We start from the raw sequence: 129,197 nt of genomic DNA on the forward strand, positions 1-129,197 counted from the left end.
AGAGTTTGGCTAATCGACTAAGCCCTCGCCGTCCCCACCCCAGTGACCCAGAACAGCCATCTTCCCTCTCCCCCCGCGAGACCCCTACAGAGCAAACACTGCAGGGACATTAAACACTCATACACATTTTTAACCATTATCTTAAATGGCAAGGACTGTTCTTTTCTCCTTCCGTGAGGTTTTTCACCATTGGATGAACTCAAATGATAATCCATCAATTTATTTCTACTTAGGTCGGTGAATAATGGCGCAATATCAGCCCTGGAAGGAGCATCGGGGGAGCGCAGATAAGTTCGTGAAAAATTGACATCATTTGTTTCGGTAGGGATCTGGATCTTCCTTTTTCAGATCCCAAATATTGTCGTGTGCCAGCTCCGTCTGCTCGTCCATTATTTTCCCGCTGCCCCCATTTCACCCTCCTACTAAACACTTGCACATGGCGATGTGGCAGTAACGCGGGCAGCGTGCCAGATCCACTGTTGCTGTAAATACTGGAGGGCTGCCGTCTCCCCAGAGGAACTTCATTTGAACTGAAGCTATATCTCAACCACCTGTAACGTGAACTAAGTTTGAACATTCGAACATTTCCTGTCCCAGAAGAGAACATAAGCCTCCGTGGTGAAAGCCGGGTAAAGTCCCCGTGTGTGGGTTTCCTTTAATTACGATAACATTTGCTGTAAATGATGTACAGAGTATTTTAACAGCGCAGGTTGCTTGGTCTACTGTGTCATAAATTATTTAAGGACTAGCAACACGAATAGTAAACAAAGACAAATAGATCTGAATCCATATTCAAATAAACACATTTAATTATATACCACATAAGAAAGCAGCTATATTAGAGATTAAAGTAGATATTATTACATTAATATCAATTGAGAATAAGTCTTCAGTACAATTGAGTTGCATGTGCTTTACTTGATTATGTGAATTTTAATGCTACATTTTACTTCTAATTCACGATTGAGCTGTAATTTATGTTTTAGTTTTCTTTTATTTGTCATAGTTACTTTAAATATTAAGATTTTACATCCATCAATATACTAAATAGTCATAATTTATCATGTTCAGTAGCTAAAACACTGAAATGCAAAACGTGTTAATAAATACCAAATAAGAAGGCCATGCATTACATTAAGTTATTTAATAATTCTTAAAATAAAGTAAGAAAATTCATCATACATATATCAGTTGGGTTCTACTGTACAATCTGATAATAATAATAGCTTTATTTATGTAGCACCTTTCAAAACAGCCATTACAAAGTGCTTCACAAAAAGAACAAATATATTATACAAATCACAATTTATGATATTTAGACAACTAGGCTTTGTGCATTTTACGGTGAAAATCTTTTTTTTTTTCATCGAAGGAAACTTTAAGGTCTGAAACTCTGATTGAGCCCCGGCTGTACAACAGGTGAAGCAGTTGGTTCCGTCCAAGTGGCTCCAACAAGAAAGAGAGAAAAACAATAGCCCCGCTTTTGTCAGCTGCTCCTCCAATTCCCTGCTGGCAAGTTGGCAAACTGACTTCCTGTGCGCATGTGTGTGTGAGAGCTTGAGTGTATGTGTGTGTGTGTGTGTAGAAGTTTGTGAGGTGATTGTTAATTTACATCCGCTCATTTCCATCCCCTGGTTTTAATTCCGCCATTAGAGCATTAAAAGGCGCTGCTGGCACAGGCCCCATTACTCTGTTACTGGGGGATGTTGGAATGAAACTGTGTTATTATATAAATACCGCTGCACTTTTGACTCCAGGAAGCTACTTCCTGAGGTGCAACCCTGAGTCATTCAGGGAACTGATTTACAGTAACTGGCCAAGGGTGGACGTGCGTCTCTAACACTTTATTTCAACCCCTTTGCGCTCCTTCCCTCCTCTGTCTCCTCCTTCCCTCCCCTGTCTCCTTCTCCTCCCCACCCTTCACAGACACCCAGGTTTCTCATCTAATTTTAGGACTGGAAATCTCACTCTTTGACATGTCCTGGGGTTGATTTTCACCTCGACCACCGGCACAGCTGTCCGTCCCTGTGACGTCCAGGGGCGAGATGTTCTGCTTTATTAAAAAGTGTGAATATATAAAAAAAAAAAAAAAAAAAAAGGAGGAGAGAGGGAAAGAGAGTGAGACACGCAAACACAAAAAGTCGTACAATGGCAGGGACTGTTAACATACATCTGTCCAATTTGTACGTGTTGCGGAAATACAGCCTCACGCGAGCTGAGGCCGAGGTGTGTTTGTTTGTTTGAATTATAACTGGCCGGCGTGCGTGTTCTGCCGCGTACAAACCCGCAGAAGAAAGGATGCTGTGGTGGATCCATTCATCTGACAAACTTCTCAGGCAATTTGAGGTAAAAAGACAATAACAATTTACATGACAGAGAGAGAGAGAGAGAGGGGAGGGGGGGGGGGGGGAGAAAGATGCAAACCTCCCCGCCAATCAAACTTGCTTTTGTGTACACCACAGCAGATAAAAAAGAACCTGACTTTGGAATCAAAAGATTAAAACAAAAGCTCCCTTGTCGAATATAGCAACCAACTCTCTGGCTACTGATTATATAGGAAAAACAACTGCAATTACATTTCTGGGCTCACGAGAGAGAGAGGGGGAGAGGGAGAGGGAGAGAGCGGCGAAGAGGCGAAAACCAGGCCCAGGAGAGATGATTAATATTCTTATTTTTATTCACAAGCAGCCAATGTACTGACAGCCACACCGTCTCACTGGTTCCCTCATCAGCCCAATGCAAAGCACGGCCACCAGGAGAAAGAAAAAACAATGAACCGGCTTTGTTTTTCCTGGTAAAGAATCGAAATAAAAACACGTAGACGTCCCGGTCTTGTTCTCCGACTCTCACATTTGATGAGAGAGCAACCGTGGTGTTGTAATTTAAATGTGAAACTCCCAGATCTCTGAAGGAGAATGATGCCATTTCCCCCCTAGTGAGTCTTTGGAGAAATCCTCAGCTCCCCAGCGCCTTCCTAACTCCTAATTTATTTCAAGAGTGTGTGTGATTAGAAAAACCCTCCTAAATTACTGTATCGCACAAAACGGTATAATTAAATTAATATTGGATGTAATAATTACTTTGTGGATTCTCATTTTTCATACACACAGCTGCTTTGTTGCCGGAACCATTAGCATTTGTCTGCCGCAATTAACAAAGGCTCTAATGAGATTTCTGCGTATACATGCGTGTGTGTGTGTACGTGAGCGTGACTTTATGGGGCCTTCTCTGAGTGTGTGTATGTGTGTGTGTGTGTGTGTGCAGGTTCTCGGGCACACACTCCACACGTGCAAATATATAGCGGCTCTACATTTCATGACATATTAAAAGGGTTTTGTCACCGCAGGTCTTTTACGAGTATCTTAGGACAGAGTAATTTAGCTTCAGTGAGAACATGAACTTTAAGGAAAAGGTGGAAAAGTTCCCACTTTTTAATGACTAAAGGTTGAAGAATCTCTGTGGTGCCAAGAAAGGTACATTACTCTCAATCTCAACAGTAATGTATTCCACTACTCGTGAAAAATAGCTACATTTGTCTAATGCACGTCACGGAACTGACTTAATTCTGAACGATGTTCCCGTCGACATCCTCCCGCTCACCAAGGACATGAGTCATTCTCTCTCGTCTTGGTGAGAATCTTTACATTTGTGGTCACTTGCACAAAGAGTTTCCATGTTTTCAGCTCGGTCCGAGAATTCAGTGTCTCGCTCTCAGAGGTTCACGTCTGCAACAGATAAATTCCGTTGCATTAATAACATGGCTTAATATGTCAGTTAGTCAATAAGTGTCACGTGGTGTTGGCAGGTTTGGGACCTGCTCAACCTCCTCCTTTGAGATTACCCCATCCGTTTGAAACGACTACTGGGTGTGTGTGTGTGTGTGTGTGTGTTCGTGTGTGTGTGTGTTCGTGTGTGTGTGTGTGTGTGTGTGTGTGTGTGTGTGTGTGTGTCGTCTCCGTGCTCTGACTGGCAGGTGAACCTCTCCTTTCTTCAAACAGGACAACAGTCTCCTTCTCTCTCCCTCACCCTGTCCGCCTCCCCCCCCCCCCCCCCCCCCCCCTCTCTTCTTCTGTCTACAACAGACACACTTGTGTGCCAGTACTGTCACAGCAGATGAAAATGTTCCCTAGTTATCTGCCTGTGTAATTGCTGTCTTGTTTGGTTAGGAGATTAGAGGGGCTGAAACTCTTTGTGTGGTCTTGCAGATTGAACAAACACGCACCAGTAGGAACCCCTGTCCAAAAACCACAAGACAGACTCGTCTGTGTGACGATAGCGAGCCAGATGGACTGGCGCAGGTGATAACCGTGGCGGGTTGGCGTGTTGATGGGCCGTGTTAGAACTGACGATGTTAGCCCCCGTTCTGCTCCGTGCTATTACTTTTCCAGATATGAGAACTGAAGTTTTCCCGCAGAGTGAAGATGAGTATTTGGACAACTCTGGTCACGAGTACATACAAATTACACCTAATGACGTTGATGATTTCTTTTAGTAACAGAGATTGGTTGTATAGTTAGATTTGTCAGAGCTCTCTCATGTGCCGTGTGGAATCGCCGCTCCTCGCCATGTGCCGCATTCTGGTTTGGTCTTTTGTGCCGTCGCTAGTCAGAAGTGACAGGCTATATTTCAGCAGCCTGCACTTTTCCTCCCCGTCTCTGAGGGTGGTATCCCATCAACGGTGCAGCCTCAGCCCCAGCCGCGTACAATACCACACTCAGGTCCTCACTATTAAGGCAAATTTCCATCCCGAGCCCGCCACTCTCCTTTGGCCTCCGCGCTTTTATTTCCCCCCACTTCCCTTTTTCTTCTCGCTGTCCTCCCTTCCGTGAAAAGCGGAGGGGGAACGCCGAGGTTCCTCTTGTCCCGGCGGTTCAAGTCAGCGGGGAAAAGCTCAGGGATCATGTTTGATACTGTCAGATGGCCTGGAAAATTAAAAACCCAATTAAAGTGGCAGTCCAGAGGTCAGCTCTTCTGCATATCAAAAGCTCTCCTCTGGCTATTCTGCACAAATTATATCCATTAACAGCTCACTTTGCTTAGGCTGCAACAGCACAGCACTTAGGGAGTAATAAGTGCTTTCCCCTCTCTCCGTTCCATTTCAAATGTAAACCTCTCAGCCAGAGGAAATAGAGATGAACAAATCGTTACCGAATAATTTTTCGTTGTTTCTGTCGTGCGGCAAGACACAAAGGTCTGCCTCGGCTCTGGTGTATTATTAATGCAGCGGGAGAAAGAAAAATACAACCAGGACTTTATTTTTAGATATGTTGGCACCTAACTCTTTCTCTTCTCTTTCTCCTTTGTCCACACATGACATGCTACGTTTCTGCCCGTATTTATCTTTCGCTTTTGAGAAATAGCCACCAACCAAGCCTCCCATTTCTCTTTCACGTCCTCTATCTCTCCCTTCTTCTTTTGTGTTCCCCTGTTTTACCCACGATTCATTAATTCCTGTACAGTGGTGGGGGAAAAGGACAGAGAGAAATGGCCAGCCGAGCTTAATGGCATGCGTCTCGGGCCAGGCCATTAATATTCAGCTTAATGTTTCTGATAACAGGGCTGGGGGCCACGAGGAGCCGCTGGCCCAGACAGCCTTATTAAGCAGCTGGAGTGGAATGATGCTCGCTCACGTCGCGGATCAAATGCAAGAGTAAACACATATGCATGCGCACACACACACACACACACACCCGAAGTCAAGACAGTTGTCTTCGGGACTTCAGACAGCATCAGGATCTTCCCTGTAAATGGCTCCACACCATCCACCCTCTCTTTATCTGTGGCAGTCGGATCCTTTAAAGGTTTGCTTCTGGTTGTCGTAGCTCTAAGTAACGGTATCAAACAGTCATTGTCATAGGTTGGTCATCTTATTAAGCGTTTATGTTCCTGCAGATGAACATAGCCTTGACATTTGTCTTATTTCTAATCTCAGACTTTTCCTCCCCCACCCCCCTCTTCCTCTTTCTCTTTCTCCAACAAGCCACAAGTTCCCTGCATTGGGTCTTTTAGCTCCATCTCATTTACATTTAATGACATGATAATACACATTAGCAGACTATTTCAAATAATTACAGCCTTTCAATCGCTTTTTACCCTCACCTCTCTCCCCCCCAAATGTTCTTCTACATCCCACCATCTCTGTTCTCTTTTTTTTCCCTTTCTTTCTTCTTCTGCCTCTTCTTAAACTTTCATATTTCTAATGGCAATAATAGAAAATGCTTTTTCCTCAGAAACAATGTATAATAATATGTCACAGGGACAGGCGAAAGAAAGAGGGAGAGAGGAAAAAAAAAGATTGAGCAATTTTCGAAACGGTGCAGGGCGGGGGGGTGCAGTGGGTGGGAGGGTGAATAGGACATTAAGTTCTTTTCACTGGTAGTAGTGGTGGGTGGTGTTTTCTCCTGTCACGGTGACGAGGTGTAGCACTGAGGCAAACAGCAGCCAAGTACACAGGAAGGTGACGGCTCCTGTGTGAGGCCAGCCGTGGCCGAGGCTGAATTAGAGCCGCTGTGATTCCTGAAGTTTGAAGAATACGTCGAGTGAACAGGCTGATGATTGACTGTAGGATGTTCTGTCGCACTGAGCCTCGTTCACAGTAACGTGTTTTGTGAATAACCCGGAAGAACAAATTAAAAGAAATGTATTGATATAAGTAGAGATGTTCCAAAACCATTTTTCCTTTCACAATACAGATTATGATACCTAGACTTTGTGTATCAGCTGATACAGAGAACAGTTACAATCCGCAACACTAGCGCCCCCCCTCTCGACACCGAAGCCTTACGGTACTTGTCAACGTTTTAATTGTGGTCATTTCCAGTTTCGAAGCATTGCCAACATTTTAGCTAGTTCCCGGCTAATGCTACACTACTGGAAATCACGTCTTGTTGGCTGCACTAAAAACGGTACTTGCCCAGTGGCAGTACCTCGGAACTGCTGTTTTTGAGCGGTGACGATTTGATTTCCAGGAAAAAGAAAATCGCAGTTTTATCTGGGTGAAACTAATATACTTTATATATGATCTAAAGATTCAGTATTGGATCGGTACATAGAACCATTTACTCGCGGATGTCCGTCTTGGCATTTTTGGTAGCATCGGAGTCATATCTACACATATTGGAAAGAATTACATAAGTAGTCGTATAGTTTCCGTCAATCTGAAGTTCAAAGACACTCGTGGTTAATGATCAGACAAGCTGTAAACATGCCAATAATTCAGCCAGATTATCTAATCTTCTTTATTTGGAGGTAACAATGAAAGTGAGTGGACCTGTAGCGTAATCTGAAATATTTTCATTTATCGTCCTGGTGCTCTTGACACCCCTTTTGAATCTACTGTGTAATGTGTGTGTGAGGGCCTCATCATTTTAAGGAACACAATCAGGGAACAGCGTTGGTTCCCAGCGGCCCCTCTATAGTCCTGTAAAATGGCCTCCACTTCGTTTGCACCTATGCCGCCCTGCAGAGTGATGATTGGACCTAATGACTCTGAAAAGCTGGCTGACCGTCCCGTTCCAATCCCACACCTTGTTTAACGGATGACGACGGACGTTATGGGCTGAGCCTAAACCCATTTGAATTCAGGCGCAGGTGTGAAATATGTCTCATGTCCCATATTACCTTGTCTATTGCTTCAGGGTTTGTGCTTCTCACATCAGGAAATGCCACTTCTCATGTACTAGAGTAGGATGGGTTTCTATTCAGACATTTTAGTTTGCAAAAGGATTATTTCTACTACTTTGGGGTTTTCAAGCCCTCGAGACTTTTGCAATTTTTAGTTTGACAACTCTTGTATTGCGTTTTATTTTTTTGGTCCGGATTGGGCAGAAACCAAGACTTGAAAACGATGAAACCGTCATTCTCATTCGCTTCGTGTTTATCAATCACGACTTGACTACCGTGGAGTGAAATGCGTTGCCAACAATAAATGACAGTGACAGTTTCATTAAGTTTAAGAAATCCCTGGTGTTAAATTTCCCCATTGCTGTTCCCTGCTCATATTTTGCACCTTAGCAACCAACTGCAGAGTAGACCATCTGCTTCCTGTTTACACTGGCATGCACATGCCCGCTGTAAGTAAATAGTCATGTGATGTGCATTTTCATGTGTGTTATTATGGACGGAGATTATCCTGATCGAAGCTAAAATGGTACATCAGTTGTGTTGCTTTGGAAATGTGCAAATCAAAGTGATGATTGTCAGACTTCCTCTGCAGCTCACATTACGTGAGACTTTCAGTATTTGAAATCGTGTCCGAAACATGACTGAACTGTGTTTTGGCCTCTGGATGCTCATGTTTTGCAGATGATGTGCTAATATTCTGCTTAAATGCTGGATGCAGTATTGACTCTGTAGATGTGAAACTATTCAACCAGTGAAGGACTTTTAAAATATAAAAGGAGAAGTTGAAGCTGAAATATTGCAATTTTCTACCACATAGCTTAATATTGTATTGTTGAATGTGACAGACAATGTTATCTTTATTTTAGCACATTCCTGTTGATGAATTTCTCCCCACATGTGTGTCTCTTTGCACATGTGTGAGTGTTTGCACCCTTGTGTTAATGTGTGCTTGGGCTGGGGGATGAAGGGATGTAAATGAAATCAATGTTTCTATAGCCTCTCTATTCCCCCCCCCCCCTCCCCATAATATTGTATGAAAGAATTAGCCATGTGGAAGAGTAAGCAGAGCTCCCTCGTGGTGCCTGTATGAATCCATTTCTCTCAGTTGCACTGTACTGGTCAAACAAATTAAATTACTACACCAGTATGTAAGTAATTTTATGTAAATGATGGCGTTAATGTTCTGCGTCGTGCTGTTGATGATGGGCTGGTGTGCTCCTCCTCTGGTGGCTCTCGTCTACCAAGCCCGGCAATCACCGGCTGGAAATGAACGTGTACATTTGCCAAGAACAGTCGACAGTCTGCCCTGATTTTTTTGTCTTTTCTCTACTGTCTGTACGTTCAAAAGGATTTAACATATCTGAGTTGGCTTCAGGCTGCAGAGAGAGTGGGACTCTGTAAGAATAATGGGGAGGAGGGATACCGTGTCAGTTCACATATATCTACATTTGGATTTTTTTGGGGCCAAGAGGAACATTTGTGTAGAGGCTCACAACAAAACAAAATCCATTACATCGTGACTGTTATTGGACAATGAATAATGCATATGATTTATTATAATGTAAAGTGACCCATCTTAATTTCACGTAGTTCCAAGGCTCGGTTGAGTAAATCATTCCCTGCCAGAAATGTAGCGGTTCCAAAGCCCGGAGTCGTACCTGATCACATATCAACCTCCATCTCTCTCACCAGAAGTTCCTGCTGGCGTCCTCCCTCCCGGCCTCCCTCGCATTTCCTCCTCTGGCTGCTGCAACTCACACGGCCACAGAGGAGCGCAGGATTTACACTGGATTTTTGTTTCAGCCATCTATGGAATTAAGAAGTGTATCCTTGCATTTCATTAAATCCTGCCTAATGAGATGACTGTCTCTCCCCAAAGAGCAGATGATAAAGTACCCTATGCCACGGTGCATAAATTAGTATGGTGAGGTTAAATGCTGGAACTGACTCATGTTTCACAAGAGGACCCTATGCAGCAGTTAAATCAACTCGCATAAATACTGCCGACCGCCGAATGAATTCACCTGCCAGCTCGCATCCAAACTAATGGATCAGTTGTTGGATCATAACAAAATCAGAACGCAAAAAGAATGGAGATGAGAAGAAATGGGTATTTCTGCTTGTTCACTGCTTTCCAACCCGCACACAGACTCAGATGTGGTCGTGTGAGTTGAAGTAGCTCTGGACTGTCTGAAGTAAAAATTATGGGCAAACCTTGTTATCATTGAATTCAAGGTATTTGGTTTTTAATCAAATGACAGTAACAATATTACATTGGTATGTACTCAATTTCAAGTAAAAGTCCTACATTTAAATTTTAATTAAGTGAAAAGAAGCAAGCATTACTGAATATGCGATATAAGTAAAAGTTCTCATTATGAAGAATGGCCCATTTGAATATGATATGGGATATATTATATATATCTTTAGTGGAAAGTAGCTAATCCCATTTATCGAGTACTGTACAATATATTAAATTTACTCATATCAGGTAGTTACATTTTGTGCCCCACTAAGTACTAGTTATACATATTAGACTTGGCCATGCAGAATGATTAATGTTTGATGATACCTTTGTACTTTTACTTAATTTTCTTCACAAAACTTCCACCACAAAGTATTTTTAAGTTTTAGTGTCATTATTTTTACTGAACATAAAATTTTCTTTGGAGGAAATGATCTCACCTGTAAATACAACTTTTTGTCAGTTTAATAAACAATATTATCATTTGAATTTGAAAGTAGAAGTATTACATGGCATAAAATGAAAAAAAAAACAATAAAGAAAGTAATTAGCTTCTCATTGTGTTGACCTCTTTTTTCCAAATACCACAATACGTATTGAAAACTATTTTGTCAGCATTAGTTGTCACCCGTCGTATTGCGTTTCCCTCAACTGTTTCTGTGACTGCAGGTCTGAAACTGCACAATGAGGGGCGATGATCAGATTGATACATATTTCAGCCAAAATGATATCACGATAACGAGGTGTCCCACGTGGCTCTTGCACTTTGAAGGAGGCATTTCCGAAGTACTAGTGTAATTAACAGGATTAGAAAACAAACCAAATTTCCTTTCATGTGTTCAATTGAGCACAGACACACACACACACACACACACACACTCAGGAATCTTCGAGAACTCATGAGTGGGGTTCATGCCTGATTTGAACATCAGTTCTAATTGGAAGATCATTTTCATGAAGCCTTTCAAACAGCTGACAGCTCCGGTCCTCCGCTCCTGCCTGCGTCTACAGCTCTCTCGCCTAGATTCTCCCTTGTTTTAAAAGATGCCCTCGGCAGAAGGGGAGAGATTGGAGGGGATGCTGGGAGTTTGCTGATATTCCAGGTATTTTAAGCTTTTTGGGTCCACATGGGTGTAATGGACTTATTCTCAAGCAGTTCTTGTCTCTCTAATTAGTGGTCCCCCCTCGAGCCGTAACAAGGGCACTGACGAGAGAGGCTTTTTCCCAATGATAATGTGAATGGATACCTGCAGGGGGAGATTTCTGCACTGTTCCTCATCCTGTCAGCCACTCTGGGTAACACTGGGGCTTAATGAACCTGAAAACAAGACACTGTGTGTGGTGAGGGGACTGTGTGTGTGTGCGCGTGTGTGGTGAGGGGACTGTGTGTGTGTGCGCGTGTGTGGTGAGGGGACTGTGTGTGTGTGTGTGTGTGTGGTGAGGGGACTGTGTGTGCATGCATGTGTGTGTGTGTAAATCCAGATGGGTACTGTACAGTGTCTCAGAGCTGCCTGTGGTATATATATATATTTTTTTTAATCCAGTGCCGCTCCGGTGGGAGACATGCACTCCGCGTTATCACGATGGAGTCAGTTATTTGTGTCTGTGTCGGCTGGAAAGGTGAAGCACACGTCGGCACCTCGCCCCGTTCACAGAGACACAGTTTACCTTGTGCGAAAGCGCAACAATCCGAGTCGAACCGCACGCGTCTTCTCTCCCAGCCGGAACACGGGAGCTGCTCAACATGTCATGTGATATGCATGTCCTGCCTGCGAGATGATTTGACTGATAAGTTGACACCACGGAGATGCATATCTAGGATGCAAACAATGTCAGAAATGTCACTTGTGATCGATCGAACGCTGCACTGTCTGAGTGAGAGGTCGTTGCTCTCCATATACAGCCGGGGGGGGGGGGAACGGGACAGAACGCCTGGTCAGCACATGGTCACATTTTGGACGCAGCATCTTTCCCTCCCCTCCCGAGTGGGTAATGAGCTGTTGTTGGTGGAGCACACGTCATTCCATGTGACATTAGCCTCAGTCAGTGCTGCCAGAGCCGTACCCTGCGCTTTATCGTGGACACTGGGCCCTTCCAATGAGGGCTGCAACTAGCTGCTCAAGCTGGCTGACATTGAATGATGTGTTTGTTTATTCTTGCGGATAGGTGTCATGTCAGACATGCATTTAGTCCTTGCAAAGTGAGCCATGCATTTTTGTCCCCCTCCCCACTGGTAATAATGATGTGGGCCAAAGTAGGAAAGCACTTGGTTGAGGACAAAGCGTTGGGGAAAGTCTATGACGGTTTAAACAAAGTGAAAATACTGGATGGAGCAAAGGATGAGCAAGGGGGATATGGACAGGTTGTGTGTGAAGGAGGGACAAAAACAAAGAGAGGGAAAGACTGAGAGACAGAAATGGAGGAAGGGAGCCACAGATGTGGCAGGGCCTCGGGCGATACAAGTCATTATGGTGTAAACTGCTCCAGTGGTGATGTTGCAGGGAGAGCGGAGAGGTCACCAGCTCGGGGTGTGTCAAGCAATACATGCACGCATACACATAAGCAGACACACACACACAGGAAATTGAGAGAACATCTGGATATGTGCCACCTGCCTAGAGGAAGTCATCTAGTTTACACGCAGTACAGGAGGGGGGTTTGTCCCTTCCTGGATGTGCAACCTTCATGCTAGCCTGCACCACTGGGAGAGGCTGGAGGATGAAGTGGGGAGTGAAGAGCGTGCAAACCAAATGACACACTTTGCACGGATTAAGTGTTAAAGTAAACACGGATATTGTGCGTTAGGACAGGAAATGGGGAGAAATGCACACCGCCGTCTCCTCTGCGAGCCCCTATCATGTCACCACAGTTGCTTGCTCTGCTCAGCTGCAAGGCGCTGGTCCAAGGTGTGGGGTGGACGCTCACCGACAACTGCTATATCCGTTGCAAACCAATTCAGAGGCATTAAATTGAGGAAATAAAAAGATTTTTTTAAATTTCACTAAATCGAGGACATCGACGAGATTAAGTGCAGAATTTGCCGTTCGGGTCTTTATTTCTTCTTAAGCTTAAGCTCACGGAGAAAAACAAGAAAGACAGGAGCCGCGAAACTCAGCACTAAGTATTGACCATCTGGCTCCAGCCCAAGCTAGCGTGCCACAAAACAATTGCATTCATTAGGTTAATTTATCATGGTGGTAAGCTCAATTTACTTTTGCTTGTGCGAGCGTGGCTCATTAAGATTCAGTCTGCCGTCTCCTCGGGCCGTCTTGTGATCATTCACACAGGGTTCACTCATTTTGGATCAGATAGGAAGCACTCCAGGGTTATCTGCCAGACCTAAACTGTTTAAATAAAGGCAGCGAGAAGAAGAGGTGGAAAGAGGGATTATGGCGGCAAATGAGAGAACGAGGAAGGGATGGAAGGGGAGTGTCAGCGGAGGAGTGATTTGAAGGAGAATGCTGTTGAGGAGGAGTGGGGAGAAAGAAAGGCTCGGCCCTACGGTCGACAGAATGGATGTCGCCGGGCCGCGGCGGAAGAGGAGAAGGAGAAAGAGCAAGGGAAGGGAGGCACGTGACTAAATGTATTCTGATAACTGAACAGCAGATGTCTCGCACGGAGCTCCTTTGTTGCCTGAACAGCAGGACCCTGCACTTCAGTGGGCTCACTTCACACCGCATTCATTTGCCTGCCAGCTGCCAATTTAGGGTAGAGAGAGTGAGAAAGAAGGAGAAAGAGATGGGAGAGAGAGAGCGAAGGGAGGGAGGCTCACCACAGTCCGTCCCTCCCCTCCCTCGGCATGTCTTGCAGAGAGGCTGCCATTCCCTTCTCTCTTCCCCCGGTGGCCTGTACAATTAGTGATCTGCATAACCACCCACACCTCCACACACTGCTCTCACAGAGCAGAGCCTTTGTCTTTTGGCTGCTGTACAATGAGTCGCTTTGGACTTGGCTGGAAGCCAGGAGCCATGGCACAAAACTGCATGTTCTTGATGGATGACGAACACTCCCGGAGTCTTGTTTCCTCGCGCAGCTGATTTTGGCGGGTCAGAGATGAACTGCCGCGGTGGCCATCAACGGCCCTTTTGTTAAAACACCTCCCAAAGTGCGGAGAGGGAGACGCTCCGTCCTCCCAGGTAGCTTTGATCCAGAGAAGCTCGCTCTCATTAAGTCCGCAAAGCCCACAGTTCATTAACGCCCGGGTGAAAACAAATTCACACCCCTCTGCTAAGTGATGCGGGCCGAGGCGTGATGGCATCAGGGCTCCGGCGGAGTTGGCTGTGTGAGCTCGTTGAGAAGCTGATCTCACTGATGAGCGACAAGGAAGCGTGTGAAGTTCGTATTTCAAGTTTGCTCCTTACGTAACATTTGAGTCAAAAAGGTTTTATTTCTTATAAACTCCATTATCCCCCATTGCACAGCGAACTTCTGCTCGGTTTGACTTTCACCATGTTATTATCTTAATTGTGAAGTCCGCTTGGTGACGTGGGGGCTTTGCAGGGATCCCTAACCCCATTATTAAGGCCTGCGTGGTGCATCGCGTGCTAGATAATTCACGTATTGATCGACGACCACCGGCTCATCTAAATTGTGCTCACTTGTTACAGTACAAAAGGCAGCAAGAGCAGATCCCTCTCACCACCCTCCCCAATGTCAATTCACAAGACGAGCTATGGAACAAGTATTATCCCCACTTCCTGAGTCGGGAGGGGTGGGGATGATAAAAAACTTTTTGATTAAGGAAAGGGAATGTTCTATTTCATTCTGATTCGGGAAGCAGGAGAAAGAGCGGAGGATTAATCTTAAGGCCGTCGTTTTACTGCCTATCCCCACTCCTGTCTCAGAGCTGAAGAAGCGCGAGTGAATAATGGGGTGTCCATCAGCCGTGGGCTCAAGCCCAGATTGGGATTTTCTCTGGGGATAATACAAAGCAGGGCGACAATTGATGATTCATAATGTACAGTTTTAGCCTGGCGATAGCGCCAGCTATTGTGGCGAGGCTGGCATTAGTATTACAGTATCTGCCAGTGAGGTGTTTCCGCCTGACAGCAGTCTTTGGAAGTGTTCTTCTGCTGAGGACGGGAGAATCATGAGTTTATAAATATGGATACAGAGAACCGTATATTCTGTAATTCAGATATGTGACAAATTGCACTTTTAAGTCGTCTGAAGAAACCTCCTCATTCAGTCACACATACAGTGTAATATCTGAGAAGCCTTTGAAAGGAAGGGAGGATCCGGCTATGGCAGGAACCAGCCAGGAATAATGGCGCCTTGTTATGTTCACTTACTCGACTCCCTCATTTTGTACACAGCGGCTTTACACTGAACCGAGAACAATCCTGCTAACAAAGTTGTCTGGCTCTCCAGTCATGTGAGCAGCACCTGTCGTGTCAGGGAGCGGAGGCTGAGGCGGTGCTCGGGATCCATGGAGGGGACGCTATCCATCAGTGGTTCAATTTGATATTTAATTTAGACTTTTATGAGCCTTAGAGGATGGGCCATGTCATTTCTCTCTCCCAGGCTCTCTCTATAGGGATGGAGGATAAATTCCTTCCATCCATGCAGCAGCCTAACCAAGGCTCGCTCAGATTTATAACTGTATATGGTGCTGGTGGACGATAACTAGCCCACATTAGAGACATAATGAGCGGATCTCTGTCTGGGTCATACCTGCTCTAACCTGGACAAAAACCAGCAAAAGAATGCACATGATTTATTGCAAAATTTTAGAAGCTGCCATAAAATTTGACTATGGACATTTCACGTCGGCGTTATACGAGTAAGAAAGATCTGCTAAGATGATGTCATATCTGGTGTTTTTAGGAGAACTATATTCTTATTTAAAAGCTGCAGAAAAAATCAATTAATTTAGCATTAATCAATAGAGTTAGTGATATTATGCATACATGTTTTTTATTTCTATGAGTTATGGACGGAGTAAAATAGGCAATATTCTGAGAGGGTAATTTTAAGGAGCAGCAGCGAGTTTTATAAACTAATCCTCCCCTAATGGTCTGTTTTAACATAATTTATAGCTTCATTCATTACCCCTTTTGTATTAGTAATTATTTCTAAAATACCAAAGAGCCATCTTTTCTTTCCTGGTTCTTCTCAGGCTCTGATTTATCGCCCCGGCTCTGTCCTGATGCCGTCTTCCCAAGGTGTGACATTTCAAAATATTTATAGCTCTGGCACATTAAAGGCCTTCCTTTGAAGGTGACCGACCGCTCTTCCACACCAGTGTAATTAATGGAATCTCAGCTTGTTCTCCTTGTGTTATTTATCCACTGCATTCTGTTGAAACACCATGGAAAACAGCGAGGTGTTGGCTCGGCTACCTCCGCTCATAAACAGACATTTTATACCCGCGGGCTCCGGGATGCGTTGCAGCGGGCGACAGGGAGACCATTCCACGTCAAAGCCCCAAAAGTTTAATATTTTATTGATTAAATCTAAACCTTCTGTCCAAAGTGGCAATTAAAATTCAATTAAACTGACTGAAAGCATCATATTAAATTTCATCTCTTTATGAGCTCCGAGATAATGCTGGAGGACAAGACTTGAATATAATCACACCCTTTTTAGATTATATTATCCTGTTCATTCACTATAAAAGTGACACTTTTAGGTATACTTTCAATATTTCTTAACTATAACCTTCTAATGAACACATTTTATATCCATTAAATCAACTATTATTGGGCATTGTAATAAAGAGGGATGGCTGCTTTTTGTTCTGCACTCCACATTAGAAAAGAATGAGTTGCACTTAATTTTTTCATTCTTTTTTTTATTTTAGCATATTGATAATACCTCCATAATACATTCTAACTTTGCACACTGTTGTAATAAAATATTTTAACATCCCAGTGTTGTTAGTAGTAAGGCGGCCTCAAATCTTTTTGTTTTATTGATGTGCACACATCATTAAACAATATGCTTTTTTTAAGGTCTGTCTTTTGGCTGATATTCCAGTTTTAGATGCATAGTCAGCATGAAAGTGTATAATTTATTATAGATTTTTATTATATTCATACACTAGCATGCCCACAATGACAATGCTAACGTGATGATGCTCAGCAGGTGTAATGTTTATGATGTGCACCATCTTAGCTTTGCGTGTTATCAGGGTAACATTGGCTAATTACCACATAACACAACGTATCGCTGAGGCTAACGGGAATATCGTTAGATTTGCAGGAACCAAAGGAAGCATTGGACAAAATAAAATGTTGCTCTCATAGAGGCACAAGACGGACACATGCAAAAGTGGCTGTAATGTTTCCCAAATTGGAAATGAGCATATCATAGCTATATATAGATTTAATAGTTTGATGAAACTTCTGTCTTCAAAAATTCTATCTGGTATCCTTTGCAGAACAATGAAAACTTTACCTGTTTGCCCTCGCTACCATCATACGGAGCCTTGAGTCCTCCTGGAGGTGGCGCTAGTTTGTTTCTGGACCTGTTGGTTGTGGCACCATGCATGTGCCTTTAGAAATCCATGCAATGGGTTCATTAAGTCACTAAAACCCCCAAATATTAACCTCATAGTGGCACCAACATAAAAGTCATTGGATCGCCAACCACAGTACATTTTGTCCTTTGAGTCTGCACAGAGGTTCTTCGCAATCCATCCAACAGTCACTGTGATATTTCAGTCTGGACACACAGACATTGTCGTCCCTAGAGCCGCGCCGCTAGCATGACTACAAATGTGTCCAACACATCTCGATTCAAACAAAAACATTTACACTCAACCTCCTTTTTCCCCCTTTTTTCCCCTTTATGGGCTCATGAAAGGTTAAAGGTCGACGCTAAGCCACAGCAAGGCCATTGATCCCAGCAGCATCCACTGCAGTAAGTGAGCGATTTAGATGTACACAGAGACACAGTGTGGGAGACTGAGGGGAGACTGTTATTACTGAGTGCCTCTCTGTTTCCCCAAGACTGTTTGCTCTGTGTGATTATTCTCTCCTGCTCCCCGAGCATCCCGGCTCCTGCCTCTGTGATAAAGATATTCATTTACCTGATATGAAAATCTTGTTCATGCCGATCCCAAATGACTCTGGATAGAAGAGGAAGAAAGCGGGGAGGTGAGAGACGGGCGAAGGAGGATGGAGGAGGTGCGCGAGGGGTAGGGAGGGAGAGAGTGAGTGGCTGGAAAGAATGACATGAAATATTAATACGGTCTGGGCCAATGTGACACCCTAAAGTTTGCATGATAACAAAATAAGGCCTTGTATCAAATGTGGGTCCAGGATTTTTATTGATTTGTGCAGAAACCATTTGCCGAGACATGCAAGTCAGTTGCAGTGGAGAGCATAAATTTCCCATAGGTTTGAATGTGTTTTTTATTGATTCTGGGAAATGAATGAATGAATAGAGGAGTGTGCGCGAGTGACTCTGTGTGTATGTTTGTGTGCACAAGGCTATATTGTCGTGTGAAAGTGCGTTGCTCGTTTCTTGGTTTAGTTTTTTTGTTGTTGTGTGTCGGTTTGTGTGTATGTTACTGCACAGGAGGATCCCACCGTACACATCCTCCCCCCCTTCTGCTAATGACCAGATTCATATCATTTTAACTGCTTCTGAATGAGGAGGTTTTTGCATGCAGCGCTGTCATCAATCCACTAACTCTTCCACAGGGATGAGGTAGAGAGAGATAGATATTATGGCGAGGAGTGGGTTTGGGGTGGGGGGGGTGGGGGGCGGGCTAAATGTGTCCTCTCAAATGCATCCTCATGGTTAAAAGGGTAAAATGAGATGCGGTGGTACAATAGTCACTCCCCCTCATCACGTAGCCAGCCCATCTCCCCTGCCTTTATTTTGTTTGAGTATATGGCTCACTCATCTCAGGTTTTATTGTCTCTATCTCGGGGAAGCACTGCTTTCCCCCCCGTAACACGGTCACCGTGCGCGGCACATCAGGCAAGTTCTTGATTCTGTACTCAGTAATTTAAAGCCTTTATGGAATTGCAATTTCAGGGCTCAGTGCTTGTTTTTCTAAAATGTACTCAAGGAATTAGCTACTCCAGCCACAAATCAGTTGAATTTATGCACAGTTGTAATACACTTTATGGGCTCATGGTACATTGCTTCAAAAACAGCAGATGTGAAATTATGATAAATATAATGAGGGTTTTTTTCTTCCCTTCCTTCCTGCTCCTTCTCCCTCTCTCTCGCTCCCTCTCTCTCGTCTGTGAGAGGGAGAAGGATGTGAAGCGTGTTTACTTACCCCATACAATACATTTAATGTCTTAGTAAGGGCCGCCAACAAAACCTGATTAATGTCCTCATCTCTTTTATTAAAGATAACAGTGGCACTGCAGTCAGGAGATAGAGAACGTGCCATAAATCTCAGGCAAAATGAGCAGTCAAATAATCACTCATCAGAAATAAAATCTACATACATTACCACTTGCAGACATTCTGCTGTGAATATAAACACTGGGCTATGGGCAATGAAGCCGGCACCATCCATCCCCATATTGGTGGTGAGGGGGAGGTAAAGGTGTCTGCAGAGGGTGAGGGTGTTTAACGGGGTCCTGGCCTGCGGAGCTGCAGACCGCCCGGCTAACCAGGAGTCCAAAAAACCCAGAGTCATTAAGGCCAGTGGATGAGTTGGATGGCGGAGGCAATTAAGCGTCACCCTGCAAAGGACCTAATGTTGATCCATCCCTGCGATTAATCAAGGCATGCATTAGACAGTGATGGGCGACCCTGTCCCTTTGTGACAAAATGATTCTTCATCCCGTGTTTGGGGATTGGGATCCTGAGGTCCCTAATGCGCCTTAGAGGCGCCCCAATGAAACCCTGTCATTTATTCTGCTCCTGTCCCTGACAGCTATCAACCTGTCTTCTGCCAGCCCAGGAACATTATCTGAACTCCCAAGGCGGTTAGCGACAGGGACTAAGCTTATGAGTGGTGGTAGCAGACAGGCAGATATGTAAAGCAGTGATAATGCCACATTTCTTTTGTACTATCTGCATCCACCCAGGTGTATGTGCATGTGTTCCTATAGCAGACACAATATGTTGACGCATGCAAGCTTTAATGTACGCATACAGTGTGTGCATGTGCAGGCAGTTGTGTATGCACCTATGCATGAGGCCATGTATAAACACTAGTTGTGTGTGCACCACAAACAGAGCCACGTGTGCTTTTTTTCATCTCACTCCCATCAGAGGCCTCCTCGTGACAGATGTCATGTGTTGTGATTAAAAACTGCGGAAAATTAAAAAACAAATGCACAATGCACTATGTTTCTGTTCTTTGTTTTGGTGTCAATCATATCTTAGTAATAATTTTTTCCTCCACTCTTTTTTTCCCACCACTGTGGCATCTGGCAGGGACCGGCTGACGAGGTGTCTTCAGCGCGTAAATTACCAGAAATGGATTTTTCATGCTTGATAAAAGTCACACACAATTAGTAGGAGTGTCAAACCACTTCATATGGAGTTGTGCAAAGAACTGCGGCTCCACTCAAAATATTGACAGGGATGCATGGCAGTGTCAGTGGTCTCACTGTGATAATGACTCGCCTGCAAGATGATACTGCACATTTGCCTCATAGACACGAAGCCAGAGCCCAATCCGTGGGTTGTTAGTCACTCACCATCTAAATATCAGAGTCAGATATATCACAGATAGAGAAAGTAAAGGTTGGTGTCCTGGTCACGGCTCAGTAATGAAATCCTACCGCTCGTCTGTCGTCGTCGGGCTGCTGGCTGTTCTGTCAGCCGGACATTGGAGCCGAGGGCATCTGAGCTTCTGGGTTTTGTGCGGCCGGCTCCACGTTCATCTCATTTAGTTTTGTGGTTTGGATGTTTTAAGACAGAACTCAGTTTGTAAAGTTTTCAAGCTGCCGTTATTACTCCTGCATTGCTGTGTACTGTTTGACACATTTGCAAAATTTGACTTCATCAACTTTTATGGGACAGCCCTACTGAATGTTCTGTTCTGTTAGTATTATGTGATCTATATTGTGATTGTTTTACCGTACATTCTTTAAAAAGATTAAATAGGTAACTAATCTTTCATTATTTACTATAATTTAGGATTACATAGTCTGCCTCTTCGGATGGGCTGTTCGCTTGGCCTGTGGTAATGCTATGGAGAAAACCTTGCGTTCATCCTACCTGAGTTATCCGCAGAATTAATCGAATTTTTTTCACAAAATGACACTGAATTTGCTATATAGCTGTTAATGTGTTGTGGCCTATATATATAAGCTTCACAGTCTTCAGACCCAATTTTCAACATAAAAGCTCTGTAATTCAGCTCGATACGAAGCATTCCAGCAACAAAGCGAACATATGCCTTTAATTTGTAGACTAATGGCTAATAAGGGAAATGACTCTATGGAAGTCGTTGCCAATACGAAGATCAGCACCAGTCAGTACGAAAATATAATAAAAATAATCAAATTATCGAAATGACCTGGGGGTGAGTTGCCAACCACTGCTTTAGTTTATCTGAGGACATAGAAGAAGACATGTCCCCCCCCCCCCCCAGTGACTGCTCCAGAGCGCTGTTTATTCATAGTTTATTACTATTGAACATATTTGGTGTCCAAATCGCACCAAATTTCGACACCGCACTTCCCTTGGCCATTAAGAACATACATACCAAGTGTGAAGCCGATAAGATGGAAGCAGGATAAACGATCCACACACAGGCACACGTTTTCTGGAATTCGTGGGTAGATATAACCTCCATTTATAATTAGTGCTGGTATTTTCCACATTATTTAAATGTATGAGATGTTCGCCTGTTCCGTTCTGTGGTTTTCTTCCTCCCTCCCGCTGCCCTCCTCTGCCCATATGGCCTCACATTCACCTGTATTGCTGGATCATGATGTCATTACCTCCCGTCAATGAGGCCAGGCATCTGAGCGGCTGTTAACCTGGAACAGGCCTGGCTCTGCAGCCCTGAGCTGATGGTACAATATGCTCCTTGTTATTCTAGGATCATTGGCGCTAAAGCCCTGGCAATCAAGTCAGTTTTGTCGAAGCTCATTGGCTCAGTGGGGTCTCGTCTCATCTGCGAGCCTGGAATGAGAAAAGGAGCGTTCAGGGTTAGTTGGGTCGTTAGGTAGAAATTCTTCGATAATGGTGCATGTTACATTAGAGCCTTACAAAGCAAGGATAAGTGTTTCAGAGTCGGCGTAATGTAATTTACTGAATGGTTATGGTGGATAAGAAGTTCTCCTGAGGTGTGAAGTATGGAGATGAACAGTTCCTGATTAATCTGGACTCATCACATGCTACACAGCCAAGACTCTCTAGTAACAGCATGAACTGATTCATACATTTCTGAGACACTTTTATTGCAGTTGATATATGAGTTAAAGTATTTTTTTTTAAACTGCGCCGGGCTGTGATTGTTAGTCGTGTCGTCTTACTTGTTTAAAACCATTTTCCAAACAACGGCTAATTTCATGTAGCGCTAATCAGACGTGTCCGGTAGTTGTGAGAAATCTCTCAGCGTTAGCAGGAGCCTGGACACATGATGAAATGGAAACAGCTGAACAGCCGCCAGGGTCCCTTCAGTTTGAGGTGAGACTGCAGTGAGACTAGAATCTCATCACATGAAACACAAAACTCGTTGCAACTGTATATAATCTACGTGCAATCCAATGTGACAGTGTATTTTATATCTTCACATCAACATTGTGATGAAATATATTTTGATAATGAAGAAATTGCTCATTTGGGAAGGAGATCTACTTGTAGCAAATAAAACTAATATATAGTAAACACAGCACTTGAAAAGTTACTAATTGCATTGATGCAAAAACCATACTTACATAAAGAATAAAGCATTAGCTATAAAACGGTCTTGATCAATCAATTGTTCACAATGCATCAGATTCATTTCAACTTTTTGAAAACCAAATCTTTGCAAAATCCGAGTTACGTGCACATCCACCAATAGCTGCCAATCACAATCTACTAATCTCAAATTCTGTAAATTCATGTAGATTTATACAATTATATTAATGTAAATCGATTTAATACATAATTATAAAATGATTCCCAAAAACTTAAACCCCAAAATTCATATTTCAATAATAATTAAAAAAACTTCATCTCTGCCTTTGGTTGTAGTTTTCACTGTGTTGGAATTTTTAGTTGACCAGTAAAACTACATTACCTTCCTATAGGACATGTAGCTCACCACAGAATGGAGTTTAGAGAAGATGCTGCTGGTTTCACATGTCTGTTGAAACAATGCTCAGGTCCGTCTGTTGTAATTCTGAATCTGAGACGTCAGGAATATAAATGGTTGCAAAGCTGCCATCACTGGCATCAAGAAAATCCAATACTACTGATATTATGAATTTAAAAGTACTTGTTTGAACTCTTCCATGTTGCAATTTCGTCTTTGTGAATGCGGTGCATACATCAACTTCAATGTGGGACATGCTAGCTCAGGATAACTATAAGTAACATAGATTAAGGAAAATATTTCGCCATTATAATCAAGATTTAAGTGCCGGGCTGTCCCAAACCCTTGAGCCTCCACCATATCCGCCGCAGATCCTTAGAAGCATCTCCAGTTTATCCCTCTCCCTGCGGGACGCCGGCCTCTCAGAGGAAGAAGGGGGCCATCTTTGAGGAGGTGGCGTCACACAGCTGCCGTAGCCCCGGCAGAGCTCCTCGAGGAAAGACATGTTGTCAGTGCGCATTAATCATCGGGCCCACCATCGGAAACAGATTCCCCTCATAAGCAATTTCACTCATTAGAGTTACGGTGCTGATTTGCTGATTGGAGTTACGCTGAGGCCACTACGCTGTGAGGGAGAGGAGAGGAGAGGGAGGGGGGAGGAGGAGGAGGAGGAGGAGGGTCTGACACATTTACAGTGACGTGAAAGCCGAGATGTTGATTAACGTGCGCTGTTCCTGTCACATAAACTGAATAAATAAATATGAAACAAAAGCAGAGGGAGAGACTCATTTACAAAGCGGGAAATGAAAGTTCCATTTAGTTAGGGGAGCGAGACGGACCGGGGTGACGTTCGCCCGACACGGCTGCGAGCAAGAAATAGCCGCAGTGCAAGTCAAGGCCTCGTGCCCGCATGCACCGAGCACCTGGCGTGAAGCATTCCTTAAAGTGACGTAAGTTTGATTCTTGTGGCATAGACAAAACATCATGGGAGGAGGAGGAGAGCCCCGGCGCTGCCCTGCCAGCTCCTCTGAACTCCACCACGGTCCTTCAGTGGCCTTCCCGGAAAGCATGACGCGCTGCAATCAGCTCCTCAAAGCCCTCAGGCTATTTCACAACATCCTCACAGCTCAGGCGGGATCTAGAATAAATACTTTTTCCGCGCACGCCACTGCTAATGATGCATGGTGATCACGTCGTATTCCGCAGCAGCACATCCCTGCTCAGGTCATATTTAGGATGGGCTGTTTATATTGATCTTCATATCCCATCCACAAACACCCGTGTTTACATAAATAAACAGTTTTCTGTTTGCTGCCATGGAAACAGCGTTTACACAGGCCACGAAATCACCATTTAATGGAGTAAGATGTTTACATGACTGAGAATGCTGGCTAATCACGGCATATCTCAGCTGTCACACTCGAACTGGGATACGTGTATATCGGGATGTTGTGTTCACAAGCTGCAACTCTTAAAAGTAGCACTTGTGTGTTTCTGAATATGAATGAGTTGTGCTCCTTTGATGATTTTTAATAGTGATGGATTTTTTAAAAAGTTTTTGAGCATTATTTGTATTTTATATTTGAATTCATCTTCACATTTTGAAGGTTATGTTTTCTATGCTGTTTGTTTGTCAGCAGAACTATTCAAAAACTACTGAACCCATTTCCGTGCTATTTTGTGGAGGGTTGGGACACGACCCAGCGAAGAATCCAGTACTATCTATTTTCATGATATGATCATAAGCTAAACGTGGCGACATGGGGTGACATTTTCGTAAGGCCCCAGCTTTAATCTCCCAAAGCCAGAATTGTATCTGGATCTGTACCAAATTGCACACACTACCCCCCCTCCTAATATGCCAGATCTTTTTTTCCACAGAGATCCAAGCATCCTTCCCTGGGAAATAGGTAAAAAAGGCTCTATCTAACAAAGGTTGAAGAAAATCCTGAAGCGGATCAGTGCAAAAATTGAATGGCTTCTTTCTTGGTCCATGTATCCTTCCATAAATTTTTCGTGGAAATCAATTAAGTCGTTTTTGCGTAATCCTGCAGACAAACCAAGCAACCACTGGGCAGGGGCAAAACATAACCTCATTTGGCAGAGGTAAAAGTATCTTATGAAAAGAATCAGCTATATGTAGAATACCAATATGTCTGCAATGTGGTGTGTATGTGTGGGACCTGATCTCATCACATTCATTATAGTGGTCAAATGAGTGAAAAGCCTTGGCAGAGGTACAAACTCTTCAAGCAGCCTTGAAATCAAACCATTTGTTCTGTAATTAATACAAACTTTGAACGCCACAATCCACCGTAGCCGACTGAATCCATTATTCTAACTGTGCCAACTTTTGCACCATGTTTTGGTTTGATCTCGTCCATTACATCCTCCTCCTGGCGTCCCCCCCCCCCTTCACCAGTCATTAGAGCGTTACTCTGTTTAAGGGCGCAGCAAACATCCGAGACCGTCTGAACTTTTCCTGTGGAGTTGGAGCCAACGACCACGTGACTTAATAAACGGTGACAAACGTGAGCCAGCGCTCGCATCGGCAGCGTTACATGGCAACAGAGAAAAACGCATCACCCGGTTGAACCGTATTAAGCGGTCACTGCAGGTTCTGCGCGGCGTGTTTGTATATGTGTAGGTGTGCACCGTGTACCAGCACCGGCACCACTTCTGTGCTTTCATCATCTTCAAATGATCTCTGCCACGTGATTGCTCGAGATGCACGACGTGCACTAATTAGCTGTTATTTTGTCAGCTGCCGATACACCCCTCTGTCATTTTCTTCAAGAGAGAGAGAGAGAAGAAGAAGAAAAACGCACTCTTGCAGGATTTCCTCCGCCTGCTTCCCTCAGCTTCTTTTTTCTCCCTGGTTTTGCAGATTCCTGCGTCCACCCCTGCAGCCCGGGAGAAGTCATTTTACAGTTCAATCAGGAATTCTAATAAACTGACCTGTGCTTTAATGACTAATTCATTGTCTCCTTTACTACCTTCATGGGTATAAAGCGGATTAATGACTTGAGCAAGGTTAAAAACAGTACCTCTGTGCTTTTCCTTCATCCATTATCAATCATCCTTTAGATTCTTAAGAGAGCAACGGAAATTGAAGGAAAATTAGTAATCCTTTTGATGGATGATAGCGAAGGTAGGAGTGTATGCGTAAGATATAAGTGCGGCTATAGCATTAAATGGAAGTAGTGAGATAAGAAACATCACATGAGGGGCTTGCATTTCAAGACGCGCTTCATACGTGGAACAAAGCGTAATGCTGTATGACAGGAGAATTATCTTTCTGCAACAACAAAGAGGGAATATTTTTGATTATCGTCTCGACAGTGGACTCATAAATACTTCGAAAAGGGCCCAGAAACATAATCTCACGTGTTTCACTGCACAGTTCTTTTTATATGTGTTCATAACAAAGGGCTTTTAAGAAAAACTCCCAAGGAAAAAAGCAAAAAAAAAAACTCCATGGCGGTTTAGAGAAAAGAGATTCAGAGTTGTTAAAACTTCTTTGACAGTTTCTTTACTTTTCCTCGCGCTGCACTTCCTCCTTGTTGTTCAGAAATCGCACGGAAGAGGAGAGAAATATGAAGAAGAAAAAAAAAAAAAAGGCAAATGGGAACGGCGAGGAAGAGGAGAGAGCAGGTATGAGGCTGCGTCTCTTTGTTTACCATTCTATATTCCCATCGCACGTACGCACGCCTCTGCTGCATCTCTGGGCTCTCCCCATTCTTGGCCCAGTCATTTCTGACAATGTTAATGATTTAGTGGAGAGCCCTCCACAACGGATGATTTGTGACATGTAGGAAGGCTGGAAACGGGGGAGGACGAGGCAGGTTTCTGTGGGGAGTGTTTGGGATCCAGGGTTGCCTTGAAGATAGTGATTCATTATATTTAAGACAAGTGTGACATCCTACTTCAAGGAGGCAACACACATACGTACGGAGGGGGAGACTCTTTTTTTTTTTTTTTTCGGGTGGCCAAAGTGGGGAGGGGTGGGTAAGTACAAAGGAATGCCTCAGTGTTTTTGGAGATGACATAGGAATAGGAGGCAGGCATATGGAGACGGCAGACTGGAAAATAATGGGTAATGGAGGAATTTAGCCTCGGGCTATATGCCTGCTTTGCCTACTTCTGTATAACTAGTATATTTATAATTCAAATACATACCTTTAATAATTAACAACCAGTGAATATTAAAGGAGAATGCAGGATATCTTTTCCACAGATGGAGTCAGGTGAAAAATAGTATTCAATTTCAAATTTGACAACAGCACAGAACAAAGGAGTGAAGAGCGAAAAACCCCAAAAAAGTTGGCTGCCATTTTTTTTTCTTTCTGATTTTGGCTTTGTGCAGTAAACAATGAATGGTGTGTGAATGTGACATTTATTTGTTGGCACATTATCGTGTGACAAGAGGACGGTTTAAAGATCTTTGTGTTTATTAAACGTACAGTTAAATGTAACCGGCTGTGTTTAGAGGCTTATTGTTTCTTGGTTTCTGTCGGTGAATCGTGCTTTGGGCCGGCTGAGGGCGACTCCCTGGATACTCAGGTGTACAGTTACACCAGCAAACGCCTCGCCGCTTTTTCCTGGAGCGTCCTCTCATTGAGGATTTGATTGTTCTCTGCAGTGGCTGTGAACTTCTTGCTCCGCTGCAGTCGACGTAACAGCTCCGGCACCGGTCTGGTGGTGTCGCCCTTTTGTTTGGCCCGAACATAAAACTGCTTCCCAACACACACACAGAGGACACATGGAGTAACACTGTGCATGTGGCTGAGTGATAATGATCAATGCCCCCTACTCTACATAGAGTTATGTAATATCCGGTGCTCTCGGGCTGCGGCAATTTGGAAGAAGTGCGTTACTAAATGCATTGAAATTCCGTGTATTTATGCGGAGCTCCTAGTGTGCCTTTTTAAAATAAAATATCCCAGAGGACAGTGTGTTTTGTCGTCTGTACACAAGTGGCACAGAAAAAGCTCCGGAAACACTGTGTCAACCCATGTTATGCAAACACCAGAGTTCAACAAGAACCAGGACATTTGCATATTCTGGATCTGAAACGTGTTCCGCCTTTTCGCGCAGGCCTCGTTTCTCTCTCTCTCTCTCCGCTCTTTGATGTGAGCTCATACATATTGACGACGCCGCCGCTGAAGGAACCGACCACGTTAACTACAGCGTGAGCTCAATTTGTGCATCCTCTTTAAAAAAAAAAAAAGAAAAAGAAAAAAGATTGGTGCATTAGTTTGTCCCATTTATATTTCCAGGGTTAATGAGCAAGTGAGAGATCGGACAATTATCGTCCGTGCTAATTGATTATAATATTACAACTTGGTGATGATAGGATGAACATAGACTCCTCGTTCGTGCTCCTCTGAGGGATTTGATAATATATACAATGCTTCTGCGTAATGAGGGTTTTAAAAGACCAAATCAGCTGGGGAAATGGTTAATTCAATTCCACTCAGATGGTACCGAGTTTTTTCGGGGCATGAATGAAGTGAATTGAATCGCAGGGATGGAGGAATCTCACGGAGAGGCAGCGTCCTTTTTTTGGGGGGATTTTGACTCTTGTGTCAACGCAGATGACGTAGATCGCTGGTTCATTTCTGTCAGTGGCACAATAGGATGTGAACTCTCAAAGACCTGATCACATCTAGGTCACTTTGCTTTTCTTTCTCCTGCTCGCAGCTGAAAAGACTTTTGTGCGTCATATCTGCGACTTTCCGAAACGCCGCATGCTGCTTCGGAGGGGGAGCTCCAGCAAATATGGAAGGACTCAAATATTGCTTCATGCTTCAAAATACATTTCCCTCCCCGCAGATGCTAAACATGGTGTCTTTAAACATGATACCGCCGCGGCACAACACTGTCACTGTCCATATAAGGTATGGAATCACACTTTTTTCCGTTATTCGCCTTTTCCTCCTCTTATCTTAACTCTACATAGCACCACTTATGTGCTCAGTTGTCAAATGTCTGGAGTGTGAGGCTCAGGTATGAACCTCTAACCAACCGCTCGCTGGTGGCCCCACTCGAGCTCCATCACGGTGTGACAGTCTGTCGTGAGCCGCAGGCCGCAGAGCTGTGCGGGGGGAGAGGAGCTGCAGGAATGTGTGTTGATGTAGTTCACCTGGAAAGTTCCACCGCAAAGTTCCACCTGAAAAAAATCAAATCAAAAACTCTTTTTTTATCCCCTTGCTCTGATGTTATTCATGTATTCCTACACATTGCCCGCGTTCTATTTGAGAATTCTTTATTTCCTGAAAGTCGTCCTTATTGAGCACATCTGTATCTTTCAGCCTTTCAACCGTTCCCCGTGACAAATGTCTTGTTTCACCTCGAAATGTTCATCCTCAGGTGGAGCAAATAAAAAGTAAGATTCATGTGTTAAACGCTGAAGTATTGCACTTCTTTACTGTGCTTAATAATTAATAGCCCATCCCATCACGCTATGAATATTTACATGCAAAGTGTCCCTGGGAGCCCTCCATATGCCAGAGGGAGGCAAGTCTGTGTGTTTATAGCATTAAACACTCAGACATCGTCACCGACCCTATTTCGCCTCCAACCACGAGAAACACTCACTAAAGCGATGTGAGCATTTTATTTGTTGTTGCACAATGTAACCTATTCAACTTCCATTTAGACGTGGCAAGTCAAATTACAGGTACTCTCTCCGTGCAGAGCTGAAATCCCAGGACGCCGCTTGTCGGGGTTTTGAACGCGCGGGGAGCAGAAATGAGCTTTCTCTGGTGTCGTTTCCAGAGCGGGGAGATCGCTCATTGAGATCACCTTCCACCGGTTGTGTCAAAGGTCTTGTTGTCAGCCCCCGCTGGAATCACGGCTTCATTACTCAGCAGAAGAAATTACGCAGTATTATGTCGATTATATGTCGTGAAAGCAGAATCTTACGGTGCAAGTGGGAGAAAAGAGTTGCATGCTGGTTTAATTTAAAATAAAGTCAGTGCAAGTTGCAGCAAGAGGAAAATACAACACAAACTTTGCAAATGATTAAATATTCTTGCAGTTATCTGAGTTAATCAGGCTGAGGACTTTGGACTTTTGCTCTGCCAGACATTAATGCGCTGTTCACTTTTAATCTCTGCCACTTCTGTGGCTGCTCTTTATTCCTCCGTTTGTGTCTGAGCCACAAATACAGAATAAATGCTGCAACAGGAGATCGGAAAGCGTTGCACGACCGCTCTGACTCTGCGACAGCTTCGGAGCACAAACACATTCATGAGTTTCCGACCTCTGACCTTTGGGAGAGACTCAGCAGGAACGCACACGCAGGAAAATGGCAAGAATCGTCCTTGTTAAAGCTGCACTGTGGCCACTTTAAAGAACGCCGCGAGTCAGTAACGGACAAGTAGGATATGTAGTACAAATAAATATGCTGTTACTAGTGAACCTGGGCATGTTTGGCTCTGTTTCTCCTATTGGTGATATTTATCTTGGAAGGGAAGGCTGAGTGTTGATGTTGCCTCGCTGCAGGTCCCCGAGCTCTCAGATCTCCTCTCTGTCTCCTGTGTGGATAAGTAGTGGCTGCAAAGGCAACGCCGCTCTTTGATACTTCACTCCTCATTTGAATCAGTGGCCGCTTTATTTGACAATGCCAGGTAATTACCTGGGTACCTTGCTTGATCATGTGAACTCCTGCAGAACCAGACTGGAGGGAGCGGAGGGAGGGATGGAGGAGGAGGAGGAGGAGGAGGAGGAGGGGTGTCGGAGAGGAGATGGAAATGGGAACACATAAACGAGAGAGGGGGGACAACAACAAAACACCCAAACACAAACAAACCATCTGCATTGGCTTACCCGCATTGTTTTCTTGCGAGAGGTTCAAATGAGTGGAGTCATGTTTTTTAAATGTTCAGCTATGACTTTTATTTTATACATTTTTTTTCTTCTTCGTGGGACTGTCCTGTGCTGTCAATGTGGAGGACGAGTTCAGAGAAGGAGAGCTACAACAGAAAAGCATCACTAAAGTGCAGGATTATTATAAAACAGATGAATTATAGTTTTTTCTCTGGGGTTCGGTCATTTGATTAACCTGTAGTCTCTGTGTGTGTAGTTGCATGTGTGTGAGAGAGATAATTAACTCAATGAAACCTTTTACTCAAGCACATTTCAAAAAACATTTAAGAAGCCAAATTAAGAGCAGAACACAAATATAGTTTTAAAATATTTAATGCCATCACATTAAAGCCTCAGTTCAAGTACAAAATTACAGTGAATCCACAGAAAGGGTGAAAGAAAACATGTATCACAATATGAACATGAAGTGTTCTTAAACAAATCCACATTCAAAAATGAAACCTTACTGGGATTTTCCTCTTCTATCCACACATTTAAAAGAGCAGCAGCTGATAGTGGTGATGGGGTTAAGCTGGGTATTTCACATGGCTGGATATGGAACCTTGTCAATGATGTTTATTGAAGAGGAGAGCGGTGTTTACTCTGTTGTGTGACTAGAATATCAAAATCCGTCACTCGACGTGCACGCAGCTGCGTTCAGGCTGACTGGCTGCGGCTCTCTCGGAGGAGGAATCGGGCAGACAACTTAGGCACGGCCCTGAAGTTTTTCACTGAGCCACTGTGTGTGTGTGTGTGTGTGTGTATGTGTGTGTGTGTGTTTGTAACAGCAGAAATGAAAAATGCGATCTCACACTACAGTAAGGAAATGTTAAGTAAAAAACGATTTTCTCACCCAAAATAGTAGAAGAAGAATCTTGCAACAAAACCCATCTTTTTTTGGGGCTGAATTTGCGCACAAGTGAAGACGCAGCAGCTGTTTTTATGTTCTCTCCCTCTGAAGGACGTGTAATTCAATCAGGCTATAAATAAAGAGGAAGTGGCACAAGACAGGACAAATATAACTTTTCACAAGGAAGCCTTTTCTCTCCTTTTTTCCTCACCTTTTAATTAATTGTCCGAGTAAAACGGCTCCAATTACGCACGGAGAGGAATTTCATCTGAACCCCTTCTTCACTACAAGTTGGGCTATTTATTCTTACTCTTATTGTTATTATTATTAGTCATGATAATTTATTTATTTCACAGTCATGTTTAATTGCTCCGTCACTTGCATTACCCCGGGTCTGATCTCTCTCTCCGAGGCAGCGCTGCGTCAACTGTGCGTAATTTTCATCCACTGCCTAATCATATTGGGAGCATGAAAAACCCTCCACGTTCCCCCGCTCCCGCACCGACTGGACAAACACACGAGTGGAATTTATATTCATTTCAAAAGTGGAGAGGGGGAATTAAGACAATTTAATAAAGGCTTAAAAACCGCTGGGGTTGTCTGTGCACTGCCTAAAGCCATATTTCCTCTCATCAGCGGAGGAGGGCGACTTTATTGGACATGTTTCTATTTCCAAATCCGCATAACAGGCGACGACGCATGTATTTCCCATAATGTAGATAAGGCGCGAGAGAGGGTTTGATATGTAATAAAAGGTGGGTCTGCGCTGCCTGTTTAAGCCCCTTAAGCCTGATAAATGATGAGCGACAGAGGCACAGCGAGAGGGTCACCGCTATTAACTCCTCGGTTTCCCGGCCTCCACTTAAACTTCTCTCAATTACATGTGGTAATGTGGCTGGATACGGGCCTTATAGGCTTTTTTGGAAGTTGCGCTGAAACACAAGGGAGGGAATCGTACTCAAAATATAATGCGCAGGGCCCTTTTGTGAATGCAGGTATTTCGGGCTGTCCCCCCCTATAAAAAGCCACGTGTTAATAAGAGGAGAGAAGGGGAGGGTGGGGGGGGGGGGGACACGGGGATTACGGTCTGTGGCGTTACTAACACATGCACACCAGGTATTCTGGGACAAACAGCCAATGCAAGCTCATTAAATCAGCATTTGGTGTATCCGAGCAGGCGTTAACGACGGGCTCTAATCTCGGCGGTGACCTGTTCAAACTGTGTCACAGCCGAGCGGAGCCGAGAGGCTGCGGAGAGGCTGCGCACTGCAGGGCGCGCTGCGGCCAGAGGAGCTTCTACAGGGAGGGAACAGATTCACCCTCACACCGCAGGAACGATCATTCGTTTGGAGGAGGACAAACAAACAAACTTTACATCTGAATACAAATTAAATTGTCGAGTTAAATATTTTTAAAATGAACGCGTTGTTTTCAAGTCACGAATTAATCAATTTCAGAGGGTTTTTTTTAAATGTATGGCTCCGTTTTTATGGTAGTTTAACTCTTAATGTTTTTAATTGTGTCAATATTTTTTTTATTATAACGCACGAAGACGCACGATGGAGCAGATGGAAAAAGGACTGGTCCAGATTATACTCATAGTAAAATATCGACGTTTTAGGTTCGATATAAGTTAAAATGAGATATTACATTTTTTTTATTACCATTTTTATTCTAACTTAATTATCTTCTCAATTTCTTAATCCAGTAAATTTAAAATATAACTCGTTCGTGTAAATTAAAGGCGAATTTCGACTATTAAAGGCCATATTTTTCTAGTCTTCGTGACATTGGCTGACAGGGTTAAATCGAATTTATGTCCAAAAAGCATTGTCAGCAAATCAACAAACATTACAAGCCTTTTAAAATCTTTAATTTCCTCGCACGGTTTTGTTATGACTGCTCCGTATTTTCCGTGTAAATAGGTTTTAGTGTTATTTTGTGGGCCTCCTGTAAAGCCTCGGACAGCTCTGCACCGGTTGCAGCCGCCAGGTGTCGCTCGAGGGCCGCATATTCCCCACTCTGAGCCTATGAAGGAAGAGGGAGGGGGGGAGAGAGAGAGAGAGAGAGAGAGAAAGCCACAGTTATTGTGTTGGCCTCTCTCTCTCTCCCTCCCTCCCTCTGTCACCCCCCCCCTCCTCCCTTTACTAACCCTCTGACACCAGACTCTGAGAATCGGTGGAGGGGAAAATGAGGCTTTGGAGCTGAAGAATTTACAGTTAGTCGCGAAACTTTTACAAGTATTTGAGTTGCTCACTCCACTTTCTCAAACCCTATAGTCACATTTCACTCCCCGGGGGTCAGGGGGAGTTCAGAGGCAGAGGGGACCGAGTTAAGAAACGAACACACACACACACACACAGGCTCCAGATTATTAGAAACAAATCACAAATAATATCATGTCATGTGAGGACAATTAAACGCGGGATGATTAATGGGATATAATTAGTTGCCTCCTTTGCAGTTAACTGCGTTGGCCTCCTTTTATTTACTGTGCGTAAAAACCCGAAATCCTCACATTTGATTTTCGCACCAGCAGCTGCATTTGTTGCATTTTTGAATTTTGGATGAAAATGGACAAAAGCTGCGATGTTTTCACTTTCTGAGCCTCCTCTTCCTCCTCCTCCTCACCAGCAGCAGCAGCAGCAGCAGCAGCAGCAGCCAGTCTATGATCCCAGTCTTATCTCTGCGCCTCTATACATTAGCTGTGCCAATTTACATAATCTCAAACACTGAAGAGGGCCACAGAAGAACAAAGTTACAAACAAGATTAGGGCGATTTTATTTGTTCCTGCGGTTGAGCGCCGATTGTTTCTTCCAGGAGTGTTTAAGGTCACTAAGAGGATTTGAAGCTCGTTTCATATCAGTGATCTTTTTTTTCCCTCTCCTTCTTTTTGAGGGAATTAAATCAACAACAATGCGTTTCTCTCCATATTTAGCAACAGGCTTGGAGTGTGCGTGCGTGCGTGTGTGTGTGTGTGTGTGTGTGTGTGTGTGTGTGTGTGTGTGTGTTAGCCCTGCGGGGCAACAGAGAGAAGGGGGGGGGGGGGCAGAGGGAGAGAGAAGGGGTTGTAAGTCCTGCAAAGAGTAAACAGAGGAGTGGGGAAGTTGAGTCGCTGCAGCCCGGTGCATGGCGCGCACGCAGGCGGTCCTGCCGGTGCACCTTTTAGGATGTGACACGCTGTGGATCTTTAGCCCGGGTGATTGTCCCACTAGTGTTTTCCTTGAAATGGAGCCTTTGCCCCCCAAATGAATCCGAACGCAGCTGGCCACGTCCCCACACGGACACCGAGAGCTTTAACCCTACACTGACCTCAATTTGACACCAGCAGATGAAATGTTACCGCCTGTTAATGCCATCCACTGATTTCTTTCTTTCTTTTTTTCATACGCGTAAAGGTGGTGTGCGCACCTGAAAAAGGGCCGCGACGTGAAAGCCACTTGTAGGAAATATAAAACTATCTTTTTTCTCAAAAGTGTAACAGTCAATGGAAGGTGTCCTCCTGGAATCATCTGGCTTGTAAACGCGCTCAGGTTATAAGCAGGGGAGTTTAAGTTGGCACAGGTCTTGTTTATGAGGGGGGAATTAATTTTAATTAACTACTGAGTGAATGATGATTAAAATGAAATTAGAAAATTAAACACCGACTTGTGTAATGTCGCATCAGAAGCTGTTTATAAGCGAATTGAACCCATTTCGCAGCCTTTAAATGTTGTTAATTACGATGTCCTGTGTTTTATAGCTTCCATTAATTACTCAAATAAATAGTTCGCCGAAGAGAGAAAAAAAAAAGGGGTCTTTCACATGTCACGTCGTTGGGAGTCGTGGCTGGAAGTTGCATATAGGGAAGGGTTGTGTTTCTGTGGAGCCGTGCATTGGACACGCGTAATTAGCCTCCGCTATTTTCACACGCTCTTCGGGGTGTTTGCATCAGTCTCCTCGGGGGCAAACCACATATTTCCACGACAAATGCGCAAAAAACGCGAAGAATTTATTTAAAAATCCACTCCAGCGCCTGGTAATTTTTTTTGGGGGGGGGGGTGGGGGGGAGGATATCGCACTTGTAACGGGAGATTAAACATGCATCTATGAAAGTCTGTTCATTCTCTCTGCATTTACGCTCCAGCCCCAAAACTTTTCCTTCACTGGGAGAAAGGACGCGCATCCAGAATAATAAAAAAAAAAACAGTATAAGGTTTATGCTACTTACCACGGATGTCCAGAGGAGGAGGATGAAAAAAAAAAAACTGTTAGTGCGCGAATCAGTGTGAACGATATTTAGCTTTTATGTAGAAGAAGAAAAAAAAAATCTTCCGAGTCATAGCAGGGTCTGCCGGGCTGGTTGTGTTTACAGAGTGCAGGAGCGACTTGGAGACGGTGGATGCCTTGGCTCTCTGCGCACCGCTCTGCAGCTCCTTCCCGGGGTATTGCACGTTGAAATGTCCACACAGCCGTTTGTCAAACCCTGCAGTGCTACACTTCCCACCCCCCCTTTATGCCAACAAACATAACAGTTGTCACGGTTTCATTTATTAACTCCTTTTCTCTCCTAAAAAGAAAAACCAAAAAAAAAAAAAAGAAGAAGAACCCAACTGCTATTTCTGCAATCGACTCCCGAGCAAGTCTGCTTTTGGTATTTTTGTTTTGCTGGGAGAGTTTATTGACCCTCCACAACAGTAGCCACAGCCCATCTCCCTGAGCGTGTCTACTTTAATCCTAACCTGTGAATAATTAATTTCCACCATCAAAAATGTCACGGAGCCATAAATGGAGCCTTTATGTGAGAACCTATCAATACAGCCATGATGCCATATTAGCACTGATGGAGCTAAATATTAAAGGGGATAGATGGCCTGCTTCTGTTTTGTGCGTGTAAGTGCTCAGACTCCAAAAGGAGCTTCAGTGCAATCGATGGCCGCAGCGTTGCTCCTCCTCTAAACTTCAATCTCCTCACATGATTGATGATCTCGGGGAGCTTTGATAATTGACTACTCTGAGGTAAAGGCACGGATTTCTATCAGGAGAAGGGATTGGACGAAAGAAACACACAAAATTACTTTCTCCACTTTTTTTTTTTTTAACTTCCTCTCCCTCTTGGAAAAGTTCATTCAGGGATTAGAGGGGTGCTGCTTGCCGTTTAATTTGCTAAATAAGACCAGAGCAATAATTAGCTGAAAGATTAGGAGGATGTAGGCACACCGACGTATAACCACACAACTGATAACAAGTACGCATCGTGCATAAGATGTCGTGGTGATTTCAACTGCAGGTGCCTTTATAATCTTTTGTTTCACTATAAGGATGAGAAATATCCATTCATTATTTTTAAATCTTCCCCCGGTGTGATCATTGTGCCGTGCGTAAAAGTTTGGCTGCGCCGTGCGTAAAACTGCTTAAAAATGAACTTTTTAGCTGTAAATCCCACTTCATGCAGTTTATTTCAGTCAATGTTGTGTCAGTGTAACTCGGAGCAGTTGCAGCCCAAGTGTCCGCACTGGTAACAGAAGGAAAAAAAAAAAAAAAAACACCTCCCTCATTCTGCCCTTCTCTGCTGTTTCTTCTATAGGGTTCTTCTCGGCGAAAGGGAATTGGGTGGGAGTTTGGATCTGCGTTGGTTTGGCTTTTTTTTACCCCCAGTGAGGAGTTGAAGCCGTCCCTGCGCCTCGCACACACTCTGCATATCACAAGAGTTGGTCTCTCCTCTCTCTTTTCTGGAGCTGCTGTAGGACTGGCTATGGCCACCACCACTTCCGGGATCCGTCATTTCATTCGCCCACCGCTCAGCGCTGCGAACTGACTCTGTTTCTATAAGCAAGCTAGCAGCCAACCTGCCAACACTCGCTGACACTCACTCATCTCAGTCTCGCCAGATAGACGAAATACCTACGGGGGGAAAGAAAAGGAAAGATCTGAGTCGCAATCTCTTAATTTCTCCTGCCTTTTTTCCTCCTCTTCTTCTTTTTTTTTTACAGTGATAATAAAACAAGATAGCGATCTGGAAGCATTAAAGGAGACGCGGACTTGCGGGATGAAAACGGACTAAAAAGATTCGTCCTTCTCTTGAACATCATCACCAACCGTCATTCATTCATTACCTTGACAACCTCTGGCTTTGATTGACAGCTGGAGTGGCAAAAAGCCATGAGACACGACAGTTTAGTTACATGCAGGTTGTTGATGGGCCGATTGTAACCTTCACTTTGGCGCATTTTTGCCTTTTTTTCCCGAGGAAAGAGGGAAAACGTGAAAAATTGCAAAACTCCTCGATGCTACGCTTTCAACTGAACCACACTGGCGAATAGGAGAATTCGCAAAGTTGGTCGAAAAGAGGAATCCTGCCACTAAATCACTTTCTAACCGGGACTGGGATATTAAATATACGACAGATTCAGGAGTTTATTGGAGCGCAGCCTGATGGCGCAAAGGGTAGGTTTTAAATCTGCTACACTTACCTGCTCAAATCCACTGTAGGGAGGCCACCGTATCGATATAACCTCTTGTCGGGTGGTGGCGAATTTGCTAAGTATTCATATCAAAGCAGCGATATTTGACATTTTTGCAGCGGCGCCCTTACTCCTCAAGCAGAGTGACAGCCTGCGCCTTTACCGTCCGCCTGCACGGAGAGTCGTGGAGCAGTTTCACAGGAGACTCCAAACTAGTTCGCTCTCTCCACTCGGCAAACTCTCTTTCGGGAAGCATCTAAACTCATAATGTTTTTGGTAAATGACAAACCGTATTCACATATTACAATATCTGACGCTTTTTCCTCCCTGGCTGCAGCGCGTTTTCACAGCTACAGCCCATTAGTTTTTCCTCCTTTGCGTGTATTCAAAAACGAGACGGCATGCTTGTTTAGTTTTTTTCCCCCCCTGTACTTTTCACATTTGTGTAGAAAGTAACCGGGCAGCCCGCTGACTTCTGCTCTGATTTGATCCCCAGTACGATGAGCTGGCCCACTACGGTGGGATGGACGGAGTCCCGGCGTCGATGTACGGGGACCCGCATGCGCCCCGGCCGCTTCCCCAGGTCCACCACCTGAACCACGGACCGCCGCTGCACGCCAGCCAGCACTACGGAGCCCACGCTCCCCATCCAAACGTTATGCCCACGAGCATGGGCTCTGCTGTCAACGACGTTTTAAAGAGGGATAAAGATCAAATTTATGGGTAAGGTTTGCACGACCAGAATACGCGTGCACATGTTGTTATTATTATTTTCTTCTATAACTTTTTTTGCGTTTCTGTAACTTTGTTTTGTTGGAGCTTCTCTCCCACCAGTAAATTTAGACAGTGTTTTGTGCAGGTTTGACCACAATTTCGGAGCTCTATTGTTGGTCAGGGGTGTTGTGTTGATGTGTAATTTTATACGCATTGCAGAAGGCATCGTCAAGGCTGCAGTGAGTAAGAGTATAAGCCTCGAGCTTGAAATACAAGCTATAAAATAATGTGGAAGCTCTTTGTGCTCAGCCCAAGCCAGAAAGTCACAGACTGCGTGGAAGTATAATAATAATAAAAAAAGAAACATTTTCAACATCATAACAAATCCACGTTAGAAACTTTGCTTTAATATTTCAGAGCTCAGTTATTTGTCTAACCTTAAATACTCTTGACTCTTTTAATCGTTCTCGCTGATACGTGCAGTAACTTGTCAGTTTTGTAAAACGCTATTTGCAGTAACACACACAAACACACACCCAGCGCGTTATTACGCACCGTGCGTCTTTATAATTCCTCTGCTGCGAGATTATTCTCAATTAAAACACAGAAAGCGTGTTTAGTTTTCAGATGTTGCTCAACACCACTTGTGCGCAGAAAGTGCTATAATCCACAGTGTATCATTATAATCTGGGATGTAGCAGAGCAAATCCACTTCATCTCTTTTACGCACATGTGGAGCAGAGTTTACCTTCATTCGTAGACTGACACACATTTAAATGACATAAATTAACAAACTTACACCAGTTGTATGAAGTTAACAATTTCTTAAAAATAGTGTTTTTCTCATTTAGATTATAGATTTGACTTCTAATTTCTTTTAATGATTTTCACTGACTGTGTGTGTCATGTTGTTAGAAGTTAGGAGTTTTACACATTTTAATTCCCTCTGCGTCAATGTTCGAACCACAGGCCTATTAAGGAGGAATAATTAAACTCCCCGGTGCCTCACTACGCCTCTGAAAAAATTATTATTTCACTTCAAAAATTTTCGCAAACTGTATAATTTCTCAAAAGTCCACAACAGCAACTTGTTTCTGCGTCCGTTTTGTTTTTTGTGGAGTTTTGTTGACTTCTCTGCTGTTCATAGTCTGCACTGCAAGAAATGTCAGTCGATTCATGTCACACGCAGTCCAAAAATCCTTCATTTTGTCAAACCGAGAGATTGAAATATATCCAGATGTGTACTCAGCCCTTCTTATGAATCAAAACGGCTTCTAAAAAGAATAATCTCGAATCCAGTTTGACCTTTTTTAGTTGTTGTCTGCCTCATTTTAAGAAGCGTCCACGTAGGAAACAGTAAAGAGACGTGCGTAAAAACAATAGAGAAATTTGTCAAATGATCTCATCCAACTGTCTCATTGTTTTTTACTTGCTTTAGGAGAACTGATAGATATTTTATGGGAAAAGACAGATACGCAGGTTGCTTGGACATTTTTTGCAGTGGGCTTTGTGGAGCCGGTGTGCCGCTTGTGCTCAGGCTGTGTTTCCCTTCTTGCAGTCACCCTTTATTCCCACTGCTCGCACTGGTTTTTGAGAAGTGTGAGCTGGCGACGTGTACTCCGAGGGAGCCCGGCGTAGCAGGCGGCGACGTCTGCTCCTCAGACTCCTTCAACGAGGACATTGCAGTCTTTGCCAAACAGGTCAATTTTGAAATATTAAAAAAAAATATTTTCATATATTTTAGGATGTTGTGGCTGCGTCATGGCACATGGTTGTCTGCCCGCTTCATAATGTTTTGCAGCAGAAAACTTTCTTATAATAAGGTTAAATGATAGTGTGTGTTCTCTGCAAAATTTACGTTGTGTCATTTATGAAATTTGGAGTTGCATTATCATCATCATGACGTGCCAGTTTGGAAAATTACGCACACATTACGCACATCTCAAACTAACTTTGACATTTGGTGTGTGTCATTTTTTAGGTCCGAGCAGAAAAACCTTTATTTTCATCAAATCCAGAGTTGGACAATTTGGTAAGCTGCACACTTTTTTTTTTCTCTGACCTCTCTGCCTCTCAATGACCGCCGCTTATCGCTGCGGTTGTATAGCAGCCTCCACCCTGCCTTGTTTAGTGGGGTGGGGTGGGGGGGGATATACACTCTGGAGTGTCCGCAGCATCCACACTGTCAATAAAGTGAACATATGATTTAAACTTCCGCACACATGTCAGATCAGCTCCGAAGTGAAGCTGTGTGACCACATGAGCCGCTGTCATTGTTCCCTTCCAACTGACCCAGCTGACCATGCAGTGTGTAATGACTCCAAAAAATATGTATTCTTCTCCCTGGCTGGCTGTGGTGCGGGCTGCTCCACTGTGTTATTATGACGAGTGGATTATCATATCATATAATAATAATAATCCTGCACACGTGTAAAAAAAAATAAAATATCGATTGATTTGTGATATTATAATTTTTTTTTTTTTCACATTTTCTCCCCTTTCAGATGATACAAGCCATACAAGTATTACGGTTTCACCTATTGGAATTAGAAAAGGTAAATATTGTGAATGTTCCTCTGAGCACCTGCACACACACACACACCCTGTACTTTTTAATGGAGCTGATACTATTAAACGTGCATGTGTCCTATAGCAGATATTAAAAAATAAATAAACCAGGCATGCATTGCATTGGAAAGTTTCATATTTTTTTAAAGTTTACACAAAATATGCCGTTTTATTTAACCAACTATTTGTGCAGCAGAAGCGAATATTGATCAGTGGCGCTGCAGCCCTCTTTGCGCACGTTGCACACTGTTATTGATCCGCAGATTTTGTTTCAGCTGCTCATTATTTCGCCAGCTTTAACGGCATGCTCTTTATTTCTTGTCGTTCAACTTGTTGCTGCAGTCTCCCGAGAATAATAAGCACTGCAACAATTTCACTATTGTTTCCTCGCCCGACCGATAATGCCCATTAATTGGAGTTATTCTTGGACTTGGCTGCATGGAGCGTTTCCCCATCCTGGAAAAAAAAAAGGAATAACCCACAAAAAAAAAAAAAGAAAGAAAGAAAACCAACAACGGTGTTTTCTGACCCCTTTTTTGTAGGTGCACGAGCTCTGCGACAATTTTTGCCACCGGTACATCAGCTGTTTGAAAGGAAAAATGCCAATAGATCTAGTAATCGACGAACGGGATGGCAGCTCGAAATCAGATCACGAAGAGCTCTCGGGATCATCGACTAACCTTGCAGATCACGTAAGTAACGCAACCTCTTGTATTCATGGTGTGTGCTGTGGTGGTGTGCGTGTGTGCTGCTGCTGCTGCTGCTGTGGAGAGCACGAGCACGACTGGAGCTTTGAAAGTAGGAGACAAAAAACCCAGTCAGATTTGTTTTGATGCTTCTCAAAACGCAAACTTTTTGGGGACTACTTCCCCTCCGCTCGGTGCGTGACCCCGCTGTGCCATCAGTAAATAGAGCGTGCTCTGTTCTTGCAAGGAGAATCTGTCGATCGATGCTCTGGGGTCAAAAGCTATGATGTGATACAATAGACTGAGTTATTGTTTTAGTCTTTTGATTAGGGGCGGTCATGTGTGCATAATGCGTCCGTGCTTGCTTGTGTGGCTCCAGTGTGTGTGTGTGTGTGTGTGTGTGTGTGTGTGTGTGTGTGTGTGTGTGTGTGTGTGTGTGTGTGTGTGTGTGTGTGTGTTCAAGGCGCTGCCGTGCGTAATGGAGAGTTGCACGCTGAAGGAGAGAGAAAAAACGTGAGGCAATTATCTGTTACGCAGGTTTAACGTTAAAGCAGGGTATCAGCGGTAAGCTTTAGCTTTAGGCCAATATTTAAAAAGAAAGGGGCTTTATATTTGGGGCTGTGGGAGCTGGATATGGCCTGTGCGTAAAGCTGTGGATTTTTTTCTTCCTTTGCTGCAGAGGTGGAGAAAGTGGTAGCCTATTGAAATAGATCTCAGGGCTAAAGGCTTACCATCAATGTCAAGTTCACAAGGCATATGATGGTTCGTCTGGAGGCCTTCCACTGCTGTTGATGTTAATGTGTTTAATTGTTTCGTATTGATTGCCGTGTGGTTGCTGCTCTGCACTGGCTCTCTCCTCTGCTCCCCGTTTTATGGCTGCAGGCTCCATAATGCTGAATTCAATTATATGCACCTGAAGTACAGGAGCTTTAAATTTGAGGATCGATTCCTCTGGTTTTTAAATCGTGCATTTTTTCGGTGTAATAAACACAGGCTCTCCTCGCTGCGTGGATCGAGCTGACACGTGTATTATTGAGTTTGATATCTGTGAATTATTGCGTCCTGTGTGCGTCAGGCTGTACTGTTTGGGTGGTGGGGTAAAAAAAAAAAAAAAAAAAGGAATGAGCGCAACAAAGTGACTAGTTAATATCTGCGCAGCACAAGGCCAAGCCTATTAGGAATTAAAGCAGATTTAAGTGTTATGCAGAGTCACTGCGCTGCATCTGTTGGGTCTGGCTGGAGGCCTAATAGCGTCGGATTCCCTTCTGAAAGCCCCGGCGCGTTTACAGGGCCACGCAGCGCACCGCACAACAAGGTGAATTAAAACACAATTGGCTGCGGGGAAAAAAGAGACGCCGACGTCGGTCTGAGAAACGACAATATTGTGGCCCTCCAACACAAGTGCAGAAATGAGGCATGCTGTTGTTTATGTTGCAGAGATTAGATAAACTAGCCTGTTTAGTTTCATGGCAGATGGTTGATACTCAAGCCAATTTCCAACGGTGTCTCCCCTTGTGCTCAGACACTGCAGCTTTCTTTTTCCTTTGCCACGGGTCCACTTGTGAGGGAATATATATATATATAATATATATATATATTGATAATTAGAGAATTAGATGTGCCAATAAAGCAAATCAGCAGCAGCAATAAACAAAGGAGGCAGCATGACAAGCCATTTGTCTTGATGTCATTTGGACTGACCACCTCATTAGGTGTTTAAGTTTTAGGGGCTTTAATTCACTGGTGTGGCACCAGTGAACTTTTTTATTGCACAGCACCTATAACTGCTGGGCTGGATTTGAATAAAGCAGAGATACAAAAATATTTTTTTTGGCTTGTTTGCTTTTAGATCTGTGTCTGAGCTGAAAATTGATTTCAGACACCGACATATAGTTATTCTTTTAAATAAATAAGAATCCGGCACCTTAGTTGCACAATATGTTTTCTTCATTTAGCATTTTATGTTATATGATATAATAATTGCACAGCCCTGCACAATATGTTTGATTCTGAGTTTAGGTTACGTTTTTACCCACTTAAGTTCAGTATTTTCTTATATAGTACTGATAAATTTGTTAAGCACTCACCGAGCCTTCTACTTTTACTTCACCCGGATAATTCTTAAGTGTATTTCTTGCCCTGAATGTCTGTTTGATGCAACTGGGATGCCTACATTTTCCGTGGGGACCAATAAAGCCTCTATCTATAGTTAAGTACAGTGTGTGTATGATAATATTTGCAGAAAGTGAAACTGTCGAGGTTAAATGTCAACAGTGCAGCCGTGATCTAAAAACCTTGTAGGCTAGTAAATAGTTAACTTCTTCAGCAGTCATATCCACGTCCAATTAAAAAAGACTCCATGCCTAAAATGTGTTTTGAATATTGAAAACAATGCACAACAAATGCAACTGGCTGCAAAACTGCACCAGCGCACGGGAAGCAACATTTCTGTCCTGCTTGTCCTGATTTATTTATTTTATTTATTCGTTTGTGTTTGGCTCTATTTTATTATTCATTTCTGTCCTCGCTGCTCGTTGCGGAGAGGAAGGCAGTTTCATAGTTAGATATGCTAATTTATTTAGTTAGAATCTCTCACGTCCATTTTTCTTTGCTTTGATATGCATTTTTAATATATAGCCCTGGGCTACATCTCATTTGGCGAAAGTTGGTTTTTCTGGAGATGATGAGGCTCTTCACTGTGAAGGAGGCAGCCCATTGAGCTTGTTTTTATGTATGTGTGTGTGTGTGTGTGTGTGTGTGTGTGTGTGTGTGTGTGTGTCCTCTTTCTGTTCCCCCCCTCATACCTGACAGTGGAGCGTAATAAGCGCAGTTTTATTTACACTTGAATGCTGCATTGTCTTAGAGATGATTGGATTATGCTGCAGCATAAGAGCGAGATGAGGTCTTTGCTGACACTGTTGATTTCCCGTCTTCGCTCGCGGTGACTGTCTCGACCATGTGAGCCCACCCAGGGCTCGGTGGCCCTCCCCAGATAAACCCTGTCCCGTTTGAAAAAGAAAGGAAAAAAAGATGTATTACATATGAAAGGTGATGGAGGGTGAGCGGTGTAGATTTGCAAACGGTTGGTACAATGTGTGTGTTCTTGTCAATGGTGTGCTCTCTTGTCTTTTTAATTAATGAATACAATTTCTGTCTTTTCTGTGCTACATCCAATTAGGGAGGCAAATAGAATTAATGGTGTCTGAATATTATCTGTTCTAATGAATTAGCCTTTGTGGCGTCTCGTGCTATTGTGCTGCTTCCTCAGTCAAGCTCACATATTAACAGAAGGCTTCTCATTTCCTCCATGCATATGCTTATATGCCTTTTGAAACTGCTTTTGAATCTCTGCACACTTGCAGGTTTGTTATACAGAGCGTCTGTAGGATTTGCAGGACTCGGCGCTGTGTGTTGGAGAGCTTTGCTCAGGGAGTGATAGTAGTTCCCATGGATGTAATGGTGACGCTTATCTTGACTTTGCATGGCTGGAAAGGGAAAGAAGGGAGAAAGAAAAAAAAGAGCTTTCTGTTTACATTTGATTCTGTGCTACAGGCTCAGGGCGCAGCCGACCATTGGTCAGATGTGGTGATGTCACAGGTTCAGTCAAAGTAATGCAATCGTTCATCTCGTGCCCATGTTGTGATTTACTGTGTGTATGAGGTGGGTGCTTAGTAATGTCCTGTTTTTGTACATCACCGTGCACGGCACACACACACACGGCCCTCTGCCTCCGCTCTGTGGACAGCGAGCCCTCGGGCCGAGCTGGCCTGCTGAACCGTGGAATCTCTCCCCGTTCTGGAGGTGTTCTAATTCAACTAGCTTTGTTCTCCTCGGGGACCAACTATGTTTGGATCTCTCCCTCTCTCTCTCGGTGCATCGCTGCCTTGGACTGCTCTGTCTGTTCCACACAATTGTTTTGTGATGGTGGGATGTCTGGCCTTACATTTCCTATTTGATTAGTGTTCAGAGACGGGGCCCTGTTGGCAGGCATATCTAATCATCACTACCGTGGCTGGAGAGAGGCTCGGCTCACTTGTTGCGTCTCACATGCTCCCATTCCAGGGATGAAAAATAGTCCCTCAGCAGTCACGTTGAGATCATGAGAAGTTGCATTGAAACACAACATATACAGCTAATGACAGTAAAGACATATATTTACATACTCATCTGAAAGCTCATATTTTAGAGTTATTTGTTAAAAGGAACAAATGAAAGTGGAATTATCCTTAATGACTTGTCTGTTTTATATTTCTGCCACTTCATATTTGGGGATGTGTCATTTTGATGTGTGCCAAACCCATGAATCACAATAGTTGTCAATTTAAAACAAAATGTAATCTCTTCTTTCTGAAGACATATTTGCACATGTAATGTGCCATTCACTACTGAGGTTGTTTGTTTTTGCCTCAGCGAAAGTTTTCCAGCATCTATGCAATCAGTCAATCCCTCATGTCTGTTAAAACACGCTGCAGTGAATTATTAGCTGCTAAATTAAGGCCTCTTTATATTCCGGATAATTGAGGGTGTTGTAAATGCTCAGCTGTTCAATAGAGGTGCACCTACACTTTTCTAAAGCGCCTGTGTGTAATTACGAGCTCAACCCGACAAAAAATGTGCGAGGAGTTTTTTTTTTTCTATGTTTACGCCGTGTGGCAAGATGTGTCTTGAAATGTCAGGTCGCTTTATGATTTATGGACTAGTGTGTTTCTGTTGTGTCAGCGATTCTGCACACGGGATCCCTGTAGCTCACACACACACACACACACACACACACACACACACACACACACACACACACACACACACACACACACACACACGGCTAGCCGCTCTCAGCCTACCTTACACTGCTACTACACCGACATATTTCTTCCCTTCCCCTCCAGGTTCCAGGGGAATTTGAGGGAAATTCAATGATGCCGCTAAATCAATTTTATTTGAAATTCCTAGGGATGTAGGCAGAGTGCAGTGAGGGAAGTGAGATTGTGCCAGGCAGGTGTTTGTAAATGAGAAACAGGGGACAGGAGCAGAGGAGACGGCAGCATTCTCCCGCTCTCCTGTGGCCTGGCTGCACTACAAGCCTTCTCCCCCATATTGTCTCCTGCTTTATTAATTACAACTTGTATTATCAGCCGCCAGTTGCTAACCCCAGCAAACAGAAAAAGGCTGCCCCTAGAGACCACGCTCCTTTTGTATCTTTTTCTCTATCTTGTCCTCTTGTGTTTGTGTGTGTGTGTGTGTGTGTGTGTGTGTGTGTGTGTGTTTGTAGGTGTGCGTGTTTCTGCCTGCACATTTATTTGAGATTGCTTGCTGGCGTCCTCCTCCTCCTCCTCCTCCTCCTCCTCCTGGTAACACTGCTCTTTAACACAATTAGTGAAGAGCATGGAGTGAACCATGTTTGACTCCTAATTATGCCCAGCTTTAGGGAATAGTCACATGGGCTAGAGGCCTTTTTTTTTTTTTTTTTCTCCTCTTTTGATTCTTCCTCTATGTTTTATCGAGGACTTACTCGTGTAGGTTGAAGAAGTCTGTTTGGGTGACATGATTCTTTCGTTGCTTTTTCTTTTTACAACTTGTTTGAACTTTATCAGACCCACGGGGATTATGACAAAATGGTTGTGTGTGTGTGTTTGTGTTGTGCGGTGTCTGATGATGCACCCTCCGTGGCTCGGAGAGGCCCACTAAATTATTCATGGGAAGGAAAAGGCTGTTGCTTTTGTCGCCTTGTTGAGCGCGGAAAGTTAACGCTGTTGTTTTGATATTTGTCGGCTCCTTCCGCAGACAGGGTTGTGAATGAGAGGTGACTTACAGGTATTAAAAAAAAAAGGGTAGTGTGTGCTTCATTAAAAATATCCTCGACATGGATAGTTCCTACTATACACTGCTTTATTATTATCGGGTCATATAAAGTGCTGCGGTGTGCTTTTTGCCCCATAAGAACCAGACTAACAAAGCTGTATCTATATCCCTGCACACGGGCCCATTAAACCCACAGGGTAGCAAATCACAGCAAAATATCATTCCCTTTAACACTATTAGCTGAGGTGTCTTTGAATTTAATTTAGTGCCAGCACCATTAAAAATGACACATTACTCCGCAATGATAGCTAAATTAAGTCCTATCGATTCTGCTGTTGCATTAAAACCATGCTGTGGCCATTGCTGGCAAGTGTGTGAGAGAGAGAGAGAGAGAGAGAGAGAGAGAGAGAGAGAGAGAGAGAGAGAGAGAGAGAGAACAAGTGAGCCAGAGTGTGTGAGAGCAGCGAGCGTAGTCGTTCAGGTCTGTCTCACGAGCGGCTGGCAGACTGTGTCTCACTGTGAGGAAGCAGAACCCAGTCATTTTCTTCTCCTGGAACAACAACAGCCCGTTCGGTTGCACAGAGACCAGCTCTGCTTAAATACATTATGCACCCGGGAGTCTGGGATTTGTTTTTTACCTCTGCTTCTGTGTTTCATATGACAAAAGGCAAAATTAAAGTGTGTGAGACGTTTGATGTGCTTTCCCCACATTATTGATTTCACTCAGACGAGACTAGGCTGTGTTGAGAGCAACAGAAAACAGACCATATGTTGATCACTGGCCCATCACCATCAGCCGGCGACACTTTCCCCTTCCGTTCACTTGAAAAAACCCTCGCATGGGTTATTGTTCACCCCGTCTCCTTGCCCCTCTCCCGAGCAATTCTCCGAGCTCTTTATCTGATTGCCATTCGGCGAACAGCTGACGCTGAGAGGGCCTTGAGTGGAGCGGAGGGTCTGAAGGGCCTTGTGTGTTTCTGTCTGCTGTTTTCGGCTCCGAGCTGTTTAAGAAAACAGCCCTCCTTCCCCAAAAAACTTAGCAGATAAAAGGGCCTCGCTCACGGGCATAGCAGCAGCCTCGCCTCCGCAGCAGAACAAGCCGCAGCACATCAGGACTGCGCACCCAGGGGAGCCTCAGCAGCCGCTCGTCTCGTAGCCTCTGTATCCCAGCAAACCTCCACTAGTCTGCAGGCCCTATCCTGTCTGTCCTCCTCCAGTACAACTCACTCTGACTGGGGCAACAAAGCAGGCGGGCAGGCTCCTCTCTGGCGGGGAGCTGAGGGAAAAGAAGTTCATCAGGAACACTACTGAAGTTAGACAAAATGGTAAAAACGCTCTCTTTCTTGAAATATTCTGTGGCGTGTACATTTTTTTTTCTTCTGCTTCTCCGTATGTATATGTGTGTGTGTGTTTGTGTGTGTTTGAGGAAGGAAGAAAAAAACAAAACAACCAGAGCGGGAACTGAGAAGTGGGTTGAGGTTTGTGGGGAGCCTTGGTGCAGGCCTGTGTTTGTTTGGCTTGGGCTCTGCTCATGGGGCTGCTTCTCTTGGGCCCCAGACGACGTCGGGGCGGACGTTGGCCAACATTTTGTCATCATGCTCAGGTGACATGTTAAATTGGGGAGGCTGTATCAACCCTGTCTGAGAGTGTAGTAAATTACGTGATCTCCGTCTATCTGCCTGGATGGCAGAGGAAATCCCCCCCCCCCCCCCCCTCCAGCCTGCCTTCATGTGGCACTGATAAAGCCTTTCCTGTACAGTATAAAAACCCTGTTTCCCTGTGTGCACGGACAGGGAAGTGGGACTGACCAGGAAAGAGGGGAGGACGAGAGAAAAGGAGAAAAGAAAGTCGCCCTGAAAGTTTTTGAATTTGTTTACGGACATTTCTTTGAAGCTGGCCGACTGAGATTTAACACTCTTTTCTGCGTGTGTTTGTATATATAAAAGAGAGTGTGTGTGCATGTGTGTTTATACTTCTTGCTCTATTATGTCATTAGCATGTGTGCGTAAGTGTATTCCTGCAGGCCTCTGTGGGCGTGTGTGTACGACAGCGAGGGCGTGGACACATTTTTGGCAGATTAGCAGGAGAATCACTGTCATATCTTATTTTCACTTCTGACAGTGGTAATGATTAATGGTGGCTGTGGTGTGTTTGGACTTTTTACCTCTATATTTCTCACTTGACGCGGAAGTCTCAATTGGTTATGGTATAAACGAACTCCACTGGGCTCTGCCATGTGTGTTTAGACAATCACTCCCGAGTGCTCGGCTCGCAGCGTTCAAAATCAAACGCCACATTAACGGCGCTGCGTTTTGCTTTCATGCATTAATGAAACACTTTGATTACACTGTTTTGACTTACTGCCAGCTGCTTTAGTGCATTCGTTCCTTTTTGTTCATCTATTATTACAGTGGCTTTGTTGATTTGTCTGTTCGCTGGGGCTCTTCGCCTTGCCGGGGGAATGTAAGCAGACCAAGGACCCTCACCCTCATGTCGACTCATACAGATGTCACTCTCATGTTTCCACCATTCTCACATGGCTCCTCTCTCTCTCTCTTTCTGTGTCCCTTCTTCCCTCCCCCCCCTCTCGCTGCTCTCCGCGCTCCTGGTTTTGCGGTTTGGACGGGGGAATGTGGATGGATGCACGGATGGATCCCACGCTCGCTTTTTCTCCCTTCTGCAAAACCTCAGAACCCAGCTTCCTGGAGAGACCACGATGACGCCACCTCCACACACTCGGCCGGCACACCGGGGCCCTCCAGCGGGGGACACGCTTCACAGAGTGGCGACAACAGCAGCGAACAAGGTAAGCCGCCCCAGAAATGGGCACGTGCACACACACACTCAAGCACTGCCACATAATCATACATAGATATGAGGGCACAGATCCACACAGGACATATTAATCATCATGCATGAGCGGAGTTGCCAGCGCTTCAATTTAACCCCATTTAATGTGAGATCTGCAATGAATAGGTGGCACATCCCTCTATACATGTACACCCCAGTGCTTCCTATTCCACGTTGGATTATCCTGTTTTTTGACTGGCGTCCATGTCAACACGTAGTCACACCTAAAAATGAACACGCTTATCCACTCTTACACCTCAAGTGCAGCAGCCACGGTAGCACAACAACCTCGCGACGGGCTTTCCAAAGTGTTGCTATTTGGAGAGCTCAACAAAAAAACCTGGTGATTAATACTACATTTCTGCCAGTTCCTGCTTCCATTTAAACCGTATTAACTTTCTGCTCCCTGCACAACAGCCCCTAATCATGTCTCAGTCAGCCTTGTGTTATCCCGCACACGACCTGCCAAACAGCAATAATGCGTTTAAAAACAAATGCATTTGAATTTGTTACAGACAGTGTGTGGAAGTCACAGTTATCCGCCTTGTATTTCTGTCATGGTCTGTATCCGTTTTGACATGTAAATTATCAAAAGCACATGCTGTTAGTTGAATTCGGAGGTGAGGCCAAACATCAGTGCATCGTGCGATTGGGATTGTTTATTAAATGCAACTGCTGCCTGAGCTAAAGAACAGATGATGAGCTCTTGGCCTTTCCTTTCTTGTTTTGAATGCACCAAGATCTCCTTTCACTGGAGGCACAGTGTGTGTGTGTGTGTGTGTGTGTGTGTGTGTGTGTGGGTCTCCTTCTGTGTCTGCATGCCCTCTGGCAGTGTCCAGGGCTTTGCATGAAATTTCATCACACCAGCTACACACACACACACACACCAACACATATATAAACACACTCAAGCACTCCTTACACGCTTACACCAGCTATCTCGCACAGTGGAGGCCGCTTGCTGTGTCCGTTCGAGACTATCGCTTTGCCAATAAGCGATCAAACATATCGATGGGACGTGATGGTCGATGGGGGATCTGTGGTGGGGCTGTGTGAATCATCTCGTCCTCCTCAGACAGGGGCGGTACTCGCAGCTCCTGAAGCATTACTGACCACAGAGTGGGGGCCGCAGCAGACCTCTGTGGTCGGCCGTGTCAGGACTAGTTGGATCACAGGATGATAGCTCGGGCTTGGATGTCTGACCAGATGTTTGTATTAGCATAATGAAGGTACAGTTAATAATGTGACACATTGATTGATCCTGATAGGGATGATTCCAGGGTAAGTGCAGTGAGAGATAAACAGTAACACTAGGTTTTCTCTCCCACAGTAAAAAATAGATTCTCCTTAAAGTCAAGGTTTTTATGTTGATCGAGGATCTGGAAGTAATAACGTAAGTTAAAAAACGCAGGTCAGAAGACGCAGCGTAGGGTTTTTGCACTCCTCTTTGCAAATGCAAGCAGCATGGGAGATGGAGTCTGCAGGAGTAACGGTGAGGGGAGGGGAGGGCGGAGGGGTGAGAGAAAGAAATGCACTGCCTATTGATTATCTTACACACATAAGTACAAGTGACCTGTAATCCACAGAGCACTTATCGACTCCTCTCCCCACCGTATCCAGTAACAGCGGATCAATACGGGCCAAAGACAGTTACGGTACAGCACCGCGCATTGGTGCTGCGTAGACCGGGCCAACGTAGACTAGATCAGGGACCAGAGCCTGACCTACGAGGAAGAGCGCTAAACACTTGATCCACCAGTTCAAAGTTACAACAAAAAGTACACGCAGCAAAGAACAGAATCAGAGATTTGGGAAAAGAGCTGTTGCAGCACGGAGGTGAAACGAGCAGAGGAGGTGAAAAAGTAGGCAGAGCGAGGAAAAGGAGAGAGAGAGAGAGAGAGAGAGGGCAGCTGATTTAATGGTCTAATGAGGCCGTCCTCCAGCCAGTTGTTTTGTGTGAGGCATGCTCTGACCTTTCGCTCCGCTCGGGAGCCCTGCCGCCTCATTTTTCACATTCTTGCAATTACGTTAACGCTTGAAGCGCTCGCTGACTCCCGACTCTGGCCCTTCCATTCTGACAGAGCCTTCCCTCCCCAACCTCTCCACCTTTTTTTTTTTTTCTTTTCCCTCCTCTCCTTCACTTCCACGCCGCTCCTTGCTCCACGCATGAACTGGCCTCCCTATCTCAATACATTTCCACATAAAATTTGTAGTCCACACTCTGGAGTCCGCAGAGAAAATGTGAAATGTGTGCTTCACTTCGGTAATGGGGTCTTTAACAGCTTGGCCCCTGTTAAAAGGGGTGACGGTGCGGATCAGTTGAGGACGACGGGATAGATGCGAGAGAGTGAGAAGAAGGCGAGAGAGAAAAAGAGTTTGAGTCCAGCGGTGCTTTTTTTTCTTTCTTGTTTCGGCTGCCAACAAAAACATCTACTTTCTTCCCCGATTTTCCATCTTGAAAAGGTGGGTTGTGCGTGTGCCGGTGGCTTGAAAAACATTTACCTCGAAAATTGATCCAGAAGCATCAACGTGTTGAATATGGGACTCCGGTCTATTTCGTATCTGAAGGTGGCCAAGTCAAACTGTCTCAAAGAGTGAAACACTTTAACTTGTTTCCTCCTTTGCCTTTGGCTGATGTTCGGGGATTCACAGCAGAGTAAAGTTTAATAACACACATAAGCGCTGTATGTGTAGTTATACAACACTGTCTCAGAAGAAAATTCACTTCCAAAATGTCTGGCTTGCAGCTCAGCACCGAGCATTGTTGTGAATCTTTGCCAAAAAAACAGTTTAACAAGTGCACAAATATATATATTGCCCCTCTCGTGGAATAATTTATTATCAAGCTATAAACCAGGGTGAAGCGTGGTCATAGCCGTTAGTAAAGAGTGCCAGTAAAGATTCTGACACATACGAAAAAAGGATTCAGTTTCAGAAAAATACTTAAATGTCTGCAACCTCTCCCCTCCCATCGTTCACAACAAACTTTTATTTTTTTACTTCCCTTTTTTCTCTGAATTTCCCTCCGGAAAAAAGAAAATGTGAATTATCGCCCTCAGGGCAAATTCTGCTCTCTCACTCGCTGACTCGCGGAGAGCGACTCCCTATGTTCTGGCTAAATAAACAAGTCCTGGCGGGTTAAAGGGAGATGGTTCAGACGGTAACACACAATAACTTCATTGGCCGTGTTTGCACATCATTTTGATTAACAGTCCCGTGGAACTCCTCCAAGCTTATCTGGAGACATCAGAAACATCAGTTACAGGGAGTTAAACTTGATGAATGTGCGTGCCTTAAGATAGCGCACGTCTCCAAGCAGGTGTCCGTACTATGTTGAACACCTAAAGTGTGATGGAGCAGCGTGATGAAATGCTCTGCACTTTTGCCCACACCAAACACGATACAGTCAAATGCACTCAGTCATGAAATGTAAATCCCTTACACTGAATCAGCACGGTAGGTAATGTTTCTCCCCCCCCCCCCCTCGCTGTATGTGCGTGTCTCAGTCTGTGTGCATGTGTGTGTGCCTCAGCTCCAGTCCACACTTGTAATTATTAGCTATGCATGAAGACCAAATCCACATTGACATCTTGAGTGGGTGAGCAAAGGGTCTTTCTGTACAATTCCCCGATTCTACTGTAGCTGGAAAAGGCTCAACAGAGGAGAGGAGAAAAAGCATTTTGTACATTTTCTCAGCAATTGAACAATCCCCCACGCTCTGCGGATAGACAGACTCCCCAGAGAGGCCGAGAGAGGCAGAGATGGAGCAAACGGGAGGAAGAGAGGGAGAGCTTGAGTGTTCGGCTCCAAGGGAGCATGCTGCGCTTGATGGAGTTGTGGTACATTTGTGTGTGTGTGTGTGTGCGTGTGTGTGATTGTTTGTGTGTGTATGTATGCGTGGGGAGTGTGGTGAGCTCCCTTGGCCCTCGCCGGGACGCCCCACTCAGCAAGGTCTTTGTGGTTGAGCTTACTGGAGAGAAAGGGGAGGGTCATTCCTGGTGGGGACACAACTCCCTGTGTCCGCCCAGAGAGCCCCAGCACGAACGATGGCCTGTTGAATCGGGCATTTTCCACACCTCCATTTTTTTTCACAGCTACACTTATGGCTCAAGGAGACACAAAACTGAATGAGGAGAAAGACAGAAAACGAACAAATTTAAACCACAACAGAGAAAACTCCACAATCTCAGCTAAATGCAAGATGGAAGCCTTGTAGCAGTTTAGTAGCTAACTGTGTATTGCAACTCTGGAGTGATCAGTGAGGTGTGTCTGTGTATATAAAGTATACAGTGTGTATGTGTGTGTGTGTGTGTGTGTGGGCATGCATGTAGCCGGTTTCCCCCTAAGTGCCTGTTAGAGTTTAATTTAGTGTAGTAATTAAAGCTGAACACTGGCCCATAAACAACAGATAAACAATAAAGCAGACCCAAGCCCTGCTGTTTCATGGCTCTCACTCCCAGCTGTTGGAGCACTGATAATTTTTACACAGTGCCCCCACCTCACCACAACACAATGCTGAAGCAACAAGGGTGTGTATGTGTTTTAAATGTGTGTGTGTGTGTGTGTGTGTGTGCGTGCGTGTGGGCAGGGGCCGAACAAAAAAGAGCAGAGAAAGACATAAACACACAGGATATGTCCACTTCCCCTCTCAAAAAGAAAACACAGCGAGGTCGTCAGAAAGTTTAGCAGCCTCCTACAAAACCGGGCCCACTGGTCGAGAATACAGACATCATGCAAAGTAAACCTCTCCATGTCAGGGACTCTGGTGGAGGAAGTACTCAAACATGCACACATTAACTAAAGTGAAAGTACACATAAATAGAAAAAAACATACATAAATAGAAAAAAACATACTCAAGTAAAAAACACGTTCGTTTTTCTATGAGAGTAACAGTAAGTAAGTACTTGAACATAATTAAAGTATTAAATGTAAAAGTATGTGCTGAGCCTATTTTCTAATGCAACGCTCTACTACATCCTCAACTGTGCCAATTGTATATTGTATATATACACTACTTTGTATATTATATTTTTAAAAAATTGTACATTTAGAATAATAGCATAAGAGATATCCAACTTGGTGTGTACGGCACAAATGCTGTGGTCCATAACTTATTTACCGTCCACGCAGACAATCCAGCAGCATGCAATGCAGTTTTTTCTCTCACGCGAGAACTTCTCTTTCACTCTCTGTACCTGTCACTCGGAATCTGCTACGTGGGAGAGTCACTTTTGTGTGTGTGCACGTGCACCCCTGTTGCCGCCATATATTTAATCAATTCTATGGGAAACACAGGATCAATGGACTAATTATTGATTACGTAATAAATAACTAAAAACAATATGAACATGTAAAAGTATCTGAAGATAAAGTACTTAAGTACAGTAAATGTACAATCGCAGTAAATGCACTTAAGTACAGTAACAAAGTAAATGTACTTCGTTACATCCCACCACTGCAGTGAAAACAAGTGGAAGCAAGCAGCACCCAATGGAGAAACAAGCCAAATACACATATATATACAGTGCATGTGTCATAAGGATAACAATGGCTGCAGTGTTTCTCAATCAGCTACTATGTGCAATCTTAGCCTTGCCGCTACATGTCAGGCCCATGTTAGTCAGGTGCCTGTTGTGAAAACAGTGCAATATGTCTGTCTGATGGTTTGTTGGGAAGGGGTAGGGCCATTGTTGAAAGCTGAGAAGAGTTGCTGCGGAGGGGGAGAAAACACGGCACGGAGGGGATACTTTCATGATCCCATTAGCATAAGAGAGGCTAAATTATTCATGTGGAGTGCTTAATCTATAGGGAAAAGTATAGTTAATGCACATAGTTTTAAAATGGATCTCTCCCTGCCTCTGCTCTAACACCAGATTCTTGCTGGATTCAGCATTCGCGGGCATTTACGGGAATGGCTGTCACTCTGGCTTGTGCGCACACACACACACAAACACACACACACACACACACACACACACACACACACACACACACACACACAGACAGAGACACACACACACAGACATGGTATGTGTGGGCAAACGTGCGCCCTTGCTTAAGCGCTGCTGCACTTCAGGCTGTTTCAAGGGGCTCTGCTCTCAGGCTCATCCCCACTCTCCATAAGTCCCTTTCTCATCCTCACCTCACCTCTCTCTCTCTCCCCCTCTCTTTCCATTTATTCCTCCATCTCTCCTTCTCCCGCACCCCCTTCCTCACACTCTCTCCCCTCACTCACCCCTCCGTGTCTCGCTCTCGGTACCGCAGACTACCTGGCCCTCATCCAGAATGTGATTAAAGAGAATGATCAGCTCCCTCAGCACCCTCCTTCCTTCCTCCTCTTCCGCTCTCTCTCCCTCTCTCCCTTCTCTTTTTTTCTGTCTTTCTTCTGACCCTGTGCTCCAAGTCTACAGATCATGAGAGAGAGAGAAAAAAAAAAAAAGCAACATGAAAACAGCAAAAGAAAAGAGGCTGAAAAAGGATGAGGACTGCCAGTAGATGCAGCTCCACTTCCAGTAACACTCCTCTACCCACAACACCACCACCACTCTGCCCTTCCATCCACTCTGCAGCTCCAGCTTTCCCGCTCTTCCTCTTATCGTCTCCTTTCCACCCTTTCCTTCTCCCTTTCTCCCTCGCCCCTCCGCCTCGGCTCTGACTGGGGCCTGGTCCCTTTGGTCCGTAATCATGAACAGGCCCCCGGCGCGACCCGGCCCAACCCAACCCAGCCTGGCCTAGCTTGGCCAGGAACTGGGTCCTACACAGCAGGAAAGGCACATTAACTGGGTCAGCCTAATGTGCAAACTAATGTTTGGAGAACATAGGGAAAAAATTACCCAGATTATTCTGACAGCAGCTGAGGAGAATGTCTGTTTTGCGCCATTAAGGCGAAGCTTGGGGGAAGCGTTTTTCTTTTTTCTCTCTCTCTTCTTCTTTTTTTTTCTCCTCTTTCTCTTTCTCCGAGAAGTAGATGAAGACCAGCTTATCTGGGAGTGAGTTGGGTATAATTAAAAAGCAGAAAGGAAACTGTTAAAGGGAAGTAATCATGATTGAACTACAGTAGAAGGAGAGCGACTTTTTCTCTCTTCTATACCCAAAGGCTTGGACCAAAAACAAAGAGTGCAGTGCTGTTGTGTCAGTTCATTATCCAGTGGGTTTACACACCCATGTTCCACTGCTGATTACTCTGGTGTATAGTGATGATGAGGAGTGCACACAGGTCTGATGTAGTATGGCTAAAAGGGATTTGAGCGTGTGCCCCAAAGGGCATTTCCTCGTCCATTAATGCTGCCGCCGCTGTATTTTCACAAGGACGTCGGCGCTTCGGCTCTTTAAAGGGAGAGTGTTTTCCCAGGAAATGTTCCGTCTTGTTTCAGCAGCCTAGCCTGAAGGGGGGTCAGCCTCGGAGTCACCCTTAAGAGGTGATAATCCAATTGCTCTAGTCCTCACCAGATTTGTTTTGCCCTCGTCTGGCTGCGTGTTTGCGTGTGTGTTTACAGAGTGTGTAAGCATGCGTGTGTGAATGTAATAGACGTAGAATGGGAGGCAGAGGCGGCGAGATGCCACCGGTTTCTTCTGTGTCCGACCCGGGGCCCCACTCGAGATCAGAGAGAGGTTACGGGGGCCAAGTCTGTCAAAGGCACACCTGCGGGGAAACTCCAAAAAACCCCGACTGCCCGCTCACACTGACCCGTTTAAGGTGTGCTTATTTGGAGTTTAACCCTGACTTCAAATTTTCTTCTCCCTCTCTCCCCCTTTGTGTTTGACCAATGGGCCTTGTGCTCTTTTTTTTTTTTTTTTTACTTTCTTTCCATTCTTCTGCCTCCCTTGGCTCTTTAATCTCCTCCGCCACACCCACCCTCTCAATTCTCCTCCCCCTTAATGTCCGAGCCCCACATCACAGCAAAGGTCCCTCCCAGCAGACGGCACGCAGTCGAGTCGAGTGGCTTAGCAAGGCCGGCAATAGCTTGTTCACTTGCTGTGTGGTTTTTCATTTGTGTAAACCGGGGCTTACACAGGGCGGCATGTTTGGAACCGAGCGGCGCAGCTATACCCTACAGGTAGTGCTTTAACCATGCTGCCACGTCCAAGAGAGTGGGAGGATGATAAAGGAAGTGTGTTACAATCCCAGTGCTTCCTCTCTGCCGCTGATTTTCACGCGCACATCTTTCACGTTTATGCAAAGCTTTTGAGGGCATTATGCAAGATAAGCTCATTTTCTAGTCTGATTCCCACTCTAGTACATGCTTTAATGACTCTTAAAGCCAAGGGCTGCTTTTTTAGGCATAATGGCAGTTGCGGGGTCTCTCAGTTTCCACGTAGCCAGAGTGCTTTTTCCACACCTGATCACTTTTGTTCACCCATTTTATGGCTATTGGGGAGCAGGCGGAGGTGAGCGATTTGACAGTGGCTGGTGCCATGAGCCCTAATGTTTATTGGTAGCGAGCGTCTAATAATTTTTGATTACCCCAGAGGAGGTATTAGCCATGTTAGTCAGCAAGGATAATTTCTTATTTACATGCCCCAAGCAGTGAACACTCTGAAGGAACACTGGGGCTAAATGCGCAACAAAACGAATCAAACATGCCAAACGAGATGCTGCATCCTGGCTGGCTGCAGGGCTGAAGCATGAGAAAACCTTCATTATGCATTTACCATAATTCATTTAGAGGGTTATCAATTTGCAGAATACAGGGGGGATGTTTGGAGGGGGAAGTGAGAGCACCATATCAAACGCAGGAACAAGGGAAGGCGAGATGAAAAGGAGCGAGATATTCGAGGATAGCTCGGTGCCTGGGTTTTTTAAAAAATGTTGTTCCAATTACACACTTTCCCATGTTCTCAGGCAAAACTTGCATGTTAAATGCTGCAATCTCCTCTCTTATACCAGGGTTACGCTCCGCCCCCTTAAAAAAAGCACAAACTGATTTCCCTTTAATGAAAGCCGTTTGGCTCAGGAAACCCTCCTCTCTACAATTTATCTGTTGAGACCGAGGCTACACGGAGGTGTTCAAATATCCTTCAAATATTGTCTTTCTGTTCATTGAGGGGTTGCTCTTTGTTTGGCCCCTGCGCCGCTTACTCAAGGGTTTCTTGTATCCGTCTCTCCGTGTGTATTTCAGGACAGTCACTACATGTTTTCCTCTTTTTTTCTCCCTCTCCTGGCAACACGTAGCGAGCAAAGAAAAAAGACCTTTAAAAGCATCTTTTCCCTGCGCCATCAGGCAAGGATGACTAAGGCCCCATTAGAACAATTGGAGGAAACTTCGGGAGACGGGGAGTGTTTAAAAGAATGAAAGCAGGCAGAAAACACCACTATCTTGTGATAACCAGCGCCCGCTCTCATTATCTAAACACAAAAAAAAAACTCCACCTTGGAAAAATTACACTCACTCTATAGCTTCATTGAAATATAAAACAATGAGAACAGAGACCAAAAAAAAAGACAAAAAATAACATTTAACATTTTCCAAAGTGAGGAGGGGAAACGCTGCATTGTTTAGTACAAATGCTTACTCCCAGGGATGCAGTCCTTAGACAACTGTGTGTCTGCAGTAGACATCTGTGAAGCCTGACCCTGTGACCCCGGAAAGAATGCTCTTAAGGTGGGGGGAAAACTGCCTTTACCACTGCATCATGGCCTACAGGACAGCCCAGCAGCAGCACAACAAACACAAGCGCTACAGAAAATAACACAACACACAAACAGTCGATGGGAGAAAAAAAACCCCAGCGAGAATGAGGTGAAAAAAAAAAGTGGAGTAAGTAAGAGTGAGGCAGGCAAAAGAGAGCGGAGGAGACACAGCGGATGTAAACAGAGAGAAAAGAGTGCTAAGAAAAAAGGCTGAGAAGGAAAACGCAGATGGACTTGCTGTGGATTGTGCCTTGCAACCCTGCCCGTCTCCCGCTCCCCCGGCCGCCCCATGAGATCATTTTCATCCTTTATGAGTCAAAGGGAAGCCAGGTTGAAAATGAGAGGTTACACAAGCCAGGGCCCAAGCCCTCGGAGCGAGAGAGGAGAAGATCCCCGCTGCAAGGGCCCTGCTGCTATTCAAAGCACCTGCCATTGTGTGGGCGCCCATCCAGGCCTATTGTTGTGCAGAAATTAGTCGTGCTCCCTTTGGCTCCCTTCAGCTTCCTTCGGCTCCAGAGGCATGCGGCAGACCCCCTTGTTGTTTTGGGTTCAGATACATGGTTGGATAGATGCGTGGCCCCGGCTACCGTCACCACTGGCTGTGGCCCTTTGGCCTCTCTCCTGCAGCACAGTATCATTCTGTTTTGTTTCTCCTTCCACTCCTCTGTTGTTCACGTCTCAAGAACACCAAGGCCAACATTCCTATAGTTTTATCCTTCTTTCTTTTGTACTCCTACTCTCTTCCCTCCTTTGGTGTATATGCTTATTGTTCTTTGGAGCACCCTCATTATACCCATGGTTATATTTTAAGGGCCTCTCTCTTTGATTTCGGTCTCGTGGGGAGCGAGCGGTGGGCTGGTGGGAGCTGTAGGGCCGGCCCAGCTCTCAGGGCTCCCCAGCCGGCGTCTCGGAGAGTGGGGCTTGGGGGTATTATTGGGCTGGGCACCTCCGCAGAAGCACTGGTGCTGCTGCTGGTGCAAGGGGGTGGATGTGAGAGGAAAATTGAAAAGTCAATAAGGAAGGCCGCACAAAAAAAAGAAAAAAGAAAGAGAGGGTGAAACAAAAGGAGATGGAGAGCTTCAAAAAGCTGAGAGCAATGGAGCACTGCTAATTAATAGCATCAGAGGAAGAGCCCCCCCCCCTTTCCTTCTGGAACTTTAATGCTGCACATTAACTTGCAAGGCGAGACGATTAAGAGTTCACATTGTGAGTCAGGTCCATCCCACTGCCAGGCCGACCAACAGCAACTACCACTGTGAGGGAGGATCAGGAGAATGTGTCATTTAGAAAAACAAGTAATGCAAACAGTGGTCCAATTGGAGACCACTGTATATTGTAACATAATATAATTGAGTTGCATTACATTTGAAGGTGTTCCTAATATCCATTTGTAAATTAAATGGACAATATTTTGGAAGCACCTTGCAATACAATATGGTATGGCAGCTTTTTTTTGGTATTTCTTGTAGGGCTGTTTTAGAAATGTCCAAACGTTCTTGTCATTAGGTGCATTTTCACATGCATTTGTTTCTCAGCATTTTTTTGGGAGCGAGCGACCTCAACAGGTCGCTCTCTCTCTCTCTCTCTCTCTAGTTTTATGCAGCTAATCAAAAGCCGCGGCCCAGGAATGTGATGAAATACGATTTTTGGTGGGTCAGCACGGCAGAAATGGCGGTAATTTGAACCGAGGCTTTGCAATTTGTATTTTCTCGCAGCGGTAATAGGCTCCTCTCTCACTGTTCTTGCCACAGCAATTTCCCACTGCCGACAGCTGTCAAGCCCCTAAAATCAAAATTAGTGCCATGGAATTGGGCCTTAATGAAATGACCTGCTGGATTTACCTTAAGCAGCAGGGCGGACAGTCAATACTAGCCTCATCAAAACCCCCTTTCTGCATGCTGCAGTTCCATTAAGGAAAGGAAATAGTCTCGAGTAAATGTATTAAGCACTACTTCCACCTTCTAATTATATTTTTCCCCTCTACCTTCATAATTCATTCACTCTTTCATTAGTTTTTAATATTGAAAAAGGCTTTTAACTGGCTCTTCTGTCTTCGTGGCGTCGCCAATTATTTGTCACTATGCATTACAGGAATGTCAGAGGGCTCCGTGTTGTGTGTTGCGGGGTAAATGCGGTGATGTAGCGTCCCAGCACGGTGAGGACCGTGGAAACTTACTCCCTCATGTGTGAGGAGTATTTTCATTGTGGAGAGGCAGCATTATATTCCATGATATCATACAGAATAATATAGCTTTAAACATTACACCATGGAATCCAGAACTGCGGGGCTCCCTCCCTCCCTGCCTCTGCGTCCTATAGAAAGATGAGAATGTGTGCCAAGGCCCAGTGGAGGACAGTGGGCCCTGGTTATTGACTTGTAAAGGAGCCGGTAGGTGAGGGGTCTTGACAAGACATGAGCGGCTGACTCTCTTGTAAAGCATATCTGATTTCTCTGCTAGTTGGCTCCCCGGAGAGCCGTGCTCTACCCTCTGTTGATCAGACTCCTCACTCACAGCTGTATGGAAAAACGCTGCGATAAAAAGAATGAAAGAGTAGTTTTGTGCGAGGAGACGCTCTCGTTCTCCGCGCTGTGATTCCCTGTTAGGGTGAGAACGAGAGCGAGCGAGGAGGGAGAACGAGAAATCGGCAGCAAGGTGAAAGAGCTGCATCCGAGAGTGCATGTGTCATCTCGGTGTGCCAGAAAACACCTCTAGGAATTAATGTTTTGTTTAACGTGGGCGCGTCAATATGAGCATCTGCATGTGTGTAGATGCGATGGTATAGAAATAACATGGATGTGTATAAGCAAGAGGGCAGTCGCAGCGAGTATCAACCAAGCCAGATCCACACTCCTCGCAGATCTGACTAATTTATGAGGGTAAACTGTGCTGACAGAGAGGGAGATGCAGGTGGAGGGAGGAAGTTTTCATTGACTCTCCAGAGCCGGCCGAGCCAAACCCCCGGGAGGGATCTCTCTCAGTTTGAACTTTATCAGGGGCTACGCTTAATCAATACGCCATCGGAAAAAGAATTAATTACTAAAGCAGAATAAAACAGCTGCATTTTAAACCAAGGATTCATCAATTCTGTAATCTCTTGGTTACAGCTCAGGTGTCAGGAGGCTCATTTCGACTCTATGTAATGAGGAACTGTGGGAGTTTACCCCAGCCCTCGTCTGTCCGCCCTCTCTACCTCTCCGTTCCTGACCCCCTCCTCCCAATTCCAACCAGTTACTATCTTATCCCTCCTTGTCAAGACATTTTCCCTCTCGTTACCTACCTTTTCACTCTTCTACCTTGCCCCCTTGCCCCATCCTTAATATAACGACTGTATTTCCCCCCCCGCCCCCCTCCCACCACACGAATCCTGCTACATTCCCTTCCCACCAAATTCCTGTCTTTGCGGGGATGGGACGAAGGGGTATTAAACTTGAAATCTCTGGTGCGAAAGCTGACTGGAACGGGACATTCCTGCTGCTGCAGCCATCAAGCCGGACATTCCTCCGCTCAGTCTGGGACACCGCTGATGTTGCGAAAGAGAGGGAGGGGCATAAGGGATGGGGGGGGGGCGTAAAAAAATATAAAATAAAAACTAGCTGAAATAGTCAAAACAAATGAGTATATTTTTATTGCATAAAACCAATGGAGCGTGACAATCAAAGGAATAGCTTGGTCTGAAGGAAATCGATGGCGTATGGTGAACACATTTAGATTCTCAAGGTGGGCAGACGAGCCGCATATAGGAAGTGGGATCCCCTGTGTTAAAATAACCTTGGCCGCACTGTTACCACCGACGCTGCCATGCACCCTTCACAGCCCTTGACCCCGAGCCCAAAGCCCGTAAACTGACTGTCCTTGACTCGCCATAATGGGGGGGGGGGGGGTTTCAAGGCAGGTTGAGAAGGGGTTATGGGTGATGAATTGGGTTTTTAGTGAGCTCATTAGGAAGCCAAACAGAGTTTAGACTGGCGGAGCGGGGCAACAGCACAGTAATCAGTTCTGCTCGCTTTGTTCCCTGCCTCTAGGACATTTGTGTGAAAAAAGAAAAAGGGGGAGAGAGAAGAAGAAGAAGAAGAAGAAGGAAAAAAAAAGTTCATGGCATTTGGCTGATGAGAGGGCTGCTGAGCAGAGGCTACAATCTGATGGTTGACTTGTTGATTTATAAACCTTTTAATCCATTTACTCCACCGCGCGCGCCCCCCACCCCCCCCCGGCTCTGCATAGAAAAAAAAGCCCTAAACTGCGCTTTGATGCCACTGTCCGTCAGGTGTGGCAAAGATGTCTGTAACAAATCCAAGTTTTCCTCCACTCCCGGTAGGAAAGACAGTGATTTTGTTTGTTTGCTTTTAACTTGTAATTGAGGGTGGAGAATCAGTGCTGAGGCCGTGTATTAACACATCGCCTCAAACTGGGAACGCTGCTCTGAATCTCAAAACCACACGCCGTTGTATCTGGGAACCTGCACACAGCTGCTCTTTCAGGCGGTTTAGGTAGAAGACTTTGATATACAATAGTTCCTAACGGGGATTATAAAGCCATTTCTTCCCCTCTGCAGATTGAACCACATGATGCATCTACGTGCTCTCCATCTCTTTGTTTTTTTTTTCTTTATCTTGCATTCGCTACATTATCATTCTAAAGTAGAGCAGTCTTTAGGAAGCAAATAGTGTGGAAACAGCTTGTTCTACTAATGATCACGCTTGTTTCAATTCAACATAGCCCGACTAGCTTTTGGGAAATACCTATTCTTTAATATTTAATGCAGCATCAAACCGTAGGATTTTAGGTGCGTGTTCTCTGTGGGCACCCAGCCCTGTTTTCTACCATAACAATTATAAATTATATAGGGAGTCATATCAATATACACAGTTTTAATAATTTACGCAATTTCCACCACCAAGAATAGCTCCATTGCACAATATTTGGTAAGAGGGACGAAGAGAGGTTTATTTAACACCGTCACATCGGCGGGTTTGTGCGTTGGTTTATTAAGAAACAAGGAGGTGAACCGAGATAACCTGCGAGACCAATTAGCCCCATTCGATTTGGAATCCAGGGGATGTGCGGCGGCGGCGGCGGTTTCGTCGGCTGCGTAGAAGTGCACGGGAGGGTGGGTGGAGGCGGGGTGGAGTTATCAGGGAGGCAGAGAGTGTGAAATGTCTGGTGGAGACCCAAAGCCCTTCATTAGCCACTGATCTCTGTCTGCTGAGTGAGGGGCAGTCATGGGCATCACAACTCCCTTTTAGTCCAACACCCCCTCCCCAAAAAAAGAGCGGGGTGAGGGGGTGGAGGGCAGCTCCCCCATCCCCTGCAATTTAGCCCTTTGCCATTCATGCAAATTGGGTCCTGACATCTGCAAGAGCCTGCCTCCTTTCTTTTATACATCTTTATTCCATCTCTTCTCTTTGGATCTTTTTTTCCCTCCTCAAATAAAGCCCCCCCTTTGGACGGCACGGCCTCGTCTCAGCTGACATACATTCTTTTATACATACATCTGTGTAAAAACTTTTCCGTGTGTTCATAAACACATAAAAATGTTAGGCAGCCGAGGGAAAGTTTTAGAAAATACAAGATCCCAGGAGGCATCAGGAGTTGTGTCGCCATCAAAGTCCTAATTTATAGTGCAATAAGATAATTGTTGTTGTAAGGAGCAGGTTAATCACACTAGTAATTAATTCAGTCCAGAGTCCTTCATAATGTGCATACTTTCTACGTCCAGCACTAAAGTTTTAGGTTCTTGGCAGATGATAATCTTATGAAAGGATCAAGAGAGTTGGAGGCAGTAACGCTGGAGAAAAGGCAGTAACCAGGCAGCCTGCACCCCCCTCCCGCCCTCTCCTTTCTGGACGAAGCCCTCGTCTTTAGCTCCAGGGGAGAAGCTGAAAGGGGGAATGTGGCTTTGCTCCAGCCCATATCTTAGGTTAAAAGGTAAAATAGCCTAACTGGCTGTCAAAAACAAGTTTTACCTCCAACCCCCCCTCCCCTCCCCTCTCTTTGTCTCCACTCCCTCCACTCCAACCTCACCCTCTATGGTAGGGATGTGCACGGTGGGGTCAGCGCTGTGCCTGTGAGAGGAGAGAGGCCTTGTATCAGTGGAGAGGCGATAGTTATCTCCAGCATTCCAGGGATGACAGAGAGATATCTGCCTGATGGCAGGGTTAGGGGGCTTAGAGAAGGGGCGGAGAAGAGAGAGAGGAGAAGAGGTACAGGAGTTGTTGAGCAACTACCCCCCCCCCCCCCCCCCCCACTCCAGCTCCCACCTTCCTTCCCTCCCTGCCTCTCTTACTGCCTGACTGCCTCGCTTCCCCACACATAGAAAAAAAAGCCCATCTAATTAGAAGCTCTTATTCCACTTCATTTAAGGGAACACTTAATGATGTGTTTTTGGGCCGAGACAACTACACATTACTTCTCATGCAAAAGGAACCACTCAGTCGTAGCACCAGGATGCAGATACAGCTGTGTTTGGGATGGAGGTTTGTCCTCATTTCTCTGGGGTGTCGGAAAAGTGGTCATCTGTTCTTCACCTTTAGCCAGTGTCCTGGTGGTAAGAGGGGGGGAGGCGGTAAAGAGGAGGCGGGTCGTGACATCTGAGTTTGGCAGGGAGACTCGCTAAAGGAGAGAGTTTGTTGTAATTGCTCTGACAGGTTTTAGGGCTGTTAATGACTCCGGCCCGAGCACTACCAATTTGTCAGCATGCTTGCTGTTTACTAAGCTGTTGTTTTATGGTCCGGTGCAAGGGGCTGCTGCTTGTTTAAGCACAGATCAGGAAATAATCAGCGTAAAACACCGGCTGCAGTGGTGCACACTAAAACAGTTCCGTTTAGGGCCCTCATCTACTGTATGGATCTGAATGAGCGCAGTAAACCATATGGCGTGTGGTCACACAAAAACACAAACACGCTGATAGGTTACTCCGAAAATTGGACGCCGGAGTGTGTGTTTTATCATGAAAGAGATTATGTTCTACTCGTTAACACTCGCCTGCGTTGCATGTTATGTGAGCGTGAAGCATATTGGTAGCATGTGGTTATAGCCAGAAGACCTGTAATCCCCAGTCGGCACAGAGCAACAGAGGGACGGCCATTCCACTAGTGTGAATAGAGCCTCGACGTGTTTGTGTGTGTGTGTGTGTGTGTGTGTGTGTGTGTGTGTGTGTGTGTGTGTGTGTGTGTGTGTGTGTGTGTGTGTGTGTGTGTGTGTGTGTGTGTGTGTGTGTGTGCGTTGAGAGCATGTGCTCCCAGAGCCAGCAAAGACCCCTTCGTAAATCCAGAGTAAATAAAAGGGGTAACCAGACGGACAAAAGAGGAGCCCCCACTGCTTCTCTCATTCGCTGCCATTTGGGGGGACTGAATGTGCTAAACGCCGCTTATGTTGGCTGAAAAGTTGAGGAGAAAAAGAGGGAAAAGGGAGGCTTCTAAATCCCCCTCTTCTTTTCTCTTCATTCTCTGCAGCCAAGCCTGCGGGGCTGGAGGTGGTGTAATAGGAGGGCGTTGGAGGGAGGGTTGGAGGGCCCGGTCACTATGGTGCGCTGAGGTAGAGGAGGCCAAAGGAGCCTCTGCTCTACAACAAACCTCTTAGCTTCTGTTCCTAGCTTCTGTTCCCCGTCCACCCCTCTTCTCCGTCTAACTGTCCTCACGAGTTCCTCTCCCGTTCTCCTCATTTGGCCGAGCTTGGGTGAGCACTCTGACTAGTTTGGGTTGACAGGGGGGCGTGGGGGGTCTGTTGTAATTAGTCACTTTAACCACAGCTTCCATAAGCCACTGCCTCTACACTCTTGCTTCATTACCCTGAAACAAACGCCGGGGCCTCCCTGTACAAAATCACCGCGCTGCCTTTAGAATAACACACACACAACATCCAGAGCCTGTCTACCTACCCAGTGTATAAATGGTATAGGGACCAGTAAGTCTCAAGTGTTACTTGATAACTAACCACGATTGGGTTTGAATGTGTTTTCCAGCTATTGACAAGTCATTATTCATTCATGCATGTGTATATCGGAATGATTGAGCAGGGAGGGAGCGTGTTCTTGGTGTACCGATGTATGTGTTACTCACGGTTATATCCGTAATGCTTCCAGGGCTGACTAGACTTCAGTGGCTCCCTCAGGGCCAGGGTGCCTCCTAGACATGAAGCATGATCTCCAGAGTCATTAACGCCCCCCCTCCAATGTCCCACCTTACTCTCAGCAGAGACTGCAGGAAACTTTATGGTAAACAAATTTTTTGTGCGATTAATCCTGAAGCGACCCTGAATGTGCCAGCGTTAGATAAGCAGAGTTGCAGTGTGTTTACAGTCCTTTCCCAACCCGTTAATGAGCTCAGCCCTGAGACCAATTTACTCACAGGGAGATATATCTGAATGCATTTTTAATAACCACCCACTGGTGATGAGAGAGAGAGGGAATGTATGTGAGCGTAATGCGCTCGCGGACTCGTGCTTGTTTGTTTGCCGGCGCGCTCGTTCACTTCTTCACCCTCGTTGCGTGGGGTCATTGTCGTCCATCTTGCCTGATTACACCTCCCAGGTCTCTGTGCGCATGAAAATATGCACGAACTTTCATTGCAAGCACTTTAGGTCAAGATATTGATAGAGTTGGCGAGGGAGAAGGAGAGAGGAAGAAAGTGAGGGAAGACAGAAAGAGAGTGGGAGAGAGGGAGGCTGTCTTTTTTTTTTCTGTCTCCAAGGGCGCTGCTTTTCCAAAAGTGCCTGGGGCTACACTCCAGCACCTCAGCTCCCCTAGGCCTTTCGGCTGCCTCCTAATAGCCAACCCCCATCTGTGTCACATGGCCAGATGATGGGACGCTTCCCCCTGCTCTGCCCTGCACGTTTTTTCCTATCCCCCATTTTTTTTCAGAGTGCACATCCACGCAGGTTAGAATGGCAGAGTTGCCAGGGAACAGTCAGAAGCCATTAGCGTTTGGGACAATTTGCCCTGCAGCGTTCCTTCTCTCGCTCATAAGAAAGGAGTGGGGGTGGATGCAAAGCACCAGCTCTCCTTTAGATGTAATGAGGTTGTGGAAGTTGGGTCTTCTTTATTCTTTTTCTACTCCTTCTTTTTTTGTTCCTGCTTTTTTTTGTTCCTCTTTCTTTCTTTCATTCTTTATTTCTTTTGACCTTCTGTCCACAAGGGAGTTTCTTATTTCTGCACGCATAAAGTAAATCTACAGGAAATATCAATACTGTACTCAAATGTACTGCTTGAATGCCACACGTCTAACCTGTGCACACATGACAGTGTCCGTGAACAAGTGAGAGAAAGACAGAGGGAGAGAGAGACGAGCTGAAAGGCTTGGAGTCTGGTTTCACCCTTGCGGGCTAGGGCAGGAGGCAGCGAGCATGCTGGGTAATGAAGTGACAGGTCAGTCTGTAAATACGCACGGGTCGCTCTGGCCCTGGCCAGGGGGGAGGCTATCGCATTGCAGTGAAAATGGAAACGTCAATAAAATTAATCTGCCAGCCTTTTGGCCACTGTGTGGTTCCATTGGATGAGCTTCACTGCTCACAGCAGGAGAGGGATTTGGAGAGTGGCTCGAAAATCAACACAAAACCTTGCGGCACACAAACAAACAAGCAAAGTGTGTATCAACATTATTCAGTGGAGCTCAAAGCAAAGCAACAAGGGGAGGGCGGGTAAGATTCACAGCTCACTAGTTGTGTTGTTGCTGAAGTTTGGAAGCGAACCGGGGGAGTGCGAGTCGACTTCCGTCTGGGTCGCATTTCTCAGGAAGCCCCTCACAGTCAGAGCAGGCCACGGCCAGACCAAAGTTTATTGTTTTAGGCTTTCCTGGACAAGGATTCGTACTTAGCCCGGGATTTACGGCATTTGCCGCTAATGAATGCCCGTTCTACAATTACAACACCCCGAGTCTGTGTCACCGTTCCCATATGTCCTTCAGAAGGGCTATTGCTTCTTTAGCTTCACACAGGGAGCGCAAAGTCGGCACTTCTCTGTTTTCCTCTTTCGTGTGGCTCTGCACTAATGATGTGGAAGGAAAACACTGTGCACAGACAGAGAAAGAAAGACAGAGCGGGAAGAGAAAAAGAGGGAAAACAAGGGGGAGGAAAAAGAAAAAGAAAGTGGGTAAAGTAGTAAGAAGAGAGGGCCCCTGCTGTCCTTGTATTCTTCATTTATTTTGCATTTGATTACGCCACCAGTCGGATCCTTTTTCTTTCCCCCTTTTTAATGTTATTAGTTCAAATATTTATGCAAGATTATGGCTTGTATAGGTGGTTGTGATTGATGCCTCCCCAAAAACAGGAGGACATGCGGGTCTGAATTTTGAGAACGTCAGGGTCCTTCTCTGCCTTAGTGGAGGAGTTTTTCAGATACATAATTTAGATGCCCTCAAGGAAGGCTTTCAAGGCATTTGTGCCCGGGGGCAAGAAAAAATAACTATGACTGTTAAAAGTAAATCATTTTTGCTAATGCACAATTAATGCCGGGGAAGAAGAAAAAGGCAAGGGACAAAGATGGAAACTTCGATTTAAAAGAGAAATCGTGCCGGGGTGTATGCATGTTTTTCCTCTTGAAATCAAACGCTGACGGACATTAATGCAGGCGAAGCCGCCGCTGGCCTGTCATGCTAATCTTGTGGCGGAATGGGGAGGGGTTGCTGCGAGGGAAAGGGAGACTTAAGAGAGTCAGGGTTTGGGATGGGGCTGGGGCTGGGGCTGGGGCTGGGGGGGGGGGGGGGGGGGGGGGGCAGACGAGTCCATTATGTGCATCGAAGTGCAACAATGAACCACCCCCAAATCACATCCCTACTTTAATACTCATGCGTCTCAACTGTACGCCACGAATTATCATCTCCTTTGAGTTTTGTTTGTACGCGAGTGTCTCTGCACGCAACGTGAATCCATGAATGTCTGTGTGTTACTGTACATAAGTCCTTCCTGTCCCCTTTGGCTCTCTTTCGAAAGATGAAAAAAAAAAAAAAAGCTCTACATTATGTCAAGCATGCAAATTTAATTGAATTAATGACATGAGTCCAAGCCTCTACCGCCTCTACTGTACTTGAAGGCTCCTTGTCCCTTTTTTTCTCCTCCCTTCCCTCCTCCTCGTCCTACTGTAGAAGTGGAATGAGGAAACTAGTGTTTCAGTGTCCAACCATAACATTGGAGTCATTAACCCCTATTCCCCTGTCCCGTGCTCTGGGGTATAGAACAACTCTGCTAGGCCTCCGAGTAAACCCCTGGCTCTCTGCACAGGCCTTTGTGTAAGGCCATTTAAATCCCCCTACCTCCATATCTCCACTACATAACACTGGCTTTGCTGCGGCAACTCTCTCGGCCTCTGTACGCTGCTTTTGGATTCCTTCATATGTATCTGTGGTATTTGTCCGTTTATCCATCTTTCATGGGCCTTAAACTCGAGCTTTGACTGTCTGCGCTCGTGTTTCAGCTTTGAGAGTTTTGAGATCAGGGGTGTTATTTTTTTTCAGTGGTGTTGTCTGGGATGTTATTTAACCCTGGGTTTGGTTTCCGTCCAGGAGATGGCTTAGACAACAGCGTTGCATCACCTGGCACAGGGGACGATGATGATCCAGACAAGGATAAGAAGAGGCAGAAAAAGCGTGGCATTTTCCCCAAGGTGGCCACGAACATCATGAGGGCGTGGCTATTCCAGCATCTCACGGTAAGCGCAGCCGTTACTTTTACACGTGTATGAAAACAACCCAGATGGACACACATGCAGACTCAGAAAAAGGATGCACACACACACACACACACACGCACACACAAACAGACACACAGCTGTCACACAGTCGTTACTGAGGGAGAGAGGGAGGGAGTGATGGCCGTGTTGTGATGCTCACCTGTCAGCCACCTGTCAGAGGGACACAGTGACCAGGTCAATCTAATCAGTTTGGACTGTTTACTCTGCTCAGCACACTTTGAGTTAGAGGGAGACGGCCTAACAATTTACGACGATGTAGCACAGTACGAGACGTGCTGCCTGTTTTGGACGGAGGTGTCTTTTCTGCGGCCGATTGAGACAAAGACAGTTGTGTTTGTAAAGGTGTGGAAACATGCAGTGATTTTTTCCTCATCACTTAACATCAAATATGTTTGTTTTTTCCTTCATTTTTACAATAACTCCTACAATAAAAAACAAGAAAATGTATTTCTTAATTTAATGTGAGAAATTGTGTTAGTATTACTTGTTTATTTAGAGTAAAACTTTTCTATTTAAGGGATTTCTTTTTTCGGTGTGTAATTGGTTAAGGGGGCAGAATCGTAGGCTTACAGCTATGTTGTCCCTTTCAATTCTTTCACTGGAACGAGTGAAGATCAGTTTCATGCGTCTACATCCGGTTGATTTGGTGATATGGTAGCTCTTACTGCAGTCATTATATATTCAGATGCCGCAGTAAATCAAACAAACACAAAATGCTCTGCTTTGCTGTTTTCTGTATGTGTCAGTCTGCTTTTCTGTGTCTGTCAAGTGTTAAAGCGGGGGTGGACCACATGCCCCCCCCCCCCCCCCCACCACCACCACCACCACCACCGCCCTGCTCTATTGTCAGGACATTATCAGAACATCAGTCTGTATTGATTTTGCAATGCAGGTCAGATTTCAGGAGGAGGTGGCCACACCAGGACACATAAGCTGCTCTCGGAGCACGTGGCTCCCTGTCCCAGAGATGGAGGGACAGTGCGGGGGGGGGGGAAGGGAGAAGTAGAAGGAGAGAGAGAGAGAGAGAGAGAGAGAGAGAGAGAGAGAGAGAGAGAGAGAGGGAGAGAGGGAGAGAGGGAGAGAGAGAGAGTGGAGGGGAGACTTAGTTCAGAGCTCCAGCTGTATGGGTCCATCCACACATTTAAGAGGGTCAGGAGCCCCCTGTGCACCCTGTACCCCTCCCCACGCCACCAAACAGTGCCCACTCCCCTTCCCAAAGCCCCTGTACCCTGATTATCTAACCAAAAGCCCAAATAATGAGTGGCCAGCAAATACGGCCTAATTGAAAGGGCTGTAAATCCATTACATATTGGTCCGGGATAATCAGGAGTGCTTTAATCACTTTTATCTATTCAGGAGCAGTGAAGCTGCAATAGCAAAGCCCTGAGCCTCGCAGGCCTTAGCGGCTCCACCACGCCAGTCTGCATGCTTATTATTCTCATCATTATCAAAATGACTTCACAGCTGTTCACAGCTCCACCGCTCCCTGACTGGAGACCTCTCACCAAAAACCGTACACACACACACACACAAGCTTCATTCAGTGGCTGACGGCGGGAGAGTTTTGATTCTCTGTCTGCTTTAGGTCTTTTTCCTCCAACGAGCTCGCAGTGGAATACCTTGTTTGTGTATAAAGGGAACAAACAAAAAAGCCAAAATGGTTTATTTGAGTGGCATTTAGTGCATGTTCATATTCGCGTGCACATAAACACACCTTATGTCAGTTTACAGTGGAAGTTTTCCTCGTGATTTGGACTCTCTCCTGGTGAAAGCCTCACAAAGCTCCAGCGCTCCCGCCTCTGCAACGGCTCGCGGAGAAAAATAAGAGCGAATGACGCATACAGAGCGTGTGGAAGAGTCGCCAACAATTTTCTTTTGAATTGTTTTAAAATTGAATTGAAAGAGTGGAAAGGAAAAGGAGGAGCTGTGGGGAAGCAGAATGTTGGGCACAGGCACGTTTTTTCGGAGCGCTGGTTAATTTAGAAGGTGAGGAGCTTTCAAGGCCCTCCTTTTCTCTGACCCTCTCCTTTATCACGTCCCCTGCTTATAGATGTTCTCTCCAATCTTTATTTGTTTCTTTTGTGCAAAGCCCTGGCCAGTCTTGTACAAATAATAATCCCTCCCTTTTAACCTGCCTTCATTTCTCCACTGAGGAAGAGGACTAATTGAATTATCCCCCTTCTCTTCTCACCATCCAGTTCTCCCACCCATAAACTCTCTCTCTCGCTCGCTCACACACAAGCATGCACGCACACATACACACTCACGCGCCCATTAGCCATTCTCCTTTCTTTTAATTTGTTAAGCAAATGTATTTGCCAATGCTGGATGCGTTTGTGTAAGGATGAATTCTTGGGGACTTTGGCCCCTGAATGGCCTATAGCGGCATTCTGCCATTCACGCATTCATTAACTGAGAGGTGAGGAGTGAAAGGAGTGGCCTCGCATTTTCTCAAACGGCGGGGCCAGCATGGAGCTCCTCTTCCATGAGCCACGGGGGTCTCCCTACATATGTTCTCAACATCCAGCCATTGTCGCGTCCCCTGAAAAGCTCAAAAGGATAGGACCCCCCTTCAGACACGGAAAAACAACACGGGCCAATAGTAACAACTGTTGGCTTTTGGATTCAGTATAACAAAATTGCCCTCTCCCCCCGCTAACCCCCTCCCACCCTCCCCTCGCCTCACACCCGACCTCACACCCTCTTGAGAGAACTCGCAGGAAGGTTTTCGTCAGGACAGTCACATGCACGTAGAAAGGCATTTCAACTCATATGAACCATAAACTCCACTATTCCAAAGGGACATAGATAGAGTTGTTGGTGCTATAAACATGTGGCAAACTCCACAGTTACTACATGAAGAGGCAGCGAGAACTCTGACTTATCTTATATTGAGGCCATATGCCCTTGCACTAGAGAGCATGTGATCTGGCAGCCTCAGATGCCCCATATGCCAAGCGGCTGGACAGATCAGCTGGTTTTAGCTGGCAGTAAAGGGTCAGACGGTCTCTCCACTCCCTCCTTCTCTCTCTCTCTCTCTCTCTCTCTCTCTCTAATACCCCCTCCCTCCCTCCGTCTCCATGAGTTTCTGGATGTCTTCCAGCCACATTAGTGGAAGGGAAATCCCAGAGTGTTGGTATAAGCTTTTCAATACGACAGGGAGATTATGTTATCAGAAAGGTAAACTTCACTGTTAGAGGTAAAATGTTCTGCTGCGCGTCGGCTGCAGAGTTCGGGGGAGGAAGTGAGAGATGGATAGGAAGATAGATGCAATGGAAGATAGCAGAAAGGAAATGATGAGGGGGGCGAAGAGAAAGAGATATCGAGAGGCAGTGATGGGAGTTTTTTTTCTTCTTCTAATTGTTGCAAAAGGTGATGGGCTTTTGTTTGTCAAAAGCAAACTTGAAAATCTACAATTAGCCCCTTGGTGCCCCCGGCCTTCCTTCCCTCTCGCCCCCTGCCAGCCCCCCGCCAGCCCTTACTCACCCCTGTAAAGACAAGGGTCGGCCTCGCAATGAAAACAGGAAGCACTCAGATACAAAGATACCACTCTGGGCCCTGGCCTTGTCTTTTGACTAGTGTAAACCCTCAAACACCTATGAAAATAAATAAGGGACCTCGGGAGCAAACTGGGCCAGTTGGGAGCACACGCGTGTTTGTGTGAGCCCTGAAGGAGGGAGGGATTGGGGCGAGAGAGCGAGAGGGAGAGTGGTCAGTCAGACGAGTAAGTAGGTAGCCCTCTCAAGCATCAAGCGTCTCCGATTTTGTGCCGGGCCACCCTTTGGCTTGGGTGTTTGGGGAAATGCTGTTAAGCTGCTAAGCCAGGTGTATTGGTCCCCTGGGCTCCTTGAAAGGGAAGTGATATACCCCTCGGTCATTTGGACTGTTGAGCAGTGGAACTATATGTTCAGATAAGAAATGCTTATGTCAGGTTTCTGGTTTTTAAATACACACGAGTTATTAATTGGTACAATACATCATTTTCTTTTAGTGTAACAATATTTCTTGAGTGATCTGATAAAATGAAAATTATTGTCGTGCCCACATGAAACCTGTTAATACAGGTGCTAGCCTGAGCGAGGGCACATCCCACTTTGCGTGGAGAAGAGTGCATTGTGCTGCAAACATCATTAGATACACTAGCAACTCCCCCCACCCCACCCCTCCGCCCCACACACACACACACACACACACTCGCTCCCAATCCAAGCCCAACATAGCATTAGTCTCCATGACAACAGGGTGTCATCGTCAGGTCGAGCCCTCCTATGGGAGCTGCTCTCTCGACCGCCCTTTATAGACGCACATAAAAGAGCCAACTAGGGTCATTCACAAGACATGGGCCCGGGCGAGGCCGAACCCTGACAACGGATGTTTGTCGCGTACGATAAACAAGTGTACAAGTCGATCCCTTCGAAAAGGAGAGGGCATGTTGTTTGTGTAGACTAAACAGTCAGCCCCGTAGTGTCCTCAGTTTTGTTTAAGCTCCTCTAGTCCTTCTAATCCGTGTGTGTTGTTCCAGTACAAGCAGCATTTAACTGGTGGAGACACACATCTGCAAACAGTTTGAAATACCAGGCCCTTCCTCCTGTTACGTCGCACTGCTGAGAGCTGTTTATTCCATATTTCTCGCTGCCGTCCTCATATTTCCAGAATGGCACAGTACTTTTGAAAATTTATTTTTGCTTAGTTTAATACGAGTCATGTTGTGTCATTATATTTTTGATTTATTTGGATTTCACAATGGTGTTGAAATAAACTTTTTAAAAGTCGGGAAAAATCATAAGAGAAGTTGCTTCGATCTTTGTTTCAGTGTTGCACATTCAAAGCCTGTTTGCTTTGCGCCTCCTTGGGTTGTTGTGTGAATTTCGATGAAGAGGCGGTTGAGACAAAGGAGGAGGCTGCGAGGGGGTGTTTAGGGGGTAAGAGCAAGGGTGAGGAGGGGGTAAAGAGGGGGCTCCTAAGGGTCACAGAGGTGGAAGCCTGGAGGAGGCCCACACACTAATCTGTCATGTGCTCGTTTGCCTCGGAGCCCAAAAGTCAGCTCTCCAGTCACCCGTGGCAACCCGGGCGACAGTTTGGTTCACTGCCGCTGCCCAAATGTGTGACTATCAGGAGGAGAAAAAGGAGTCATCATGTTGCTTTTGGGACAATAGCCCCCGCTTTGTGCGTGTGTGTGTGTGTGTGTTTGCAAAACAGATCTAAGTGACAATATGACAGGATAGTTTGGCGATGTTAAGCACAGGAGTCATTGAAAGTCACTGATAATGACTGCGGAGGAGATCTAAGGAGGGGTGGGGGTAAGGTTTGGTGTCTAGCTATTGTCTTGTCGCTGTGTTGTAGCGTTGGCTGCTCAGCCGCCCTGGGGAAGAGACACAAGCCACCCCAGTCTGCCATCTGTTCTTCCACAGAGGAGCTGCCCTGACATGGACGGACCTCACACTTGAACACAAACCCTCTGGAATAATACTCGAGGAAATTCTTCATCTCACTTTTATTTCACCTTCCTCATTAACAAATTGCCCCTACGTGTCAACAAGATGCTTTTTATTAGGGGAGAGCGTGGAAAACCGAATGTAAGTTAAGAAGGGGGGGGGATGGATCCAGTGACTTCCCATTTTCACAGGCTGTATAATTATATGACAGGCCGCATCAACTCTCTCATTGCGGAGCAGCCTTCTGTTGGCGTGTCGCAACTCTGAACTCGCACAGGCCTTGTTTACAGTGTGCGGCGCAGTTGGTAGCCTCTCCGGAGCTTTAGTGCTGCATTAGAATACAATAAACCCTAATTTGTTTCACGCTCCGTCATCAGACCTTTACACTTTGCCCCCTGGTCCAGATCTGTCGTAGTTCCACTTCACAGCCAACGTGGTTTATATAAAGCTTGACACATTAACCTTGCATACACTGAGACGAGCTCGTGAGAGGAGCAGGCTCGTTTGCAGCTCCTGTTTTAACTTCTCCGCTCCTGTGGGCTCGCTTATGCTCCAAATGAGCATCATGTTATTGTGCGTATGGAAATGCAGGGATAACTGTGTAACCCCACCGCTGCTCCTCCTTCCACCTCGCGCTCTCTTCCTCTTCCCTCCCTCAGTCTTAATTTTCATCCCTGCTGTTTGCATCTTAATGCAGGTTGTTAAATGAAGTAGCAGAAATGAGTGCTTTCGCAAAGGGACTGTTTACGACACGCTCCCAACTGCATGGAGGTGATTAAGCTGTGTGAAACTGCACGGTGTTTGCCAAAGAGGAAAAAAAAATACAGCAGCCTGCATCATATTCTCCAGTAAGACAACAACAAATTAGAAAAAATAAAGGAGCGATTTCTCAATTTTGATGCAATGGGCATTTCTTTAAACGAGGTTTGAGTGCGGGGGTGTCCCCATGGACGACGCAGCAGGAGTTTCAGTGGCCCCTGCAGAGGTGACTGCACATAGCCTGACCGCAGCAGAGTACAAACAGAGCTGGGCCCGTGGAGGGCAGTGGGATTTATACACTAACAGCTCTGAGAGGGAGAGACCCTCCCTAGAACACACATGGACAGAGCTGAGGAGACTTCTTAAAGGCCCTACGCTCCACTGAGAATAGGCCCCAGCGCAGCACAGCGGCGCAATCCACTGCTGTAGTCATAACATTGATCCGCTGGCTGGGACCCGCCTGAGCTGACTCTCAGGGAAATAGGGCTGAATGACGTCATGTGCAATCAGGGACTCCACAAGGTAGTCTGTGATAGCATACATGCCCCTGGTGGAAAAGCAGGGTTATTAAGATGGTGGTAGCAGATTCTGTGCCATTCTCCCCTTTTCTACACTTTCAGGGTTATCTTACTCATAACAAAATGTATAAGAGGATTTTGGTTTCACATCTTAGAGCTAGTTTCCTTAAATTACCCCTTACCCTTCCAGGGGTACCGCCCTGCAGGCTAGCCTCATCTCCCCACGGGTTGATTGCGGGGTTGTGGCGAGAGCTGCGAGAACGGTGGCTGCTGCTGCTGCTGCATGCCGGGGACCACGGAGGCCAATGAGATTCTGCTGCAGGCCTCCGAGCTGCCCCGACGTTGCTTTGATATTCATATCACACCAAGAGGAGAAAATGCAAAAGGGGGAAACGGAGCAGCACAAGCATTGAAACGGCAAACCAGGCTGAAGAAGGGAGGGAGGCAGGGAAAGAGGAAAGGTGGAGCGATGGAGGCACTGAATAGAAATCAAAAACAGACCGTGTGTTGCACTGTTTGGTTTGTCATGGGACTCTGGCTGCATCAAATCCCACTCCTGCCATTTTGTGTGATTTTATTTATTTTTTTGCGCTCCCCTCCCTCGCTCTTCTCCAATGCATGCTTTTGTTTTGCCCAGCGCTCAGTCCAGGGGCAGGCAGTGGGATTCCTGCACAGTGGGGTCCTTATAACTGGGAGCCATGTCTCTTGTTCTCACCTCTTCCCCCCACTTCCTCACCTTTTCATTTTTTTCCCCCCATTGATATCCTCTCTTTTCCCTCTCTGAACATATGGACTGGTTTTTAAGAGAGAGCCCAGTCCACATCAAAGCCTGAGGCTGAGCGGGTCAATTTGTTACTGCTTTACCCGGCTCTTCCCCCTCCACTAGCCTCAGTGGACCCTCCCTGCACCGCAGCCATTTACCCAGAATGCTCCATTGCCCAAGCAGCTCTGCCTAGCATATATATTGAGCCATGTGTTGTCAGGGTCTGCTGTGCAGATAGAGTAGACCTAGTTCATGTCAGAGCTCTTATTTTCTCTGCAGCCGCATTACCCTGAAGATCATGTAAAGCTATCTATATATAAGCATGTGTGATAGATACCAACCCCTGTATCAAAAAAAGCTGATAAGAACAAACAGATGGATAGAGGAAGGAGAGAGCCAAAGAAAGAAAATCAAATAAAAAAATAAATAAATGTATAAATCCAAATCTAAGCAGAGCAGGCCTTGGCTCCAGATGTGAATCTCTCTGAATATTGATTGTGGGGGAAAGCCAGTCCCCCAAATCCCCCGGGCTGCAGCGACTGACATACAAAGCACCTCTCTAAAGCCCATAAACCAGCTTGTACAATTATTTAGATAAAGAGGGCGACAACAGCAGTGTATGCCTCCCAACCCAGAACCTCCTCCTTGGCTCTCATCCTCCTACCACCGCTCCTGCTCCTCCTCCTTTTCCTCTTTTTTTTTCCATCCAGAATGAAGATGAAGAAATGAAAAAGGGGGGCAAATGTGTAATTAGCCACACGTTTCTGAATCCTCCTTAATGTTCATTACTGAAACCAGCGGCAATTACTAGTTCAAAGGGGTTTAGGGCACCCGCAGCCCGCATAATCAGTCGCAAATTAAGCACCGCTCATTTGTCACAGCGCAGCACGCATGCTTGTATGTGCACACAGAAACACACATGCATGCGTGCTGTCAGAGTTGAGTCATAGACAGGCTGACAGGCATCAATTTCCGCACAGACACAAATCTCAGTTACCCCAAGGTACCGGGTTAGGTCGGCCAATCCACTTATGCTCTGATGCTTTGTGTATACTACTAGACGGTAAACAGCAAACACCTTCACCTTAGCTTGTTTGTCATTATACTGTAGCCTACTAACATTCATCCTCTTATAGGTGTCCTGTTTGCACTTACAATCCCCGCCACCACCTGTCCCTTCCTGTTTCCATTTTAAGTTTTTTTTTTTTAAACCTCTATCTCCCTCTGAACCCGTCTCTCCCCACCTGGCTGTGTGTCTGCAACACGTGACAGTGTGTGTTTCATGTCTGCCCCCGGAGGTGTATCTCGGTTACCTCTGGGGCCGGGTCACAATGGCTAATCCTGTCTTCAGGTGGCTGTTTAGCACACCGAGAGGAGAGCTCGCAGAACCGGAGGTGAGCTCCTGTTACAGGACTCCCTGACCAGGGGTCACCTCTGACACTGTCTGACACACACATGTACAAGTGCGCACACACACACACACACATACACAGACACACACACACACACACAGACACAGACACAAACATGCATACATGTCCTGGCAGATAGGCGAGAATGCTTGCACATGCATGCACACACAAATCTGCTATTCACACACAAACACTGTCACTCAGACACTTTGAGCCTGCTTATCGATCCCAGGCGGCTCAGCCTTCATTTCGCTCCCCCCTTGTTCTTCTTTATCTGTCTACTGTACTGCGTCTCTTCTCGTCTTTCTTGCTTCTCTCATTCCCAGATAGGTCAGAGCCTTGTTCACATTAGGATTCCCTGATATGATCTGCATGAGGACGTGCTCCGGTGGCCATGCGTTGCTTGTCTCGCCCGGCACCCTCATTGTTTAAGTTGCTCTCACACAGGGACACAGTCGGGTCTCCAGGGAATTGAATGCAGCCCTATCATGTGTGGCTCTGCCGCGGCATAGTGGGAGAGGGAACTCATTTTTCACTGGGGGAACGACATCCATCTCAGCAGCCAAACGCTGGCTGTTTCATTAAGTAGCCCATCCAGGCAGACAGATGTGTTCACCACACAGCCATGTTTGCCTATGCAAGAGCGTGTATTAACCCACAATCCTTTGGGGGAGATTAATAGGCTACCAGCCCCTTTCCATTGATTATCTTCATGCTATTTTCCCCTCCTTTCCTTGGCTAGATATTAAAAACTAATGAAGCCTATTGAAAACGGGAACCGCAAGACTCTTCACGGATCATTTTCAGTTATTTGGACTCAAACAGAGAGGCATCTCTTTAAGGCACAGTTTGAATCGAATTAAGAAAATAAATGTGGAGAGCAGTGTTGAAGAAGCAGGAGGAGAGAGAGAGCGACTGTACAAAAGATTTGTGTTTAAGAAAAGACAACTCTATCTCTGACACATGGAGCAGATGTTAGCAATTGCAGAGCATAGCAAAGCATTCCTAGTGTTGGAACCACGTCCTAATTGCCATAATGGAGGTGGTAAGCGCTGACAGTAATGGAGTCGTGGGGATCCATCCCCAGCAACCTGAATTAGGGGCCACTTGGCGGATCCACTTCAAGATGGCCTGCGTTTTTTGTTCTGTTTTTTATCCGAAAACCCTAGTTTTTGCGATTGACGCAAACTTTTTAAAATCCTGCTTATTCTGATTAGATCAATCTGCAGCGTGATCAGCTTTTTCACCCCTGAGACACTCTCTAGTGTGGAGGGAGAAGCTGGTGAGGGGATGTGGGTGTGAGAGAGAGAATGCACGGGGGAGACCTGGGCGGCGAGTGAGCAAAGAGTTAAAAGCGCCCATGTGATGGGTTCACCTCTGCACCAGGCTTGGTGAAAGGCGGCGGGGTGCTGTCGGGGAAAATGACTTCCTGAGACATTACCATCAATCACCAGACAGGTCAGGCCCCCCAATCCCGCCATCAGGATGGAGGAGAGGAGAGGAGAGGGGGATGGGGATGGAGGATTAGACTAGAGGGTCGAAAACAGAGAGGAAGACTGGTTTAAGGCTTGTTGGGGAACAGACTATTAACAATCTCTTTCTCTCACTGTCTTGACTGTTTTATGTCTTTCTCTTCCTCTGCCTATCTGTCTCTCAGTGTCTTTCTCTCTTTTCTATTTTCCGGTCCCCCATAAAACGGCTACCCAGGCATTCAGGAACAGCCCCCGCTGGTCAGAGTCCTCTCCCTGGCTCAATTGCATCATTAATTATTCCAAAGGCACTGGGCTAGAAGCAAATCTAAAGAGGGGACGAGAAATGGAGAGGGAGCAAGAGTTAGATGGGGAGACGGGGTGGACAGCTGTCTAACACCCCCAGTTGGTCTTGCTCTCGCTCTCTTTCTCCCTCCCTGTCTCTTTCTCTTTCTGTAAATGAAGGATGGGAGAGGGGAGGGACTTGGGTTACCTCAGTGAGCGGTTGTGTTACATTCCTGCGAAGGGAAGGAGTAGGGGGGTGGTTCAACGAGTTGTTGAAAAGAACACAGACGCTTGTCAACAGCCTCCGAGCCAGGGAGCCATCATGCCTTGCTTTAGGCCCGGAGGTCAATGACCTTGCGATGCACCCAGATAGAGTGAGGTAGAGGGAAACAGTGAAAGAGAGAGGGAGAGAGAGCACTACCGACAACAAATCCATCCACCATACGGTTCGTGTCACTGCTTGTCTGCGCCGGAGGTCGGTCAGAAGCCTCAAAAATCTCCCAAATCCTCTCTCGTCACCCATAAAAACGTTGCACGTGAGCAGCGGCCGGGGCGACTCTGGATCAGCTTTAGCACTCGTGGAGTCGCAGGAAGAGGAGAGGCAGACGGAGAGACGGTGAAAGCGACAAGCGCTGGCAGTCACGGCAAAATGGCCCATTAGATTTAAGGAGTAAAAGTTCATCAGCTTTATTAATGGGAAGGTATATAAATGAAGTATGAATTACCTGACTTTTATGGAGTGGCGAGAGTGAAACTGGAGTGTCTTATGATCTAATGTTTTAGTGAGCTGTTCTGAGCGCTCTGATGAGCAGGCTGCAGAGAGGAGGAGGAGGGAGAGAGGGAAAGAGAGAGAGAGAGTGAAGTGTGCTGGGGTCCCCTGAGTCCAGCGGCTGGAAGGTTGCCTGATTGTTGCTAACATGCGTAGCTGATCGGGTTAGCTCGCAGACAGGGACGTTTGCAGCTTCCAGGCTTATTCTTTGCGTGTCATTAACTAGAGAAGTACAAAAATTGTCAGCACAAAAAAAACTAAAAAAAAAAGGTCAGCCACATTTTTGACTTTGTCGCTCTTCTACACACGCAAACACGAGTGCGCCGCTGAGGCCAAACACTCCTGCAGTTGCACATGCACAATCGTGTTTATAAACACGCATGCATGCACACATACAGTATATGCGAGCACACACACACACACACACACACAAACACACACATGCTCCCCACCATCCTGTAATAAGCGGTAAGCTGAGCTAGCTGATGGTCATCCTCCCATGGGGCTGCTGGGTGGCTGCCAACTTCCTGCCTGCTTTGTCAGTGGATAAAGCCCCTAACAAACGAGAGGGCTGTAGCTAGGCAGGCCAGCCAGGTCAAAGGTCACCTCGGCCCCCGGGCAGGATTGAGCCTAAGAGCACTACAAGGAGAGAGGGAGCGGGAGAGAGGATGGAAGAATGCACTTAAAGATTGGCTGCTATTAACCAGGCCTAAAAGCTATATCTTCTCTTCTCTTCTCTTCTCTTCTCTTCTCTTCTCTTCTCTTCTCTTCTCTTCTCTTCTCTTCTCTGAGGCGGCGGCACCTCATAAAGGCGTTTTAACTCCCATCACATGTCGTCTCCCCTTTGAGCAACATTAAGAAAGTGAAAGATCCTCGGGGCATTTGTCAGTCCACACAGTCCCATGCAGCCAGCCGCCCCTGGGTGTTGAGCAATGACAGGCGATGTCTCCTTGACTCGTACGCCCCTGTGGATGAAAAGAGAGCTCGGAAGATGTGCGCTCCTGAAAGGCAGAAAAACGGCATTCAGTAAAAAAGAGAACAGACACAACAGGTAGGGACGGGTGCTGACTGATCAGGGTTTGGCTGGCTTTGTTCCATGGAAGCACTTGTGATCTCACATGAATGCACCTATGGTTACCATCAGCCCTGCTCCCCTGTCTCACTGACAGGGACGTGATCTGAAGTGTCTGTCTGTTTGTCAGGGGCCTGAGAGCGTCTCTCACCAGCGGAGGATGGAGACGAAAAAAGGGAGACGCTGACAGAGACGAGAGAAAACCTTTCCTTCCACCCCAGCTGTCCATTCAGAGGGAGAGAAAATTTGACATGGTTGACTTGAACACATTTAGCATCATTAGCAAACAGGAAGTGTCCCCTGCAGCTGTTTTCTAGCGGGGGAGGAGAAGGGGGGGTGGTGTTCCTGCCTGCACTGTAATGGACAAATGTTGCCCAACATGTTTGCCTTTGATTTTTTGACCTGAAAACAAAAAATTGACGTTACAAATGTCCTATGATATCTCCCAAATTGGCTTGACATTCCGTAGCTGGCCCCCGGGGGGGGGGGGTTCTTGTTTGTCCTCTGTAAGTGGTTGTGCTCTTGTTGTCGTGCCTACAGGCTGGCTATTAGAACGCACTGGCCTTTCTCTGGAGAACGCTGAGTCTCAAAGAGGCAGAGAGCGAGAGACTAGAAAGAGAGAGGGAGAGCGCTAAAAGAGGTCTTGGTTGTGTATTTGAATACTTATGCTCATTAAGTTAATGCACAATGAAAGGGAGAACCGTCAAGTGGAAACTCTCAGAAGCTCCTATTTGAAGAGCGAACAAACCCCCTTTTTTTCTCTCTCTCTCTCTCTCTCTCTCTCTTTCGGCGCCCTGTCTGTCCGTCTCTCTGCAAATTAATCTGTTACCATTTCAATTGAAGATCAGCCCCACTTTACTGTGACTTAGGAAGTTAAACAAAGTCTACAGAACACAATGGAGACAGAGGATAAACCTAAAGAGACCCTGTATGTTAATATTAAGTCCTTTTCCCAACAGACTTTATCATCAGGCTCGAGGTTGTAAGTGCTTTACTGTTTTCCCATTGGTCCCCTGTGCTTTCCCAGCACTTCTTTGGAGTGGCTCGTAAGCTTCAGTGTACCTCAAAGGTGTCTATAGCGTAAATATATTTGATGTAGAACACTTATAATTATTTAAGTACATATGAAGCTTCAAAACAAAGTTTTTTTTTTAGTTCTGGTGAAATCATTTTGGAATTACTGAAACATAAATGATTTTTTTTCCCAATTGGAAATAATAGGAAGTTCAAATTAAAAGTTAAAACATATATGTATATTTTTGTGAGGACCGTTTTAAGTTAAGACCTAAGACTTTTTGGCCAGTTCCAATTTTTTCAAAGGCGTGTTTGAGGGTTTTAGTTTAGGGTTAGTATTAGGTTTAGATTAGGGTGATTGTTAAATTTAGGGGATAAGGAATCCACTATGCCAATGAATATCCTCACTAAGATAGAAGTACAACAATGTGTGTGCGCATATTTGTGTAGAAAATCATTTCTTTTTTTTACAATGTGTACATATGTCTTTTAAACCAGTGCTGATGTTTATTCAGAGGATTAGTTCATTCATTTCACTCCAGCTAGAGCTTGTGCTCTCCCTGACATAATGACTGACAACAGTGATAAGTGTTGTGGATATGAGTTTTTTCCCATGCAAGCAAAGTGGCTGGATTTTCTGCTTTGACAAGGCCAACAGGTCCCTAATGATCTGCTTACAGGCCCTAAAGGTCCCTCATGAAGGCAGGACACCAATTATCTCACTCCCAGCATGCAACAGCATAGAGGACAAACCAACAGGAGATTCATTTGTAGAGAATTATGTTTAAAAAAAAAGGAAATCTGAAATTTGATAGGAACAAAACCCTTTGTAGGAGCAGGATCCTTTGGCTCAGCTGTAGTCACTGCTACAAGATGTTTTAAAGGTTTCTCGAGAGCGAGCGGTGAGCATGGCTGTGTGTTGACATCAGGCGAGCTGGGGAGCAGAGCAGAACAGAGCTGGGTGCCCCTGAGCAGGCAGTTACCACAACAAAGCCAAAAGACTGGTCTGAAAAACCAGGGCAAATTCCTGCCCTCTAGGACCTGGCTTAAAGCTCGAGCGGAAACTTTGAAAGAGGGGGACGGGATGAGACGAGAGGAGAGGAGGAGAGGTGGAGTGGAGAGGATATGAGACGAGGCCAGACGGGTTAGCCGTGTATAGCGAGAAAAGGATAGCTGCTGGGGCCGCGAGGAGTATGGCGGGAGAAGGAGAGAGAGAGGGAGAGACTTGCGAGGAGAGCAGGCCCCTGCTGTAAGGATGGAGGGATCGTATTCCTCCTCTTGAAAGCAGAGGGGCAGCCGTGTGGTGGAAAAAGAAGCCATGAACTCGATCTGACGATTAAATAGGCACATCTCTATGGCTGCAGGCCGCAAATGAGACCAGGTCCTCAACCGTTGGCTAACACGATGGGTTGAGCTCAGTCGATCCTTGTTTGGGAGAATTTAGCAGATTTCAACGCAGATAATCAACAGCTTTTCCATTTTTTGTTTTCTTTATTGGATGAAAGCGATATCTTTTCATCGCCATTTCATTATGCATGATTTCATTCGTAAATGTTCTCCTAAAAAACAGCCCCCTCTTCTCTCGTTGGTCGATCCTCTAAGTCTGGAGGTGCATTGGGATTGTGTGGGAGTGATTGCTATTTAGCCTCATGGAGCTCGGTACAATCAGATGCCTATATCTCGCATATCCTCCAGGGCTCCTTCCTCACCCTCAGCCCCCCCCCCCCCCCCCCCCCCCCCCCGTTCATCCCTCCCACCTTCCTCCTGACTCCCCTCACCCGCTTTACTGTTACTGTAGCTTGGCAGACGAGCAGAGCGGTTATGCCGTAGAGCTTCTCTACAACCTTGCACCATCTCCAGTGAACATAAATTAATGGTGTAGAGCAAACAGGCTGCTGGCCGGGGTCCAGGAGCTGGCTACAGGAGCCCAGCCAACGATTGTTGTGGGGGGCCGTGGCAGCAACAGCAGTAGTAGTACTGATGCACTGCCAACCGACCGGCCAGCCAGCCAGTCAGTCAGGAGGCAGACAGACAGACCGGGGGCCCTCTTGCTCTATAATAGATGCCGCGGGCCTCGCCAGTGCGCCTTGTATTTGCAATCATCACTGTTTTACTGTCAATAGGGCAGTGTGCTGAACGCCTTTACACTTTGCGGAAGCTCTGGAGTCTGGATTGAGCAAGTAGTGGTATGTTCTGAATGCAGATTGTGCGAGGTGCAGATACGGATGTACTTTCATTTGCTGTTATCAGGGGCTGGCATGCAGTGCGTGCAGTTTGTAGGTTGGCATCATGTGAGTTCTGTTTATAAGTTGGCTGTATCTGTGCGTGTGTGTGTAAGTGGGTGTGTGTGTGTGTGAGAGAGAGGGAGAGAAATGCGGAGCAGCAGGGTTGAGTCATGTGGTATTCTTGCTTGTTTTCAGACTGTTCCCAGGAAGCGGTGTAGTTTCTGGTAAAATTAAACAAACACCCAAAAAACCTGAGAGTGACTGAGAGAGAGGGATGGGAGGAAAGAGAGAGAGAGAGAGAGAGAGAGCAGTGGAGATAGAGATGAAGTTGATGGAGATAAATGGAGATGAATATGAAAACAATAATGGAACTTTTTTTTGATGCAGCCAGTTCATTATTGTAATTCGAGACGAGTAATTCTTTGCCGTTTTTTTTGTGACGGATTTGAAAATTTGATTCTTTCATCGCCACGGAAATTTGAAGCACTTCTTTTTTATTTTAATTGACAATTGTCAGTCTATTTGATGTCTGGAGACAGAAGTAATTAACCGTATCCATTTAAATCACAAGAATCTGTCAGAGAACTGCAGCTAAAAGCCAGATATTGCTCCGTGCATAGTAAACACTCGTGATGGATTCGAAAAAACTCCCAACTGGATTTATTTGTCATATCTGTTTGATCTCCCGGTAATGCCGATGTGCATTCAATCTCATTGTCATTTGTCAAAGGAGCCGATTGTAACGTTAATAACGACGGCAACTTGATATTTAAAATGTGCCAATCTTACCCCCAGCTCAATGCAGAATCCATATTAAAATGTCATTCCTATATTTGATTGCAGTTATTTCTGACAGTGAATATTATTATCACCCTCCAGTCACTTTGATTAAAAACAAATAAGATTCCAATCAATGCGCGGGAGGCAAATATGAAAGGAAATGCTTTTTTATCTGGTCACAAACTCCCAGTAAAGACCATCAAATGCTGGCAACACATGAAAGCGTGAAAAAAAAACAATAATTGTATAGAATTACGACTGTATAGGTATTGACACTTTTATTAGGTGCAGTGTGTCAAATGCATAAACACCTATACTATACGAACAGTAAATATGCAGATGATCTCAAAATCCAATCCATGAGAGGGAGAAAAGCTGGTCCTACATCACACCAATCATCATTAGCAATTCCTTTTGTGTTGCCATGGCACCAGGGGTAAACAGCCAATGGCCTGTGATTTCCTGGGAGTCATTAGCATGGAATAGGTTTGCAAACCCCGGCAACCTTGTGACCTGGCTCTATAACTCATGTCACACACTGATGATGTCATTCATCAATGGGGTCCACCAGCAGCCCAGGCGAGGGGCTGGTTTTGGTGGGTGGAAAGAAGCGGGGGGGGGGGGGGGGGCGGTTGAATGGAGCGGGCCGGGATAATGATCGGGCTGCGGGATCTGACGACGGCAGCAAATAGGTGTCAGGAGAGTATGAAACTGATATATGGCGAGCTGTGTGTTGAAGGAGTAGACGGGAGTCGGCGTGGGCCAAAGGTGCAGCGTGAAGTAAGAGTGGTCCAGCGGTGGATGTGGTATTATTGTTATATGGTGAAATGCCAGATTGAGGGGGTTTAAGGACCAGGCACAGCAGATGATGGAGCCACCTCGGCTTGTAATGTTCGGCAGCCACAGGGGCCATTACATCCAGCGCTATCAGAGAGCACAGAGCCCATCACACCCTGTAATTTAACCAGCAGTTGGTTGCACACACACACACACATTCACACATACCTCTCATTCTCAGTGACTGGCACAATGTGATGTGTTTGAGCTTTTTTCCTCAGGATTGTGCACGCTCCTCGTGCCACGAAAAGGCTTCAGCGTAATTAACGGAGCCGTGTCGATTGGCGACCGGTGCTCTACGGACAACAAATTGAGGCTGCTCATCTCTGGCTCTAATTATTTATAGACCGGCTGTTTTACGTTTTGCGGTCAATCCTCTTTTAAGGATATTGGCCTTGGTGTTTGTAACTGAACATATTGAGCGGATCCAAAGCTAGTGGGGGAGATTATCAATACCATCTTTGATCTCGCTGCGTGTTTGTGTTTCATCCGTTAAATAACCATGTCGTCCTGTCTCCCGAGGGTAGGGAAGGACATCTCCGGGAAGAAACGCATCAGAGCACATTTAGGATTCTGACTTTATGTGTTGTGCTTGATATTTATTCACCGATTCCCCTCACGTTGGCTCTTTGCATATCAGGTTTTTTCGTGCTCATTGGGTGATTTACGGACATATATTTTTTTACTGAGGCAATTAACATTAAGAGGTTACTCTGAGGTCTAAATAGCTGTTCTCCAATTTCACAGCTCCTGCAGCCTTGTAACCACTAAGCCCACCATGGCGGCTTACTTCTCATGTCCCTGTGTGGGTGCGTGTGCGTGTGTGTGTGTGTGTGTGTGTGTGTGTGTGTCGCCATTGCCACCGCACACCATTTTCTGTGGGGCTGAGATTTCAGAGCACCTTGCTTTAAGGAAAGCTGCCACAGTGTTAAGTGTGGGTGGCCTGCAGTCACAGCCATAAAAAGTGTGTGTGTTTGTGTGTGTATGTGTGTGTGCGTGTGTGTTTTTGTGTGTCCGTGTGTGCATGTGTGTCAGGCAAGGGGTTCAGCAAGGAAGGCAAGAGGGAGAGTTCAGGACAGATGAAGAGAGGATAAGGAAATGGTACATAAAAACATATTGTATGTATTGTATATGCTTGTGTGTGTGTGTGTGTGTGTGTGTGTGTGTGTGTGTGTGTGTGTGTGTGTGTGTGTGTGTGTGTGTGTGTGTGTGTGTGTGTGTGTGTGTGTGTGTGTTGGTCATACTGTACGTGCAAATGCATGGACTTAATGTTCTGTGGGGGCGAGCCTGACACAATGAGCCAAGGAGTCTGGGAATGAGTGAGGGCTGAGAGGGGTATGAGTAGAACTAAATAGGATTTTTTCTTTTTTGTGTCGTGTCTATGTGGTCAGAGTAAATCTCCTTACTCAGGGGTTTTGTGTGCGAGAGGGGCTTTAACGTCCCCACTCTCCTTGATGAGACATCTTTCTTGTTTGTTCAAACCATTCATTACGCCGTGGCTGCTGGACGCGCTGCGCCGCTGGCTGGCGTATTTATCACCGGGCTAGAGCGCTCGCTATGGCTGACAGTAGGCGATTGATGACCGGGTCCGGGCCTGAGAGGCTGAGGAAGCCTTAATACAATGTAAATGACCCACTCCCATTTCCAATCTAGGGTGCTCCTCTCCCAACACCTCCATCGCACATCATCTTCCTCTATGTCGGTTTCTGTGCTTACGTTTGCGTAGTGTGTGTGTGTGTGTGTATTAAAAAAAAAAAAAAAGAGTGGGAGGGATGTTTGTGTACTGTATGTTTGCGAGCATGTTCTGATCATGACCGAGGTCAAAGCCAATGTGAAAACCCAAAGAAAGCCCAGGAGTGTAAGGGGGAGGGAAAAGGAGGTTGCACTCTTATTACATGTTGTTGTCCAGATCCGACGAATACGAGCGCACATGCACATGAGGATGTAGACGTGTGTATACCACGCACATTCATACTGTACGTGCACGCTCATAGACACAAGCACGGTAACTTAGAAACTGCTCCGTCTCTGCCAGCCAAGGAAATGTCAGCGCCTGGCAATCAAAAAATGTATTTCTGTGGCATTATCATCTTTCCTTTGTTAATGATTTTAGCATATTAAAAGGGACTATACGTACACAAGTACAAATCAGATTAATCCCTCTCTGCAGCCGGGGACTCATTATTTGTCCAATGTCAGCCTTGTTTGTTATTAATTGAGCACATTCCTCGAACCGTTTTTTCTTCATCTCACCTTTAATTAAAACAGGCCACATTCAGACACTACCTGGAAGGAGAAAATCCTCCTCCTCCTCCTCCTCTCTGCTGATATGAGACCTCAATTACATCAATTATTTCCGCAGCAAATGAGGAAATAGTTCTCGAGCAACTGTTATCATTTCAAGTTAAAATTGAATTGAATTAGCACGAGGCAAGCAGCCATTACCAGCTCTGTGAAATGTGCTCCCTCAGTTAGTGTGGAGGAAGAAAGCAGGTTAAAAACAGGGGATGAGCTCTGAGGTTAAAGGTATTTTGCTTTAAGGCGAAGAATGTACGTTAATGGAGCTTGAAAGCACCTAAAAACAGCAGCATTCAGTTGTGGCAATTTAAAAGGAATTCTTGTGCGGGGATTTGCAGGTGTCACGTCTGTGAATATTTGCATGTCTGTTTACACATGCTTGTATATATGTGTGTGTGTGTGTGCGTGTGTGTGTGTGTGTGTGTACCTCTGTGCATGCATGCTCTCCGTCTACAGCGGCTGAAGGAAACACATAGTGTCTCATTTGTTTTGTTTGCGTGCGCCCCGACTCCTAATCTGGCCCTTAAAGACATCTGTCACCAGCGATCACTGTTGTTTTGTCATGCTTCATAGCAGGCCCAGGGGGAGCGAGGCAGCCCAAGGTCTGCCATTTATATCAGCCCGCGTTCTCCAGATTGGACCTGACACAAATAGTATCATTGCAGCTCTGGTCGCAGAATTACATTTTCAGGTAAAAAAAAAAAAAAAAAAAGGATCCAGGCAAGGCATGTGGAGGAGATTTCACAGCATTTTGTTCTCCCAGCATTAGTCTGTATTCAGCTGCTCTCTATGAAAAGAGCCACCACCAGGATACATGTCAGACATTCAAGGAAAGATAAATGTATTCACTGCAAATCTGCACCCACTCATTCTGTGGCCAGGCATTATAAAAGGATTCTCAGACACCATAGTATCTGTGTGTGTGTGTGTGTGTTTGCACTGAACGTTGTTTGTGTTTATGCGTGCGTGTGTACTTGAAGGTGTGATTTTATTTTTTGTGCAAGGTGCATAAATTGGATGTGCACACTGTATGTTGTTTGTGTGTGGGCGGGGTCGGGACAGGTAATGGGGGTTATCACAGTTGACAGTTTTGACAAACTTGTTTGGCCAGCTCTGACAGGTTTTACATGGAACTCTCTCCCTCTCTCTCTCTCTCTGAGTGTGAGTGTGTGTGTGTGTGTGTGTGTGTGTGTGTGTGTGTGTGTGTGTGTGTGTGTGTGTGTGTGTGTGTGTGTGTGGGTGGACATGTGTATGCTGCGAATGTGTATGCTACACAAAAGGAGGGGCCGGGTTGGGTGGAGGTCACGGGGAAAGGTGCAGTCTTGGGTTACACAATGCAACAAGCACAGGAACATATTGAATGCATAGAATACAGTAAGAGGCAACAGATAGGGACTTGGAGCATGTGTTTCCTTTTCCAGGGCTTCTCTCTTTTACGTGTGCTTACACGCGTGAATATTTATGTTAATCTGTGTGTCAGAGGCTCATGCGTTGTTTGTCTCTCTCTCTGTGTGTTTGCTCCTGCAGCACCCGTACCCCTCTGAAGAGCAGAAGAAGCAGCTAGCCCAAGACACAGGCCTCACCATCTTACAAGTAAACAACTGGTGAGTCAAGATTTCCTCTCGCCCTATCTCCACCACCAGCATCGCTCTGCCTTTCATTCTCAAAAGCCTCCGCCGCCCTCTCCCCACCAGCTAAGACAGCTAATGCTCCTAAAGTGTGAAAACCGTTTATGTACAGCCCTCCCCAATCGCGTATAGACACACACGGGGTGCACGCGCAGACGTACACACTGACAACCTTTGTGACATTATTATATTTAAGCTACCGGGATGTTCCGGTGTTATCGGCAAAGTGTTTTGCGGCTAAGTCAGTGGCGGTTTGACGCACATGTTATTCAGTGGGAGATATTTAAGGGAGAAAAGGCGAGAGATCATACCCCTGTAGCCCCCACACCCATCCCGCCCCTTCATCCAGAATCATACCTAGCACCGCCACTGGTGCCCCCACAAAAGGCAAAACTGCCTTTCCACCCCCTCCCCGTTTTTTGCACAAGCAATATGGTGGATTAAGGTTTTGGTGGCCTGGCCAGCAGGGCCTTTGTAGATGGCTTAGCACATAACTGGGGGTGGTGGATTAAATAAAATGATCACAGAAGCAAAGAAATGATACAGGAATTACTTATCAAAATACTAGCCCAGGTTTTATCTCCAGCTTAATTTTGTTCAGTACATTCTCAGGGTGATGTTCAGATTAATTGAACTGACAGCTTCCTTTCAAAATTCAGGGAAGGTATTTGCACGGATTTCAGGTCTTACACAAACTTAATTATATGGAACCCCATTTTATCATTCTAATTCCATGTAGCGGGGGTTCTATTTACAAATGACAAGTCTGTGCCTTTTATTCACAGCTTTCCTTAATATATTTATCAAAGCGGGTTCATTTACAAAGTGCTCTATCTGTTGGGTACAGGCAGGCCGACATTAACGAAGCTTTTAGGTTTATCAGACGCGCAGCCTGACAAGCCACCCGAGGGTCAATTGATTTTTTGGTTCCGTGATTCATTTTTTTTCCCTCATTTTTCCTGGATCACAATGAGAAACATGCCTGGAGAATTAGCCTGGTTTGTCGGCCTTATCTATCAGCCCCCCCCCCCCTCCCCGCACCACCCCTCGTCTCCCCCCACCTCCATCCTGACATACACCCTCACTCACTCTCTCTCTCCCTTTCTCCCTTACTCTCTCACCCTTCGCTTTATTCCCTTCCAGCCAAGGGAAGTCAAGCTACTTAAATTGGCCACAGGAACCGCTGTTATCAGACTTTAATGCACCCTACAGTGTGGATAGCATTTCAATTACACCAGTAACCAAAGATTAGCCCCCGCTTGCCTGTTTCATGCCTCGTGCCACCGTTTCGGGACGCCACGCACCTTACCTACAGGAGCAGAAAATTGAGTTGCCTTGCCTGTGTCATGGTGATTAATGCAGAAATAGTCGGCTAACCTGGGAGGAGAGAGGGAGCGAGGGAGAAATAGACAGAGACATAGACACAGACAGAGATAGATATAGGAAGAGTCCCTGCCTTCCCAGAGGCCATGAAATCCAAACCCTGGCATTGAAATGCCTCAGATCCATTTATAAAGAGGTCTGAAAGAATCTCGCACCGGAGCAACATCCTCGTGAACCCCTGGTCTTCACACACACACACACACACACACACACGCATGCACGTGCACATAGGTGGGCATGGAGCCACTGTATTAACGTTACACCAGCTGTGTTTACAAAAACACACCAGGAATCGATTTTCACAAATAAAGTCATTAGAGACGCTCAGACTGCGCCGGTCTATCTCTGGTGCAGTCTGGGTGTTGTCACGACACCTGGAGGATGCTGCCGTCCCATTGGCTATTTCACAGTGAGGTGCAGATGAGGAACAAAGAGGATGCTGAAGTTACAATTACACGTTTCTTTGATTCGCTCTTTGGTTTCTGGTCCCTGAGACGGTCCAGCCAGGTTATGACAGAACTCAGCCGAACGAAATGCCCGAAGAAAGAAAAAAAAAAAGCTCGTCAAATTCCTGGCTGGCCCCTTGCATTGTTCTGTAGTTCTCTTTGATGCATGGCTGCTGCCACGTTACCGGCCAAAGAGAGGGACAGAAAGAGAGAGAGAGAGATAGAGACAGAGAGGGAGGGAGAGACAGAGGCAGAGGATGAGTGTGTGTGGGGGGGGGAAACGGGAGGGGATGGCCGCCGTCTTCGGTTTCCAGAGCTCTCCCTCGGGGAAAGGATGTGCTGAATCAGGGCTTTGTCCGCCGGCACAATCGCGGCCCAGCGAGGGCACAAGGGCGCTCTGTGTGATAGTCAATAGACAGTGCATCTCGCTCGCTTCTTCCCCTCCTGCCCCGTCGCAGCTCCCCACACCAATCGCCCCAACCGGCAACTCCCTTTACCTGCAGCTCACCTGTACACACACAAAATAAAACCCGTAGTACTGTAGTTTAAAGCCCTTTTGTCTCATTCCAACAGGAGACACTCTGTCTGCTCCGATATCTGTATCATTAGTGAGCGGCCTCACCTGTTTGTAGCCCACACCCCATTAGCCGTCTGATGTTAATAAGGTACAAAGGAAAAGGTTAAAGTCCACAACGGCACCGTGCTGGTGTTGAGCGGATGAAGAGAAGGACTTGATTATCCTGTTAATAGTGGGCTCTGTGTGTATGTGCACGCTATGCACATTATTACTAATGGGACACACTGCTCTCTCAGTAGGTACGGAGATGTTGTGTGTGTACAGTGTGTCAGGACACCATTAGTTGACCATTAGGTAGCATGTTTGCTCTGCTCACATTTGAGACAGCCGGCGTCATGTTAGCAGAATTGGGGAGTGGTCCGACGCGTAATTGCATTTGTTTAAGATTGCGAGGAGAGGTGAGGGCCGTGTCACGCACGGCACTCTGGGATAGCGAAGTAGGTGAAACGGCGCAGACCCGAGGTGTCTGTGCACGAGGAGAGCGTTTACAGTATCTAGCAGTATATTCTTCTGTATCAGCAGCTCCTGGTGTCCTGCTATCAGTCTGGGCTAAATGGGGCCTGACCGAATCATTTCATGTCTCAGCGTCAGGCCCAGCACGACGTGCCCTCACTCACCGCCATAAACACACACTCACACCAACCGTCCTGCTGTTATTTACCACAGCAGCACATACACACATATAACCATGCACGCAGGGTTATTACACGGGCCTGAGAGATGACACCGATGACAGATGACTGAGAGAAACAGCATCTAAAAAAAGGAAGGAAATCGTCCCCTCATTATTCCCTCATCTCACAGGCAGCCAGTTGGTCATTTCCATGGCAGAGAGAGAGAGAGAGAGAGAGAGAGAGAGAGAGAGAGAGAGCAAGGCCGAGCAAGAGCGAACATGTCAGTTCTTGGCATCTCTGATGACTGACTGCTGTGCCACTGGAGCACTAATAACAATAAAGAGGGCACTAAGCCACACTCTATTTTTACTTCTCTGCCTCCTCCCTGCAGCCCAGGGGGCAATACATGCACACACACACACACACACATGCGCACGCACTCAGGAGAGAGGCTCTAATTAGCGGCAGAAAGGAATACAATGAGTGAGTTATTAAGACACAAGGGCGGATCGCAGGCAACCTTTGCCCCCTGTCAGATCACAGGTCACATGATAAGGGAAGGATATCCGCCAGACGACGGCGCCAAGCGGCCTGTGCCCACTGACGAGATGAAATAGGCTCAATCTCTCCAGCCATGCGGGGCAGGGCACGGCGCACTGATTGTGTTTGTTTTATCTCTCTTTTGAGAATCCCTCTCAACGGAAGGACAAACTCCACTAATAATAGAGGGTCGCACCGTGCGTTTATGTTTACATTTGGGTTTTGGATATTTAATCCTATTATGTAGAGACTAGAGGCTCATAAGAAGATCATAAGATGTCCAGACCACTAAAATTAGAGTAAATATGAGAACTAGCATCCACATGCCCTAAATTAATTTCTGTGTAGAGTGAATACTGATGTTTGGGGAAGAAAATACATAAATCTGAGCTGCCAGGACACAAAGAACAGATGTTGCAATAGAAAAACAATTATTATTCATCACTTCTTACACTCACATGACTTTTTTAACTTCCATATATTCTCCTCTTAGATTGCATCCTGTTGTCGAACAGCTAAACTGAGTCAAACTATCAAACTTATTCTCTCCCCTTTCACATTCATATGCTCTTTTCTCCCGTGTCACTCCGTCATGTATTCCTCAGACCTCTCAGAGTTTTAACGGGATCTTAAAATCAGGCTCAGATGTGAATTAGTATTATTATTATTAACAGTGAAGCACATTTGTTTGTCTGAGAATAAAAAAAAACCTAAAGCCAAACTTGTTCCTCCACTTAGCAAAGCGTTTTCCAGGCCTCGCTCTCGGTCCAGGGAGACACTCAGAAACACTGGCTTTTATGATTTTTTATGATTTTTTTATGATCCTCTGGTTTGGCGGGCGAACCCATTATGAAATGCAAAATAATAACTAATATTTTCCAAATGTAACATAAAGCTATGAAACCGGCCAAGCAGACCCTTTTTTTCCCACATTCTTTATAAGTATTTAAGTCCTATGAATCTCACATAGAGGCTATTGAGGTCCCCCCCCCCCCCCCCCCTCCCCTTACTCTCCTCTACATCACTGCCTATTGCTCCTATACTTCCCCCTCTCTTCCTTTGGTGGGCTTGTTGACTGAAGTTGCTGGTTATCTGTCTAACTTTGACCCAGATGGAAATGTCGAGCCTTTTTTTGGCTGCAACCAGGGACTCCCGGCTGTGGCCATCTTATGCCCCTGGCTTTCTAAATATACAGCTGGAGTGTGGAGAGGTTGCGGCTGTGTGTGTGTGTGTGTGTGTGTGTGTGTGTGTGTGTGTGTGTGTGTGTGTGTGTGTGTGTGTGTGTGTGTGTGTGTGTGTGTGTGTGTCTGTGTGTGCATGCACGAGTGTATATGTGCGTCTGACGGAGAGAGAGAGACTACGAGGGCGCTGCCAACACAGGCATCATGATCCCTCTCATTTAGGGACCGCTAATTGGCAGTTAATTAGCAGAATTGACTCTGTTGTCAGATCCCAAGTGCCAGCCCCCCTACCAACACCCCCTGCCCGCTAAGTTCATTTGATCTGGCTGCTTTCTTGATGCCGTAATAATAATCCAATTTTATCTCTTTTGGAGGGAGAAGCATATTTGGAAGGAAAAAAAGCATATTTTCATTATTGGCAGAGGGAACGACGCCCTGTTGTAGTAGGTTTCATTTTGTTTTTCATTTTGTTTCGGCAGTTGTTACGGATCCAAATTCCTGTTCGCGGTGCAATCGAGACCCATGCTGTACTCACAGGAGAGGCCATGGGAGCCTTAAACAGCTGATGCTAATGTGCGCCACAGTGTTTATGTATGCACTCACACTCTATGTGCTGTGTTTGAATACACGGGCCTGGTGGAAATGCTCAGCGGGCCCACTCCCACTTTATCGGGCACTTGGGGCACATTGGGTCATAGCATGGCACGGACACCCACCGTGGCCATTCAGCAGTTGAGTGCCCACCTCTGTGTGGGGCTGTGAGTTATGAAAAACAGGTGGTGCTTTTCATAAAACTGGCACTGCCGGGCCGATCGTGCACAAAAATGAATTCTTTTTTTTTTTTCGACTTGTTTTCCGATTACAAGCGCAAGACTCTCCAAGGCTGTGGAATTCTCCCAGCAAAGACGGCATGCGAGGAGAACGAAGCCAGACGAGGCGAGATAGAGAGGCAAAGAGCTGAAAGAGGCATTACAGAGAACGCATTAGAGAGCGATGGAGAGAGATGGGAGGAGGGAGGTCTTTGTACTTCTCTGCTCCTTTTGGCTCTTTTATTCCTCAACGGCTTGGTTTTATTGGTGGGTCGTTTAATAACAAGGGCTCCGCGTTTGAAATGAAGTCGAGCTGCGTTTGCGTGGGCGAGCCTCCCTTTTTTTATTTTAAGATGGTAATTTCTGTACGCGGGGTGAGAACTGGTGAGAGACAGAGAGAGGGGGGGGGGAGAGAGAATAGTGGGGGGGGGGGACTCGGAGGGAGAGCAAGAGGGTGAGAATGTGCGAGAGGGAGAATTCAAGGAGAATAGAAAGGGAGGAAAGTAGGTTAATTTATTTCATTTGCAGGAAGAGAAAGAACTTAAAAAGAAAAGAAGAAGGTCGGTGATAGTGAGAAAGAAAGTGTAGGATGCTGTTTTCACGAACACGCAGCTTAATGCACACGGGCAGCCACAGTAAGCCTGCCAGAATCTCCCTGTGCCTGAGGCCATCTGTGAGCAGAATAGCAATTTTATTACTTTGTCATTAAACCAATTTCACAGCAGTATTGTTTGTTAATGAGCAGCCGCAAACGAGCGGAGATGTCACGTTCTAGAATAGCAGCAAGATTTGTGACCCCACTTCTCCTCCGTCTCATTCTCCCAACCTGTACCTCATTCTTATTCCTCTGCTCTTTCCGCCTCAGCCTTCTTTCTTATCATCCTTACTGTCATCCTCGCTCTCTCTCTCTCTCTCTCTCTCTCTCTCTCTCTCTCTCTCTCTCTCGCTCTCTCTCTCCCTGCAGTCCTCCCATCTTGCTCATCCCTCCCTTCTCCCCCACCCAGTTACAGGGGTCCCTGGCCCATAAAAGGGGGAAACTGCAGAAAGATAAAATGCAAAGTCTATACAGTCAAGTCTCTGTTTATGAGCTTCCATTTGCCTTTAGAGCTCATTGGGACGAATGGTTTCTCCATGGGCTTTCAGGGCGTGCAGCTGGAAAGCCTGGGATATTGGCCCTGCTATTTAGCTCTAAAGCCTGACATGGGTGCCAAGGGCAAGCGCCAACAGAGGGACTAGGCATCTGAATAGGTGCATAAGTGCTGTGGACTGTGCGCCCGATGATGTCATGCATTTTTTGGTGATTTTTCAAAGTTGCTCAAAGCGGAGAGGTTTGATCTGGGCCTCGTTTTTTTCAGCGCATTTGATCCATGTGTTTAAATAAAAATGTCTCACTAACGTTCTTGTAGTTGTTTGGAACGGCCAGGTTTTCTTTTTTTAACAGAGAACGCCAACTGCTCCAGCTGCTACGGGGCAGTATGTCTCTTTGGTGACGCACTCTGTTTATGTTTTAACTCTGGAGGTCAGTTGGGACAGATTCTTGGTCTTTTTTTTTGCGGCTTATGACTGAGAGAGAGAGGGAGAGAGAGAGAGAGAGATTTAAACGGAGGCCCCAGAGGATCAGACAACCTGACAGAGCAGATTTGGAATAATTAGTTTTTATCTGCTGAGGGAGATAGCCACAGGAGCTGCGTGTTAGCCACAGGGTGCTGCTCTGTGTGCTGATGTGTTTTGGACGGCTGGATGTTGTGAATGTGTTTGTGCGCATGTGTTTGGAAGGACGGGTGAGAGAGTGAGTGTGTGTGTGTGTGTGTGTGTGTGTGTGTGTGTGTGTGTGTGTGTGTGTGTGTGTGTGTGTGGGGTTAAAGGGATAAAGGTGACCAGGTGTAACAGAATGGCCTCGAGGGTGTGTGTGTGTGTGTGTGTGTGTGTGTGTGTGTGTGTGTGTGTGTGTGTGTGTGTTGGTGCAAGAGAGGACAGGAGCTCCTTCTTCGCTGAGCTCTTTAAACTCCATGAACCTCCACAAGGTATTTTCTCTCTGTCCAGACATGCTCGTTCTCTCGCTCTTCTTTCTCTCGCTCTCTTGTTTTTCTTTACCTTCCCCTTTCACACTTTGCATTCCCTCTATCCCCGTCTGCGTGGATCCACGGTAACGCAGCGTGTAAATAAGCGCGCTGTTCCATCTTTGCTTTGTGCGATGTCACATTCAGAAGAACACCCCCCCCCCCCTCTCTCCCTCCTTTAAGACACAATGAAAGTGACTGTTTCTGGCTGTGACTGGGAGAGAGTTGTAATCACATCCCCAACAATGCCCCAATGTATTATCCTTACCTGTTGTGTGTGTGTGTATTTTCTGAAGCTGTGATTCATGGCCCCGTGCCCTCTGTGGCTTTGAGGTGCAGGCCAATAAGCCCATCATGGAAGACCCTATAAATCAATATAGCCCTTTGTTTGTTTAAGCCATGCTCTGCCCCAGTTCAGTCCTGTTATGGATGAGATATCAGTCGACTCGTTGCCAAGCAGAAAAAAAAAGGGAAGGAGGGCGTCACAGGACCGTCGCCGCAAAAAGACACCCCCCAAAAAATAAAAAACAATCTTAATTGGAACGTTGCCCCAAAATCTTGCAAATATTACAAACCCGCTAATTTGCAATTTGGGAGAGGTGAGAAATGAGATGGAGCCGCACACACACGCATGTATACGCACTTTGATGAAGTTATCAGAGGTAGCTGAAGGAATTAGTCGCCATTAGCCAACGCTATTACATGCATAACAAGATGCAGAGATACAGGGAGAAAGGAAGGAGGAGAACAATGAGGAGTATATTACCCTAATCTAGGGTTTCTCTTCCCGGGCCTTATGAATATTTATTCCTCCCATTACCGATGATGATGTTTCAATTGGGAGTCTGTGTGAGCATGTGCAGTAGAGGAGGGAGGGCGGTGGGAATGTCTGTTCCCTGGTGGGGGTAGAGGGTGTCTGCCTGTAGCCCCCCGAAGACATATCTGCTCTATCATCCTCTTGTTATACTGTATGGGAGACTTTTCTTCAGCTTCCTCCAAAGGTACAGTCAGAGGTGAAGAAGAAAAAAAGCTAATATCTGCCATTTGATAAAAAGTTTCTCTCCGAATTGAAGCCAGATATTATTTCACAACTCGTGTCTGTTTTTTTTGTTTTTTTTCATAATCTTCTTAATCCTCTAACCTAGGAAAATGGAGGCATCTTTGACAATGGGGTCATAAGTATTTTTGGGGTAAGTGAGAGACTCTTGGTTGGAGGAATCACTCGTGACAGTTCACAGGCTCGATTTCAGGGACCATTCTGTGCAGTGTTGGCTGAATTGAATTTGGCTTTTAGTGAGACGCAGAGATTTGTTTTATTCGTCTCAGGCTGTCACTTTTGAAGGAGGCCAGTCAAAGCTGAGCACAGTCAGCAGGGGAGCTGATCTGAGAGGCGCAGGGCTCGCTTCAGGCCACCAGGCACATCACAGTCCCTGTGGTCGGCTCCACAGTGTCACTGCAGCTTCTGCCAGCAGTCCCCTCCACAAACAACAGCTATTTATATCACCAGCCGGCTGCTGGGCTTTTTTCACCCTAAACTCTGCCTTTGACCGTGCCCGCGCATTCTTGTTTGTTTGCCTGTGTGCTCACCCTTATGTATGTCAAAGCAATTACGTGCAATTGAAACCGGGATTAATTATTCAACAGGGGAGGCGGGTTGCGACCGGTGACTCTCGTGGTCACCAAAACCTGTCGGATGCGAACGTGCTCACTCAGACACATCATGGAAAACGTGTTTGGTGGAAACACTCGCTCACACGCCAGAGACACAATGGTGGGAAGATGATGACATCCCAGTGGGGCGGAGAATCCCTTTCACAACAGACACACACACACACACACACACACACACACTCAAAGACACACACACACACACAAAGTCTCTCACTCCTCAATCGTCTGGCTCCTCAAGTGCAGCGGCAGCTAAACTCCGGCATTAGAGAATCCAGACAGTCTATCCACCTGGTTTAGGTGTCACTTTTTAATTGCTGTGCATTTTCACTGCCCTACATTCACGGTTACTAGTACAGCAGAGAGAGGGAGGAGGAGGAGGAGGAGGGAAAAAAAGAGTAAGTGGTAAGAGCAGAGAGAGCATGTGCGTGTGTGTGTATATATTTTGGGGGGTAGGGTGGTAAAATGGGGGCACATATCCTGCTCAACCTCCCATCGGATCTACTTTTTTGACTTCTCCCTGTAATGCATTTGAGATTAAGTATCATAAGTTCATGTCTGCGAGTGTGTGTGTGTACATGCACAGCGCTGGCGTGCTCAGAAGTGTACCCAAGCATGGATGTGGGTTGCATAAGGATGTAACTGCTGAAACCCCTCTTGATAGGCCCCCTCTTCTTCTCTTTGAGCTGAACCCATTATAGTCTTATAAAGGAGGCAGAAGAGAGACGTTTGATATGAAGCAAAGGAACTAGATTGGCCTTATTTCCTGCCTGGCTGCTGCATCGCAGACACTTGTGTTGCCTAGACGATGCAGGCAATTGACACTCAATTTTGTTTGAAATATCACGCCTCTATCATGTCATTATCAGCTTCCCCTGGTAATCCACAAAGCCGCCCTGTTTGATATCTGACAATAAGGGGGAGTCACAGAGTCGCGGAATCTCTCACTCGATTACCAGGCAGGGAGGGAAAAAGGGGTTGAGAATGAAAGGGAGCAGAAGACGATGGAGCAAGAGACAAAGAGAGGGTGAAAGAAATCGAGATGGGAAGATAGTGTGGAGGAGAGACAAGAGAGGCTAAAAAAGTCACACATTTGTCTGATAGCAGAGAGAAGGGGCTGGAAACGGATTATACCTGCGCTCCCTGCAGAGACATACAAAGGAGCCCAACAGGCCTGGCATTGTGGGAAAAAGGGGAATCTGGGCAATAGGGGTGGCACTCATCAAAACTGAGAAAATGGGGCGATCTTGTGAGCGCACCAAGTCCTCTCAGGAGGGCCGATGGGTAGGCCGGGGAAGTGATATTGCTGGAATTGTATCTTTCTTTCATTCTCCCCCTCTCTCCTCCGTGTGTTGTTGGAGTATCTGTGTGTGTGCCAGCCTGCCAGTGTGTCTCTCTCTTCTATAGCTCGCTGGCCCTGCATGAAAGCAGAAGGCCCTCACCCACCCAAAAGGTGGGAAGCTGGCTTATGAGGAACGAGCGTTACCTTCCGGCACTGACGACCTCTGTCATGCGCTGTGCGCTGGAACCTTTGACGGAGGCTAATATTGACATGTGCTGGATGTTTTCAGACGCTCTTCAAAGCAGCGGAGAACACAGCCGTTGGTCCCTCAGCTCCTGGGCAGGCAGAGATTACCTTTTGTGCTCCTACGCCCATTAATAAAGTGTTATCTTTAGGGAGGTGGTGCAAGAGTAAGACAAGAGGGGCCCTCGCTTACACCAGAGATGTGGATCCACTCTTTCCCTCAATCCCCCCCGTTTGAGTGGTGAAATTCAAAAATAACAGTGTGAGTAAAGCATTCCAGGGCGAGGATGCCGGCCTCTGAGGAAAGGGGAGGTTAATGAAGGGAAATATTAAGGGACTGTCTGGGATAAAGAGAAAGAAGAGATGATTCCACCCTCCCTCTAACATCGTAAAACAGGTAGAGCTGGGGCAGGTTAGCCGTGCTGGGTTGCTACAATAAGGTCTCTTTCATACAGGTGTGTTGACGCCTGGGGCAGGCTTGGCCTCGGTCCATTCCATTCACCTGGGCTGATTTGAACAATAACTATCATATCTCTTATAAGGAGAAGGGAGGGTGAAGCGTTAAGGAGGAGATGTCTGAAAGCTGTGTCGGGGCCAAGAAAACCCCCACTGCCGTTGTCAGTGCTTGTTGATGTTGTAGGGAGGAAAAAATGGGCAATTTTTTCTTCTTCTTTCTTGTAATGCCCCCCAACCCCCTCCACATTTCTACTCTTCTCTCTTCTCTCCGTCCTACTCCTGCGCTGGAGTCAGTGTTTTTGTGCCGTAGGACAGAGTGTGGTGAGGAGACAGAGGAACAAAGTGCTGCTGTGTGGAGCAGCAGCTGCTGCTTGCCAGATCAAAGGGGCAACAAACGTGGTCTTCCTGGCCCAACGCTGCTCTGGAGGTGTTTGACGGACAGTCAGCAGCTGGGGCCGCACAGCCCGCCATGCAAGGGTCAGGCTGCTGGACTGCAAGGCCCAGGGGTGACATGCCCTCACTGGACAGGGGGAAGAGGGGAGAAGGTGTTAGATGGGAGGGTAAATAGAGGGAGAGAATGTCTATCTTTGTTTCTTTTGTTGTTTGCCTTGCTGAGAGTTACTTCTGAGTTCATTATTATATATTTGTATCCCTTGACACGTTGACATATTCATCATAATGCACGGCCAGTAGTTGAAGCCTGATTTTAAAGGTAAAAACATCACTTGAATAGCATTGCGCCCCATGCTGCAGCATTCCGCCTCTTTTGGTGCTGACAGAAAATCAGATGGAGGAAAGCGAGACAGACAGAGAGTGAGCATGCCGCAGTGCTATTGATTTATTTTAATTAGCTGCTCGTTAAATCGTGTCAGTTCGCAACACAAATATATAATTCTTTGTCTGATTTTCCACTCGAGTCTTAATGACTCGCGCTCCCCGGGTTTCAGATAGGAATGACTTCTGCAGCTCGACTGACAGAGCAACGCAAATGTTACTCATATGCGGCTGATGGAGGGGTGCGGAGGGTGGTGGAGGGGAGGGAGGGGTGGGGGGGTGCCACAAAAGGCCAATGAGTGGAGTAATAAAAAGGGAAAGAAAAACAGGTCAGTGAAAGTCCATGGAGTAGAGGTGAAACAGTGCCCCTTTGAGAGGGAGACAAAGGAGTGTGGAAGGGGGGGGGGGGGGGGGGTAATATGGAGGCACCGTGGATGAGAGAACGAGGGAGCGAGGGAGAGAAAGACAGAGGTAAAACTATGTAAACACAGTGGCTGCCCTAAACGTGGGCCCTCTCCGACGTTCACCAAAAAGAAAAAACGATCCTGCCTCGCTCCGTTTCACATCTGCACTAAATCAAACACGGGGGTGAGGTAATGTTCGCCCGGCTTATGTCTGTTGACTCCTGTTTTAACTTAAAGAAAGGAAGGAGGGACAGAAAAAGGGAAACTCTGCCTCCGATAAGACGAGTCGGAGGAAGCTTCCTCGTTCCCGGACACCCTCTTTGTCCTTTATCTCCATCCTGGAGGAGCGCAGCCTGTCAAAAGCCCCTTTGTGGGAGTTTATGATAAACGCACAGATACGGCAGGTTCAGTCTGGTGGCACAGCTTTATGCATAAACTGTTACAGCGGGCCTGTTAGGACCATGTGAGCTGATTCAATCAGTGTTGTTGACACTACAGTAGATCAGCGCTGGAGGTTCAGTAGCCCCAGACTGCCCCACTGTCTGACTGGACCATAATTAGTGTTTGCTTATACTAAACACACCCTCATCATGGGGTCAATTTGCATGCACTTCCTGGTCAAAGGACACTCCATGTTTTGTACCCTCCTCTGTCCGTTCTCTCCTTTTTTGGGGGAGAGAGGATCAAACTAAAGCCTTCCTCCTTTGATACCAGCGAGTTGTGACTCAATCGCTGGGGGTTCGGAATCTTTATTTCTGTCTGAGGCGGAAGTATGGAAGCAATGAGCTCTAATAGGAACCAGAGGACGGTCGTGTTTGCGAGCAGCGGTCGGGGATTGAGTTCAGCACGTTCTCGTTCAGATTGTGTTGCATGTAATCTTCCTGTAAAGGCAGACAGGGGCCCGGGAGTTTGACTGACGAAACAGAAATGTTCCCGTCACCCCCGCGCCACCCCCTCGTCCCTGGCATATGAGCCATTAAACTGGGCATGTGCAGGTCAGCCATGAAGGCAATAAACTGACAACCATTCCTATGTCACAATATCAAAGCCCGCCTCCCGTCTTCGCCTGCTCCACATTTCGGAGCAGTGGGCCGCTGGTTTCCCGGAGAACATGGTTAGTATTTAGGGAGTTAGTTAGAAGACATGATTAGTGTTCCTCTGTTTCTCTCCGGTTCTGGGTCGGTTTCTTTCTTTCATTGCAAACTCAACAAACGAGTGACCCCACTGGTGATTGGCTGCGTTCCCTCCGATCTCTCTACAGCAATTGGCCAGCCGAGCAATGAGTCTCTCTCTCTCTCTCTCTCTCTCTCTCTCTCTCTCTCTCTCTCTCTTGGCCGTGCTCCAGGGTAGGGTGGTTTGGCATGACAATTTTTTCTCAGGGAAGGAATGCTGACAACGGGAGTGAGTTACCAGGTGTGGCTGCAAGTCAGTTAACCAGAAACAAGTCCTTTATGACAGATTGAGATGAGGAAGCCAGAAAAAAATAAATAAATACAAGCACTGAGTCAGAGTGAGTGGTTTGCGGTGATTGTATCTTCAACTCTGAGTAACCTTCCAGAGAATTTGCCATCATCTAAAGCTCTTTGTGTTTATGACGACAATGCAGTTGGCTTGTCGCAATACAGGGAGGTTTCATAAAACAAAACAAATAGTTGCACATGTTTTAGGATTGTGTGGGTTTACAATTCGACCTACAGAAATCTGGGGCTGCGTCATAGTATGGACGGACAAAAGATATTTTCAGACAGCTCCTCTTCATCATGGGTCCAAGAAAATGATTTCCTCATCTTACTTTTCATGACTCTTGTTTCTTTTTCGTAGTATTTGCTGTAACTAAGCAACTGTCTGCTTCCTGTTTACACTGGCACGCACATGCCTAGTGTACTTGAATGGTCATGTGACGCACCTTTTCAGGCCGGTTAATATGAATGGAGATTAAAACTGATGCAGAGCTAAAATGCTTTTTTGTTTGTTCTTAAACTAAAATGTGATAGTATGGATGCAGCCTCCGTCTCTAACACCCTCAGCCCCTCCCCACACTCACACACACACTGGGTAAAACATAACATTGTGTGCTAGGCAGGGTATTTAGCGCCTAAGCAGGCACTCTCCAAAGCCCCTTCATCCTGTGTATGAGCAGATATTAGTAACCGGGGGTGCCGTGTCAATCCAGGCCAGTGGAGACCCCGTGTCAAGTGGACTCCTGCTGCTCTGGCTCCATCAGACATATCCTGTTATTTTGCTTTGTGATACCTTCAACACAAGCAGCACCAGTCAACTCACCACGTAATCACCGAACTCTGGTTCTTTTAGTCAAGATGCCAATTGCATCTGCGTGTAAACGTTTGTCCTTTCATGTTGCTCATGCCAATTCAGGGCATGTCAGCAGGATGTGCTGCTGGACGCCAATCCGCAATAACGTGTGAAGAATACGCCGACATGTACTCACACATATTGATTGACACGTGCATAATTGTTCACATGCACACTCCCCAGCATGCTTAGCCCTGCAATTACAGGGTTTTTTTTGCAGACTTATTGGCTAAAGCAGTAACCAGTCGCCCACATTAAACAGCGGTGGATCGACTCCCCCACCGTCGAGCTTTCTCCAGGGGTAATGCACACACATTCTGAGCTGTATCCCAAGGAATGACCTCCACATGACCCCCTAACCTTGCCTTTAATTATTTGTTTGAAGACAGCGTGGAGTTCCCATGCTGAGAGGTGCTCTGTGTACTTTGTGTGCATGTGTGTGTGTGTGTGTGAGTTGGTGGTTCTGCGCTCTAACATTCAGCAGAGGCAGGCCGTAATAAGCTAGACCACCAGATGTAGATAATAAAACATGGGCTTTTTGGGTTGGAGGTTTTTTAGCGAGTGTCCCCTGTGAGCCTCCTGTGTTCTGGTTAGCCTACGGACACACTGGCGGTGGTTGTGGTCATGTCCGTGGTGTCGATGTGTAGATTTACTGCGCGCACGTATGTTTTAGTGAGTGGTTGGGAATTGGGAGTCCCTGTGGTCAACCTCTGCGTGTCTCTCTCAGGACCTCGGGTCTTCAGATCCATCCATCTGTCCGTCCATCCGAGTTGACTGGCCCCCCCATCTCTGGAGGATTCCTGGTTTTGTTGTTCTAAGCACACGCCATTAGCAGCTCACGGGTCGAGGGAAAACACTGTTATCAGGCCCGACTCTGATAATCTCAATTGGCTTTACTCAGACTGATAAAAGGTGCTCTGAGGCCACCACCAGAGGGGCCCACGGTCACCCCCCGCTCCCTCCAGTGCGCCGCATCGCCTCCCGGTTACTGAGGCAACTTGTTTAGCGTACAAAAACAGAACCTGTGTGTATATGTGTGTGTGTGTGTGTGTGTGTGTGTATGTGTGTGTAATCTGGTGGTCTTCAGCCAAAAAGGGAGTGTTGACAAGAAGCAGGTCCATCTCGTAGCTTGTTGGGAAAATATTTGAATACCCATGTTTTAGAGAATTACCATTTCAATAAGAGCAGATTTTTTTCTCTTTACTTTATGTCATACATTTACTGTAAGAAGCAGGAAAAAAAACAACGTTTTTTAAAGGAACATTTAGGGGGGGGAAAAGAAATCTGAAAAACGGCACTTTGATCATTCAGCTGTGCGTAAGAGTATTACCTCTGCGGTCACTGGAAACCATAAGGGCAAATTTAGCACCTGGGAAGAATATTCCAAACATTACGTGTTTATGGTTTTGTCCCAGAATAGGTAAGAATGCACATGGTTGTGATTTTGAGCCCCTCGGTGTGTCTACGAAGGCCGAAAGCAGAACATATATTTTGGCAGCACGAGCACTGAGCATAAAGAGGGAGTGTGATACCAGGAATGTCTCGCTGTTTACTTGCTCAGCTGGTTTTGATGCTGGTAGCCTCTGTCTCTCTTAAGCACCGCAGGTATTTCAAAGAATCAAAGAATACCGTGTTCCCTTTTGTTCAATCAGAAATACTTTCACAGTCAATAAAACGTAATCCTTATCGTCCCTTAAATCACAAAATCCTGCGTCGCAATCATATCATTTCAAATCCAAACCTCCCGTTCGCTCACCTCTTCCTCTTTCCCTCTGTCTCACTCTCATATGGATGTGTTTCATCTCTGTCTCTCAGGGGCCCGCGGCACCCCTGCGTGGCTGCACTCTGGATGCCCCCTGGCAAATGAGCACCATGTCTCTCTTCTTTTTTTTTTTTTCTCCCTCAAATGTGCATTTTGTACGTTTAACCATGTCACTTTGAGCCGGGCAGATTACAGGCGTTTAAGTTCATTGGAGAAAGTAAGGGCAGGTATCAGGGCTTCATGGGGGATTAGGAGCCCAAATTGGTTCCAGCTCTCCCTTCCTCCTAATGACCAGTTCTTTAGCCGTACTGATGGTGCCGTGGCTCGTACGTTAGAGAGGGCGGTGGGGCCTTTTTTTCTCTCTCTCTTCTGCTTTTTTGGAACCAGCAACTACTCCATGCTGGACAGCTCCAGCGTGATTTGAAACCCCTCTTTAATATCAACCACATGGTGGTACCTGTAGTACAAGCTCCATGTTTTTAGTGCGTGAAAAAGGGAAGAAGAGGAAGAAAGAGCGAAACGTGGAGAGTTTGCCGGACCCGGGCGTCCAGCTTGCGTTTGACTCAGCCCAAAACATCCCATTTCGAGTCAAAAAGGTTGCCCCCTGGCTGGCAGTCACCTCCAAATGACCTCTGGCTCCATGCTGGAAAAGCCGCAGGAGCATGGCCGGCTGGGGAGGCTTTGTGGAGCTGCACTTATTCGCTGCTGTGGCGGTGATAAAACTTCAGACAGCCTAATTGATGGGCTCGCTGACATAACAATACCTTGTGAAAGCACGGAGTGGCCCATGCCTGGTCCTCATTTCTAGACAGCTGGAAAGGGGAGCAGAACCCCCTACAATGCAGCCAGAGTGGGGGTCCCACAGAGGGGAATGGTGGAGGCTGGGGGTGGAGTGATGGGGGAGTCATGAAAGGAACCATTTGTATCCTCGGACATTGCTAACTTAAAGCGTACTTCTAAATTCCAATGGGTGATAAAGCCGCAGAAATAACATCGGCGTGGAGAAGGAGCCGGAGACGAGATACTGTACACCGTGTTAAGTTGTGATGCCTCTAAGAGACGGAGGGAGAAAGGGATGTGCCATGATGAGGGTTCTTCTGTGCCCGGGCTGCACTTAATACTTGAGGAATGTCTCCCCGGTGCCCATAGCAACCAAACGTAATCAAAAGCTTTATTAAAAGAGGGGGGAATAGATCATAAGGAACATTAAAAGTATCCCTCGCTGGGTTCCCAAGTCAGCACACAATTGCCCTTTTGTTTGTTGCTGTTTTGTCGCGAGCGCCTCTCTCTCAAGGACGCGGTGGCTAATGTTGCCATTAAGTCATGCAAAACTGTTTTGTCTTTGTGGTGGCTTGTGATGAATCTGTCCGAGTGTGAATGCCGGGTGATTTAACGCTTGTTTTTCTCCTCTCTCCATTTTCTCTCTCTCTCTCCTTCTCTCTGCCAGGTTCATCAATGCCAGGAGAAGAATAGTACAGCCTATGATTGACCAGTCAAATCGAGCAGGTAAAAAAACAACCCAGCCAACGTACAGTAGAGATCCGCTCCCTCTTCCTGTCTCTCCTCAGCATGAGGACGTCTTTTTTCAAATCCTGGCATGCACATCATGTCTGGAGCCCAGATTTTGTATCAAAGGGGTCCTCTACATTTTGAACCCCCTCTTCTCCCTCCTCCAACTCTTCCTCCCTTCATCCCCTTTTCCATTTTCTCAATGAGATGTGTTTCGGCGGTGGTGTGGGCCATTCACTGATTGACTCTAATTGGAGATTTCCCAGTCTAACTGGAGAGAGAGGAATATTAGCACTCTATCTGTGAATTGCTAATTGGACACAAGAGGAGTAGCAGAAATGCTAGCAGCAATTTTCGAGTTATCTTCTTTTTTTTTTTTGCACCGTTTTGTTTTGGGTTGCGCTCACTTTTTTTCCTGCCGTGTTTTTAATTTCATCCCCTGAAGAATCTTATTCGTACTGAACATTTAAAATTCAAGTCGTAGGAGCAGTAGATGTTTTGATTTGGATTTAACGCCGATGGAGGGAGAGATTTCCGTGGAAAGTTTCATACCATTAATGAAGGACACATTTATTTGATATCTATTGTGTTCGGATTACAAAAAAAAAGAAGCCCAAAGTGAGTAGTAAACATTCCTGTCTGTGATCCCGTGGAAAGATTCAGTCACCCTAAGCTTCATTGACTGTGGCATTACCGCAAAGAAGCAGAGTAATTTGTCTCAGGCAGGGAAAAGCTGTTTTTGTTGATTAGCAAATTCCCGTCTTAAAAAAGATCTCCTGCACACACCGGGGTGGAGATCGTTGAGCCACGATTAAAAAGATGCGAGTGCAGTGGGCGTCTCTTTTCTAAAGGCGCTGCACTTTTGTGTGGAACATTTGACGGGAATGCCGCCAATATGTGCCAGTCAACAATCTCCACGGAAACAGCATGACTAAACGCCACCCACTCCCCCCCCCCCCTTTAATCTTTTTACGAATCACAGATTATCCAAGATAATTCAGTTATAGCGCCAGAATACAGTGTTTTCTAGTGTCTCCAAAGAGCATTAGTTCATTAGAGCTGATTAGAAACAAAACAAGATACAAGTGAGAAAATTGATTGCTACTTTATCTTATATATTGTGACAGATCAAGAGATAAATCCTTCGTAAAATATTGGATTTCGCAGCTGTAGGATTATCTACGCGTTTAGATCGTATGTTATGATAGACATATTTACGCCGTGTGCCGTGATTCAAGAACTGACTGGGTGAATTTCCTGGCTCGGCAGAAACTCTTCTCACCCTGTCAAACTGCATGCTCCCTTCTCTCCTTCAGAGAACAATGTATCTCCTGTGAGTGTGGTTTTGAATGACACTGGCTGCGAGAGTGTGTGTGTGTGTGTGTGTGTGTGTGTGTGTGTGTGTGTGCACTTGCATGCATGCACGTGGACCAACTGTATGCGTGTTTGCATGCCACACGTCAGTCACTGCGGTCCACAAACATGAGCACAATGTCTTACAGTATGTTTGGGCTGGAGCTGGGACAATTGCTGATTGTCTGGTGTGTTTTCTCTTCTTCTCCCCCCCTTCCCTCCCTCCCTCCCTCCCCCCCTTTTTCATGTCCGCGTTGTGACTACAATCAGGTTTTCTTCTTGATCCTTCAGTGAGCCAAGGAGCAGCGTACAGTCCAGAGGGCCAGCCAATGGGCAGCTTCGTGCTGGACGGTCAGCAGCACATGGGGATCCGACCAGCCGGTAAGTCCGGAGCGCCTCTCCTCGCCGTCCTCACTTCTTTTTGCCATGCCTGCTCCACCAGACATCCAGTTTCACCCGGCGTTATATCGCACGGCTGATCTACGCTGATCCTTCTTGCCTGCAGCATGAGATGTAGTCACCTCAGCGCGGTGTAGGACCCCAAGTCAGCCAAAACCTAACACTAACACGTGCTACACGACCACAATAACCAGGCTGTCTGCTGCCTGTCTTGCTTGTTTTATTTATTTTTTCTTTCTGATCTAACACATGTGGAAAAATCCTGAAAAGGGGGATTTGCTACGCAAAGTAAAAAAACAATAACACCACTTCCTTGCATCTTCCTCTTCCTCACACTCTCATCATTTCCCATCTAACGCTAACCCGACCTCATCCTCTCTGTGCGTGGTTCTTCTCTGTGGACTTCTCTGTGATTCAAACTCCCGCTGACCCTTTTGTTTCTGGTGTTTATCTCTTCTTTCTAGGGCCTATGAGTGGAATGGGGATGAATATGGGCATGGATGGGCAATGGCACTACATGTAACCTCCATCTTGTAAAGCAAAACGCAAAGAAAAAGGGGGAAGTAAGTACTGGGCTCTTTTCCTTGTATTTTTCACTTTTGGGGCTGTGGGATTTTATTAATTTTTTTTCACACACAACTCCCTTTCACTTCATCAGCACTATACCCCCTCTTACCATAAATCTGCAGCAGGCTGTGAGCCCCTACTCCCCGGCATCAACAATTATGAGCTAGCATGCATGGCTGTTTTAGCAAGATGCTTTAAGAGGGGGAGAGATGGGTGGGTGGGGGGGGTGCGGCAGTTGCCATGGATGAATTGAAGACTTGGGAAAAAAGGGGGGGACGCGTCCTGGGACAGAGAGGATCCGACTTGTGGCGCCAGACCACAGGAACGACAACAACAGAAGACGGAGAGGAAGAAACAACCTGGCATGGCATCGCAGAAATTTATTTATCACAACAGCGCCATCACTCTCCCCATCTTGGACAGCGAATGCAAATGTTGGACATTTAGGGAAAAAATAACATCTCCTGGGGAAGGGGCTGACGGGGAGAAATTAAGCAGGCTCCAGTGAAGCGATAAAGAAGGAGAAGTGAAACTGTCCTCCGAGTGACATAAATCTGTCTGGGGGAAGGATTGATGCCCAAATTATCTTATATGCAAAGACGGGAACACTGCAGTACATTACGGTCCTGAGCGAGATATACGGGCCGTGGGTGACATGGCCGATCCTTCATTGGGGGTTTGGTTTGAGCTGTGTAAAGGGAGGAATGAGTGCAGGGGGGTGGTGGGGTGGTGGGGGGGGCACTGTGTGTTTTGATTATTTTTTACTGGAGGGAGACGATTTAAGGGGGGGGGCGGGGGCCGGAGACGAGCCTGACCCGAGACTCGCAGACAAGAGCAGCGAGACATGGAGATGAATTTATAAGGTTGTAGACACAAGCATGGCTGCGTCTAAAAGGAAGGGAAACTCTTTCACACATACAGATCCAGTCCCTCAGTGTTACTGTCTTTCTCTCTCTCTCACACACACACACACACACACTCTATCACTCACTCACACACACACACACACACACACACACACACACACACACGGCTAAATGGCGGCAGTCTGATTAAGCCGGCCATTCTGCCTCCCGCTAGTGCCACAGTGCTGACATTTGAAAAATCAAGACGTATCACATCCCGAAGGCGGCGGGGCAGAAGAGATTTTATTTAACACCTAAACTCCCTTTGCCCAATGAGGCACAATATAATAACACTTACCTTGATTAAAAGAACCCTTTATATGTAAATGGAGACTGGATTTTCCGAAGGGTCACAGCGGCAATTCTGCCGACAGAGATCATTTCACCCCTCTGGTCCTCGCTTCCTCGCTCCCTCTTCCTCGGTGTCTCTCACTCCATTTCTCTCGTCCCCTCCTGTCGTTGCTAATGGCAGCAGGGAAAGAGAGAGAGAGAGAGAGAGGGTGGGGGGGGGGGGGGAGAAAAATCAGGAAGCAATGTTCCCTAAAACAGCCACACAGAGACAACATTTGCTCAGGTTGGCTAATTCTTAATATAGGGCTATATAATTTTGAGACTATTTAATTACGTAACATACTTTATGCTTCATGACCAATTACATTAATAGCTCAATACAGAGGAATATTATCCTCTCTTGATTTGATTACACAGCCACACAATATGGTGTATTTGGTACTTAATTATGGCCAGTCATTGAGCAGGACCGCTGTGCCATAACAGAAGTGCACAGCCAGTCAGGGAGGCAGGCATGCAGAGATGGAGAGATGGAGGGAGAGCGAGAGGGAGAGAGAGAGAGCGAGAGAGAGAGAGGCCCAGTCTGTCCTCACTTATTGTCTTCAGATGGTTTTACCACTCTTGTTAATAAAGAAGTGGGGGTGTACGTGTGGGGTGGGGGTGTCTCAGATCTACTTAACGGAATGACTGCAGCTTACAAGACTGGAGATTAGCAGCTTACAGTGTCAAAAACATCTGCTGGGCCTTTTAACAGGAGCTGCTCCAGGTTATATGGAGGCGAGGGCACCACCCATCATACCCCCCGACACCCCCCCTGCATGATTTATTTGTTTTATGACCCCGGTAGTGGGGTTTTAAGAGACCCGCTCTGACAAACACGTGCATTTCAAATGAACTGACATGCAAAAGGGAGTATTAGAAAATGACACAGCTTTCCACCGATGAGACCGGCCATCAATCTTGGCCTTTGCTGTCTCCTCCTTTCCTCTCTCCTTTCTACCCTCCTCCTTTTCCTTTTTTCTCCCCTCCCTCACCGGGGCCCTCCTGCGTAATTTCTTAATTGCAGTGTACTAAGGTGGAGGAATGCAGAGAGTGAGCATGCCTAGTGACCTTGCGGCGACCTCTCCCCTCCTATTACAGCTTCTAATCCCCCAGGGGTTCACATTACAAAGCAGGCCGGCCCAGACCCAATCCCAGACCCAGGCCCCCTGGCTCCAGCGGGGACCCCCTGCTCTCACTTGTGTCTCCCCAAGGTCCAGGCCTCTGGACCAGCTATGTTCCCATACTCCAGTCCCAGGCTCCAGGAACAACAACCCCCCCATCCCCACACATCTCCCTTTTTCTTTTTCTTTCTGATTACCACAAACAGCCGTGTGAAGAGTCAAACAGTGGCACTGCTGAGCCAGCTCTGTGTCCTGGGTCCTGTCACAGTGTGAGAGATGCCAGCATGCTGGGGCCCATGCACATGTGAAGTGGAGTCCATCTTGAGGGACATCAACATACCCCACCTCCCTTTTCTCTTTAATCTTATGTCTCGCTGTTGTTTCCTGCTCTTGTCTCCACTAAGCTCCAAAACCCACACACCACGCATCAAGAGCAGGACTCGTGTTTTGCCTGAGATGCTTTCATTCCGGGGTGGAACCAGGCTTTTAATGCTCACTGTCTTTGGTTAAACAGCAAACCGAGCCCTAAATTATTCAATAACTTCTGCAAGAAACTCCAAATCAAATATGTTCACAGAGGCGCGTCCCCAAGAGAGAGCGCCGGCTCAGTTTGTCACTAAAGTCAGCTGGGGAATTAACTGTTCCATTTGTAAAAGTATTAGCGCTTCGCCACATCAATACGGCTGGTTGGTTTTCCTCACATCCTCCAGGACCTCCAGTGTCTGTGGATTGACTGAGGATCGTTTCCCAACCTGAGACCTGACCACAACGCTATTGGGCCTTGTAAACCACTCACCATAGCCTAAAATAGCCCCGGCGCAATAATGTCTCCCTTTACTCGGGCGAAGCTAGAAGTGCTGCAGTCACAGACGCAGTGTCATAAAATCTCTTTGTTGTGGGAGTTGTGTTTAAATTGAATCAAGGCCTTGTTAATGGAGGAGGGGGCCTCGTCGCTGAGAAAATGATTTTTATTAATTTGTTCCTCTCTCTTTCCGTCTTCCTCGCAGGTCTGCCAGGCATGCCGGGGGAGTACGCACCTCAGAGCGGTCCTGTGGGCATGAGCATGGCCCGATCCACCTTCACCAACCCTCATCAGATGACCTCTCACCCCTCCCAGTACCGACACGGACCCCCTCTCCACGCCTACCTGCCCGACCACCCCCACGCCCACCACCCGCATCACCACGCCCACCACCACCACCACCACCACCACGCCATGCTGATGCACGGAGGACCCTCGTCGCACCCAGGAATGACCATGTCTGCGCAGAGACCCCCTTTGCTCACTCCCATTGACCCCAGTGCTGGAGGACAAGGCCTGGACATCCACGCCCAATAGTAGAAGGGAACTTTGACAACAGCAGCTACTACAAGAAAACAGTCACACACAAAAAAGAAAGCAGCAGCTCACAATAAATCCTATTTTGAGACTATTTTTAAGAATAAAACGTTGAACCCTTTTGACCAGAATTTGACACTAAAGAAACAGAATTCCAGATGAGCTGTGATAATTCTTTTCTTCTTCTTCTTCTTTTTTTTTAAAACTTGTCAATTTTGTTACTTTCATCCAAACGGAGGACCAAGCTGACAAGAACACTTTGTAAAGTCTTGGGCTTTTGGTTAAGATCAACAGAGGATGTTCTGAACACGTACACGTGTGCAACGGATGGACAAGACGCACACATTCGAAGACAGACACACACACACACACACACACAGGCACACACTTCTCGCACACTCACCTACACACCTTCATAAACATTGTTCTGTACACTTTCATGTGACGCGCGTGCGCAAAAACGCTTCGAAAATAAAAATCACTCCGGAAAAGGTTTTAAAAAAGAAACAACAGAAAGACTCCAAGAGTTATAACTACTGTAGTATAAAAAGTATAGATAAATAAGTTAAAACTTGTGCATTTTTTGTTGATCACATGGTTTATGTTTCCTGAGCTAGTTTTAGAATTAAAGGTTAACCTTTTTCTCTCTCTCACACTGTGTGTGCTCCTTCCTGGAGGAGAAACTGTCTCGCAGCACAGCACTATAAAAGAAAAAAAAAAGAAACAATAAGAAGATGGAACATCTCAAAAAGGCTCCAGACCACAGAGGGCAATCAGGTCCTGTCCCCCATAAGAGCAGGGCATGATGGGAAAAGGCTGCTAAATGACACCGGATCTCTCCAGAAGATTCAGTTTGAACATTTGTCATGCCCCTTCTTCTTTTTTTTTTTTTTTTTTTGGTTCATGAATGAATGTTGCCCTGTAGGTTTTAAAGGAGAAAAAAAAAAGTTCTTTGTTTGAATTGCCCAAGCACTGGATTGTGTTGGTTTTATACATTTTTATTTTAATATTATTTTATTTTTTTGTACCCTGGACTCTTGTTGGTAAGAGCCGATTGAAGGAAGCTTCACAGTGGAAAAGCAACATCCTACGGCGCTCCTTCACCCGCGGATCAACATTCTTTGCCATATACGGACGATACTGACACAAACGTTGATTCCGTGGCACTGGAGAAGCATTTGATGGTTGATGCACCAAAAAACCTAAAACTTTAAAGAAAAAAAAAAGGAAAAAAAAAAAAAAAACTTAAATTATGAACTCAATGCTTTTTTTGGGGCGGGGGGGGTAAAAAAAAGCTGAGAGAATATTGTAACAAACTTCGTACAGAGTTCAGTCTATTAATTGTTTCATGTTAGATATTCTATGTGTTTACCTCAATTGAAAAAGAATGTTTTTGCTAGTTTCAGATCTGCTGTGGCATTGATATTGTATGTCCATGAATTCCTTCCTTTTTCAGCACGTGTTCCTCACTAGATGATAAGATGCCGTCTCCCTTAAGCTTTGTCAAAAATACATTAAATACTTGTATGAGGACTGTGACGTAATGTTTAAAAGGTGTTCAGTCACAAATGCTGTAATAAATATTTCATTTTTGATTTTTGTTAGATTTTTGTGTGATTAACTGTGTTAACTGTGTTACACCATTTTCCCATTTTAATCATTATTAGTCATTAGCTTATTATTATTATTCTCATTATAAAATTTGCTTCTGGTAAGGTTTCTCCTGTCAACAATGTTTAAATTTTTTACTTTTTTCAAATACTCATCAAAATATATCAATCAAGTTGCATTTTCTCCAGCTCCATTAGCAGTGGCTGGTTTAAACCAGGCCCATTTGGTTATTGAACAACCTCTTAAAATGACAAATGATGGTCACAACACACACACATATATATATATATATATATATATATATATATATATATATATATATATATATATATATATATCGCCGTGGCAATTTATTTAGGCGCACAAATATGTTCCTCCGAATAATAAACAACTGTCAGATGCAAATGAAGGGAGCAAATTACACAGCAGATTTACCACCGAGCCATTTTGAGCTTCAGACCAAACGATAAACTACAGCAGCAGTGAAGTGGAGATGGATGAAAGAAGACTCCGGCCTTCAGCTCTTAAACTCCAGGGGCCAAAATGTCAAAATAAAAAAAGGAAATCTTACATTTTCTGAATACTGTTTGATTTGTACTTAATTATACCACAGGTTGTTATTTACAGAATAAAGACTTGGTGATATTTTAAATATGTACTGCCTTTATAAAGAGGCCCCATATGAGCTTAATGTGGAAAGAAGTTAGTTACGTTGGATAAATTCTCCCTTCACTCCATCTCTGTCGTTCAAACAATAGTCAGGACTCATCCCCGGTGTAATTGCTCCTGTAGTGAGAACCACAGAACCACCTCTCTGTCAGTGACTGCTCTGCTCGTTTCTGCCGTTTTGCAGCGCCGCCTGTCGGCCTCGAGCGGCACTGCCGTCCACGAGCACCCAAATGGGCTTTGATAGGCCATCTCCTCTCTCTTTCCTCCACCTCTTCGCCTGTGTTCGCCCGCGGCCATCCAAGTCATAGCCTTAAACCAGAAATGACAACCTCACTTCTCCTGAAATAGTCTGTGCCCTTCTCACACGAGTTAAAAACCTCTGCTTCCACGGCGCTGGATTTATCTTCCTTCACTCCTTTTTATTTGTTTTTAATTTTTATGGGAAACACTGTTTATCACTGCCCGAATCCTGTGTGTTACTCTACAAATATAACAAGTCGCCTACTACAAACTGTAATGATATTTGATTTATTAATAATAATAATAATATTACATTTATTATTTATGATAATAATCACAATAATAATAATAATACAATTCAAGTTGATTTTATTATTTTCATTTGCTGCACTTAAACTGGCCTGGCTTGGATTTTCGTTTATAAGTTGAGCTGTATATTTCTTATTATTGTCATGTGGCCTGCTCTTTTTTTCTTATTTTGCAGCAATACTCATTTAAAAATTTAATAATAGTCTTAATGTGACCTGATAATTTATTTTCTATTAAATAATGAAAAAAGAAAAAAGAATTCAACAGGCTGCTGATGTAAAATACATTTTATTTAGAATCAAACACAGATTCCCCTGTTTTGAAGCTAAGGCCTGTGGATTTATTTATTTAACAGATTTATTTTTCATTTTTTTTAAAACAAGAGACAAAAAACTGAGTGATGAAAATCACAATAATTCTTTTTACAAAACAAATATTTCTGGTAACGCCCAGAAAGCTCTTTTTCCAAATTTTAAACACTTTCAAATACATATAATTTTGTTAGATCATTTTAATGCATGTTAACGTGTTACAGCTTTATTTCTATTTGGGTTGTTTAGTGTTTAGTTGGCATGTTGCGAAGGGTTGTAATGAAATTGCGGACACAATACCTGCACACAGCATCTCCGCATGTGTCACATGTTGTTCCTTATAAAAAGCTGGTTTAGGCCTCAACCAGGGGAAAGAAAAACATGCATGTATTTTATTGGTTTTACAGGAGAATCTAGTCAATGATGCCTCCTCGTCTCTGAACTATTTAACACGTAGAAAGTCCCTGTTATGTGTTTCTCTCTCTCTCTCTCTCCCTCCCTCCCTCTCTCTCTCTCTCTCCCTCTCTCTGTCTTTTAGCTCCATTATTGTGTGGATAAAACGGAAGGAAGAAGTCCTCCGTTTTGTGCGGAGATTATCAGATGAAAAAGAGAGAAAACGTGAGGATTACTGTGGATGGAGAGGATTTTAATATTAATAGTTTTTTTTTTTTCCTCCTCTTTTCTTTTCTTTTTTCTCCCCCTCCCCCTCTCCTCCTCCTCCCTCCCTCCCTCCTCCTCCTTCCCCCCGATGAGACAGAAGGTAGATTGCCTCTGCTGCTTTCCTTTTGCCGATTTGGTGTGACAGGGATGATGGATGATCCAGCCGAGCTAAACAACTCCTCCCCTTCATCTCCTCCCTGTCACAGCCAGTCCGGGCTGCTGCTGCACGAATAAAATAAGGAATATATTCCCCCCTCTGCGCTGCTGCACAATGCAATGGGAAGACGCTCACCGACGCGCCGTGCAACAATATTAAAAAACTAAAAGTCCACGCGCACTTTTACGCGCTTGCAGACACCGTGCGCAACAGAGGCGACATGTTAATAACGCTCCTACATTATTGGCTCTTTTTTTTGTGCTGTTGAGCATCTGGTAAAGTGTGTGTGTGTATGTGTTTTTTATAAAAGATGCGTGAGTGCATCTGGTTGCAAACACGTTTTAAAAGAAAAGTTTATTTCTGCTGATTCTGGTCATGAAAACGGACGCGCACACGCACGCATGGGAGCTGCAGAGTCCTTCGCTCTGCAGCTGGCTCTCCCCAAAGTGTCTCGCTCTGGGGGACAGTTTTTTAGGTTTTGTGTGTGTGTGTGTGTGTGTGTGTGTGTGTGTGTGTGTGTGTGTGTGTGTGTGTGTGTGTGTGTGTGTGTGTGTGTTGCCCTCCTTTTTTTTTTTCAACATTTCAGCACTTTTCTCTCCTCCTGCCATAAGGTGTTTCTATGGCTACGTTATGTGGGCCTGTGTGCAGCGGGTCAGAGGCGGGGGTCCCTGGGAGAAAAGGGCCGCATTTGGCTGATCATTTATCAATGTCAACCGCATAATGATTCTCCCTGCAGTCCCCCTATTGATGAGGATAATTACATTAGCTCAGAGTGACTGATCAATAAAGCCCGGGGAAAATGGTTTATTATAGTAGCACCCAAAAGCCTTTCTGGCTGCTTCTCTCTTTTTTCTTCTTCTTCTTCCTCTTCTTCCTTTTTCAAAAAAAAAAGAAACATAAAAGACAGGGTTGAGCAAACCAAACTCTGCAAAGACAATCGAGTGAGAGGCGAAAACTTCATCTGGTCACAGATTTCATGTCGGAATTTCACTCCTCTCTCTCTTTCTTTCTTTCTTTTTTCCAGGATTGTGGCTGAAGCCTGTTTTGTCTTTTTCTTTCTGTTGTGTTGCTCGAAGTGAAGAAAAGCCCCTCGTTTGAGTTGTTCTCTCCATTTTACATTTACAACGCGTCTTTATCACATGAGGAAATATTTCACCCGAGCTCAGAGAGAACACATCCAGTCACATTTGTCGTATATGATCCTCTTCTCCTAATAGAAGTAGTTAAATAGCAGCTCGTAAAACCTAAAGATTCAAAGGTTCACATTCAAATGTTCTTTTTCCAATTGATGTTGACTCAATAAAAAAAAGACGCTCAAAAGGCAGCAACACCTGATGCAGTGTTGAAAAGGGCCTTAGAATTAAACATTTAAAAAAGGAATCTTCTTTTGTTGGTCAAGCAGGAAAATGACTCCACTGAAATAAACAAAATATAGACGGTCAGTGCACGGATCTCCCCCCCCCCCTCTCTCTCTCTGTGGGTGTGTGTGTGTGTGTGTGTGTGTGTGTGTGTGTGTGTGTGTGTGTGTGTGTGTGTGTGCGTGTGTTCTTTAATTGTCAACAACTCATCCCCTGCAGGAATGTTGCAAACTCTTGCGCCTTAATTCTCCTCGGTGCCGCGCGCCAGCTCCCATTTGCCGCTGATGAACGTGTCTGCAGGAGACAGCTCCATTATCTGTTTATCATTTATGATGGTGTGTGTGTGTACGCGTGTGCGTGTGCGTGTATTCCTCAGACAATGGAGGGAGAAAAACTACACGTGCACGGAGCCACCGATGGCTCCTCACTGCCCTTTTCACGAGGACGACGCACACGTTTATTTATTCGATGGCATTTTGATAAATAAGAAATTAGGGTTTTATCTAAAAAAACTAAAAGGGCCTGACATATTAGAATATTAACTAAATATGCGGAAAATTGCAGAAATCTGGTTATGTATATATATTTTTTAAATAATGGTAAAATAAATTACAAATAAATCAAAAATATACATTGATAGATCAAATAAGTCCAGACAGATCATTTAAATAATATGCATCATTATTTTAGAGCGAGGCTGCAGAAAATCTGAGTTTGTTTTTTAGGGGGGGGGGAATATTTAAAAATAGAAAATAAATGATATGGGTGATACTCGACCGGGACCCTCGTGCGCGTGGCCGCCGGTGTACTTGAATTAGAGGCGATTTTTTTTTTTCCTTTTCACACTTCAGTGGTGCTTGTCTTCTTAAAAATGAGTGACAGTCTCCCCCACCCCACCCTCCTCCTCCTCTCCCCCCTTCACCACAAACACATACACACACACGCAAGAAGACCCCCCCCCCCCCCCCCCCCCCCACACACAAAAATTAATCTTAAGGATGTAAAAATCATAATTAGTGAAATAACATAGCTACAGGGGCTTGGGCATGAGCAGAGACTGGAGATTGCGGTGACCAGTGTGTGTGTGTGTGTGTGTGTGTCCGTGTGTGTGTGTGTGAATGCATGTGAAGTTGCTGGGGAGGCAGAAAGAAAAAAAGAGAGAGGGAGAAGGGAGATGGGGGGGGGGGGGGGTGTGTGCATGTGAGTGCAGAATAAATAAAGCGCAATAAAAAGGGAAATAGCCGCAGCTTAGTGGAGCCTTGAGCTACTGAAACCTTTATTTCAATCAGTTAAGATTTAATTAGCCGAGCCCAAGGCCTTCTCCATCCGGAGCTGCGCCTGTCACCGTTCGGCCGTTTTCTCTTCCCAGTGAAATAATCACAGTTCTGTGGCTCGAGAGAAGCCACGAGAGTCACAAATATATCTGCTGCTTGATTCCCTTGTATGAAACTAGGAGAGTCCGAGCAGTGAAATCACTGACCCCCCCACCACCACCACCCCTTAATCTGCTGCTGATTCGTTTTTAATTTTAATTTTTAAAAATCCTACAGGAAGCTGCAGCAAAGTGAGACATCTTCACCAGAAAGTGTAAACAAACAGAAGAAGGGATGAGAGAGGTAGAGGAAAAGAAAGAGAGAGAGAGAGAGAAACAAGGGTGGTGGTGGTGGTGGTGGTGGTGGTGGTGGTGGTGGGGGGGGGGTCTCTAAAATATAAAATGACTCCAGGTTATTGATTAATGTGCGCATATCTATCAACTCAATTAATTAATAACTCGCATATAATATAGATGTTCGATGGCTTAGGGGGGGGGGGGAGATAGAGAGAGACAGAGAGAGAATGAGGGATAGAGGGAGAGAGGGAGAGAGCTGCATGGCACCCCCTCCCCACCACCACCACCACCACACCCTTGGGCGCACATGTTATTACAGGAGGGCGACCCCTTCTGGAGGCCAAAGTAAATGTGTTTACAGAGGCAGCAGATGTGACTCCAGCCTCGGAGACGCTTCAACTCGCATTTCTTGCAGAAAATATTGAGAAATCCCATCATCTCCGTTCAACTCTTTGGATTATTACTTATTTTACACTCAGGTAAAAGTGTCTCCAGTCATTTTCTCTGCAGCCTGTTCCCTCTATACACTGGGATGATGAGAGCCTGACCCCCCCCCCCCCCCCCCCCGTCTCATATTTACTCACAGGTAGAACGCTCCTTATGCATGTATTACGCGCCCACGTTGATGGTAAAATCAATAAAGATGGATGGTGTGGGTCAATATTTTGCTTTGCACCTGGGGACTTGTTGCCCGGCTCCCCTTCCTCAGTGTGTGTGACAGGGTGGGGGTGGGGGTGACATCATTAATCACGGCCCACTTGAAGATTATTACTGAAAGTATAGAATCGGTAACCATTATCGTCTCAGATGGCAGTTAAAACCTCTCCTTATTTTTCAAAACAGTGTAATGACACAGAGGAAAGAGAGAGAGAGAGAGGGAGAGAGAGGGAGAGAGAGAGAGGGAGAAGACAGGATGGAGTTACTTTCCTCTGGAGGAAATAACAAGGAGAGACAGAGGTGGTCCAATTCATTATGGAGCATGGGTTGGTTTAAAAATAATAATAATAACAACAATAATAATAATCCAATACAACAAATAAATATCGGCTAGCATCTTTAAATAATAAAAAACAACAACAAAAATCATAAAACATACATTTTATGATGATACAAATAATAATAGTTTATTTTCATATTTCCAATATACTCTTTAGTATTTAGTGTTTGTTGTTATGACCTGAAATCCATCATCCCTGTATAGGCCTGTATTTGTAACATTATTTAAAATAACAGTAAAAAACGAACTACTTTAATTTCTTGTAAAAAAATATTAATTAAATGCGTGTATTGACGTTTTTTATAAACAACAAAAAAAAAAAAGCGATGGACATATTGAAATCGATAAAAAAAAAGAGAAAGACACCAAGAACATTACTGCCTTTAATATTCCTGAAAATGAAAATAGAAATGGTTTGGTCTAGATTTCATGTTGTAATAATCTACATTGCACAAAGGAATTTTCGGGGGAAATGTCAATTTAATTTGTTTTTAATTCAAGCAGAACGCAGACGTCAATGGTTTGTTTTTTATAAACAACGATCGTCGTTATTTCTTTATTTGGTCTTTAATCCGTTTTTTCCCCACTTGGCGGTTCGAGTCCTACGCAACTCGGTGACATCACAAAATAACTTTCGATGAAACGTTCAAGATGCGTAACGACTGAGGAATCGCGGGAGTGACTCTGCTCGGTTTACGTTACAAAACACAGTGCGTGGAAGAATGTAAACGCGTCCACGCTGTGACTCAAACACAAACCCTGAGCCTCTTTCTTTGTTTTTCTTCATTTACACAAAAATAATTCCATGACATGTTGACGTCAGGAATCCTAGACAGATATTTCATCTTTTAATTTTATTGTGTAAACCCTGGTGTGTGCGTGTGTGTGTGTGTGTGTGTGTGTGTGTGTGTGTGTGTGTGTGTGTGTGTGTGCTGCTGTTATTTCCTGCACAGCCCAGGAGACAGCCAGGCAGAGCAGGGCTCCCTGTTAGCAGTCGGAAGCTGCAGCGATGAAAAGCAATAGCTTGTGTCAAGAACTTTTTTAGCACATCACTACAGCTGGTGTGAATAAATAGAAGCCAACTGAAGAGGAGCAGGAGGGGGGAGAGAGGGAGGGGGAGGGGGGGGGGTGACATGAGGCTATTTGGGTGTGGGACCACAGGGGGTTTTCATATCTCGCCCCCCCCCCCCCCCCCCCCACCCCCCCCCCCCCCCCCCCCCCCCCCCCCCCCCCCCTGGACAATAGAAGCCCTGTGTGCAACTGTCTCACAAGTCCAACTCTGTTTCCCAACAAGGAGCGTAAACTGTTGTCAATACTCAGATAGCCTTCATCTGCCAATAATGACAGGCAGCCGGCCTCCTATCTTATCTGTGGGCCAGGTAGTGCCTGTACCTGGGGAGTGGGTGAGTGTGTGGGGGGGGGGGGGGGGGGGGGGGGGCTGAAGAGAATAACCGCTGAGATAAAGAGCGTCCGGGCCAATGGGAAGGCTCTCGTCTGTCTGTGAGGAGTTAATGGAGAACGCCACTGGAGACAGGAAGTCCTCAGAAAGTGAAAAGCACTTTATCGCGCACCTGAATGGCGCGGCGTTGGGTTTCCCTCTGAGCCAATGGGGAAAACCACATTACAGGTCCTTACACTGGGTCATTACAACAGGGCGATGGGGTTCAAGTGATCCATTGCATTTGAATGACAACATCCCGTCGCTCCATTCACTCCTGCCTCTTGTGTGACCTGCTGATGATCCCTGCGGGACTGGGATGTTGTCAGTGGAAGTGATGACGTGACATGGGATAGGGAGCAAGAATCCGTCCATTCAAGGGTTTTACTCAAAGTGCAGGTAAGAAAAAATCACACACGTGCTGCCTCACTCACTCGTCAGTGAAGACAGTCGTGGTGGCTGCAGTTTTCTTGCAGCAACAGGTTTACTTGCCCGTAACCCACAGTGCACTGCAACGTGACATCATCAGGCCTCTAAAAATGAACTGCAACATCGATCCCTCGCAGGCTGACCTCCCATAAGTCAAATATAGACGGTGTGGGACATGTGTTTGGACGGGAATGTATATTTACCTGTCACCGGGAGCTCAAGGACACGGCAGCAGCGAGGTTGTATCCAGCTCCAGAGCTTGAGTGTTTTGGGGTGAAAATGAGTTGTAAAAGTGATAAATGGCCAACGTTGCTCGGGCTGAGGAGCACTGGAGCTGACACCATGCTTTCAGCCAAACAGTTAATTGCTCAGCACAGTGAAGGCCCAACAAAATACTCGTAAAGCATCACACACACACATACACACACATACACACACACACACACATACACACACATACACACACACACACAAAGTAAAGTCCAGTCAACCTCTTCCTCTCATCTCCCTCTCTGCCTCTTCCTTCTCTTGACGTGTCTGGCTAAACGGCTGCTTCCATCTATGCCCTTCACAATTTTCCTGCTCAAAAATATTATGTTGCCCGTGGCAACAATTCAATGAAATAACCAATCGCATCTGCTCCTTCAAAGATTTCCCCCCAAATTAAGCCGAGTCGGTACATAATGGAGGAGTTGTCTCAACTGCGCGTCAGGATTTCAAGCCAGGATTTATTGTGGTGTGAAAGACGATAAGACTTGTTTTGACAAATGTAAAGGGCCAGATCCGCTGTTATCAGCTGGATTAGCGGCTGTGATTGTGTCCTGGATTCAAGCTTCACTCTCGCCGGATGTGGTGCTTGCATCCCATAATAGCTGCGCTCGTCTCCATGGCCACCGCCACCCGTGCACGCTGGCCCCGCCTCCTCCTAAGTGCACTTATTTCATAATAACAAGCTTGGCGACAGCTCTCATCAGGCCATCACGCTCACAAATAGAGGACGAGGGAAAAGGGTGAGCCGGGCTTTGTTTTGACCGAATCAAATTTTGTCTCCAGCCTCTTGCAACTAACCTTCTTTCCCCCTGGCGACCTCCACAGCTGTATTTTTCCAGTCTTTTAGAATGTCACTGGCGCTCATTCGTCTACCGCTGCTGTCTCTTCCTCCTCTTCCTCTCCACCACCCCGCTGTTCTCCTCCTCACTCCCCCCCCCCAGCCCGAGCCCGTCTCTACGCTGTACCCTGTACCTGTACCTGTGGATGTTAGCGGGCCTCCTCTGGACCCTCGCTGCGAACAGGAGATGACACAGTTTCTGGGTCACTTCTGTCACAGTCCAAATGTCACTCTGGGGGGGCTGACCTTTCCGGTGGCCGATGCTGGAGCAGGCAGCCTCCGTGCGGGCTGTCACCCCTGTGGTTCCCAACGCAGACGCACGCTCCCTTCATTTCACTGACAGAAACCTTTTTTTTCCTCCTCCCCCCCACCCACCAAACTCCCCATGCTCCTCTGCGGTATTCCCCATGTCCTTTCCATCCTCGACGATATATGTTAAAAGAACGGGGACAAATCAAATCTGACAAGCCAAATAGCCACCGTAAAATATGGCTGATGTGTGTCATCTTAGCTAAACTCTGGGCGATCGACGGCCCCAAAGAAGGCCACAGACACATGGTGTATCAGGTCTCCCTGGTGGGAACTCCAAATATGCTTCTTGGATTTATTTGAAGGTGTGGGTTACAAAGCCAGCACGACAAAATGTTTTTGCAAATGAGAGCTTGGCTCTAAGTGGAATACCTCAGTTAACAAGAAGCCCAGTCAACACCTTACATCCTCGTTTCTCCTCCACGCCCTTCGGTATAATATCATCAACATACAATCCAGCCCAAGTGTCTTGTCGAGTTGCTCATTATGAGATGTCAAAAGCGGAATATTTCATAATGCCCTGGGTGCATGTGATCACATGTCACATCAGT

At 45.8% G+C, this 129,197-nt stretch overlaps 1 protein-coding gene across 9 annotated transcripts; it reads left to right on the plus strand.

Annotated features, from left to right (window-relative positions):
* Positions 1 to 37,143: 37,143 nt before the first annotated feature.
* meis2a (Meis homeobox 2a) lies at positions 37,144 to 119,036 on the plus strand. 9 transcript variants are annotated; one of them, XM_034575711.1, is made up of 13 exons: positions 37,144 to 38,191; positions 38,705 to 38,931; positions 40,481 to 40,622; positions 40,904 to 40,954; positions 41,427 to 41,477; positions 42,033 to 42,182; positions 50,667 to 50,781; positions 71,952 to 72,097; positions 93,303 to 93,379; positions 111,363 to 111,421; positions 113,048 to 113,158; positions 113,641 to 113,739; positions 117,110 to 117,315. In XM_034575711.1, the coding sequence occupies exons 1-12, from the start codon at positions 38,180 to 38,182 to the stop codon at positions 113,697 to 113,699; spliced, it is 1,200 nt and encodes a 399-aa protein (XP_034431602.1). In that variant the 5' UTR covers positions 37,144 to 38,179; the 3' UTR covers positions 113,700 to 113,739; positions 117,110 to 117,315. The 9 variants fall into 9 exon arrangements, with proteins under 9 accessions (XP_034431602.1, XP_034431605.1, XP_034431604.1 ...); XM_034575714.1 differs by having other exon boundaries at positions 113,069 to 113,158; XM_034575713.1 differs by having other exon boundaries at positions 71,955 to 72,097.
* Positions 119,037 to 129,197: the final 10,161 nt, after the last annotated feature.

The sequence above is a fragment of the Hippoglossus hippoglossus genome, chromosome 22 (genome assembly GCF_009819705.1).
Source record: "Hippoglossus hippoglossus isolate fHipHip1 chromosome 22, fHipHip1.pri, whole genome shotgun sequence".
Classification (NCBI taxonomy): Eukaryota; Metazoa; Chordata; class Actinopteri; order Pleuronectiformes; family Pleuronectidae; genus Hippoglossus; species Hippoglossus hippoglossus.

Coding starts and splice junctions, on each gene's coding strand:
- meis2a (XM_034575706.1), top strand. Junction 40,623..40,903: donor TTGCAGTCTTTGCCAAACAG/GTCAATTTTGAA, acceptor GTCATTTTTTAG/GTCCGAGCAGAAAAACCTTT. Junction 42,183..50,666: donor CGACTAACCTTGCAGATCAC/GTAAGTAACGCA, acceptor GCAAAACCTCAG/AACCCAGCTTCCTGGAGAGA.